The sequence below is a fragment of the Topomyia yanbarensis genome, chromosome 1 (assembly GCF_030247195.1).
Source record: "Topomyia yanbarensis strain Yona2022 chromosome 1, ASM3024719v1, whole genome shotgun sequence".
Taxonomy (NCBI): Eukaryota; Metazoa; Arthropoda; class Insecta; order Diptera; family Culicidae; genus Topomyia; species Topomyia yanbarensis.
In genome coordinates this window covers 164,618,355-164,753,579 of record NC_080670.1, presented here as the reverse complement: position 1 = coordinate 164,753,579, position 135,225 = coordinate 164,618,355, and the positions used below count along the sequence as shown (strand labels likewise).

Genomic DNA, 135,225 nt, shown 5'->3' with positions numbered 1-135,225 from the left:
CAGCATTCCACCAGGGTCGTTTGTTTCATCCTAGGCACAAGTTGTTGAAATATTGATTCCAGTTCGTGATAAAATCTATTCACAGATTCATCCAGAGTACCCTGCGATAATATATCAACCCAATTTTTTCGTGAAATTTCAGTGTTTAATTCATCATAATCGCATTGATTAAAATCGTAGAATAAATCAACATCGTCATTCATAGACACGGGAAACACAGCGTCAACTTTCAACACAAACAAATTGTGGTGACGATCTAATTTCATTAACGGTACGGGTGCCTCCAATACTTCGCATCCGCCAGTGTTACTAACAAACGCTAAATCAAGCAACCTGCCATTCTCGTTCGTCAAATAGTTCACTTGTTGTAGGCCAGAAGCGATCATGGTTTCGACTAACAAAATTTCATGTTCCGAGGATGCGTTTATTGGAATAAAACATCCAACTTCGTCATCGAAACTCCAATGTAACTGAGGTAAATTATAGTCGCCTAAAACCACCACCCTATCGTTGGTACCAATTTGATCGTACAGTCGATTGGCGATTCTACGTTGAAACCGCTCGCAGATAGCGCTGGAAGGAAAGTGTTGCTGATTTTATTCTGTTCTGTCATAGTGCATATATTTTCTGTAAACATTGGTAAAAAATGACTTTTAAACACCAAATTACCGATCAATTTGTTGATAATTGTTTATGAAAATGGAGGAAAATCATCATTTTATTAGATGATGAGTAAACATCTTGCGAAAAGAGTGTAAAACATAGTGGTTTCTAATATTATTCGCAGAGCTATATGCGCGCTGTTTCTAAATGTAATTTGTTGAACACCGTAGCCGCCGCAACAGCATTTCCCGTTCGTCCTAAGTTAAGCTAAACCTTCATGAGATGGTGTAAATTCATGAAACTCTCCAGATCACGCGAGGAAAGAATATATCCGGGTAATAGGAAAGTGTCAGCTTTGTATCATGCACAGCCGATCCTTCTCTCCGATAGTCTTCACTGAATCTCCTACGTAGTTCAAAATATAAAGGAGTTTGACATTGGTGCTGATTGGGTCTCGATTTCGAGTTGAAACTTTATTTATGGAACGATTTTTTATAACCACAATAATACCCCGATTACATTTCGAAGAAATGTATGAGTCAAATAGTTGCAAATGGCTGTACTTTCAGAATAATTGCAAATAAAACTAAATTTCTTACTCGTTTCATTCATATTTTGGCAGTGGTTAGCTTTTTCCGAGAAGATAATGAAGATTTTGTTGTAAGCTACGACTCACTTACGGGTGAAAAAAAGCAAATTGTATCACTTTGCCAGTTCATGAGCTGAATCATAGGTGTCGCATGACTAATTTTGGTTTTGCCGCAAATCGCCGATTGACACAGGCAGCATGCTGTTCATACAAAGCGAGATCAGAATTCGGTGGTAGGTAAATCGCACATACAACGAGAGATACTGCCCCGTGATATATACGAGCTGCTACTTGTTCTAGGCGGGCGGCTACATCGACGGTCACAATATTGCTTCGATTTCCCTTTTTGATGCCTATCAATACACCACCACCACGAAGGGCACGGCTGGTAGAGCAATTTCGATCGCATCGATATATTTCATACTCCTCGGTCAGTTCAGCATTGAGGATATCATCGTTAAACCTTGTTTCTGTTAATACTACTACGTCATAGCCAGAAACAGATAAGGCTCTAAAGATCTCTTGAGTCTTCGTACGTAATCCGCGGACATTCTGATAGCAAATCGTGAGTGAGCGCTTCGTATAATTAATCACTTTATCGGTGGTCGGGTCGGATTCAGAGCTCTGATTTTAATTGCGAGTGTACCGTCTGATTAGTGTTAGCGATTGGCGAGATACATGCAGTGAGCGAAGTAGTGCTGATTGTTGTTATTTCATATCTGCTGTTGGGATTGAAACCGAAACGTAGATCGCGTGTGAAAGTCAAACTCACGGAAGATTATTCCCTTCTGCCAGAAGGATTTTAACAGGGAGACCGTTTTCAGCTGTATTCCAACTCCGACTTTGAACGACACGAAGGAAAGTTCTTCAATATTTTTGCCCTTGGGAACTAACTTACGGACGTCAACAGGCTCGCTGGTGTTGAGGTTTTGCTGCACCAAATTTCGTATATATTCCTCTGTAGCCTTCGGATCAAAACCAGACAGGTGAAGCCAAAACAATTCTTCGCCTGATTTTTTACTGCCTGTGGAATTTTCACGTTGGAATCGATGTCTTTGGTGCCTTCATTAACGTTAGGTGAGGACTGATCACAATCGCTGTCCAAGCGGGGACGTTTTCGGGAGCTACTGGAGCTACCCTAACGGCCGATTTTTTTCATTTAGCACGGCTGGAATGTGCTGCAAAATTTTATTTATTTTTGCGCTATTCTGCTCCATCTCATTCCTAAGCTCCAACAGTGCCTTATTGTGTTCAACACTAATGGCATCCATGGCATTGTTGGTTGATGAGATGGTTTGCCGGAAAGTAGCATTTTGCATCATTTTCGAACAGGCATTGCACATCCAGAATAGGTTGGAAGATTTTGCGATTGAATCACGTATGACAGTAGATTGTTTTACATACTTTAGATGCAATGAAGATCTACAAAATCCGCTGCATACGATTTCATCTGCTGTATCCAATTCGCAAGTGCAAGCAAAACAAACTCAAGAGGCATCCATTTTTTGAACTTACTCAGGAAAAGCAGAAATATATTTTCGTAGAATTCGTTTAATTTGTGGCTAGGGATAAGTGTACTCCAGATGTGACGGACGTAGTACAGATTGAGGCGCAGGATTAAAACGTCGAACGTAGTGAAACCGGTTTAAAACACAGAAAACACTGATTAGAACACGGGTAAGTTACACAATCAACAATATTATTTACCTTGAACGTTTGAATTTTACGTTATACGTGTATACATTATCGTAAGGGGGCCTTCTGCTGGATTAGGAAGAAAATCAAGCAAAATTTGAGAATTTTTGGTGGAAAACCGAAATGACAAACGAATTTCTGTTTTTGATTTTTGTTCGTTATTTGTCGATAATTTTTTTTTTTTTTCAAAAAATCAACATGGACTCTGCGCGCGAAACTTCGTCCTACTTTGTCAAGTGCAGGGCCTCTCGTAGTTAACTGAAATGAGAAATAAATATAATTTATTAAAATAGATAAAAATTTCTATTCTATTTTACCAGACTTAGACTACAATAGATACAACTTGTGAAACGACGAAATAAAATAAATCTACCAAAAGTTAACGGAATAATACTCTCCCAACAGTTCTCAAGAAATCGAGTTCTACAAATTGACCATCCTACGAACACGCGAAATTGTTACGTACATGATTCGCCGCGTTGCATCTAGAACTCCAAATCGGCATACTGCGAAGGTTTTAGCAAAACTGGGAAATATCTTTCGCTGCTGTAAAATACCGAGTAAAGGCTTTGACGGCACTGATCCAGCGCCTCCTTTTAAGATATTGTTCAATAACATATCTATTTGGCACCAATCAAGGCTCTATCCCAAAAGCAACTGGAGGTAGTATTGCAAAGTGGGGTACCAACGTTTCTCTTGCACGTTGAGTTTAATTTTATTTTATTTTATTCCGTCTCAATTGTTTTTTGTGTCTGGGAAGTGAAGTTTGTTCCACTGACAGTGACCACGACCCTGGAAGCTTCTGTATTTTGGTTTCCTGAAACGAGACGAGAACAGCAAAACAATTGTTATTAGTATCTAAGTTTTGTGTATTTTTAATAAACAATGTAATAAATAAGTAAACTATTTCTCAGTTGGCTGTTTCCTTGTCCGTAGTTTTCCTTCTTGTTCTTTATATATTTGGGATATTAGGCAATCTACGAAGATATTTGTTTGACAATTCAGCGAAGGGTTTTGTCAACAACCTTATTTTACTCTGCTCCGACGAACATTTTTCGTTGATCCGATTCGTTTGATGTTGGATCGAATCGGCGATTTTAGCGGACGTCGCACCCATCCGAGTAACGTCAGAAGAACTAAACCAGAAATAGTCAGCTGATCAGCCGTCACTTCCTCTTGCGTCGAGTTGCATATATTGTAACGAAAGAAACAAATAAAAATAAAGGGTGTGATTAGTGTTTTAATTAGATTTATATATTGCTGGGTCATTCGCGGGCCCCGTGGTGCTGGAGGAACACTATGTGGGAAGCTGAGCTGCAAGCGGCCGGGCGGGTCATATGTGGTGGATAATGCTTAGTCGCGATAGTAACTAGTTGCGATTCACGACCCGAACCTGTAGCGGAGGCTGACTGCGGGTGTGGTAGGGCGAGGTAGTGGGCTCTACGCGTTCTAGGCCTAAATACCACATGCCCTAAAGCAGCCCTGTCAAGGCGAGCCAGCGCCGCCTTTAAATAAGCGCTTAGCCCAAATCTCTCTCTTCCCGTGATCCTTCTGCGTTACTGCAAAGTTGGCGCAGGCTTAGCTAGCCGCCCATAAAAATAGCATGCTCGGGAAGTTTTACAAGAAATTTCGGATGGACAAAATTGGCACAGACGTACGCAACGGAAACGGACAAGAGACTGGAAACTTGGGACATGGAACTGTAGGTCGCTTAACTTTATCGGGAGCACTCGAATACTTGCCGATATAGTGAAAGACCGCAAGTTGGACATTGTGGCGCTGCAGGAGGTGTGTTGGAAGGGGTCTACGGTGCGGGTCTTTCGCGGGAACCACACCATCTACCAGAGCTGGGAACAGGTTTTATGGTGGTGGGGGAGATGCAAAAGCGTGTGATCGGATGGTGGCCAGTCAGCGACAGAATGTGCAGGTTGAGGATCAAGGGCCGGTTCTTCAACATCAGCATAATTAACGTGCATAGTCCCCACCTCGGAAGTAACGATGACGACAAGGACGAATTCCACGCGCAGCTTGAGCGTGAATACGATCGTTGCCCAAGACATGATGTCAAGATCGTCATCGGCAACCTTAATGCTCAGGTTGGCCAGGAGGTGTAATACAGACCGGTAATTGGAAGGTTCAGCGCCCACCCGCAGACGAACGAGAACGGCCTAAGACTAATCGATTTCGCCACCTCCAAGGACATGGCCATAAGGAGCACCTTCTTCCAGCACCGATACACGTGGAAATCACCGCAACAGAGACGCAAATTGATCATGTTCTGATTGATGGACGGCACTTCTCGGACATTATCGACGTAAGGACCTATCGGGGCGCTAACATCGACTCGGACCACTATCTGGTGATGGTTAAACTGCGTCCAAAACTATCCGTAGTGAACAGTGTAAGATACCGGTGCCCGCCGCGGTATAACCGGGACCGACTGAGGGAAACCAACGTCGCGACAACGTACGCGCAGCATCTTGAAGCAGCGCTGCCACCGAAGGAGGAGCTCATCGATGCTACCTTTGAGGACTGCTGGACCAGGACTAAAGCAGCCATAAGCAGCACTGCGGAGAGCGTCCTGGGATACGTACAGAGAAGTCAACGGAACGATTGGTTCGATGGCGAGTGCCAAGAGATATTGAACGAGAAGAATGCAGCACGCGCAGTGCTTCAAACCACTCGTCAGAACGTGGAGTCATATCGACGGAAGCGAAAACAGCAGACTCGTCTTTTTTAGGACAAAAAGCGCCGCCTGGAAGAGTCTGAGAGAGAGAGGTGATGGAGCTGCTGTATCGCTCTCAAGAAACGCGGGCGTTCTTCAAGAAGCTGAATGACTCTCGCAACGGTTTTGTGCCGCGGGCCGAAATGTGTAGAGACAAGGAAGGGGGCATCTTGACGGACGAACGTGAGGTGGTCGAACATCTGAACATCTGAATGGTGCACAGGCGGACAATCGGGCGTTCGAGGAGCACGATTATGCCAGTGTCGCAGCTGACGGGGATGTAGCGGCGCCCACTATGAATGAAGTTAACGAAGCTATTCAACAGCTCAAGAACAACAAGGCAGCTGGTAAGAATGGTCTAGGAGCGGAACTCCTCAAGGTGGGTCCGGAGAAACTGATGGAATGCATGCACCGAATAATCGAAAGAATCTGGGACAGGGAACAGCTACCGGAGGAGTGGAAGGAAGGGGTCATCATCCCGATATACAAGAAAGGCGACAAATTGGACTGTGAAAACTTCAGAGCGATCACAGTGAGAAATGCCGCTTACAAAGTGCTATCTCAGATTGTGTTCCGGCGCCCATAACCTCTGGTAAATAGATTTGTAGGGAGTTATCAGACCGGTTTCATCAACGGCAGATCAACAAACGACCAAATCTTTACTAAAGGGCGAACACGAAATTATTGCGACACCGAAAATGCCATGCCAATTTTCTTATAATGTTTAAAATCAAACCAAAATTTTAGGGTAGTTTTATACATATATTTACTTCAAAAATCAAAAGGTTAATCGATGGAGCCTTGAGTGTAAAATTGAACGCAATTCCGCTTGATGTTCTCCATCAAAGTCTTTACAGTGTCATCCGGTACCAGTTTCTCAGTTTTTTCCATTTTCTTAACATGTCCTTCTCGTCTTTGACTGTCTTCTTGCTCTTCCGATGTTCCCGCTTCATCATTGCCCAGTACTGTTCCACCGGGCGCAGCTCCGGACAGTTTGGCGGATTCATGTCCTTTGGAACAAAATGGACAGAATTGGCCTCATACCACTCCAGGACACTTTTAGAATACTGGCATGATGCCAAATCTGGCCAAAATAGCGGAGCTTCGTCGTGCTGCTGCAAGAACGGCAAAAGGCGCTTCTCGAGGCATTCATATTTGTAGATTTCGCCATTTACTGTGCCCTTTGTCACGATAGGCTCACTCCTCAGTCCGCAAGAGCAGATGGCCTGCCAAATGAGATATTTGGAGGCGAACTTCGACATTTTCTTCTTCTTAAATTTGTCGTCCACATAGAACTTGCTCTTGCCGGTGAAAAACGCCAACCCCGGAATTTGCTTAAAATCGGCTTTTATATACGTTTCGTCGTCCATAACACAGCAACCATATTTTGTCAGCATCTTCTCGTAGAGCTTCCGTGCCCGAGTTTTAGCCATCGATTGTTGCCGCTCATCGCGGTTTGGGAAGTTCTGTACCTTGTATGTATGTAGTCCAGCTCTCTTCTTTGCATTCTGGACGTAGCTCTGCGACATGCCGATCTTTTTAGCCAAATCACGGCTTGAGACGTTGGGAATTGCTTTAATCATCCGCTTCACCTTTCTCTCCGTCTTTTTGTTTCCTGGTCCCAGTTTTCTTCCAGCTCCTTTGCCGTGGTCCAACGTCAACCGCTCCTGGACCCGCTTCAACAGTCTGGAGACGGTTGAATGGTGAATGTTCAACATTTTTCCCAATTGCCGGTGCGACAGGTCAGGAAATTCAAGGTGTTTGGAAAGAATTTGTTCTCTCGACTCGCGTTGGTTCACCTCCATTTTCTTTGAATCGAAAAACACGACTTCGAGTTTGACAGCATGTAAACAATACACATCAATGAGAAAGTGTGCAAAATTTGGTTGATTTTTACCCAATGGTAAAAAAGTTATGCCCTGTTGAATGTGTCGCAATAATTTCGTGTTCGCCCTTTATACGGCAAATCCTCCAAAAATGCCGTGAATGCCAGGTCCCGACACATCACCTGTTCATCGAATTTAAAGCCGCATATTACACGGTGGACCGTGTGGAGCTATGGAAAATGATGGACGAGAACGGATTCCCTGGGAAGCTGACAAGACTGATTAAAGCTACGATGGATGGTGTAAGGTGAACTAAGACAAGGCGATGGGATGTCCTGCCTGCTGTTCAATATAGCGCTGGAAGGTGTAATGCGAAGAGCGGGGTTCAACATGCGGGGCACGATTTTCACGAGGTCCGAACAGTTCGCGTGCTTCGCTGACGACGTGGACATAATCGGTAGAAACAAGGAGACGGTAGCAGTTCTGTATACCCGACTGAAGCGCGAAACAGCACGAGTAGGACTGAAGATAAATGTGTCTAAGACGAAGTACATGCTCGATCGCGATAGGGAACGCTTGGGCAGTAGTATTATGATCGACGGCGACGAGTTCGAGGTGGTTGACGAGTTCATCTACCGAGGCTCATTGGTGACTGCGGACAATAACATCAGCCGGGAAATCAGAAGGCGTATTATCTCTGGAAGTCGCGCTTACTATGGGTTCCACAAAAACTTTGAGATCCAGGAAGCTTCGTCACCGCACGAAATGCGCCATGTACAACACACTGATTAGACCGGTGGGTCTCTACGGGCACGAAACGTGGACAATGTTCGAGGAGGATCTGCAAGCACTCGAAGTCTTCGAAAGAAGGGTGCTAAGAACGATCTTCGGTGGTGTGCAGGAGGATGGCGTGTGGAGGAGAAGGATGAACCACGAACTTGCACGACTCTATGGTGAGCCAAGTATCTGGAAAGTAGCTCAAGCTGGAAGGGTACGGTGGGCGGGGCATGTTGAGAGGATGCCGGACAACAACCCCACCAAGTTGGTTTTCACCTCCAACCAGGCAGGTACAAGACGGAGAGGAGCGCAGCGTTCCCGGTGGCTGGACCAAGTGGAGCAGAACCTGGCGAGCAGCAACTGATCGAGTGACGTGGCGGCATATTGTAGAACAGATTAAATCATGATAATATGATGTATAATCAGGAAATAATAATAATTGTTATTATTGTTATTTATCAGTGTGCAATCGGGCTGTCTCAACAACCTATTTCTGCAACCTATGTGCATTAACTGTACACCTACCGTCTATCCGTTGCACTTGACAGTGTGTGCAGTGCTTTATAGTCACACCTACGACCGCGCACCGGCTTCCTATGAGCGTTTTGGCGGCTCAGAGGTGTCCTTCCATGTTGCTCAGGGATACATTGGTCCTATACACATCCATGCATACAGGTATACATACGGGCTTACATTCATACATACATACAAACTATTTGGCGCAAGTTTAGAGCGTGTAACGTCGTGTCATCTAGTCTGTCATCCTATGGAAAATCATCCTACCATCGCCTTGAGGTCAACGTCATATTGGCAAATTTTGCATTGAATCCGCTTCTGTCTCTTCCTAATCTCCTTTTTGTCTCCTAGGTCCGAAGCGGATCAATCGACTATTAATTGAAACGGTAAACATACTAGCAGTATTATTAGTCCTTACTCGCGAATACTTTTCCTACAACTGTGCTGTTTCTTCTCTATCTTATAACATAACTCGATTATCCCTGTTCTAGTCAATATACATATTCATTACATTATGGACCAGGCAAACCCTTAATTTTTCTATTATTATTATCCTTAGTAGCTATACCAGTGATGGTATTTTAGGATTCGTAAAAAGAATCTCTGCCAATAAAGGCGTAAGCAATATTTATCCACATAAAGTTTGCTCGAAACGAATGTCCGCCTGGTTCGACTCGAATAGACCACACCGACCCGAAAGGGTTGCTTATCATTTCTGAGAACCGGTGTGATTGATCGAGTTTTAAGTTTAATAATCATATGAACAAGTCCTGAATAATTAACTATCTCTTAGGTGCCAGTCATGCACTCCTTTCCTGAATTAGCCTCATACTCACGATCAAAAGAGTCGACAAATAGTAGGATCCACATGACCCCCACCCAAGCGAATTGATCAACTTGCCTACCAACCAGCCACGAAGACTTCCGAAGCAATGAGAATGGACCATGCCAGTCGAAGGCCACAGGCCCAGCGCCATCTCGTACAGTGTCATTGTCATTTCTCAGCCCACCCCCTGGCAGACGTTCATCCGCCCATCTAGACTTTGTCAAGATTAGAACCTACAAAGCCTAACTGTTCGTATGTGCTAGTCCGTATAGATTTTGGTTTGCTGAAACGAAACAAGAAAAGCAAAATAATTGTGATTATATCGTAGTTATAATAAATCTTGAGCGTTTTTTCAAAACGTCATATCTGCAATGAGTTACTCTCTTTGTTTACTTTCTCTTTCGATTTTTACGGCGTCACTATAACACTTTTCACTCATTTTACAGTACAGATCGAAAGACGGTGGTTTCAACTAGCATATCATGCAAAGAGTTGAGGGATAAATGTTAAAGTGACCGAATTATTAACAGAAGAAAAAGTAAACAAAGAGAGTAACTCATTGCAGATATGACGTTTTGAAAAAACGCTCAAGAATTAAGTAAACGATTTCTCATCTGTTGTCCGTTCCCTTGTTCGTAGTCCTCCCTCATGTTCCTGATCTGTTTGGGCCACTGGCTTTCCGTTTCCTTGGCCGTCACGCTCGATCCGCACATAGTGTAGCAAGAGAAACAAATGAAAAGACAAAAAAGAAATGAAAATAAATGGACGTCTGCTATCTTTGCCTAAATTGATGTTGCTTCTCAGTTTTGCACGACCCAGGGGGAACTTGGCCTTGATCCCAATGCTCTGTCACAGATTTTGCGTGATATTCGTTATGGAATATTCTTTGTTTGGGGGCCATTCATAAACAATGTTGTTCGTTTTTTAAAACTTAACCCGTGATACGTCTAAAATTCATTTTTAGTTTTTATCACGTTACGTGACGCTCTTCCCCTATTGTCAATATTCGATATCATTTATGAATGGTCCCCTGGCGATATATTTAGAGCAGACAATCCCATGAAAAATAGGATTGACGGGATTTTAGTGCGCTTTTGGCGCCTTGTGTCACATCTTCATGTTTGTTATACATACTAAGAATACCAAAGCATGTGATGACCGGAAGATTAGAGAAGCAACTCCTCCCCTTCCCCCCATAATCAGGAAATAATAATAATAAAATAATGGGTCATAAAAAGTGTTCAAGGAATTAACGTGCAGTTGATCGATCCTTGCTATCTGGATCTACGTTATCGAACATACGGGATGCATGAACGAAGTCGGTCGATCTGCCTTCGGTTTACCGAAGCATTTCAATGATTCGATTTTAACCTTCCGATTAACGATTTTCGCTAACGCGCTATCAATTTTTTTCGCATTATTAACAACTAGAACAAAAAAAATCATTGGGACAACTGTCCGATAAATATACCGATCAAATAAACAATTAACACAAATTCCTTGAAATTTTTACATTTGAGTCTTAGCTTAGCTTACAACATATATTAACGAATCCACAAGTCAGGTTCCTCCAAACAACTCAAACGAGCTTGAACATATTTTGGTTGAAAAGTTGGAATGAACCGTCCCTATTGAGCAAAGACAACTTACAACAAATGTGTTTGTGTACTATGATACACCAACAGGTGGTTGGTAACAGAACTATGTACAGGCACGTGAGAATGAAATAACACAACATAGGGAATCGCATCGCTATGCCGTGCCGCCACATAACCATGGGTACGTTCAAGGGTAGCCGTTGGATCAATACCGAAACATTTAGATTTTTTTACTGGTTTCGAATGCGGTGTGGTCAGACTCGAATAGCGACACAACTGCTAAAATGTCTACCCCAAAACCAATTCTCAACGTCGAAAGCTTGGCTTTGACCAATAAAAAGATTGGCGAGTTGAAAAAGAAGGTGACATTAGCTGGTGAGTTTCTGCAAACATTTCTAAGTACATCATCCGTTCCTATATGTCACTAATAATGATATCTTTCAGAGGGCCAAAAAAAGGCGTACACCGAAGAATGGGCGGATGCGAAAAAAGTCCAGAACGATAAAGTAACCGAGCTGAAGAAAGATGTACGCGATTTGACCAACAAACTGTCATACCTACATAATCCGAATAGCTTGAAAGCGCAAAAGAATCTACAGGAAATCAAGCGTCGGACGCAGCTACCACCCGGAGCTAAAACGATTCAGGAGGCCGTACAAGTGCTAGATCTGAAAATAATCGACGTAAACAAGCAGGCGGATGTCGTTGAGGCGAAACACAAGAAGCGCGAACAATGCTACAAAAAGTTGGTCGATCAATACCACGCACTGATGGCATACAAAAATTCCAAAAGCGATGGATCAAACCCTTCGGAAACGGTCGAGGAGGATGCCAACAGGAAACTCATAACTCACTTGGAGAACGAGATTCACCGAACCTCCGTCCAATGGATGGAAGCGGAGCATATCAGAAAGAAGTACCGTGGAATAAAATCCTCTCTGATGAGAGATGCGGAAAGATTTGAAAGTTCTTTGTTGGATTTGGAGGTTGCTATTACGGAACAGCAAGCAGAAATCACTAAACTAGAGGCAGTTCACAAGGAAGCGATGCAAATGCGGGACAGTACTAAGGCGATTCTACAGCGACAGGAACAAACGACAGTTTACGCAAACAAAGCAAGAGAAAAGCAGGCTCTCGACTTCCGGCGTCAGGTTGAGGAACGTAAGCTGGAGCTAGAACGTCTGGAGCGGAAGATTTTCTCCACCGGTAAAACGTTGATTCATCAGGAGAGTATTTTGTCTGCTTCCGGGGATCATGCTGCCGGGAGAGGCGAAGGAGATGAGCCGGGTGGGCACGATAAGGAATCTGCAACGGATATGGAGCAAAAGTTTAAGAAGCTGATGCAGGCTATCGGTAACTTTTACTTTTATTGATTGATAGTTTTTACTATGGCGTTAATGGCTCGTTTTTTTTTTTCTCACGATATCTCAACAGGGGTCAGCGCGGCTAGTGAAGTTGTCGATCGTTTCCTGGCGCAACGGGAGGCCTCGGCCCGTCTGACGTACCTTCGCTCGATTACTGAGAACGAGAAGAAACAATTGGAAGCCCAACGGGAGCTAATGACTGCCCAATTGGATGCGTTTAAGTTTGCCGATGTCAAGGACAGTGATGTGTGAGTAAACGTAGCAATTGTTACCATCGTGTAAGGGGGCGTGGGATAATTTTAATTCGATTATTTTTTGATTTCATAGCAATCAAGAGGAACTGGAAAAGATTAGAAACTCGATCGAGGAACAAAAGGCTCGCCGGGAGGAGTGTGAGAAAGCGATTGACTACACGAGAAACGTATTCAATACAATTAAAGACGCATTGGTTGAACTGTTAATAACGCTGCGAGAAATTGATGATAATCTGGGAGCCGACTACTTACGATGGACTCCCACAAAACAGGCAAATTTAATGGACCTTTCGCCTGAGAATATTTCCGTTGATGACTTGGGCAACATGTTGGAAGACAAAATAAAACTCGGCATGATCGCCAGTGGACAACTGGCGGCAAACGACGACGAGGACGGTGACAGTGGATTATCTGAGGAAGAAGTTGAATTACCAAGACCGACCAGTTCATTGCAGATACCGGCGTCTACTCCTTCGGTGGGAACATCATCTATGCAAGACGACCGTGAAAAACCACCCGCCTATCCCCCGGTCTACGTTAATCTGATTGCCGGTCGGACAACCGCGCAGATTTCATCGGCCTCACCCGGACCGGGAGCTACGGTGGTTCTGTCGGATGACGAAGCAGAAGTTCCGTCTCGAAGCTATCTGAAACGACAAGCTAATATGATCATCGAGGCAAAATCTAGACGTAAGGGCTTTAGAATGCCACCGCCGAAGAGGCGTTAAGATCCGCCATTGGTGGATGGGAACCTTTATTGGTTATTTAAAGTCCTGAAACTACATGAAAATATATAAGAACGAAATTTCGCGTCATATGGATAGTGATATTCGCTACCGAAACAATCATTGCGCTTCGAGCTAGAGAATCCGAAATTGCGTTTCCCACTTTATTTTAGACCTTGTCCTGGGGCTCTTCGGGTGAGCGAACGACACCGTGCTCGCTTTCCGCGGTAGGACTAGAGTGTAGCGTGATTCACTCGAATTCAATGATAATCTTCAATACACTCATATGTTGATTTTGCTTTACAGTTTATCGATGCTCGCTCGTGGCGGAGGATCGTTCATTTGTGTTTTGTTTGATTAGATAATTTATAGCTAGTAGTGTTACACATCTAATAGAATCGATTTAAAAAATACGATTATAAATTTGATCTGTTACTTCGCTAAATAATTGAACTTAAATAGTGTGCTTTCTGCTTCGCTACATTTTTCATTAACTTAGGTACTAAAAGTGCACTCTACAACTTAGAGTCAACAAAATTTGCTTCGTATAACTTTTAACAAAATTTACAAATTATTGGATTTCAAAATAACGATCAAGTTTAGAACTTAAACATTATGTAGGATACTCGTAACTTGCAAGAACTAATCTAGTTTTATCAGTGCTTGGCTTTGCGCCGTCTATTATCTCTTCATTGATCAGAGGAAAAAGTACCGTTTTTACTTTTGCTATTTTTTTTTCTCCTTATTCGGAACAGTACACTTTATTTGAGGCCTCGACAGCTTGATGTAACTTCAGAAGGGTTTATTTGTGTAGTACGTTCCTAAGCCGGACTGTTTGAATGGACATTTCAATCGCTGAATTTTATTTTGTATTTGATATTTTGTCCAAATGTGATAGTTGACCAGTGTTCCATTGCTGCATTTTTATACGAATGGTAGTTTACATAGCTAACGGATAATTACTATCCACAGTAGAAATCGTTGATTAATATGCTTTCTGGTATGAATCTTGAAGCGGTTAGTTTACCTATTATTAGTGAACCTTCCTAACATTTTTGGAACACTGAAAATATTCCAGTTGACGCGTCTCAAGATTTAGACTATTTTATTACAAGCATATTAGCAAAGGACTAAATTGCAGCACACTCTCTGCGGGAGATGTCATATTTAATTTGCCTCTAGGGGAGCGTAGGATTTTAATTACATTTCATAATAGATTTATCACACGATATCGGCAGTGTTCGGTTGCAACTGTTTTGCGGTAGTCTGAACGATTCGATTGTTTACGTCACTAGAATCCTAATGTGCAAAAAACGACGATTCTCAGTTTGAAAAGAGGACGAATTAATAATAGACCCTAATTGCATTGATTGTTTTTTTTTTGTTTGTTATTTGGCCAACATAAACTAGGACAGTAGGAAGTGAAGTAGCAACGAAGAGTCTAGAGTTGTTGAGTAATGAATTTGATATAACCATATATTAGCTCTTTGATTAGATTTACTAGAACTTTTGGCAGTTTGTCAGCTTACAATCATTCAATTCACCTCCCTTATTAATCTTACTTTGCACAATCCATTTCAGGATACATTTATGTTTTAGCTTATGAAACACTACTGGTTTATATATGTTTTATGAGTTCGAGGCTCACACAATGTTAAAATGACATATAAAAATACCCTTAATTTTCTTCCCTCTAAATCTGTATAGTAATTCTCTGTTTTGAGGATGACGAACAAATAAATTTACGAATTCTTTTGTGTTGTTGGGTGCAATCATGACGATTCAATTCGTAGCCTAAATTGACAATGTGTCTAGCAGATTGGAGAAACAGTAAAAATGGAGTGATTGGAACATGCGACTTCCAGTCTCCAAAACATCCCTCTAAAATTTTACTTTTGCAATGCCGGAAGTGTGAAATCGCTACCAAAATCATTAAGTTATTCTCTTAAGGTTTAACTGAGAGCGCCTCAATAAGCGGCCATTTTGGAAAACGAAAAAAGCTGTTTTTTCTCACATCGTTGGGAAAATCTTTACGAAGTATTACTGATTAATTTTCATGAAGATTTTCTAACGGTGTGGGAAAAAACTGCTTTTTCCGTTTTCCAAGATGGCCGCTTTGCCAAACTTTCTCGGTTGAACCTTAAGTAATTCGTTTCGTTTCGTTCGTTTTAAGTAAAAGTTGCGTTGAAGGGATCGGGCGTAGCGTAGTTGTAAATCTATTGCCTTGCATGCAACCCCGCATATAGAGTTGAGATTTTCCTAACCCGAACAAGAAGCGAATGACCCTAAGAATGAAACCTCTATATAGAAATTTAAAAAAAAATCTTTTTTTTATTCATCTCGTGGTGCAATTGTGCCTTTCTCATTTATCCAAACTATCATTTAATCTCTGGCTATGCTCAATATAATTGTGGAAATGTCTATAACATTCTTATTACACTTGACACGTATACAAAGGTAGACGACTACCACGAACCTGATAGGCAACATGTCGTCGCTGATACACTCAAAACGAAAACATATCGACATAAATTCAATGTTGTCTTCGTGCTAACATATTTTGAAATGCAGGGTGGTGAGGATTATTAAAGTTAGGTTGGAGGATGCGCCGGCAACCTCCAAACTTAACGTGGTATGCGGGATGGATGAAGGGAATGTGGTGTGAGGGCGGGCTGAGAGGGGAGATAGATGAAGCGGATAGTGTAAGTGGAAGGGGATGGTCAATTGGGTGTGCAACACCCAACCACATATTATTCCTTCTATCTAAGGCTAGGTTAGTAAAAATGGGTTCAGTTATCACTGATGAACCGATGTAATTTTAGTTCTGGAATATGTCAGGAAGTGCAACAGCCAGCCGCATATTATACCTTCCATTTAAGATTTGGTTTGTGAAAACCGGTTCAGTCATCACCGAAGAACCAGTTACCTTATTCTGGGAATATTCTCGGAACCCAGGACTTTCGGAATTAAGGCTCGTGCATAATATAAGTATATTCCAAGCATTTTTTGATTGGCCAGCAGTTATCTAGACCTACGAATCGAAGTAATTTGTCCATTTCAATAGATTTTGACCCTCGATGGTATTACGATTGTACCGGTCTATCTGAGAAATTTTTATGCGACCACAAAAACTAACCAGTAACTCCGGAATCGAAAGTCAGAACTGAATGAAATTTAATGACAGTCAACGGGAGTATTGTATCTTTCATTTGGAATCAATTCTGTCAAAATCGGTAAAGAATTAGCTAGAAAATAGGTGTGACATTAGCTTAGGAACGGCAGACGAATCAAGAACCGTCATGTGTGGTCAAGGTGGTCAAAGCTACTTTGATTGGTCATAAGTAATCTAGACCAGTGATTCTCAACCAGAAGGTCCGCGCATCCCTAGGAGATCTGTTTCCTAACAAACTAAAGATAACATCTTGATACCATACAAAATTGATATTTATCCGGTCCGCGGCAACTCAGGGTGATTTCTAAAGCGTCCGTGGCACAAAAAGGCTGAGAACCGCTAATCTAGACCCGCAAATTCAAGTAATGTTGCACTCATTTTATATGTATTACATAAATCGGCCACCATAGTGTTACGTTTATATATGAATTTGCTGTGTATCCACACTCTTAAACTTGAAACTCCGAAATAAGAAGTCAGATCAACTAAAAATTAAATAGCAACTTATGGGAGCGTTATACGTTAAAAATGCCATAACTCCAACCAGCACAGCATGATCGACGGCAACGGACAGGACACGGTCACGAATTGGACGGCGGCTTTGAGCTGACAGACGCGCGGTTCTACTTCCTGTGTAAGGCAGGATGACACCGACTTGGAATGGCCAGTGAGCTATCAGCTCGGCTGCGTCCGTCCCGACAAAACCCTGGTAGGCCCCCGAGTACGTTCAAAACTCGTCACTATTTAGTGGGTGGAGAATTCCTGAATTTACGCCGAGCCGGCTTTGAACACTACTCCCCATGAAAGATAGTGTCAACCCTAGTATGGCCTCACTGCTCGCATAGACAACCATGGAAGCACAAGAGGCGACTACGTACAGCGAGCTGGAGATAGCGGCCCGGAGTTGGGCCCACCAGCATGAAGACATCCAATAAAACAAATGAGGACGACGCGAATGCGTTTGCAAGGAACGATAAGCTGTAGAGATCACCGATTACGCCACTGGTAGTCACAGCGAGTACCAGCAGCGGCTTGGTACAGAGTGAGCCACGAGGAAACCAACATTAGATGCGGTTACCGAATCGAGTGTTCACCCCGAAATCAGGTAGCGACACCACTCATAATGACTCACATTTTGGGAAGTCGTACTTGACGGAGGTGAGGAAAAATGACGACGAGCTCTATGAGGTCGTGAAGGACATACACAATGTGCACACCAAGGTCAAGCAGCTAGTGACGAGTATCAAATGGGCCGTAACAGTTGCTGAACGCGTGCAGACGGCGCTCTTGATGAGAACTGAATCAGCCGAAAAAGCACTGATGGAAGTCACAGAACACGCGACGGCAAACACTAAGATGACACCGAAGAGTCACCACAATACTCGCACGGAGAAAAGGGTGAGGGACACGCCGGGGGAGCAAGAGGACCCGAAAACGCAGAAGTGCGAGCTGAAGGGCTGCAGCGACCAGAGGAACATTGGGTAAGACCGTGGTTGGTGCATCGTGGGAAGCCAGCAGGAAAAGTGGAGGGAACGGAAACAAAGGGAAGAAAAGAAGAAAGAACAAGAAAAGGAAGAAACAGAAGCCTTCTCGGGAGAGGTACAAAGGCGATCCACTGATCATCGAAGCGAACGATACAACGTCCTACGCCGCTCTTCTCAAGAAAGTGAGAGAGGACCCAGAAATGAGGGAGCTGGTAGAGAACGTTGTTGAAACGAGACGCACTCAGAAAGACGGGATGATCTTCGAGCTGAAGAAGTACCCTTCCGTCAAGAGCTCGACCTACCGCGAGTTCTATCGCAGGGAGCCGTACCTATAGTTATAGACAATTAAATTATACTTTTTATTTTCGCTTACAGTGATAATACGATGTATACCATGCCACCTAGCGGCGAAAATGTGAGCTAGTGGGTTATCTACATGTAAATTGTCGAAAAATCCCATACAAACTTCAGGCACGTTGGTGCGGTAGCTAAACTTGAGTTTTCATGAATTCAATATTTTTCTGGGCAGTCTAGTGAGCTCGTTGAGAGTCGATTCGCGATTAACCAAGTAGATGGAGCGATGTGCGACGTTGCAATTATTACAGAGCCGTATCGTGTTCCTTCCGATAACGGTAAACTGGGTCGTGGATAGTGCAGGGATGGCGGCAATCCAAGTAATGGGCGATTTCTCTGTCCAAGAGGTGGCGGAGAGCACACACGAAGGCTGCGTGATCGCCAAGATCAACGGCGTATTCGTCCGTAGCTGTTATGCTTCCCCAAGATGGACACCAGAGCAATACAATCGGCTACTGGACGCACTAACCGACTCATTATTCAAATGAAAGCCGGTTGTTATAGGAGGAGACTTTAAAGCTTGGGCGGTGGAATGGGGTATCAAGCTGATCAACGCAAGAGGTTACAGCTTATTGGAAGCCCCGACGAAGCTAGATGTAAGACTGTGCAACGAAGGTTGCGCTAGCACATTCCGTAAAGACGGTCGGAAATTCATCATCGACATAACATTCTGCAGTCCTTCGCTGATGGATAACAGGATTTGACGAGTAAGTGAGCAGTATACACATAGTGACCACCAAGCGATCCACTACATCACTGGTCGACGAAATTGCACTGTAACGCGAGGAGTGAGGACTGGGGAGCGGAAGTGGAACATAAAGGACTTCGACAAGGACCTTTTTGTGGCCGCTTTTCTTCTGCTGTCAGAAACAGTATGAGATGTCTAGGAAAATGGAGCCAAGAAACTGCCGACATCCGGCGTTATGGTGGAACGAAAGACTCAGCATCCTCAGTGCTGTCTGCCTAAAAGCCAGAAGACGTGTTTAGAGAGCAAGATCTGAAGCAGTTAAAGAAGAGTGTAAGGTAACATTCCGGGCGGGCAGGGCCGTTTTTAAACGCGAGATAGAGGTAAGCAAGTCTACCTGCTACAAGCAGCTGTGTAGAGAATTAAATGCTAACCCCTGGGGCTATGCTTATCGTGTCGTGTTGGCCAGGATCAAGGATCCAGCGAGACCAGTGGAAATGTGCGCTGACAAATTGAAAATTATCGTGGAGAGTCACGACCAAACCGCATGGCCGCCTACACCATACGTTGATGCAAAGGGTGGAAATGCTGGTAATATCGAATCTCCAACGACGAGCTCCTTATAGTGGCTAGAGGGCTGAAAGCGAAGAAAGCATCCAGAACAAGCTGACGAACTACGCTGAAAGTAAGAATGGACTATCGCAGAGGCAGTTCGGATTCCGGGAAGGGACCTCGACGGTGAACGCCATCTGTATAATTATCGCGAGCGCGGAGAAAGCATGGAAGCAAAAAAGAAGGGATAATCGCTATTACGCCTTGGTTACGATCGACGTGAAGAACGCTGCACAGAGTGCGATTCCCGGACTATTTGTACAAGTTTCTGAAAAGTTACTTTCAGAATTGTATACTGGTCTACAAAACGAACATGGGTGCATTAGCGTCACGGCGGGAGTTCCTCAGGGTTCCATACTCGGCCCAATGCCGAGGAATAGAACTCCTGGGCAGCTGGATTTACAGATGACGTTGTCCAGATGATAACTTACGAGATTCTCGAGAAGACGGAGATGTTGACGGCAGAGACAGTACGCATCGTGGAAACCTGGATGGCTGATGTCATGTTGCAGCTGGCTCACCACAAGACGGAGATAATGCTGATCAGCAACCGAAAAAAAATCCAGCGTGTCATGATCATCGTCGGCGGACACTGAATTTCATCGATGCGTGCGCTGAAGCAACTGACGAACGATTAAATTACAACAGCCATGACGACAATGTATGGTGAGAAGGCTGCGAGAGCAACTAACGTATCGTCATGTCGAATATCGAAGGAGCAAGATGTAGCACGAGACGTCTCCTTGCGGGTGTCTCATCTCAATACTGAGGTATGGCGTACTGCACTGGACTGCTGTGCTGAACTCAAAGTGGAACTGGAAGAACTTGACAAGCACGTTTCGCCTAATGGCTGTTCGTCTGACGAGCGCGCACGGAACTCTATCTTCGGAGGCGGTATGCGTCATTGCCTGGATGATTCCCATCTGCATCACTCTAGCTGAGGACGTGGAATGTTACCAGCGGAGAACTTTGGCTAAGTGGCAGCAAGCGTTGGACAATGCGAAAAATAGAAGGTGGACCCACTGACTCATCCCAAATGTGTCGGCGTGGGTGCATAGGAAGAATGGATAGGTGAACTTCCATTTGACACAGTTTTTGTCCGTGCGCGGATGCTTCCGGAAGTACCTGAATCGGTTTGGACATGCTGCGTCACCCCTTTGCACGGAGCGTGTGAACGTGCAAGAGACACCGGAACACGTCCTCTTCGAATGCCATTATTCCAAAAAAATTGAAGGGGTATGTCTGGCGTGACAGTCGACAATATCGTAGTGCCACGATGAGCATATCTGGGATGCGGTTAACAGAGTAGTGACGTGTATACTCTCCGAGCTGTAGGGGACGTGCCTAAAAGAGTAACAAAGCAGCGGCGCCGACTAGAAAGTCGCTGGGGAACAACAAATCGGGTACGGGAAAAAATTCGTCGACTGAGAACTCTCTGCCGAGGTAGACTAGGTCCACCGCCAGGAAACATTTGAGCAGGCGACGCAGCACCGGGTTCGGATCATCGGGGCGCCAGCAAACTCGATGTTAGGCTATATCGGAATCGCCGGATCGTCTTTCACACTCTACTGGGTGGCTCACGAGTAGGCTAGATCCACGACCGGGGACTAAATCTAGTAGATCGCGTTGAACAACCCGCTGAGGGCTTTTGGGACGCCAGTAAACCGGAAGCTACGCTTCACCTAGATTCGCTAGATGGACCGCAGCACCTACTGGTTGGTCGTTGAGCAGGCTAGGTCCACCACCAGGGACTAGATCAAGTAGATCGGGAGAAGCAGGGAGATTAATGGCTTACGAAAAAAAAGCATCGGCACCGGTATAAATCCACCGCCAAGGAATTCACAGTAGGGTAGATTCTAATTGACAGACATCGGTACCGACAGAAATTCCACCGTCAGGGAGCTTTCAGTCGAAGTAGGGTGAGTTTACCGTCGGGGACTACCCGAGTAGATCCTGATAAGGTTGGGAGCTGAACGACTTACGGGAGCAGGAGCTGAATGGCTCATGAAATTCACAGCTAAATGGCTCACTAAGACGAAAGCTTAATGGCGACGTAATAGATGGAGACCAAAAGCAAGAAGAGTTGAGAACTAAATGGCTCAGATGTCGGTCCATTTCTTGGATCAAGTGAGGCTTCAAAATAACAGAACCTTGAAGCTTTTTAAACCTTACTAAAGAAACCGCCGTGGAACGCTCAACTGCCAACCATCGGGCGGGACCAATGACCTGTAGTGCAGTGTAGGTAGGTTGCGAATAACCAAAATAAGCAGCCCCGGATGAGCAGCGGGAGCTTGCGTAGGATATAGTGGGGATGCACAGTGGAGTCTGCTGAATCTCTATAAAAAGTTGCACAAATCCGTAAGCAGTTTTGTCAATGCGATTGTTAGCCGCTCGAAGCTAACTAGCCAAACAGTTGTGAAAGGTGTGCCATGGCGAGTAGGCCAATTGCGCAGTTCCCTCCGTCCCAGAAAAACCCGGCATGCCTCCGGGTACGTTCGAAACTCGCCACCAAAGCCGATGGGTACTAGGTTCCGATGGACTATTCTCAAGAAGGATAGTATCAATCCTAGCATGGTCTCTCTGCTTGCATAGATTACCATGGAATCACAAGAGGTGACTAGGAGATAACGACCGGGAGTTGGAGACCTGCGTAGACGAAGAGGAACAGATCTCGATTGAACAGCACGTTCAGGCTGAAGGCCATGCGGGAGTCCAGCGCGTATCTAACACTCTCATCAGAGGTTGTCTACTTGATAGCTGGAACGATTCAGTTGCACAACCGGAGTAGGCTACATCCACAGCTGGGAACTGGACTGAGCTGAACCAATCATCGGCGGTGGCTCGTAGGGGTACCTGAGAACAGGAAGTCATCCTTCACTCGGAATCGCAGGACTGACCTCGGCAACTGACCGAGCAGCTTCAAGATAACGGTTTCGAGAGAACGTTCGATATCGGAAAATTTCTCCGCCGAAGAAGGCTAGGTCCACGGTCGGGCGTAGATCGTGAAGTAGCACCGGCAAATGGCCGGCGCGCATCTGTGAACTGGAAGTCATCCTCTACCCAGAATTACAGGATCGAACTCGGCATCTGCTCGAGTAGTTTCGTTCAGTTTCGGAAAATCTTCCACTCTTTGTTAGAGTAGCAAATCATTGGCTTGAGTCGTCGGGGCTCAAGTGAACCGGAAGCAGTCCTCTGAGCGGAATCGTTGGACCGGCCTCGCCACTCTACGGGGAACCGTCGTGGCAAGAATAATGCGTTCGTAAACGGTTTCGGAAGACATCATTTCGTCAGGAAACTCCGGATTAGGCTAGCTCCAAAGTTGGGGACTTCGACGGGTAGCACCGATCGCGACAAACCACCAGTTTAGGCTCGTCGTGGCACCAGTAAATCGCATGAGCACAGCCCCCCCCCCACCTCAATTGCCTCACAGAAAACCTGACTAACAAGAGTCCCAATTGCCTCACATGAAGCCTGACACGCTCCGTGAACCATGGGGACAGTGTTTTGCCTTTGTGTAGTCGACGATACTGTGCTCGCCAAAATTGTAATTAAGACGATGTCATTACCCTAATCAGCTTTGAGAAAGCCTTTCAACGGACTAGATTAAAAATAGTTTATGGTTCTTGGGGGACAGTGAAGGATCTTGTTCAGACGTATATAGTGATCTTCTGAAGGACCAGTTCAAAATAAATGAAGAACCTTGAGTGAAGAGCAAGTGTCTCCCAGTGCTTCAAGAGGTTGGAAACATTTTTAGTCTGGTTCATTCCTAAAACGTACTTTGCTTTCAGATATGATCGTTGCGTAATTCCAGACTGCCCGCCCTGACTAAATATCACAGACGCCAGAAAGGGGACTCCAGCATCTGGACACTAGATATCAGCTCACCAACACATAAACCGAGACCAATGGTTTTATTTCCCTTCCGAAGGAATGGTGATTCTGAGAGAGAAGGTGTTCGAGCAGATATTGAATCGGAGCTATGTAACTTGGTGCAATTTGATTGTGTCTGTTGATCGAAGCAGATCTCTACTATAGTTCCCCCCCAACAGTAAACATGAACATGACATCCTGAAATCTGGCAATACTTGTTCCAAAAATAAATTTCTGGCGTCCTACGCAATTGTTCCAACTTTTTTATAATTGCGCGAACAACTCATGGTGTTACATGCGAAAAGTTACTTATTTGGATTATTTGGGATTCTCTATCTACATGGGACTGACTGGCGATCATAGATAGTTCACTTGGATGCAAAAAAAAGAAAATGTAACGTAATACTCGATTGGCTCGCGTCAACGTCTCCGTCTAACAATGACTATCGGATCTTTGGTCTCTACTAATGCAGCCGGTTATTCCCTTCTTGTCAATAGGAAACAGCACAATAACGAATGCTAGCACATGTGGCACCGGAGACTGGGACACAGCGACATTGTGCCAACTACGGAAAGAAGTGTATTGATGTATGCCCCGAACAAATATCCCCCTAATAGTTAACCTACCCCCAACTCTTGCTGTTCCTATCTCTGCTATACACACTGCCGCTCATAAAAACAGGATAATTTAAAACACCCAAAACAATTTAATTAAAATCCAGATACTATTCCTGATACCTGATTCCTGGTTAATTTTCCCTTCATAAAATACCTGCATCTAGCTTGGATATTAGGACATGATAAAACTTACATTACCTGCGCCGCCGGGCAGCCTTCCCACTCGATGAGGTACTGCACCTTACCGGAAAGTGCTACCCGTTTGCCCTTGATGACAAACCTTTCACCACTGAGAATACGATGAGCGGCACCGAAGTACAAATTCAAAGACGACTGTAGATCAGGTCCGTTGGATCCGCTGGCAACCGCACCGATTAGCGGTCCACTTTTGATGGGCGAAGAGGGTTCACTGATTGCTAGCGCATCCGTCGCTGCTGTACCGCTGGAAAACGCGACACTTGGACGCCTAGATGACTCTGCATAGTTGCGCTCCTGGCGCTGCCGAAGCCTTCGGCCGTGGGCGGGACTACGTTTGGATGGTGCTTGGCTGTTTGGCACCAGTTGGAGGGTGGCTGGAGAGGATGACGACGAGTTGGCAGTGGTTGCGGTTGAGACAGACAGCGCTGTTTGAGGAACCATCATATTTGGCTGAATGTTAGCGGAATGGGAACAGCTGGGTGGTGTGCTACTTCCTGAGGAGGAGGACGAGGGCAGCAACTGATTTAGTACGATTTGACTTGTCCAGCCGCTGCTGTCCACTGGTTGCGAGAAAAGCGATGCAATCAGTGTAGATGATTGACCCAGCACGGGTGCAGGAGCAGAAGAAGTAGGAATGGTTGTTAATGTAGTCCCAATGACCTGTGGAAAGAATGACGCATGATTAAATAGGGTCACTTGATGGGAAATCTTCTAACGACTTACCGAACATTTTCGGAACTTTCTTCGTTTGTACTTTGATCCGTTCAGAATATCCCGAGCGCTGAGTCTCCGCTTGACGATTCGTGCCACACGCATTTCTCCGTTCACTAGATTACTACTTATTTGATTAGGATTACTGGTACTAGCCTTTTGCATTAAGTCTTTTGTTTCGTTGCTTTTCGTTATCCCTGTACCGACGGTACTGCCGCCTGTAGTACCGGTAGCTGCCGCCGGTTGATGAAAGGGATTGTTTTTCCCGCTGAAATCTTTGGGATGAGGTATGATCAAATCCAACGTGTTTCTCGAGGTGTCATCCGATGAATCGTAAATGTCTAGTGATTTATCGCTCTCGGTTTTCTTCGATTTCGTTTTGAACGCTCTCCGATTGCCGACACCACTGATGTTACTTCCCGTCTCACTTTGTGCTTTCGACCCTATGCCGATGCTGGGCCCAAACTGAAATCCGTCCTTTGCGTTAGAACTGAACAGCGAATCACTTAAATTTGAACTAGATTTTTTCCCTGTACTGGCATATATTGCAACACTGTTCTGTCGAGCTGGATCAGCGACGATCGCTCCGTTAATGGAGGCCAAACCGCAGCCTTCGCCGCCACGCGTGATCAAAAGCTCACCGGTGCCAGCACCGGTTGCAGCTTCGAATTCGGAACTATTCTCCTCTGGATTTGTACCGTCGGACACGTCGGAAGCATCGTCTTCCGACACCAACGGGGAGCAGTAGTTGACGCCAGTCATTTTTTCCCGGCTTAGAGCGTCATTGACAAAGGCTTTCTCCAGAGCGCTGAAAAGGAGTACGTTGATTTACTACATACTGCTCAGCTCCATTTGCGATTGAAAATACTTACACTCTCGGTAGGAATCGATAGACTCGGTTCTCTTTGGACATCTGTGTCAGGATGTGCTCGGTGATGATTTGCCCTGGCAGAAGTAGCACATTTGGTGGGCTCGGTGGTTGCGGTATTCGCAGTGTCCATAGTGTGCTTCCTTCAGCTGCACACTTGAAACGCATTTTGTCGTTGTTTAGCGTTTGCGTGAGGATTTCTTTTCTTGCATTCGGTGATAGTTTGGCCATCTGAAATTGAACTATTTGAGTATCCCTATTGACAAATGGATTCAAGCTGTACTCTACCTGATCCGGCATCTGCAGTGTCTTCCAGTTGTCTTCCACGTAGGACGCTATAGCTTTAGTCACATCGTAGAAGCGCTTGCCGTTCCGAGCTATCAAATTGTACAGTGCCAGATGGGTCAGATCTGACCAACCGACCTCCAACCGTCGGACAAATTCATGACCGTGATTGCAGATCGAACAAATGAAAAAATAGAACCGATCACCCAGGAATATCGGATACTGCAGACTTCGAATACACCGTCCATGGAACCACTGCTGACAGCGGCAGCACTGAATCATTTCTCTCAGCCAGTTGCCATCGTCGCCACAGTAGCAGTAGTGCTGTTCGGTGTTTGTCAGATGCTGGGCGTCCCAAGTGAGCTGGTCTATCTGTAAATCCGGAAAATGGCACATTAATAAATTTACACATTCTAATTCTACATATTTTCAATTTTAGGCAAAGGCAGTTTTGTTAAGAAAATTAAATTTATTCCATTTTCTCATGAACTCGAGAATAAATATTGAACAAATCAACCATAAAAATGGAAAACAATGTAACTGCAAGAGATTTAAGTGCAAATGATTTAAATATTTTACAACACTCACATCATACGGCAGCTGCGACTTGTCGGTCAATGGATCCAATGATTCAGACAACACACCGGAACAGACATACCGAATGTCCTTTTTCTTGCCATTCGGCGATGTACACCTGAAACAACAGAAACCATTAAAATACCGTGTCACACAACCCTCCTTAAGGCAACCAACTCACATCCGGCAAAACCAATATCCATTTCGCTCGAAGTTTCCATCCATACACTTGATGTGATAACCTCGCCCGCAATTCTCACACACCTCCACACTATCGACTGCATTGTGCTGCTTACAAACTACACAGGCCGGTGAATCGTCTGTCTCATTGCTGCTCAACTTTGTCAGCTCCCGAAAATCGGACCAACATTCTGTATTATCATTAAACCGCACCAGACACTGGCTGTTGCCGATGGCAATGATGGTTCCCAGGTAGAACCGACCATCCTTGTGTTCCACCAGCACGTCCTCTTGCAGTTTAAACTCGGTTCTATTTTTCTCCGGTGTCACCGGAAGCTGTCCTAGCGAAGAAGTTGTCGAATCTGGTTCCAAATCTGTGCTGGACCGCTTCTCATTCGCCGCTTTAATTGAATTTGCACCTCCAACATCCGCCAAACCAGCCAACTGCGCAGGTTCATTGAAATGATTATTAATACAGATATTGATGCGGTCCAGCACCATGGTGGATCGGTTTTTCGCTGTCAACCCACTGGTCGGTGGCGAGTTGTTCTGGTGAGATGTCAAAATCGTTATGGAACTGTTGTTCATTGTACTCGAAGGACTTCCATTTGCGCTACCTGTCGGCGGATAGAGCTGCTGGTGGTGGTTCACGTAAGATCCTGTGTGACTGCTGTTAAGAAACTCCTGGATGATAATCTGCTGCTTGGTTTGCATTTCACCAGGTTCTTTGTAGTGGTACACATCCGCCCCCTCCAAGGCGACCGCAGAGGAGGGCTTGACCGATACCATCGAATTGTTCACCATCGTTTCCGTGTGTCTGTACGCGTGAGAACGAGCCAAAGATGACGAGGACAACAAACTAGGAGCTAGAAATTGGTCTCCGTCACTGGTGGACATCCCCGCGGGGCTTGTGGTAGGTGCTGTCGCTACGGATGAACGGCTGTTTGAAATAAAGATTGAGAAAGAGAGGTTAGTGTTGGAAGATGCTGAACAATAGAATTTAAAGCAAGAGGTAATCTGTTTCAACTGTTGCTAATATAATTAATTTTCCTATATTAGACATGTCTCAGTTGTCACATATCATAGTCGGCGTTAAGTCAGACCGGACTAAGTCGCAAAATATCTAAAAGTGAGATAATGATAACACTGAATAAAGAATTTCTCTAGCTACATTCCGTGTTTATTTCCTTGTTCGTAGTCCTCCTTCCTGTTCCTGATCTGTTTGGGCTATTGGCTTTCCGTTTCCTTGGCCGTCACGTTTACTTGCACCGAGTTGCATATATTGTAGCAAGAGAAACAAATGAAAAGACAAAAAATGAAAATGAATGCGAAATGCTCTGCTTCTAGACCCCGAACATAACCATTACGTTCCCTTTGCTTATAATTTTGGTACCATCCGGGAAGCACTTGGCCTTGTACCCGCTGCTCTTCACCATCCTCGTCGTTTTCTCCATTTATCACTGGCGTCACATGTGATATTTGGGTACGGAAAATGATTTCCTGAGCAGACAATCAAATGAAAGAAGATTGTCAGGTAATTGGTGCACTTTCTGCACCAAGTATCATATCGCATTTGTAGATACACATATTAAGTGTATCTACTATGTCATATAATGGCCGGAAGGATAGATAAGCAACCCAAGTTCCCCAAGGTGAAATTATTTTTTTACTGTAACTCAAAACCTGTTCTACTGCATTTTTTTGGCTTTCATTATAAGTTTTAGCGCACCATGTCACATTAAAACGGACCACCAGTTTAGAAATGGTGTAAACTAGTGTAATCGACGGCGAAATCTGTCGAAACAAATGATCAACTGCTGCAACGAGGCCGGTCGAATTGCACGGACCTATTATTGGCCCAGATAATCAATGCTTTTACAAAAGCCATTATTCCCGTTATTGGAGTAACTAGTCGTGCATTGTTCGATATTGCATACACAATTGCTGCACATATTACCGATCGGCTAGAATCTAGATAGATCTATCAACGACGCCAGAGAGATAACTCTACCATCTGGACCCTAGATATCGGCCCATCAACACATGGACCGGGCCCAACGGCTTTACTTCCCTTCCACTGGTATGGAAATGTAGTTATTTTGTTAAATACAACGGCAGTTATATGCATATTGTGAATCTATTCGAGCAGAAAATTTTGAAATGAAACCCCCGCTTTGAAACCTCAGAACTATTCTTCAAAATGTTTCTGAAACGGTCATACTGATTTTAATTTATGCGACAAAAATAGTCTTAATGAATAGCAGGAGCTATTCGGGTAGTCAATTTCACTGTTGATCTTCGGGAAGTCAATTTCACTGTTGAGTAGCTGTGCTACAAATACTAGCTTTCTGCGTTGTTCCAGTGTGTCGTCGTGACCGATCAAGCAACATCGAGCAGAATACGGTGAAAGGTATAGAGGATTCCGCCATGGAAGGCCTCGTAGTGCGAGTCGGGCAACTCTTTTCTGCACCCGTTCAATCCATGTAAGCTGATGAGGACTCCAAATCAAGGAAGCATTTTCAAATACAGTCGTGATTCACTGGTTGCTCATTTTTTAACTGGATTTTCGCTAGTTGGACTATTGCACGGATCCTTGAAATCCCGGCCGATTTTACAAATGAAACTGAGTTGTAGGATGGCTGTCTAAATTAAATGAGCGATGCTGATTGAATGTTAGCTTCGTATCCAACAAAACGCCGAGGTCACAGACGCAACTAACTCTAGTGGGTCTTTGTCCATCGACTTGGTAGTCGTAACGTATCGGACTGAACATGCGGTGGAAAGCTATAACTTGGCATTTTATAATGCTAATAATTAGCCATTGGGGACGGGTATGGCGTAGTTGGTAAATCGATTGCCTTGTATGCAGCTCACCTGGGTTCGATTCCCAACCCCGCACATAGGGTTTTTTTTTTTTTTTTTTTTAATTTTTTTTTACAATGGAGAAGACCTTTATGTCCTAGCCCAGTACACGTGCTAACGGTAGCGTCCAATCTACCACACGGGGTGCACTGGGGGCGTGTCGGACTCGAATGGTGACCAGCCATTAATACCGACTAAACTCCATTGGGCTCCGCCATCATTCCTCCCAGGAACTACCTCTCGGTATTACTTCTGGGGGGATGGCTGTACTAATTGTACTCATTCACTCTCACTCACGCGATCATACATCCTGTATGAGGCTTACTTGGGTGCTCTCTCAATCACACTTTGATTCACTCTCAAACACTCCCACATGAGGCTGACTTTTGTGCTCACCTTTTACGTTCCATGCGAGGCTGACTTGTGTGCTCACCTTACTCATTCCTTGCTAGGCTTACTTTTGTGCTCGCCCTACCCATCCATGTGAGGCTGACTTGGGTGCTCACCCTATCACCTGATTCACTCTCAAACGTGCCACTCTATTGTACCTTTGTCACTCCCTCTGGCATCCCATGTGGGACATTTTTCTTAGGCCCCACTTCTGACATACCATGCGAGGCTGACTTTTGTGCTCACCTTTTTCATTCCTTGCTAGGCTGACTTTTGTGCTAGCCTCTACCAACCTGTGAGGCTGACTTTTATGCTCACCCTTAACATGCAGTGTGAGACTGACTTGGATGCTCACCCTTTCACTCCTCTGCCACGCCATGAGGCATCGATAGCTTAGTTCCAACATACTACGCTACGACCCTCCCGTCTTGGCATGAGGCAGTCCACTTATACGCCTATACACTCACTCTTCTGTCTTGCTTCGGGGTGGCTGGGTTTACCCCTTACGCGGTTGCCATTCGCTGCGCCAACCTACCTCGGCATGAACAGACCATTCACTCTCTTATTTTGCGCTTGGCCTTTTTCGCTCCAACTAACCAATCACTAGTTAGCCGTGCCCGCCGTCTGTTGCTCGGTTCGCCAGATTACCTGTAGCCTACTGGCAATCTGGATGGTAGCAGCCGAGACTGCGTTCCACTTCTCCACCGTTTGACACATCCGCTGAATAAGGGTATCCGGGGTTGTGTCCCAGCCACAGACGTCAAGCATTGCTCTTCTTTCGACGTCGAACCGATGACATACGAACAGTATGTGCTCGGCAGTTTCATCTACACCTGGGCAGTCCGGGCAGACTGGGACCTCCGCGTGTCCGAACCTGTGGAGGTACTGACGGAAACAGCCATGGCCTGACAGGAATTGTGTCAGGTGGAAGTGAACTTCCCCATGGGGTCTTCCCAACCAGCTCGATATGCTAGGTATCAGCCGGTGGGTCCACCTACCTTTCGAGGAGTTGTCCCACTCACGCTGCCATCTGGCGACCGAGGTCACCCTGGTGCGCTCGCGGGCTCCCCTATTTCCACGTAGCTCAAAGCACTCCTCATCTTCCCGAATGACCAGCCCGACTGGCATCATGCTCGCTATCACGCAGGATGCATCGTGTGATACCGTGCGGTAGGCAGATATCACTCTGAGGCACATCACGCGGTAGGTGCTCTCCAGTTTCTGTAGGTAACTGGTTACCCTCAGTGCTCTTGACCATGACGGGCCGCCGTACCTGAGGATAGATACGGCAACGCCTGCCAGTAACCTACGTCTACTGGCGCACACCTTTGAGCTGTTGGACATCATTCTCGATAGTGCCGCAACAGCAGTCGACGCTCTCTTGCACGTATAGTCGACATGGCTGCCGAAGGTCAGCTTGTCGTCTATAATGACTCCGAGAGACTTCAGACTTCGCTGTGAAGTGATCGCGACTTCTCCCACATGGATAACTGCATGTTGTGCCGACTTGCGGTTGTTGACGATAACTACCTCCGTCTTATGATGAGCGAGCTCCAGGCCTCTCGCGCTCATCCATTCCTCCACCGTGCTAATCGCGTGTTCTGCGGTTAGTTCTACCTCAGGAATTGACTCCCCGTAGACCTCCAAGGTTACGTCGTCGGCAAAGCCGACGATCTTGACCCCAGGAGGGAACTTCAGTCTCAGAACCCCGTCATACATGAGGTTCCATAGCACCGGGCCTAGGATCGAGCCCTGCGGGACTCCGGCGGTAATCGGAACCCTTTTCTGACCGGCATCGGTCTCGTATATCAGTACGCGGTTTTGGAAGTAATTTTCCAGGATCCGGTACAGACCCACCGGTAGGCTAAGCCGGTGTAACGAGAGCGCGATGGCATCCCAGCTTGCGCTGTTGAATGCGTTCTTCACGTCAAGTGTCACTAACGCACAGTATCGAATAACTCGCCTTTTTCGTTGGATCGCTATCTCGGCAGTATTTATCACTGAGTTGAGAGCGTCCACTGTGGACTTACCCTTTCGAAAGCCAAACTGGTTGCTTGACAGACCGTCCGTACCTTCCGCGTACGGGGTGAGCCTGTTGAGGATGATCCTCTCAAGCAGTTTGCCAGTCGTGTCTATCAGACAGATTGGTCTGTACGCCGATGGGTCGCCTGGCGGCTTCCCGGGCTTCGGCAACAGCACCAGTTTCTGCCTTTTCCATCTATCGGGGAAACGGCACTCGTCAAGGCATCTCTGCATAGCTAGCCTGAACATGTTCGGGTTCGCTATGATCGCTGCCTTGAGAGCGTTGTTTGGAACTCCATCCGGCCCTGGAGCTTTGTTCATTGCTAGGGATTTAGCCACTGCGAGTAGTTCTTCATTCGTCACTGGAGCCACCATTTCGACCGTGCCCGCACTGTCTCGTAGTGCAGGTGGCCAGGGGCTTGTGGCTCAAGACGGGAAGAGTACTTCGATAATCGTTGCCAACCGGTCCGGAGACCGTTCTGGGGGTGAGGAGCCCCCTTTGGTCTTGGCCATCACAATCCGGTAGGCGTCACCCCACGGATTCGCGTTGGCACTCTCACACAGGTTGTCGAAACACGCTCTCTTGCTGCTTTTAATAGCCTTGTTAAGGGCTAATTTCGCAGCTCGAAACACTTCACGGCGGTTCTCTCTTGCATCCTCGGTGCGAGCTCTTTGCATCCTACGTCTAGCTCTGAGACAGGCTGACCGTAGAGCTGCAATCTCGGCACTCCACCAGTATTTCGCAAACGCTTCCATTAGCGCTTGACCCCTGCTATTTGTACAGCGGCTGCCCCACTCCACTGCCCAAGCGTTGAAGTCTCCCGCTATTACTACCGGTTTCCGGCCCACGAGGTCCGACGAGAGCCTGTCGATCATCTGGTAGAACTGTTCTATTGGCCACCTTGGTGGGGCGTAGCAGCTGCAATAGAACACACCATTGATCTTGGCAATCGCCACACCCTCGGCGGAGGGGTGTATTACCTCTTGAACCGGGAACCTTCCCGTTGTACAGATTGCCACCATTCCAGACCCGTCCGACACCCAATTGCCGTTGCCGGCAGGGATGCTGTACGGGTCTGATAAGAGGGCGACATCTGTCCTCGACTCCGAGACCGACTGCCACAGCAGCTGTTGGGCTGCTGCACAATGGTTAAGATTTAGCTGTGTGACTCTCACGGCTTCTTCTTATTTAACTCGCCGAAGGGACACGAAGGTCCGCCCATAGCATGTTTATGGGCTTGCTTCTTAGCGGTGCAGATAAGGCACTTATATGCCTTAGTGCACCCCCGCTCTTTATGCCCCTCCTCGCCGCATCGACGACATAGCTTGCTCCTGTCTATGCCTTTGCATTCGTAAGCTTTATGGCCGGATTCTAGGCACCGATAGCACCTGTCCACTGAAGGCGGCTGGGGTATACTAATAGGGCATACCGACCAGCCGATCTTCAGCTTCCCTTTCTCGGTTACCTTTTTGGCATCCGCATTCAGTAGCCTGAGGTAGGCTACTTGGGTGCCAGAGGGTCCGTCCCTCAATCGCACAGAGGCCCGCTCGATTGTGACGCCGCATTGCTCCTTGACGGCTGCGACGACGTCTTCTGCGGTCGCGAACTCGTCCAAGTGCTTGCACTGGAGAGTTGTTTCCGCACCTAGCGACCTGATTTGGGCGCCCTCACCAAGGACCTCTTGGGCCAAGGCCTTATATACTGCACTTGATTGTGCGCCTCGCTTCAGCACCAGGAGCATCTCTCCCGTATTGGTGCGTCTTACGCTACGCACATCCTGCCCAAGGGCCGAGAGACTTTCGGCCGCCTTCATCGATTTAAGGACATCGGCGTATTTGTCCTTGTCGGTTTTTAACCACAAGGCTTCGCCTCTGTCCTTGGCCTTCCTCGCAGGCCGCGGTACCTCCGGTTTCGGTGCCGGCTTTTTCTTGGTAACCAGCGTCCAGGGGTTTGAGCCCCCCTGCCCCGGTCGTGTCGGGTTGCTGGTACCATCGCTCTCCACAGCGAGGTCACTCTCGCCCTCGCTTACCTCACCCAGGCGGCGTTTGACCTTGAAGGTTGCACGCCGAGTGGTGTCGGTTTTGGCACCCTCTCCTGGCGACTTCCTAGGGCGCTTCGCATTCGATGCCGTCTTGCGATTGCCCTTTCCTTTTCCCTTCGAGGGGAACTCGGTCGCCGCTCCGATCGACGTGGCTGCTCCGTAGAAGGTAAAGGCCACTGTCTGTGAACCTCTATTGACCTTCTCTCTTTCCTCCCTATTGGAGGCCACTGTCTGGGTTTCTCTGTCGGGCCTCTCCCGACATTCCACCCTCTCAACATATGCCTGCTGTTCCTGTCTTGCGACACGAACAGCTTTCCGGAGCTCCAGAAGGCTCAACTTCAACTCCTTGGCTATGTTCTGCTTTGCGCTAGCGAAGTCGATTATAGAATCGAGTTGCTTCGCTACTTTGCGCATCGCAGCTATTGGCCCCTCCGATGCATTGGTAGGGGTATTGCCTACCGCTGCTGGGGGGTCACTGGTGCTTTCGGGTGCAGCACTCATCGCTCCACTACTCTCCCCACGGGGGGGAGACCTCGCCAAACCACCTCTTGCGAAGGGGTTTGGCACCTCCGTCTGTTTGTTTTTATTTTTATTTGCCTCCATGTATAGTCCCACGAGTAGCGCGAGAAATATATGTCCGCCACGCCAGAGCTCCGCATTAGCGTGGTAAGGGACGCTTACTGTGGGGGTTGCCCAGGTACCCCACAGGCTCCGTTAACGATCGAGCATCTTTTTCACCCCCTCGATCACTCATCCCTCGGCACGGGTCGCTTCACGCCTTGGAATTGGGGTTATGCCCTACCTTGCTTTACGTGGTGATCTCGGCCCGGATCATCACAACCATCCTCCTTTACCAGGGCTTTGGACCTGTAGCTCTGGTTCTCAATAGTTCCATGTACGTATGTTATTACAGACATGCTACTATTGGGATCCGTCATTCGCTAGCGGAGTTACCGCATATAGGGTTAAAGCAAGGGGTGAGTCGCTTAGAACAATGTGCCATACACACTGTATCACCTACGATAACACGATATAAGATTACGATTCACAGTAATACACGATCATTTCACTTGTTACCACAATGTGTGGCACGATGAGGCACACTTCTGACAACTCCAAAACTGTCAACAAAGTGTAGTTAAGTAATCATAGCAACCATTGCTTTTGTTTTACTGAACACCATGGCACATCGTGTTTATTTGTGAGCACAATTCGATTTGTGCTAAGCGACTCACACCTTGGGTAAAAGATTTTTCCAAAAGAGATTTCTCTAACCCGAAAAGAGGCGAATAACGCTATGGTTTAAACCTCAATAATCAAAATAAAAAAATAGCCATTTTCTATAATACCAGCTAACAAATTATCCAGATAGTACTACGAGGTACAATTTCAAATGAATGGCGTAAACCAGTTTGCACCCCACACCAACCAGCAAAGCAGCATCGTTAAAGCATAATACAAACATTAGGGGTCCCAAGTTGCTACCTTGAGGAACTCGCGATTTGTTCGCAAATTGAGAGGAAACACAAGAGCCAAGCAACCTTCGACAATCAATTTAATTGAATGTAGCTTTTAAATCCGTGTACACTGGATCAATTTGTGCCTTTTCTTCCATCTACGTGAGGCAAGTTGATGTGAAGATTTGTGCTTACATATCGTCCGGGCATAAACCTATGTTGATCGGAGGAAGTGTAACATTTTGAGCGCGAGAGTACGAAAGTGCTTACAACAATTTCAAATATCTTGGATGCTGTAGATAGACTAGTTATACCACGGTAGTTTCCAACATTGGCCCTTTCATTCGTAACCGAGCGCCCTTTCAGTTTACACACGCGCGTTGTTTGTTGTAACTTGAGTTAGGCGATATCGGTGAAGGTGTTTATCCCAGCAAGGGCTGGACTATAAACATTATAAACGTTAAATTGTGTCATGTAGTGCAGTGTAGTGCGTTACTAAACAGTTTTCTTGCCTGAAAGACGGATTTGTTTAGACGAGCTATACCAGCTCTCTACTGTGTGAAGGTCACGCGGGTGACGGATAAAAGAAACGAAGGATCAATTCACCTACCAGCTCATCAGGAACCAACTGGTGAAGTGATTTGTTTTTTACTTTTCGTATCGATTTTTTTCTTTTTTATTGTTTTTGATTTTTTTTTTATTTTGATTTAAGTTAAATAGTGCGGTCGAGCGTGTTGCTCCCGCAACAAAATGGATCAAGAAGAAGGATCCCCCTCCAAAAATGAATCTTTTGGAGAAGTGGAACAACTATCTGAATCGGAGACAGATGATGTTATGGACGATCCACTTCCCCCAATGTCTCACAGCCACCGCAAGTCAAGGTTTACTAGGATGGATCCCTGGTCCGTAAACCGTTAAACAGTATAACTGTTGCGCGGGAGCTGACAAAACGTTACTCGGCCGTAACCGAGATTAAAAAGGTTCAGTCAGATAAACTGTGCGTAGTCGTTACTGACTTGAAACAGGCCAATCCCTTCTCGTGATGTGGAGATCGACGGTGTGGTAAGTGATGCGGGTCTAACTGTCGATGATCTGATGAATGATGTGGTTGGCCGCTTTAAGGACCCCAACCTTCAATCAGTTAAGATTTTGGAGTGCAAGCAATTGCAGGCAAAGTCCATCGAAGATGGGACTTACTATCCATCAGACTTGTTTCGCGTAACCTTCGCCGGATCTCCACTTCCGAGCTACGTTGAAGTGGGAGGAGCTCGTCTACCTGTGTGCCTGTTTGTACCGCGGGTCATGAATTGTTCCGATTGCGGATATACTGAAGCGATCCGCCAAAGATCGCTCCAGACGCTCTTACGCAGAAATGCTTAAAAGAGCTGTTCCACTTTTCTCCGAAAACCCATTCGCTCTCTTGCCAACTGACGATAACGCCTCTAACGACCCGAAACTCTAGCAAAAGACCTAATCAAACTTGAACTTCCTCGCAAGGGTCCTAGGTTGTCCCAAACAAGGGTACAAAATAAAAATAATTCATCGACTGGAAGTGCTGCCACAAATCCGAAGATAATACCTCCTGGTTTTAGGAAATTGAGATACAACCAGGAGTTCCCAGCACTCCCCGAGGCACCAAAAATCCCAAGTGCTCCCATTTTAAAGTCAGAAACTCAACCCAAAACGGGATTCCTTAAATTTTCTGACATTGTGGACTGGATATTCACAGCTTTCAACATTACCGATCCTCTGAAAAGCTTGGTGGTTGCTATTCTACCAACTGTAAGAAAATTTTTAGAACAGTTGACTGAACAATGGCCCCTCCTTGCAGCGATCGTATCCTTCGATGGCTAACTTATTAGACGGAATCACGGATTTGATCACTGTTTTACAGTGGAACTGCAGAAGTATTATCCCTAAAATTGATTCATTAAAACACTTGCTAAATTACAATCATTGTGATGCATTTTCCCTATGTGAAACATGGCTAACCTGTAATATAAACCTCAACTTCCACGATTTTAACATTATCCTCTTGGATCGAGAAGACTCATATGGAGGGGTACTTTTAGCGATCAAAAAGTGCTACTCCTTCAATCGAATCAACCTCCCTTCGACGCCAGGCATTGAAGTTGTCGCTTGTCAAACAACAATCAAAGGCAAAGATCTTTGCATTGCTTCTATTTACATTCCTCCTAGGGTCATGATGGGATATCGAAGATTCTCCAACGTGATTGAACACCTTCCCTCGCCCCGCCTGCTTCTTGGAGACTTTAACTGCAACGGTACGGGGTGGGGCTGTCTGTACGACGATAATCGATCTTCGACAAATCAAGACCTTTGTGACAACTTCAATATTCAATTCAATTCTGAACACAGGGGAAATGACACGGATTCCTAGACCACCTGTGCAAGCAAGTGCACTGGACATATCTTTATGCTCGACATCACTACGGTTAGATTGCAAGTGGAAGGTAATATCTAATCCCCACGGTAGTGGCCACCTACCAATTGTAATTGCAATCACCACTGGTTCAAGACCATCGGCACCAATCAATGTTCAATATGACCTCACACGAAACATTGATTGGAAGAACTACGCTGCTGAGATATCCGAAACTATGGATTCGACACAGGTACTTCCCCCGGAGGAAGAGTATAAGTTTTTGTCCAACTCGATTCTCGATACCGCGATTCAAACTCAGACGAAACGAGTACCCGACGTGAACACCCAAAAACGTTCTCCCAACTCGTGGTGAAACAAAGAGTGCTCAGACGTGTACGCGGAGAAAGCTGCCGCGTATAAAGCCTTCCGGAACGACGGGTTAGTTGCTAGTTATCGACTGTACGCGATATTAGAAAAGCGAATGAAAAATTTAATGAAAGCTAAGAAACGCAGGCGCCGGTTTGTCGACGGGTTAACAAGAGAAACATCGATGAGCACTCTTTGGGGCATGGTCCGACGTATGCGAAACCGAAACAGTAATAACGAGAGCGTGAAATATTCAAACCGTTGGATATTCGATTTCGCCAAGAAAGTTTGTCCGGATTCCGCCCCGGCACAGAAAATCTACCGCGCCGCGTCCCCTCACAATACCGCGAACAAAACACCGTTTACGATGGTGGAGTTCTCACTTGCTCTCTTATCATGTAACAATAAAGCCCCGAGGCCAGATAGAATCAAATTCAACTTGTTGAAGAATCTGCCAGACTCAGGCAAGAGACGCTTGTTGAATTTATTTAATAGGTTTCTTGAGGGTAACATTGTCACACATGACTGGAGACAGGTGAGGGTAATCGCCATCCAAACACCAGGAAAATCAGCCTCCGACCACAACTCGTATCGTCCGATTGCAATGCTGCCCTGTATCCGGAAGTTATTCGAAAAAATGATCTTGTTTCGTCTCGATAATTGGGTCGAAACAAATGGCTTACTGTCAGATACACAATTTGGCTTCCGCAAAGGCAAAGGGACGAACGATTGCCTTGCGTTGCTCTCAACAGAAATTCAAATGGTATATGATATCAAAGAGCAGATGGCATCAGTATTCTTGGATATTAAGGGGGCTTTCGATTCAGTTTCTATCAACATTCTTTAAGAGAAGTTGCACCAGCATGGTCTTTCACCAATTTTAATTTTTGCTAAACCTGTTGTCTGAAAAACAAATGCATTTCTCGCATGGTGATTTATCGACATCACGATTTAGCTATATGGGCCTTCCCCAGGGCTCATGTCTAAGCCCTCTCCTCTACAATTTTTACGTGAATGACATTGACGAATGTCTTGTCAATTCCTGCACCCTAAGGCAGCTTGCAGATGACGGTGTGGTCTCTATTACAGGTCCCAAAGCCGTCGACTTGCAAGGACCACTGCAAGATACCTTGGACAATTTGTCTGCTTGGGCTCTCCAGCTGGGTATCGAGTTCTCCACGGAGAAAACTGAGCTAGTCGTATTTTCTAGGAAGCGTGAACCAGCGCAACTACAGCTTCAATTAATGGATCAAACTATTGCTCAGGCTTCAACATTCATATATCTCGGGGTATAGTTCGACTCAAAAGGTACCTGGGGATGTCACATTAGGTATCTGAAACAGAAGTGCCAACAAAGGAACAGTTTTTTCCGTTCAATAACCGGAACATGGTGGGGTGCCCACCCAGGAGACCTAATCAGGCTGTACCAAACAACGATACTATCAGTGATGGAGTACGGATGTTTGTGCTTTCGCTCCGTTGCGAGCATACATTTCATCAAACTAGAGAGAGTCCAGTATCGCTGTTTGCGTATTGCCTTGGGTTGCATGCACTCGACCCATACGATGAGTCTCGAAGTACCCACAAGTGGTCCCAAATATTTTCTATAACAAATACCATCAAGTCGACTGCGCCAAAATGTTCTACACTGACGGATCAATTCTCGACGGGCCACAGGCTTCGGTATCTTCAACGAAAATCTTGCTGCCTCTTTCAAACTCAATGATCCTGCTTCAATTTACGTCGCACAATTAGCTGCCATTCAGTATACTCTCGGGATCATTGACACCCTGCCCTCAGACCATTACTTCATCGTTTCGGATAGTCTCAGCTCTATTGAGGCCATCCGTGCGGCGAAGCCTGGAAAGCACTCACCGTATTTCCTGGGGAAAATACGGGAATATCTGAGTGCTTTATCTGAAAAATCTTACCAGATTACCTTGGTTTGGGTCCCGTCACATTGTTCTATTGCGGGCAATGAGAAGGCGGACTCTTTAGCCAAGGTGGGCGCATTAGAAGGCGACACTTACGAAAGACCAATTTGCTTCAACGAATTTTTCAGTATCTCTCGTCAGAGGACGCTCGATAGTTGGCAAACCTCATGGAGCAATGGGCATCTGGGACGGTGGCTACATTCCATTATCCCGAAGGTATCAACGAATGCTTGGTTTAAGGGGTTGGATGTGAACCGGGACTTTATTCGTACGATGTCAAGGATCATGTCCAACCATTACTCGTTTGACGCGCATCTCCGTCGTATAGGGCTTGCTGAAAGTAATCATTGTGTTTGTGAGAACGGCTATCACGATATCGAGCATGTTGTTTGGCTGTGCGCAGAGTACTGTGTTGCCAGGTCCCAACTAATAGATTCCCTTCGGGCCCGAGGTAGATCACCCTGTGTGCCAGTCCGGGACGTCCTGGCAAGCCGTGACCACCACCCCTATATTTTTCTTATCCATATATTTTTGAAAACTATTGATGTCCAAGTTTAATACATTTTCCCCTCTCTCATTCACAGTATAATCTCACCAACCTATCCCTGTATCTACAATATGGCATTGCTTCACGAGTCTTCGGTGCATACCCTTCTTGATAACCGTCTATCCAGGACCTCATGACATACCTCACATGCAGATGATATAGAGAACATCATGACAGCATCGGAGTGCCAATAATTATCCGAAATATCGACCCTCCCCTCGCCCCTGCGATTTTTCCTTTACTTACATAAGAGGGGAGCAAGCCGCCCCCAAATACGGCTTTCCCTTCCCCCACTAACATGTGATATGTAATTAAAAAAATGAATTATCGGCCTCGTTAAGCTACAGCATTTGGGCCTAAATAAACGTATTTAAGATAAAAACATTGGGCCTTTCACACCAAACCCGAGACATACAAAAAATGCTACAAAATAGTAACACCAAGTCCTTCATATAATTTCATCCTTTTATATAAAAATATAAATGAAATTTAATTTTTTCATATGAAAATAAATAATTGAGGTACACATCAAAACTTTGTATTATGCTATATGGGTTCGGATCCACAAGCTGTTGCGCGCACTTTTCTTTTGATGCCTTCCCTTAGTCTTTGCACAATGCCATTTCCAACTTTCTTCGAAGCACTGAGGCACTAGAAATGAAATTCTGGGATCGATGATACTTTCCTAACAAGTTTTACAATCGACCAGTATGTTTATATCGGGAGTAGATGAAGGCAGTTAGATGGATTACAATGAATAATGATTTTGTTCGTGTCAAGCAATCGTGCCCTACCTTAGCGTAATGACAGTTGACTAACTCCAGTCAGAGCAACGTTTTAGTTGCATACTTACTGGGGAAAGGCAATAATCGTTTTTTAGAAACTCTCGCCCACAAGTTTACCGTTATATGGTACCTGTGGTTACAAATGTTTTCAGCTTGTCATGCAAGAAACTTTTCAGAATTTGTTTTTCGAATTTTCATTTTAGTTGTTCAAAAGTAACTGTTTGGCTAGTTGCAGTGTCAAATTCATTTGAAGCCAGGTTTTATCACAAAATTGCGCTATGCTACATTTCTTCTTAGTGGAGAACAATTTTGGTAAACACTATTTTTGCTCCATTGAGAAAATTGTTTAAAGCCACATTTGCGCGTGAAGAGCATAAAATCTATAACTAAATTAGTTATTGAATTTGCGTTTCGACTTCGTCTTATCAGAATCCGACACGAACTTGCGATTTTCTTGATATTTGCGCAGATAGCTTTTCTGCGTGCTGGCTCAGAAAAAAACCATCTTGAAAACTGAAAGATTTTGTCAAGACCATGTTCGTGATTTACGTTGGTGCATAAATTGGATGACAACAAACCAATAAGCGCATTTAACAGTAGTTTGGTTGAATAACAATCCTACAGCTGCTACCGGATCTTAGTGGAAACGACCTTTACTTTGCCGAAGACTCTTTCTCGATTCCCATATGACTTATAGGCGCTCTACACTACCCAGTGGAAGAGCTCTAAATTATACTCCGTCGGAAAGACGTTTATTACCATGGGTTTATTTTTCACTTGCAGTAGAGCCACTCGAACTTCACTATTTCACAATTTCTAACTCAAATAAATAAACTTGGATTTTGCGTTTTGAATCCATCTCATCAGTAACTAGCACCTTTTTAGTAATCATAGTATAATTGAAGCAGTCACACGTCTTGTGTCAATACCTAAGTAACTGGCAGGTCCCGAGTGAAGATAGAAAATTTAAAAAATAGTTCGCAGGTAAATCTCTATATCGTTACATTGAAGATTAAAAGTCGGTTAAAGAAATGGATGTATAAGAAATGGATATATTTTTTCCAATTTTAATAACAAAGGCATTTTGTTAAACAAGTCTTACACCAAAGAGCCCCAGTGCGATCTTCATGCTTGAAGTTTATATCCGATGTTTATATTCCGATATATTCTCGTGACTTTTATTTTTCGTCACTCATGTTAGTCTCATTTTCCTTGACCTGAGTCAATGTCAATTACTAACAGCAGGATACCGTGCAAAATAAGTACATATATGAAATGAGAAATTTCAAAATATAAAAATCACTAAAATGAGAATTTGCAAATTTCAAAAGCAGAATTTATTTTGGAAGCTTCGAAGGTAAACATGCCAAATGCTTTGAGCTATAAACTGAGGATCAAAAACAGGTGAAGCCAGATTTTTAAATCAATATTATTGTAAATAGAAATATTATTATTAAATTTGTACCCTATTATGCTGGTCGTTTGCGTTTAGTGTTCATTTGCCAATATAAACCAACCCAAAACAATAATTTCCAAAGCGGTATTCTTTCTTATCATATCCCATTATTCTTCAACGTTGCGAATAGAAATCTTAAATAATAGATAAATCAACTAAACTATTTGTAACGGCCCAGTGTTTATTATGATGCCAAATCTGTAATTCCAGATGATATCGACCAAAGGGCCGAAGTCGCAAGGATATCGAATCGAGAAAAATAGCTTTGAAAATTCGGTTCAGAAAATTAAATCGTATTTTAACAGTGTTTGCATACTGCGCCTTCAAATGTATTGAAACACTTTGAAACAATACTAGTTTTCGGAAGCATAACTAAAATGTTTTATATAATAAAGTTTTCGTTGATAAAATTGAAAACAGATTATTTCGCCGAGTGTTGTTATGAAATGTTGATTAGGCCATTTTTGAGTCGCCCTCTTGTTTTGACGACTCTCAATTTCGCCCTGCAGTGTCGCCAAAAAACAAAAATCAAATGTGGCTTTCGCCGTGCTCGCTGGAGGGGAAAATTTGTTATTCTCCCTGGGCGTAACAAGCACTTGGTTTTTGTTTAGGGCGATTCTGTTTACGGACCTCGTAAACAATGATGCTGTCAATTTCGCCTGTATACACTACCATAGAAATGCAGAGGCGTAACCCGCCTGGCTTTTTGTTTACAGTTGAAAGTTGGCCGTTTTGTTTTTTATTGATTTTCATGAAGTGTGAAATATTTATAAATGAGTTTTTATATTTTTTATACAGTATTTTTACTCCTCTTTCAGATATTAATCAAATCTCTGTTTGTGTATATTTGTTAGTTTCGCCCATTTGTCGGTTCACGATCGAATTAGTTATCGGTATATTCACAGTTATTTGGACTGTGAACGTGAATACTTGAGCGTTTTTTCAAAACGTCATATCTGCAATGAGTTACTCTCTTTGTTTACTTTCTCTTCTGTTAATAATTCGGTCACTTTAACTTTTATCCCTCAACTCTTTGCATAATATGCTAGTTAAAACCACCGTCTTTCGATCTGTACTGTAAAATAAGTGAAAAGTGTTATAGTGACGCCGTAAAAATCGAAAGAGAAAGTATAAACAGAGAGTAACTCATTGCAGATATGACGTTTTGAAAAAACGCTCAAGAATAAGGCGTTCTATTAATTTAATCACCAGGATAGGGAAACTACAATTACCATATTTGCTAAAAAAATAAAACAAACATGTTATAAAAAGAACCGTTTCTCGAAAAAAACGAATCGGAAGATTTTTTTATGTTTATCATGCTCACTCTTCGAGTAGAATAATATTCCGCAAAGCTTCAACTATAGCAGCTACGGATTGGTGGGCAAGACACAAGAACGATATGTGATCGAGCCGACGCCTACTACTCCTATACCTCGTTCCACTCAATACTCTGCTGCGCTTTGCGTTCGCGGTATTTGGGCCCGGTTAATTAACATGGGGGGCCGACATGCTCCGTATGAACACTCTGGTACAGCGGAATTTCATTTTTCGATTTTCTTCCTATTCCACACTTTCTTTCGCTGGCGATGGGCTGTGGTGCCTGTGCGCTCTTGTGCTGCTTTTGCACACACGTAAGCCCCATTAACCACAAACCACCGAAATGTATGTAGCGTTAATTATGCAATTTCAGCCACTTCTGTCCGAGCCATGAATTAAACTCGCGATGGAAAATTTGAATATTACATTTTTTTTCTTTGGGGCCCACTCGGCAGTCACTACTATTGGCGCCCGGAATCAAGTTTTCATTTTTTTCTCTTTTTTCACACGTACCGAGAACCGAACTAGAGCGACTCGAACCATTCGGAAATTGTTCTTTTACTTAGCCTATTGAAATATTCTTACCTTTAGCGAATTAGATTTCCATTTAGTAGCAGAAAATCTACTAAATTACTCTTTCAGTCCACGGAAAACTGCAGTTTTTCCGAGAATATTAATTGAAAATTCCAGCAGCAACAGCGGTTGCCATCTTTTTCACTGACACTTTTGCTTATACACTCATCTTCTCACTGGTTTGGCAGAACAGGCAAGAAAGAAAGGAGGCAAAAAACGAAAAAAATTGTTTTTGAAGGGTAACTCAACATGGAGGTTCACATCTCCTTTTAGCTAGGGATGCCAGACAGATATTTTGTTTGATACAGAGAGAATAGGGAGAGAAACGAATAGTGTGAAGCTAAAAATGCCTTATTGAGCTGACCAATCGTGCAATGTAAATAAACAAAAGAAATTATAACTACTGGAGGTCGCATGTCGCTGCTCCATCTAGTAGTTATAATCACTTTTAAATAAACGTTACTCATGCATGAGTTGTATGAGATAAGTATTGTACATACACCTAAAAAGTAATTTAAATTTTTGTCAGAATTTAGTTAAATCGTGATTGTAAGGTGCATTCTAGAGTATATGTATTAATAAAAATAAGCTCTCATTTACTAAACAAATCCACCGATCGCCATACGGTTAGTTTTCACAATATAATAGGAGTCATTTAAAGTACAGCCTGCGGAAGCGTTTTCCAAAATGCTAGTGTTGAAATCGTCATATAGGTACACTGAAAAAATCCAAACGTTAATTCTTTTTGCTTCAAACTACTTAAAATCCATATGAAGAAGAAATGCTAATGTTATCACGCGTACACATAGCTTCTTTGTCTCAACTGTATAAATTATGTATGCATACACATACGTTATATGTGCGTAATGTTATAGAATCGGGTTTGATTTACCTTTTAGTTATGAAATGTGAATGTAAGGTTAATGTGTCTTGTAAATACCCACATTAAGTTTTTGTGCCAACAAATAGTGTGTATCTGCCTCCACTAATTGCGAAAATCTATGTGTAAAATCAATAGGAATAACGTTTACATTTTTTGAGTGTAGTGCTACCGTTTTGACTGATATTCACTCTTCGTCTCTCTCTCCATATTCTCTCTGGTTTGATATTCTGCAGCAAAGACACAATAGTACACTGTAAATAATGTACACGTTTTTTCGATGAGATTCGACACATAAAATTTAAGTTTCAGATGACACTGAAACCTTAAGAATTTTCCACTTCTCCTTTAATAAAATTACACTTGAAAATTAAGTGTGCCGCATTATGACATCATCACATTTAAATGTTAAGTGTCAGCATATTAAATCACAAATGTTTTTCCCATGAGATTCATGGTTTTGACAATTGCGGCAACATTAAGTGTGAAAACACTTAAAAAGTTCAGTTTTCCCAACATCACTTTCAGGCAACATGGCTGCACAAAACATGCAGAACTAATTGAGTAGTTTATGTCGTTTCTGCTTACGTTATATGATAGGGTGCGCTTTTCCATATTTTGAACATCTTACGGCAATATACATGAAACTAGAGCTTCTTTATGACGACACATAGATGTCCGTACCATAAAATATCCTCATCCCAGTAAATTACATTCGTAATGAGATTTGGAATATGAGCTGATTTATGATGGAATTCCAACCGAAGGTAACAACCCATCCTGAATGAATCGGTTTTCGAATCGGTTGTTACATTTGCGCTTAAATTCTAAAAGAAAACATTCCGAATGCGATGAGCAGGGAATCTGCTGTCAAAACGAGTGAAACAGAGAGTTGTGAGAGAAAGAGTTTCAACTTTTCTTGGTGGAAACCAATGAGTAAAATGTATGGACGCAAACAGTTTTTTTAGATTTTATATGAAAATTTTCAAGTAAGTATCTAAATAAACTTCTACAAACTGTTCCCATATTTTTTCTGCATCAAATGTGTATTCATTTTACAACCACAATATTATAGTTTCTCCAAAATCCCAAGTTTTAATATCTTTCCCATACATTTAAATTCACCATAGCCACCACTGAAGCAGTGCCATCTCTTAAATATTTCCATGAAAGTATTACCTAATTCATTCCGGATTTTCACGGCACATTTTGGAAGTTTTAAATTGTAAGTAAATTCATTGCATCTGTATAATACTTTTGTTCATTATAATATATTTCTTTTATAGAAACTATGCTACAGAAACTTCCACTAGGACGTTCAACTTCTTGATTCCCAAACGGACGAAGTGATGAAGAGGTTTATGTTATATTCAAATTTTTTTTACATATAAGTGTATATTTCATATTCAAATAAAACAATGAATTAAACAGAAAAATCCTAAATCTATCAGTCATATAAATAAAATGCTCTCTCCAGCTGAAAGTTAACATTTTTTCACATGGCTTTCATAAGAAATAATGTAATATTCAAGTTGATTCCAACTTGAATTCTATATGAATAACGTTCAATAACCAATTGTCAGACAATTTACTTGAATGCGCCAGGCATATGAATCTTAAGTGTGATATCTTTTGGAAGCAACATGTTTTGAAGAAGTGTGTTAAGAAGTGTCTAGCACATGAAATCTAAGTGTGAAGACAGTTGCGGCAAAATTAAGTGTAGAACACTTGACTCCAAAGTGCGGATTATTTGCAGTGTAATAGACTCGCGGATGTAGAAGTCGTAAAATAACTACACTGAAAATAATCAACACGATAAAACCATATGCAATCAAACATCACTTTCATGTGCTTTCTCATGTTAAAAAGTGAAAGAAATTGTTTCTCTTTGCATTTCACATGAACAGATCTCATCTGTTTATAATTTGGTCGCTTTAACCTGTATCCTTCAACTCTTTGCAAAATATGCTGGTCAAAACCACCGTTTTTCGATCTGTACTGTAAAATAAATGCAAATTGCTACAGTCGCTGGTTGGGCCACAGCCTAACGAATTTGATTCGCTACGAGTTGGACCGACTGACAAATGTCGAAAACTCTCCAAAGGAGATGTTGGCAGTGTAAATACATCTGCTCACATCTCTAAATATTGTCAAATTGATTTTGACAAGAGATTTTGACGTTCAGATGCTTTTTAGTTAGACAATGGTCCAAGTAGCGGAGGTCCAACTAAAAAGCGGTCCAGTTAAAAAGTCTTCAACTAGCGAATCACGACTGTATAATGACGCCGTGAAAATCGAATGAGAAAGTAAACAACTTTTAAATTTATTTAACAATTAAAGCACACAGAATGCTATTAATTCTACTATCACCTCTGCATTTACTCATTGCAGGATCGTATAAGCATATTACATGTTTTTCGCGACGATAATAGGGAGATAATTCTTGAGCGTTTTTTCAAAACGTCATATCTGCAATGAGTTACTCTCTTTGTTTACTTTCTCTTCTGTTAATAATTCGGTCACTTTAACATTTATCCCTCAGCTCTTTGCATAATATGCTAGCTAAAACCACCGTCTTTCGATCTGTACTGTAAAATAAGTGAAAAGTGTTATAGTGACGCCGTAAACATCGAAAGAAAAAGTATAAACAGAGAGTAACTCATTGCAGATATGACGTTTTAAAAAAACGCTCAAGAATTGATAATTATTATTTTACAGTCGTGATTCGCTGGTTGGGCTACAGCCGTGTCCAACTAACGAATTTGATTCGCTAGTTGGACCGACTGTCAAAAACTCTCCAAAGGAGATGTTGGCCGTGTAAATGCATCTGTTCACATCTCCAAATATTGCCAGATTGATTGTCAAAGTAAATTTGACACGAGATTTTGACGTTCAGATGTTTTTTAGTTGGACAATGGTCCAACTAGCGGAGGTCCAATTAAGAAGCGGTCCAGTTAATGTGTTCAACTGGACACAGAATATACGTCCTTGTTCGAACAAATAAATTTATAATACTTGTGTAAATTTCTGAACAAATATCCGTTAAAACACTAGCACCGCCATACCACCCTAGAGAAGTAACTACAGTCGTGATTCGCTGGTTGGGCCACACCTCTGTCCAACTAACGAATTTGATTCGTTAGTTGGACCGACTGACAGTTGAACTGAGAGACAAGAATATGCATAGTTAGCATACTTTCTATTCCCGTCTCTTTTATTCTGCTGTAATTTTTATGCATTTTCATGCATAAACTTTTACTAAGCATTCAATGAGTGGATAGACCGAATATGTCCAATGCATAAAATTTACAGCAGAAGAAACGAGAGGCAGATAGAAAAGTATGTTATCGATGCATAAATAAATTTCTGCGTGTGTCAACAACTTTCCAAAGGAGACGTTAGTAGTGTAATTGCATCCATTCACATCTCTAATGATTGTCAGATTGATTGTCAAAGTAAATTTGACACGAGATTTTGATGTTCAGATGTTTTTTAGTTGGACAATGGTCCAACTCACGGCTTACATATACTAGGCTAGCTCGTTAGAGTGTAAACATTTGACGAGAGCGTCACGTCATAGAAATCGTCGGCGAAAACAATTACATGAAACTCATATATTGTTTGCTGCTAACGAATGATCGGCACCTGGTAAATCACAAGGAAGCTATGCGGATGTCCAAAACCTTTGCTATGATCAGAAAATTACGGTGGGATATGTTTTCTGTGGCATGCATCCAAATTCCCGATTTACGCTAGTAATCACATAGATGCACTGATTATCCACTGTGTCTAGTGTAATTATGGCGTAATTTACGTCAAAAATCCATTGCACACTATTTTTTCCACCGTAAGAGCTCGAATATTGTCAATTAACAACTGTTAATAACTGTTAATAAACAAATACAAATTAACAACTTTCGAGAAATCCGTTTGTTTATCTCAACGATTTCTTTGACGTCACCGAAAACTGTCAATTCGCGGCAGGGTGGCCAGATAGAATTCCTTAATATCGGTAGGGTCACTAAAAGTTTATCGGTAGTTATCGGTAGGCCGGGTTGTTGTCCCAAAAACGTAGTATTGACATAGAATTTTAAAATACTGACAACACAGATCTCTGACCAAATCCAACCCAAAAAATTAATGTTGAGTAGGATGTGTCCAAAATCAATAAAAATCGGTAGTTTTCGGTAGGAATAACAAAATATCGGTAGTTTTGCCTTGGTCGTCTGGGAATCGGTAGGGAAGACCAAAATCGGTAGGACTACCGATAAATCGGTAGGTCTGGCCACCCTGATTCGCGGAATAGCAAGCTTCCCTTCTGTGAGCCGTGGGTCCAACTAGCGGAAGTCCAATTAAAAAGCGGTCCAGTTAAAAAGTGTCCAACCAGCGAATTACGACTTTATTTCGGATGAAATTTCTATGTGATCAGCTGTCAATTCACACTCACCTACTAAACGAAATCTTGGCGGTATTGACGAGAGTATGGTACGTGTAATGGAAAAGTTGTAACGACGATGTGCATTTCAAATAGTATTGACGTATTGAAGCAACATCGTCAATACTGTGTATTGACAAAAGTATTAAACATGTAAGGGACGCTTAAAATAACAAGGTCTGTCCTTATGTTAATGAAGTTTGGTAGTCGCTGACATAGAATAGCCTCTGTGTTAGAAAATTCAGATTGGGCATGTGAAAATAGTACTACTTGAAGAATTCCACGAAGTAAAATCACCAGTACGAATAAACTTGTGCTAGTCTGGACAACGTTCGTCCTACTCCATCATTCCTCTTTCTTGACCAAGGCACTCTTCAATCTCACACATCGTCTTACAATTATGAATGTCAAATTTCACTCTCTGGGAAGGGCTTGACGTACTTACTAAGTCGATTGCCTTATATGCAGCTAATCCACGAAATCGTCGAATTAAGATTTAATTAAACTTTTCTTAAGGATATTGTGATACTACTTGTCCTTCTGAATTTAAACCCATTTCTGCTAGATATTTGTTTAATACTCCACTCTTAATGTAGCTTCTAATGTTTTGTATCAAATATTTACATGTAATGTTCTAAATAAATACTATACATGTAAGCAACTTACCTAGAAATAACAGTAAAAACTTATCTCTACACTAATATCGTTTACTGTCCTAACAAAATACATTTGACAATACCAACTGCCTGCAGTCTTTTTTCAGTAATCGTTTTCCCTACACGAATTTTCAAAACAAGTTCATGTTAAAAACTGTTGTGCCACCAAATTCAGAGAGCCAAAGAAATCTAATGTACAAACTCATTTTGCGTAACAGGCAGATGATAGTTTTGCGGTTCCACGATCACGCTGGTGTACTGTGGCCCATTGTGATGATGGTGAAGTTGTGAGTGATGATGAGGATGATGATGACCGTTGTTGCCATGAGGATGTTGTTGCTGCTGCTGCTGTTGATGATGATGGTTGGTTTTAAAGTCGTCTAAAAAGCCATTATCATGATGGCTGTTGTTATTATTGTTGATGTTTTGATTACTACTACTAGTTGTGCTGGTAGCAGCACCAGATGGAGCAGCCGAGCCGCTACCAACCATGCCATGCTGATGGTGTAGATTATGATTGTTTAGATTACTGTGGTTGCCGTTCAGCTGGCCATTTGAAGGAGTTCCATTGCTGTTGTTGTTGTTGAAGCAGTTGATTCCAAAATGCTGATTGATTTCGTCATATGACGACTGTTGCTGTTGTATCAGGGACGTATTAGGGATGTAGGTGGCGTGCAGATGAGCTTCGCCGTCCGAGCTACTGCAACTGTTCGAGCTGGCAGAGAACGGTCGTAGCATGTTAGAGTTGTCCGCCTGTGGATCGTACGGTTGATAGAAGGGATCGTAGTACGAATCAAGGAATTCGCTAGGTGTTCCTTGGGACATTGACTGGTTTGAGTCCATCATGAAACCAGCCTGACTGCTGTATTGATGTTCGTAGTCTTGGTTGTTCTGCTGTGGCTGGTGCATGTTGCTGCTCTGAACCATCTGCTGGAGGCTATTATCGTCTTCGAAATTATGCAGTTGCAGGTAGTTGGACATTTCCTTTACCAGGAGAGGGTTGTGTGGCGGTAGAATTGGTGTCTGTTGTTGTAGAGCTGTAGGCGGTACCGGAGGTTGATGCTGCTGTTGTGTGATTTGTATTGGGATATGCTGCGGTGGCGAAATTGGTGTCACCGAAGCTGCTACTGTGGCTGGAGTAGCGGTCGGTGTTTGAATTTCCGGCTTCGGAATCATTGGTCCCTGAATCTCGTTCAGAAGCAGTTCGCGAGCTTCCTGATCACTGCAAAGAGAGAACCAAATGAAATTTACCGGGTTAGTTATTGTAAACGACAATATGGAGGCAATAGAGCATCTCTTTGAAGGAATGTACAACACTGAGAAGGAAACCTTTGTGAGCTGTGAACGGCTGGTGGATTACGATTCAATTAGTTTGTATTGTGCCTTGCTACTCTAGTTCTGATAGGTGGAAAGTATAAACCGACTTTAAATCATCCGACCGAAGCTCTTTCGTGATTGGTTCCCGCTAATTTAATGCATCGAGCTGCAAATCTTGAACAGAAAGAATACTAACTAGTCGCATGCTGCTATTCAAGCTTTTCGGGTGCCTTCGTTTCGCGAAACTGCATATAATCACTTGGAGAGAAGAAGATGATTAGGATGCGGCTGCTTTCGCTGTTACCTTTAAAGCAGGTAAAGGGTAAACACCCGCTATGGACTGTCAGTCGCTGGTGGATGACGGCAGCACTGGAGCTGTCAAACAAAAAACCGCATGGTGGTAAAAATGCGATTTTATTGACGGATCGCTAATCCCAAGAATCTTGATCAATGAAATGGGTCGACCTTTGAGCCATTTAACTCTCGACTCTCCTCTTGCTTTCCGTTTCCGTCTATTACGTCCTCATTCAGCTCCTGTTTCAGCGGTGAACTCACCCTACTCCGACCGAAAGCTGAGCCAATTAGCTCTCATTTTTGTCACGCTATAGTCGGATAACCCACGGCGGTGAATCTAGCCTACTGTAAATTCACCGGCGGCAGATTTGTCCCTATACCCATGTTCGTTTCCGTGAGTCAATTAGCTTACTGCTACGTCACGATCTACTCGATCTAGTCCACGGCGTTGAATTTATCCTACTCAACGGACCAGCCAGTGGGTGCTGAGATCTGTCCAGCGGTTGCAGGTGAAGCGTAGATTCCGGTTCCCTGGCGTGCTGGCTCCTCCCACTGCTAGCTGTTCACCGCAAGCTACTCGCTCTAATTCCCGGCGGTGGATTTAACCTGCTCACGAGTGACCCGGTAAAATGTTGAGATCAGTCCGGCGATTCTGGTAGAGTCTAACGTCCGCTTCGATCCGAACCCGGTGTTACGTCGCGCACTACTCAACTGGTCCTCGGCTGTGGAACTAATCTACACCGGCGGAGTTTCTCGGCGGCAGAATTTATCCCGATATCCGATTTGTGGTTTCATGGCGGCTTTCTAGGCGGTGATGCTACTTTGTTAGTATCTTCACCACTTTCTCTGCACTCGTGTTTACTCTGTTGACAACATCCCAGATATGCTCGTCGTGGTACATCTCTTCCACCATATTGTCAAATTCGAACTTTTTCGAACCTAGGGCATTCGAAGACCGCATGTTCCGGTGTCTCTTGCACTTCACACACTCCGAGCAAAGGGGCGACGAAGCATATCCAAACCAATGCAGGTACTTCCGGATGCATCCGTACCCGGACAAAAAATGCATCAAATGGAAGTTCACCACTCTATGCTTCCAATGCACACAAGCCGACACATTTGGTATGAGGCGGTGGGTTCACTTTCCTTTCTCCGCGTTGTCCCACTCTTGCTGCCACTTAGCCAACGAGTCCGCTCTGACAAGTCTCCTTGAATTTCGTGCATTCTTCCGATGGTGGCATTTTGCGTTCTCAACCAGAGTGATGCAAATGGGGATCATCTCGACCATTACGCATACCGCGTCCGAAGATATCATTCTGGACGCGCTCGCCAGACGAACAGCCATTAGGCGAAACGTGCTTGTCAAGTTCGTCTGGTTACGCTTTTAATTCTGCGCAGCAGCTCAGGCCGGTACGCCATACCTCAGTATTTAGGATGAGACGCCCACCAGACGACGTTTCGAGCTGCATCTTGCTCCTCTAATGTTCGACATGATCCGTACTAATTCAAATATATAGTCGCCATAACTGTTGTAATTTAACCGAACGTCGACCATCACACGTGTCCCTTGACGCTGATCATGGCGCGCTGGATTTTGTACGGTTGCTGACCAACACTACCTTCGTCTTGTGGTGAACCAGCTGTCTCTTGGCGTCAGCCATCCAGGGTTCCACGATGTCTATTATCTTAGCTGTCCACATCTCCACCTCCTCAAGGGTCTCACCGGTTATCATCAGGACAACGTCATCAGCAAAGCCGACAATCTCGTCTACCATTGGCAGTTCCAGTGTTAACACTCCGTTATACATTATATTCCAGAGCGTTGGGCTGAGTATGGAGCCCTGAGGTGTTCCCGCCGTAACCCTAATCGACTTCTGCCCCATGTTTGTCTCGTAGACCAGCACTCGGTTCTGAAAGTAACTTTTCAGAATCAAGCACAAATAGTCCGGAAACCACATTCTGTGCAACGCTACGGCGATAGCCATCAAGCTGGAGCTGTTGAGCATATTCTTCACGTTCATCGTCACCATGGCGCAGTAGCTTCGGCCCTTCTCTTTTGCTCCGATGTTTTCTTCGCGTTCGCGATGACTGCGGCGGCGTCCACTGTCGAGATCCCTTTCCGGAAGCCGAACTGGCTCTGCGATAGTCTGTTATCACTTTCAGCGTAGGTCGTCAGCCTGTTGAGGATGATCCTTTCCAGAAGTTTATCAAGAGTATCCAGCAGGCTTATAGGACGATATGCTGCTGGATCTCCTGGTGGTTTTGGTAGCAGCACCAGCTCTTCTCTGACTGCCTCAGATCTTGCGTTTTCTGACTTTCAGGCAGGCAGTACGGAAGATGCTGAGCTTTTCGTTCCACTAATACGCCGGACGCCGGTTCTTCCTCGGCATTGATACGTCACACACCCTCGCTAATGTTTCCGACAGTTCATCGGCATTCGAAATTGGAGCGAGGCTGTCAGCACGAAGTGCTTTAACAAAAAATCCTTGTTGAAATCCTTTATTTTCCAGTTCCGCTCACCAGTCGTCATTCTCCGCGTCACAATGCAATTCCGCCGACCAATGGTGTAGTAGATCGCTTGGTGATTGCTATGTGTGTACTGCTCACTAACTCGCCACTCCACGGTCCAAGTGTTAAAATCTCCTTTTATAACAACCGACGTTCGCCCGTATCTACAGTAGGGGAGAATAGCAGCTACATACGAATACGCCGTAGATCCTGGCAATCCCGAAGCCTTCATGTGTGACATCCACCACCTATTGGACAGGGAAACCGCCCATAACTTGGATTGTCGCCATCCCTGCAGTATCCACCACCCAGTCATCATTATCGAGAGGAACATTATACGGCTCTGCAATAATTGTAACGTCGCACTTCGTTTCTGTTGTTCACTGACACAACAGTTCCAGTGCATCATTGGCCTGCTTCCGCCTGTTTGTACTGTGGGCATAAGTAGCCTCTAGTCATATGATCTTTTCCGCCTTCATTTGCGCAGACCAACCACTTCGGTCGCTTTGTGCAGTCTCTAGCAATGTATCCTTTCTTCCCACATTTTCTACACACTACACCTCTCCGTTTGTTTAGTGGCTCTAGGGATCAATCATACCTAAGCTGACCAGCTCTGATGAAAAATTCCGTACACCATTCTGCAGCGAAACGCAATCGTTAATCACGGTCAGGCTCACAGTCCGCATGGTGTACAAATTTTTGGATTTTTCATCAGAGTTGGTCATCTTAATCATAACGAGCACATCGACCATCCGATTGTGATCCTACCGGTCGACATAAGCTTGTTGGCTGCGGTTGGCGATAAGCGTATCACTGCTGTCTGTGTGCCACTGTACGCCTTCCTCAACCTGATCGATATCTGCTCTTCTTGCATTGCTCTATTAGTGCGCTCCTCACTTCGTCTTCCGTTGTGATCTCTTCCAGATTACTGCATTCGATAACTGCTTCCTGAACATTCGCTTCTCCTCCCACCGCTTATGCCACGATTTTCCAATAGACCGAGCTCTTGATCAATGAACCAGCAACTCGCCTTTCTGAGTGCGCCTGGTTCTTACAACGTTCTCCCCCAGCTCCTTCAGCTTGGGATCTTCTCTCACCCTTTTGAGGATCGCAGCGTACGTCACGACGCGGCCAAAGACTTTCTCTCTTGACTTTCTTTCGCGGTCTTTCACCTTCTTGAGCTTTCTCAGTTTCTCCTCCTCTCTTGGTGTTTCCCTTATTCTTTTCACAGCACGAGAATACCGGTCACTCTTCGGCGTCTCATGGGCTTCTGCGTTCGCTATCTCTGTGGTCTTCAGCGTCTTTTCGGTGCTTTCAGCTCTCTCTAATAACGCCGTTGGTTCGCCTTCTGCTGCTGCTGCGGCGGATTTGATGCTAATCACTAGATCTGTCCGTGCGCGTTGCCCTTGCTTTTCACAAATTGATAAAGTTCTTCGTTTTTTTTGCCTCAACTTCGTCACTTTAGATAACCTAGACTGCTGGTCTTCTGGGGTAATGCTGGGTTTCGGCGTGCGCACCTGAAACCCTAGCAATCCCATCCCCCTTTCCTTAGCGTCCAACTGATTTGTCGTCGATCGTGCTCGGTATGGTGTCCCTGGGATGCTCTCGCTGCAGCTGCTGGTGTTGATGCGGTTCTTCATGGGGTATTACGTTCAGAGCCGGATTGGCGGTAGTCAGGCGCGTTCAAGTGAGCCTACTTCCACCGGCTAAGGTGTCGGGTTTAGAACCCTAGCCAGTACCATTAACCCATAAGTCCATTACAAAGATTTTGTAAACATTTCAGCAAACGTAGAGCCTCGCATTTAAAAACAAAATCAGCACGGAGGCGAAGCTGAGCATATTGTCTCTGCGCTTATACACGGGTTCATTCTTCTTTCTACACAAGTTTCCCAAATGTAGATAACTTTGTCAGAGTCCTTAGTAAATTTGTTTACGTTTATGTTTATGTTGTTTTGAAATATATTATAGTCGAGTTCCATTTTTGAAGTCAATCGATTGAACAACATTGTTGCAAACAAGTTGTAATCAATAATTAGGCACTCACCTTAACACATAATTAACGCTGACGATGCAGTGGGGCCGAGATGAGCGGGTATTGTGCACCACGGTGGCATACGACTGAACCCACGTCCATCCGCCTCCCTTTGTCAGAAATCGGTAGTACTTCGTCGTCACTTGTCCCTTGTACATCACTGCGCAGGGAAACAGAACAATGCAAGAGAAACCGAGAACGAGAGAGAGAGAGATAGCGTGAAAAAATGATCTCAATGTAATTTGATCCGCCCCCTATTTTATCGCTCATTAGCTGGCGTGCTGCTGCGCTTGTTTATAGCAAACAACAGATACCGAGCCGAGCCAGACCACTTACAAATTTGGTGAGAATACCGCATGTGCAGGATATCGGACGCATGAATATACTGGTACAGTGTTTTCTCAATCAGATCCTGCGGCTCGTATCCAGTCAGCTGGGACACCCTGAAAAACATAAAAATAACGGCTATGAGTGTGGGGAGACACAATAAGAAAACAATAGCCTAGCTAACAGAGCAAATAGCAACGACATCCGATCGGAAAGGTAGCTCTTGATACAAACAAGATTTGACACGTCCCGCGGATTTGATTGGACAAACAAAGCAACCGAAGGCGAACAAAAAAAATCCTTCCGGTCGTTTGCACTTCTGGCTGTTGGCTGGCACGGGACGGACCGAATTGTTTACACTTGCTCTCTTCATTCGGAAGCAATTTATATACATAGTGGTGCACTATCAAATTACTGTCATGCATTATCTTTTCTACACGGTTCGTATTTGCATACCTAAATACTAATGTTCGGATACAATAGCGTCACTTACTTGGCGTCGAGGAAGATCAGTTTCAGATCCATGCTGGCGCGAAACATGAACATATTCTGATGCAGCTTGATTTCCGTGATTGCCGATGGGGGCAGTGAATGACCGACGGCCACCAGACCGAGATTCTGGATGCAGCTGTGCCCGTCGCCGTAGGTGCTATCGCCGGGGTAAATCCGGGCCTTCAGATAGCCGGAACAGTGGATGACCTGGTACCGAATGAAACGGCCGCGGGTTACTAAGAATTCACCAGAGAAAGTATTTTTTGTATATGCTATATGAAATATATTTTTTTTCATCTCATAACGCTCGTGTCTGTGCATACTAATTCACCCTATATAATGTACCTGGTAGGAACCGCGTGCAATGCTACGATGACTACAATTTAAAAGTTAATCAAAAAGTGGAATATGTGAACACTTTTCATTTTTTGTTTCGCGGTTGGTATGGGATTGAAACCGTTTGATCTTACTCGCTTTTAACGAACCAAGATGGAAATTGAATAATTGATTAATTACACGAGTGATGCTTACTTATACAGTTGAATGCTAATTTTTTCCCCTGGTGGAGCTTATTGTGACGAGGTTCACCCCTTTCGTGATGCTAACCAACGCCTCGAGAATTGTTGTTTTATTATTGTTTTCGTTTGCATGGAAGAAGATGAAACATGAAACTTCTGCCCCAGTCCAGTGCCAACATTGTATGTCTCGATTGAAGTGCTCTCGATGTTTGGGCATATATGTTTTGGTTCCAAAGTCACGTATAATGACTTGTTTTTACAGCGAACGTTCAGCGATTCTCGTTATGAGCTACTGTTTTAAGTTTCAAGAGGTTTTCACTGCACCATGTTTTAAGTAAAGTAATTTTTGTTCGACCTCTGCGTTTGGAATAATTGTCAATCTCGGTTTATTATTGGTTGTATCCTACGGATGTCTAACCATCATGTATTGCTAAAAGTTTTATGAACACAACGCCCTCGATAGCTGAGGCTGTCAGAGCACTGAAGAATCTAGGTCCGCAAATCCAGACTACGAAGCCAGTGAAATAGCTGCAGCTTGTTTTTCGGAATATTAATTGAGCTGATGCGAAGTCCAGGTTAGTGGGAAGTGTTCAATACTATTTACATCCAGTTGTTGTGGTTTATGACACTTTCCACAAAAAAAAAGATGTAAACCGGATACATTTTTGTTTTGTTTGGGAATTTAACGCTACAGTATATGTTACAGTTGGGTTTTTGATTTTTTCCAATGCAGCTGACGTCAAAGATACGTAGTCGAAAATCATTTGCAATTTTTTGAATACAAATCGACGATTAAAATTTTATTCATAAAATATAATTATTTCGACAACATCTCGCATTGAATTACCTTGCTATTTGCTGGGATAACTGTCAAAAATGCTAACCCACGTGGTTAAATTCACTGCCAAGGAAGACCGATAGTGTCGAACGAGGACGTGTTTACATTTTCGTAGAAAGTCAGTTAAAAATTATTCTGATGTTTTAAGGGTTGAACTTATGTATTGCCATCTTTAGAAAGATGAGCTCAATCGGTTTATGTAATAAATGAAGAATTTCTTTTAATGACCCAATTCAAAATATTACGGTGAACTAAATCTACAACATTTTGTGCAGATTCATTTACCTGAGGAATTTTGTCATCCTCTGCTCGTTTTCTTCATCGTCACATAAAGCCACTCGCAGATTCGTCGAATTCATACCGCGCTTCCTTCTATAGTCATCGTATTTTCTGCAGTAGACGATTACGAGACGGACCTCTATAATGATCCAACAGCAGTCGCACCCTGATGCCGATGTTTTCTTCAGAATTAAATACACTGAATCCCTGGTATAAAGACTCGCTATCTAAATCGTTTGTTTACCATTTATCTAACAGGGTCATTTCAATCGAGCACCTCCTCCTTATCGGAGAGAACCTGTCTATTCTACGACATACATTTGCTAATAGCGGCGTCGGGTGTATCCAGAGACATCGTGTAGTCGCACCTGGATTCCATTGTCTTCAATGAACGCGGAGATCTTGACACTCAACAAAGTGTTTCGTGTTATTACGGGCAACAAAGAGTTTCTGTTCCTGCTTAAATTTTATGAGTACAACCTTTCCAGCATGGTTGTATTGAATTATATACATTTTATACTCATCAATCCTCATTTACCTCTTCAGCAAGCGCTCCATCTCTCAATTTGGCGGTTTACTTTTAACACCACTCATAACCGCTCAAGGCTATCCCGATCGCTACAATACTTTTTGTGGCCGATGTCTTGACTAGTTAGAAAGAACCTTACGTTGGACAGTTATACTGGGTAAACAATTTTGATTATTGGTCCAGTACATCACTTGCAGCTCGATGACGTATGCAAGCGTCTTAGGATCTTTAGGATAATACCGTAGTGATGTAGACTGTGTTACGTGTGTTAACCGGGTATGCACTATTTGTTACCGGGTAAGCATTCGCTATTCTGGCGAACTATCGCAGTCAGTCCACTTCATCGGCTCGAACTTTACTTGGCGAAGCTCTACTTCAGTGGACGCAGATTCACTGATTTCGGATACCTGATTTCATTTGATTCACGGCGTCTGCTCTAGGAACAGACCTGGATTCCAGCATAGACTAATTGGACGATGTATGATCAATGATCATGGCTTTAATTGCTGGATTCAAGGATGCTGGGATGTGTTAGCGTCTATTGCCCATGAAAATCTGACCGAGTCGATCGTGAGCAGTACGTTATTAGATTGTGGTATGCAGTTTTTGTTGTTTTTATTGCAAACGATTCAGCCAGGAAAACACTTTATTGTGGTGGAAGACCAATCGATATTCTTCAAACAATCCCGGGCCTACTGCGTTGTCGCCATTCGATTCGTCGGTATAAATTGAGTAGTTTATGTCCTTTCTGCTTGCGTTATATGCTAGGGTGCGCTTTTTCATATTTTGAACATCTTGCGGCAATATACATGAAACTAGAGCTTCTTTATCACGACACATAGATGTCCGCACCATAAAATATCCTCATCCCAGTTAATTACATCTGAAATGATATTCGTAATATGGGCTGATTTACGATGGAATTCAAACCAAAGGCAACAACCCATCCTGAATGAATCGGTTTTCGAATCAGTTGTTACATTTGCGCTTAAATTCTAAAAGAAAACATTCCGATTGCAATGAGTTGGGAATCTACTGTCAAAACGAGTGAAACAGAGTTGTGAGAGAAATAGTTTCAACTTTTCTTGGTGGAAACTAGTAAGTAAACTGTATGGGCGCAAACAGTTTTTTTAGATTTTATTTGGAAACTTTCAGGTAAGTATATAAATAAATTTCTACAAACTCTTCCCATATTTTTTCCGCATCAAATGTGTATCCATATTACAACAACAATATTATAGTTTCTCCAAAATCCCAAGTTTTAATATCTTTCCCATACATTTAAATTAACGTTAGCCACCAATGAAGCAGCGCCATCTCTTGAATATTTTCATGAAAGTATTACCTAAATTGCTCTTTCTTCCCTTGCACTTTAAGAAGGATGTCGTCAGCGGTCGATGAAACCATCCGGAAGAAGGATTGAATTTCGACGAGGTGTAGGATAACTGAGAGCTCATAAGTTTGTGTCATATCATGTTCCGACTGAAACATGTGCGTTAAAAGCCCATCAACGTTTACCTGGAACGTTCTCTCTGACAGGAAGCTGGTTAGCATGTTTATCATGTTTCCACGTATCAGGCAATTTCGTAATGTTCGTAAGATGCCATATCTCCAGGTGGTGTCATAGGTCTTGGACAACTCTAGTGATACTATAAGACAATGTTTGATTCGGTGGTGATCTCTCCAGTTCCGCGAAATATGTGTCAGTTTCCCATCCAGACCTTGAGGCATGTTGTCGATTGTCAAGCAGCCCAGTCGATTCTATCTCGAGAGTTACTCGTCGATGGTTACATCCGGTTGAATTCCTTCGCCATACAGCTCTTACATGGTTGTAAAGCAGATGGAAAAGGGAGAAGTTCCAAGATGGTAGTTTTCATCGACAATGGCAGTCGTTGAAGATTTGAATGACCGATGTTGTAGATATTATTAGACTAAGGTGACAAGTTTCAGCGGTTTCGTTCACCCTTTTACTTCTCAATTTGAAACGATGGCTTGATAGTTCTTCAGTCGCTTTTTTACGTTTGATTGTGACTGGATGATGCCGACTTCGTCCACCCAACCAGTTGACTATCTGCCACATCTCCGACGTAGTTAAATTTGGGGCTATTTTTGTGACGAATTCCTTCCGCGCTTGTTTTTTGGACTAATTATTTTGCTATCATCCGGCCTTCCTATAAGTTTTTCAGGGCTTCAGGTCTTTGTGGGCCCTCCACTTCGACACGTTTCATTACTTTGAGTGCTTTTATGGCTGCTTTTGTCTCTGGACATCACCAGGGGACTACTCAAGCGTCGACGCTGTAGCTGGTTTGGGATATTACAATGTTTGAAATCAAATGATCGACAGAATGATCGATTATAGCGTCATATAGTAAGTCGTATAGCGCTGGTGGTCAATCGTTCGTAAGCTATCGTTCGCTTGATCGTAAATCTATCGTTGCCTTTTCGTTGGAATATGTGAAAACCCAAGAATAGAAACGGTTATGGGCCGGTGTTATGGGTTTCTACAAGCGTTCGCCAGATAAATTTCCAGGCCACAGTATCGAAGCAGATTGAGAGGTCGATAGCTGAAGTAGCACCGATATCTGTGATGACTCGTGACTACGATTCTCTGTTGAGTATAACTAGCTGTTCCACCATCGTTTTCTCAGCCATGAATTATTCTAATATGGTTGATTTATTGGATTTCCAGTATATGTGTTGGGTGTTGAAGTTATCTACCACTAGCATAGGGCGTGGAAGCAGTTCGAGAATGTCACCTAGTTGTTCATGGAACTGTTGGGTACTGGAAATAATGTAAATCGATATTACTGTCATTTGTTGTAGTACTTGGATTCGCATTGCGACCAAGGTGAAAACCGTTGTCGAAAACGATGTTGGTAGTGAACCTGGCCTACGATTTCTTGTACTGCGTTGGTTCCTGGACGTTTTTGGGCTGATTTCAACCGGAAGATCAGTACGCTCTGGTACTGTTCGGGTTGTTGCGATGTGTCTACGTCGGCGAAAAGCCATGGGAATTGCGAGAATTGCATATATGGGAGTTACGGACTGTCCTCTTTCTCCTGTTCAATTCTGTCATTGCGAAGAGGGGAAGCTACTTTTTTCTGTTCTTACTCGAACAGATTACTCGTTGGATTCATACTGGTACAATCTGCTTCAGGAAAAACCAAGAGTGTCCGTTTGCCAGCTGCTGTCTAAACTACTACCCGATTACTTCCGGAACTACCGCCAGTGGCCGGCAGAGGAAAGATTGTGAGTAGTTTTAATTATTTTCTGCTTCGACACCGGAGTGCTGCAGTAATACCGGTCGCAGTATGAGTTTCTCGATTAGTCTTCTCCGGGCGAAAGCAAGGGGACATGTGAAAAATGAGACAAGCCAGATATTCGCGAAAGTATGTTCAACGCACCAATTCCCGCAATAAGATTTCCAAAATCAGAACTGACCTGCGGAACGTCCAGCCACACAATGCCAAGCATAACAGATCGTGGGGGTCAGCAACTTACGGTGATTTCAGATAGGTTCGTGGTACAAAAAAGGTTGAGAACCACTGGTATAACTATTATGTTCAAAAATAGCGACTACGATCAGCACTGTGGGAAGATTTTGTGTAGTTCTGCTAATCTCCTATCGGTTTTGGAAGGAGTACTACACTTTCATTCCTTCCACGCCGATCTATCTCGTGGTTTCGTGCGTAGTTTATCTATATTAAATATCGAATAGACTGGCTAGGGAGCGTTTCTAATCTCAATTTCGTCGTGTTAATAATCCATGCGTGTGATTTCGTTGGTCGTTGGCTCAGATGATCTGGTGAGGTTATCTTGGGTTTGGTGATCGGAATGTTTTGCTTCTGGAGTCTTCTTGGTTTGGAGCCGGTATTCATAGCATACGAGTTGTTTCTGGATCTCAACATTAGTCCGGTTGTATTTTTCGTTTGCTTCTGATTTCTGATGTCCTGCTGTTTATCACGGATGGCAACTTACTGTCTCGTCTGTTGAATGTATGTCATCATTTGATCGATTTTCTCATCTATTCGTCTAGCTTTTTATAAAAGTTTAGTTAAGCGATATAATTTTTATCGGAAATTTTCGAACACATAAACTTACTACAGGTCTGTCCAATAGAATTCACAGAATCCGAAATAAACGTTTTACTACACTGCAGCGGCAAGAATAAATACACTAAAATAGCGCGCGTATGACAGTTAGAGAGTGTATGAGAGTTAAGAGAGAAAAAAATACCTATGACGTTTCGACGTTGCACTGTTAGAGCTTGTTCAGGAATGTTTCAGTTCTAGATTCATAATTTTGACAGTTCTATAATATAAAACTAAAAATTTTAAAACCAGAACTTGCTGTCTTCAGCAGCAGTTTTAGCGGGTGTTCTGTTCCGTTTAAAATTCATGACTTCCATGCCTTCAGCGTTACTGCCTTCAAATTTAGGCTTAAGTGCTGAGTACTCTCCATGTATTTAAAATACAGTTCTAAAGCGTGTTTTAAAATCAGCAACAAAGAGAACGGCGTCGTATAGCATTTTAAAATTGCAAAATTTTCTACTTTGAAACTACTGGAGTTAACTTGGTATGTAATTGTCTTAAGTACGGATTAAATTATATTTCTCAAGCGTAGTACAGTCGTGATTCGCTGTTTGGGCCACACCTCTGTCCAACTAACGAATTTGATTCGTTAGTTGGATCGACTGAGAGATGTCAAAAACTCTCCAACGTTAGTAGTGTAATTGCATCTATCTCTAATATCGATTGTCAAAGTAAGTTTGACATAAAATTTTGACATTCAGATGCTTTTTAGTTGGACAATGGTTCAACTAGCGGAGGTCCAACTAAAAAGCGGTCCAGTTAAAAAACGTCCAACCAGCGAATCACGACTGTATACAGTCGTGATTCGCTGGTTGGGCCACAGCAGATGTCAAAAACTCTTCAAAGGAGATGTTGGCAGTGTAAATGCATCTGTTCACATCTCTAAATATTGTCAGATTGATTACACGCAACCGTAAAAAAAACCTACAGAATAAGTTCTTTTAACTTAAATTTAGGTACTTTTGAGCTGTGCGTCGCTTTCGCACTTATTAGTGTTGTCAAAAACAAAACGAGAGATTCGACTCAGTCGAGGTCTTCCGTGCAGTAAGGTACTTTTAAGTTGTTTGGGGTATACTCAAAATTAGGCAAATTCGACTGAAATTTAAGTAAATTAAACTCAAGGTTGAGTTATTATTTTTGCCGTAGTTAAATGGAAACTACCTTCAACACGGTTTACCTAATTTTACCTTCCTGCACGATACCACGAGATTGAGTCAAAAGTACTGAATTTTAGGTAGTTTTTCGGTGGCGTGTAGGCAATCCATTGGACGTTTGTTTGCCAATTCAGCGGTGGGTTCTGTCAACAAATCTACTCCTGCGAACAGAGAAACTCGTCCGACAAACAACTTTCGTTAGTCCGATGCGTTTGATGTTGGATCGATCAACGATATTGTCGGACGTCGCATCCCTCGGAGTAACGTCAGAATAAGTGAACAAGAAATAATCAGCTGATCAGAAACGTCTCATGGATTGCCTAATTGTAAAAGTAAATTTGATGAGATTTTGGCTTTCAGATGCTTTTTAGTTGGACAATGGTTCAACTAGCGGAGGTCCATCCAGCTAAAAAGCGGGCCAGTTAAAAAGTGTCCAACCAGCGAATCACGGCTGTATACACTGTTGTTCATAAATCAGTTTAGTAGTACGTAGTTTACGCTACGACGTAAGTGATATATTTACAAGAAAAAGGACATATCGTAAGGTGGCCAAATGTATCAAAGGCAGCAAAAGAACGAATTGTTAAGCCTTAAACTCGTAATAATCAATACAATTTCTTTTTTTCCGTGATTTAATAAGTGTATGCTCACAAAACTTCAAATTATATTTTTCTTGTTTGATTAAAATACCAACACGAAAACTCTGCCGAGATATGCAAAAGTGCCACATTTTCGAAACATAACGATCCGCAACCGGAAGAGCAAAATTGTATAATCGAAGCAAAACACTTAAACCGGAATGCGTACTCAGCGTCGTATACATACGTTGAGTGAAGTGTATTCAATGTGCATAGTAGATAACAAAAACAATGGAGCTTACCTTATAGCCGGAAGTGGTGAGCCCGGCGTTCCGCTTCGCCAGTACGCATTTCATCCGCAGGAAGAACGTACGCTCGATTTCGATTGTTTGCGACTGCTGGTGCTGGCTGAAGTGATGGTGATGATGATGGTGGGGGTGATGGTGATGGTGCTTCGCGTGGTGGTGATGCTGAGGAGGGGCAGCCGAAGCAGCATGATGGTGTGGGTTCGGTAGTAAGGGGATGTTCGCTGTCAGGTGGGGTGGTGGAATTTGCCCGGTGGAAGGTGAAAGACCCGGGGGTACCTGGGGTGGGGGACCTAGATGGGGTTGTACGGGTGGAGGAGGAATACTAATGCTTGGGGATAACGACGGAGGACAGCTGGTGTTTTGGGGAGGTGATTCCGACGGTTGCCCTTGACTGACTAATGTTGCGGCGGGAGGAGAGCTGCCCATTGGATACTGAGGAAGCAGTTGAACCGTTACCGTTGCTGCTGGTGGGGGAGGTGGTGGCGGTGGCGTCGCAGATCCAAAAATGTTTGGCTGCAGTGAAAGTACCGAAATCATCTCATCCTGGTCGTAGTTGTGGATGTACTCGTAGATCGAGTTGCCCGTCAGTTCCACCTGACTGAGGCCCAGATGCACTGAAGCTGTCTCGGAGATGTACATTATCTTACCGTCGGGGGCAACCACAAAGATGAACCCATCCAGCGTTTGCAGCAGATGAGAGCCCAGCTCTTTGATGGCCAAGTCACGGGGATTGCTGGGCACATGCTGCGAACCCCAAGCGTCCCCCAGACCTGTGAGAGAATAATTAGAAAAGAAAACAATCTCGGCGTTAAGTGGTATTCATCATCGTCGTTGTCGCCGGTTTGCTTCGTCATTAAATGCATGGTAGTCTGATCCACTTGAAAATGTGTTTTTATTTGTCAGCATAATTTTTATCACTTTGTGCGCCTATTATTTTCCCCCTATTGTTGTACCCTGCTCGGAGGGTGCGAGACATATACTTGTATACAGCAGCAGTAGCAACGGAACTGCAGGACCCTATTAGCGAGCTCAGCAGGAAGTGACGGGATGTAGGCGAACGTATGCTCAAAGGACTAGACTAGAATAACAAGAAGCATACGCCACCACCGTCGCACAAATTGTTCACCGTGGAAAAGGTTCACTGGAGGGTCGATTTTCCCTTGCGGCATTTTTCCGCCTGACGGTGGTTGAATTGATGTAATTGTCATTTGAAGGGCTGGTGCACGTTCCCATGTATAATGTTATGATATGAAAGTAAAAACGAATCAGTTTAAAGTATTCTCGCTCTAGAAAGTTTGCGTCAAATATTAGGTTTGATTTATGCGACTTTTTTGCTAGAAAGAACAAATTCTTAAGACTTTAGGTTCGTTTCAGTACCAGGAGAAACTGGAAGTACTCTGGAGAAAATCGTTCCTGTACTCTCGTCTTCTATTTTTTCTTCTGGTAGCTAACCGGAGTAAAAAGGAGCAAGTATTTTTTGCTTCTGTTTACTCCGGAGTGGCTTCCGTGTACTGGAACAAACTTTTTAAAACCATTTCGTGCAGTTGATATTAGGTTCTTTACTGGCACAGTTAACCTCGCTTTTCTTGACAGTTCACTAGTACTGTTTACATGGACTTAGAAAATTTTTGTGGACAACTAGATTCGTTCGAAGCAAAAAGCAAAGAATTTTTCTAAGTCCATGTAAACAGTACAAGCGAATTGTCAAAAATGAACACTCGAGTTCATTTGTGACGTCAGCGTAAAGTATTCAATTCGGCGTGGTAACTGCATAAAACCACGATTCTACTGCAACTACCCAGTCCAACCAGCCGGAATTTGATTAGGTTAAGACCTCGGGAGTTTCATCGCGGATTTTGAACCCGGAAAACTTTCCTTCGCAATCTCTCCAAACTATCAAAAGCACGATAGTATTTTAAATCACCAGCTGGAACAGTTTTAAGTAAACGAAAACATCGATTTTTCCGTCGGAAACCATTCATTTTAATTTCAGTTTTGTTTCGTCATGCGAAACAGTTCGACAGTCAATACAATCTGGCTGAAATGCAACAGGATTCCGGATAAACATGAATGAGACATTTTCTGGCACATTCGAATTAGAATACCGACACAACTGCCTTTTCCAGGTAATGTACACACAAAACCGGTAGAGCCGAAACCAATTGGAATCAAGAAAGTAGACACAGAAGTAACTGTGGCTGAAACGTGTCCAAAATTATCTACTGCTACTAACCTATTCTCGTGTAAAAAGTGTGCTTTATTAATTCGCGATGCAAACAAATTGTACATTGCGAAAATCGTTTGATCGGGGCCCCTATTAGGTTCTTTACTGACGCAGTTAACCTCACTTTTCTTAACAGTTTACTAGTACTGTTTACATGTGTGGACGACTAGATTCGTTCGAAGTAAATCCCAAAGAATTTTTTTAAGTCCATGTTAATTTTCCACAGGCGTACTGTCAAAAATGAACATTCGAGTTCTTTTGCATCAGCGTAAAGTATTCAATTATTATTGAGCCGCCGTCGACCCGCCATCGGAAGTAAGCGAATCGGTGATCCACTCGTTTGCCTGGCTTACTCAAACATAGTGGCTATCCTTAGTTTAAGGACAGCACGCGTAAAAGAGATGTGGCGTAGCCACATTGGGTGGCGGTATCAAAATAAAATTGGCAACCCTAGCAAAATGTAAACACAAATGAACAGTCCGGATGAACCTATCATCAAATGACATTTCGACGAGTTTTGATTGGAGCCAATAATATGGGCCCGTTACCGGAAATGTCCTAAAACATAATCTGGAAAATAAAAATTTTCTGGCAACGCTCTAGCTCCCCGTTGAACTCTAACGATTTTACCACCTGGGCGCCAGTTTGATGCTACAGAATGAATTTTGTTAACATTCGACGAGTTTTGATTCGAGCCAACATTTTTCTAAATATTTTTGCTTGTTTAAAAAAACTCATGATGAATCACCCTTGACAGTCGTAATTCGCTGGTTGCTTACTTTTTAACTGGACCGCATTTTAGTTGGACCTCCGCTAGTTGGACCATTGTTCAACTAAAAATTATTTTAATGTCAAAATCTCATGTGAAATTCACTTTGACAATCAAACTGACAACAGTTAGATATGTTAACTGATGCATTTACACTACTAGCGTCTTCTTTGGGGAGTTTTCGACGTATATCAGTTGGTCCGACTAGCGAATCAAATTCGTTAGTTGGACAGAGTCTGTGGCCCAACCAGCGAACGACGACTGTAGTTGTATTTCAGTAGGAATCGGCAGAAACATTTCGGAAACGCATCAAAATATTTCAATTTAGATTCACGTTAGAATCATTGCGTTCAATTGAACCCAACTGGAATAGCACTGGGTTCCAGAATAGCGAAACGTTTTCTGTCCGCTTTCGAATCAGACTTTTTACTGCTTTAGAAAGAAATGCTCGTTAAATAATTCGCGTAAAAATGGTTACGCCCAAATGCAACTGAGATCCAGTCAATTTGGAAAAAAATCAATTGTTTTTCAAAGAATCACCGAAAGCTGGTGCTTGAGTGCAGCCGGAGTTTATTTTTTTATAGATTGAATCTATCTACAGTCAAAAATGAACCATCCGGCTATCGAAAAATTAACTGACTAGAAGCCAATACCTCTTTTTATAGATTGTCAGGTAAAATTGACGACTAAGAAAAACAAAATTCATGGATCTGAAAAATGGATAGAAATTTCAGAGCGAATCAGTTATAACCTAAATCTAAACTGGACTTTCCGTGAAAAGGAAATTCACGTAAAGTGATGAATTCGTCTCTGTGTTTACGGAGGATAATCGATTATCGATGTCGTGGCTCGTGAACAACAGCAGCGGCGAACTATTCCATGATGAACTGTCAAGTCTATTTTAGCTCTCAGTGAACGTGAACTCAACTTGTACACGAATGTTTATTCAAATATGTATCGCTCTTTTTGCAGAATATAATGTGACAAAACTAAAAAAAACCCATCCATTTATTACAAAAAATCTAAAAGAAATCCTTTTCAAAATAATGTTATTCATATTCTCCGAAGTTTTAATATATTTCACGGTGAAGTGAGTTTACTGTGTACATTTTAAGGCCCATTTACAAAAAATGAACGTGAACTTGATGCGCGTCAAATTGTGTTTTCAATGTCTAACTTATTAGCGCATAAAAAATGATGAAAATGGAACTAAACGATACTTTATTAAATACATAGCGAATCCATGCACAATTATTAGATATAGTTGAATCGATGTAATAATATTCATATTCCCCGATCATTTTAAATATTCCACAGTGAAATATGTTCGGATATTTCACTTGTTCGCCGGGAGTGTAAACGCGACGATGGACGGTGTGGTGAATATAAATGTCATCGCTGTTTACTGTTCGAGGGAACGTTCGCTTCCGAATACCAGATTGCATTCTGACAAACTGTAACTGCAAGTTGAACGTGAAATAGCTGCAACTGTTCACGACATTGTTCTCCGTGAACAATGTAAGGAATTCAACACATGTTCACGTACACATTTACGGAGAGTTTAAATATGGCTTCAGGAGACGAATGAACCATGAACGGATCTGACAATTATATTCACCACTTCCTATCGATTCTATTCACCGTCCAGTTTACACTTCACCTATTTTGCCTTGAAATATAAAGCACTATGTGGCCTCTCGGTGGAAATGGACGTGAACATTTGTTGAATACCTTTCATTGTTCACGGTGGATGCCGTCGTAAACAGTTGAAGACGCGAAAAACGACTTCACGTTCAACTGTCCGAGATTACAGCTTGTCAGAATGCAATCTGGTATTCGACGGAACAACAATCACCGTGAACAGCGATGACATTTGAATTCACCACTCCGCATCGATTCGGTCCATTGTCGCGCGTTTACCCAGTGAGCAAATTTTCTGGCAGAGACAGCTCTGCTAGATTTCTGTAAGTCTTGGTTTGGCAGCCCTGTTAGATTTCTGCGCGTATCCTGTCAGGTTAGTTGAGCTAGGGCAAACTCAGTTTCGCTCGCGTTTTCTGGCAAGTTTCGACAGGAACCGAGCAAAACCCTGGCATAACTCGGACATAAACTGTGTAAAAATCCTGGCAATTCCTACCTGGTAGAATTTAGCACGAATCGAGTAAAACATCTGACAAAGATGTGGCAGGAAGCGTGCAGAGATCTTGGCCGTACATTTCTGGCTGAATTCTGGATAAAAGTGAGCAGCATCGGTTGGTTTAACCGCTTCTGTCAGAAACGGTTGTTGCATTTGAGCTAATTCGTTGCCAGAATTCTCGCACAAATCGCGCAAAATGCTCGCAGAAGCTCTGCCAGCATCAATTTCACTTTGCTCAACTTTTGCTAACTTTCTGCTTGCCACGCTGACCGGGTACTCTCGCGGCGAACAAGGGAAATATCCACTGCGAACTTTTTTCATTGGCGGAATATTTAAAATTATCGGGAAATATGGATATTTTTGCTTTGATTCATTCATATTGAATAATGGTGTTTGTTCTTGCCATCATGAGTGAATTTGATGAAAAAGCGCTGCTTCGATCCAACACCGCGGTTGTTGACTTGAGATTTTGTTCTACACGACCAAGTTTCTATGAGCTGGAACCTTTTCTGAAGGTGAACATAAAGCTTAGGGTTAAGGATGTTACTTACACACATAGAAAAATGAAATTACATTAGACGTAAACAACGTAGCGACATATTTTTCTCTCTGATATTGCGTATTTTACCCCCAAATAGACTCACAGCAAAATAATTTTGTCACACGAAAATATTCTCACACCGCATCTACCATAGTTTGGTTGTTGCGATGGCTAACAAAAACAACATTTTATGCCCTCTCTAGGATTGTGCATAAGATATTCGGTTTGTTTACTTGCTGTCGCCCGTGCAGTTCAACGTGAGAATATTTAGTTTGCTGCTTTCAAAATGTGCACGAAAGTCTATCTACAGACGAAATGGGCAATCATATAATTTTATATGCTTTTATATGTGAAATACAATATTGTGATTTCTTTTATGTAAAACTCAGACTGAATGAACTAGGGAAAAGCGCACAACTCACATTTTTACATGAATTTGAATGTAAATTTATGTGAATTGGGGACGCTCCTTTTACGTGCACCTTGCAAGACGTAAAGTTACAAGACATTTTTTGCTGTGTATCTTCAGTATCAAGTGACGGTGTTGAAATGTAGATTCCACTGTATATAGAAAAGGACTATACAGATGTAAGGCTACATGATTTGTCATCGCGTACTCCCCGTGAATCAATTAAAAATCATATGTCGCAATTCGAAGAAGTGGAATCTGTCACATCTGTTACTTGCAGAAACTTATTCCCGGGTACTCCTAACGGTGTTCTTGTGGTGAGGATACGGGCATAAATACTTATTCCCTCTCACTTGACTATACAATTCAAATATAACGGAGCTAACATTAAACAAACCATGCTATGCACCCTCGAAGGGCAGACTCCTACGTGCAGGTACTGCAACCAGACGGCACACCATGGAACACCTTGTGCGGAAGATGCTGAGGAGAATGCATCACAACCAATTAAATATCTTCGACAACCAATCCGAAACACGCCCTTCAATACCATCACCAGAACCACAGACGGCTGCCAATTTGTGGCTGCTGTTCAGGCCATAATAAGAACTGTGAAAGCAACAAACGATGCTTTAGAATCAACGGCTAGGACCATCGGCGAGAAAGCTAATACCAGTGGCAACGGCTTTACGCTCGAGACCCGTAAGGGTTATAGAAAAGGAGGAACATCTGATCGTGAACATGAAGAGACGATGATGACATTTACGGCAACAAGAATCGACCCACAAGATACACTAGCCGAGCAGATAAATAGTTCCCTGCCACGAAAAAAGGGCTCCCCGCATAATAGAATCGCATAATCGCTTGGACGAGACCGGAATAATATTTATTTTTATTTATTTTTATTTTTACATATTGTAATTATTTAATAGACCCACGGCTCTGTTAAGTTACCGTTATGAGGCGTGACAAATGAAAGAATTACAAAAAAATAGTCCATAAAGGGTGTCCCACATCAAATTGACCAAAAAACGCTAAAGAAAATAACCCATTGGGTATTTTCTCCTGAAAATTTGAGTAGAAGTAGTTTAAAGTGTATTGTTTATACTATATTTTTATCGCTGTCAGTTTTTCGAAAATTGGACAAAATGGCATCACCCGAAAAGCAACGTCGCGAATTTATTAAACTTTATTACAAAACTCTGAGCATCGAATGGAAAGAGAAATGCGGTTAGAATGGACGTTCCATTAGTGATCAGGATCACAAGCGTGTAGTGAAAGCGCTTAAGCAGAATCACAACACAATGCAATCTATCCAATTCATTCGTTCAAAGAGTCAAGAACCGGGGTGAACTGCATACGTACAAAGTGCATAAGGCTCCAAACCGTGACCAACGGCAAAATACGTTGAGAAAGTCACGGGTCCGGAAACTTTACATGCAGATGCTGACGAAGCCTCATGCAACTTACGTCAAGACAGACTTCTGACAGCTTTCGGTGCTGCTGTTCTTTATCGCCCAGCGCAAGTTTGATGTTGCGGAGCAAATAAGGAAGTAGAAACTTTCAAAGTTTGCTCATAAATACATGATTTGACAAGCGATCTGCTCATGTAGCAATCGGTGTGCACCGTTTGTGACTATCGGGACTGTAAGCGGGGAGATCAACTTCAAGGAGTGTCTTCAGAAGTGTCCGGAACTAAGGCCCATCGAAAAATACTGGGTAATTATGAAGCATGCATTACGGAAGCATTCCGAGGAGGTCAAATGTGAGGAAGACATGAAGAAAAAGTGGGTTTCCGTACAGAAGAAGCTACAGTCAGAAGTTTTACAGAGCCTATTGAGTTAAGTTAAGCGTAAGGTGCGAGCGTACGGTTATGGTATTGAAGTTGAATTAAAAATAAATATGCCAAAAGCTTCCCTAATAAACATCTTATGATCCAAGAGCCTAACGACCTGTTCAGGGTATCATCCATACAATATGTGGAATCGTTGGACTATATGGGTTAAAGCTTGTGTATAATGTTTTTTGTTAGGGTTACTAGTGGGTTATATTTTATTGCCTATTTTTTTATTTTATATTTTATTAAATTTGAAAACGATCGGTTTGAGTTGTCCGTGGCGAGCTGCTGTGTGAGATTTTAAATCCGCCATTTTTATTCAGTTTGAACTTATGTTGAATAAGTATATGTTCAAAAATACGCGAATAAATCAGTAGCTGATGAGGAGACCCCTCTAATGAACTTTAGTTTAGTTGCATCAATTTCTGTGCTCTAATAAGTAAGATATTTGGTACGCCTCAAGTTCACGTTCATTTTAACCGAGTGTAAGTAGGTCTTAATAACACATCGGGGAATTTGAATAATACAGAAATACAGTGAAAAAGATCGTTTTGATTTTTTTTGCGTAAAATCTTTAGATGAATAGGTACAATAACTCTGCTTACATTTTACTTAGCTTAATTTCTTTCAAATTGTTTGTGGTGAACAGAAATATATTCATAAAAATATTTTTGTGCTAGTCGAGTTTGGTAAAAAATGTAATGTAGCCGAGTCTAATAGCATGGTCGGAAAGCAAGATTAACTTAGCTTAACTTTTTGCCGCCGAGGACAGACCTAAATTAGGTTTGACTGGAAAAAATTCAAAACATTGTAATCGAACCGTGCCATAATGACGATCAGTACCGCTGAGTTAGTACTATGATAAGAGTTTTTGTTTTGACAGAAGTCGTTTACGCTATCGCCCAGTAAGAGCAATTCATGTTTTGTTGTGAACGTTTGTTTGACGGGCGCCAAATATTCCTAACGGGCAGAGATACCAGATTTGCAGACAAGTCTGCAAATTCGCAGACTTTTAATTTAAGCTGCAGATTTTTTCGATGACGCAGATATTTGCAGATTTTTTAGTTTGGTTACAGATATTTGCAGATTTTTTAGTTTGTTTGCAGATATTTACAGATTTTTGAATATAAAGGCTTTTGGTTACACTAGCTTTCCTGACATTTTTTGTTCTTCCCAGGCATTTAAAATTATTATTGCAGACATTTGAAAAAAGTACCTGGCATCTCTGCTAACGGGACATTGCTATCACGCTGTTGTAAAAAGTTACTGTCAGAATAGGGAAACATAATGAACAAGATAACATTGATCGCAATTATGTCACGTAAAAAGCTAAATATAGGTGCTTTACGAGCATCATGGCGGAGGGAGTATTAGTTTAAATATAATCAAATGGAATGACAAGCACCAATCATTCAAATAACACTTTAAATCTTTTAAAAACAACAATAACCATTTTTCAAAGCCCACCGCAAACGAACGACCTCGCCGAGCAGCAAGATTCTAATCGCTGAAATTCCTTTCACTTCACAATGTGCTTCTTTAAACACCCATAAAAAAGAAAGAATCTAAATTGGCCACTGAGAAGCACCTTGTGTAAAACAAGTTGAACTATGCTAGCTAACCGTCAGCGGAGATTGAAAAGAAATTATCATAAAAATTCACCCAGATTACGATCGAATTCCAATTTGTCACCCAGCTCTCCGCCGGTATAGTCGTCGGTCGGGTCGCATCCGTTCGCACCACTTTGTTTGTGCTGAGTACCTTAATATGTATAGGTTTGGGGAACGAGGTGCTGAGCAATCGCGATCATTGCAGCTCGAGCCATTCTTTGAGAAAGAGGCGAAATGATAATTATGCTTCTGGGTACATATTTTTACTCCAGCCAACACCCTCAACAAACTCAATTATGCTGCTGGCTGGCTGCGCTGTCATCATTATGGTCCAGGTTATTTGCATATAAATCTCGATCTGCTCTCCGGGATGTCATGAAATTTGAATACCGAAGAGGTTCCAATTCAGGACGACGGAAAATTGGGTGTGAAAATGGAAAAAAAGATAAACAAGGTTGTCCCCATCGTGTCAGCTCAAGTGAACAGGGGAGAGCTTGCAAGGAGCAAAGTGTACAATCCTTATTATTATTTAAAGCCTCATTAAATTCACGTGCGCTGTTTTTGTTTTAATAATTGCGTACTACAGTATTTTGCTCAGTGAAAAAAAACGGAACACATTTAGTTTACTGTTACCATAAAATACTATACAGTTTTCCCACGTGCCATAAAATTGTTTTCTTCGTAATATTGAAACATAATTTTGACAATATTTGTTTGCGCCAGCTCGACAGCGATACCCCGTTACTGAACAGTTACTGTACCTACGAAATAGTACCGCCAGCATTCGTGTACGGTATTTCCTCTTGGATAAATAACCCATTTTGTGCGGCCAAATTGTAAATGGAACCGACATTATTATTGCAATATGTACGAACTAAAGAGTTCTAAGTTTTTCTAGTATCTTGAGTACGAACAATCAAAATTCAGCACTAGTAACTATTGACTTATCCAGCTGCGTTGGAATTGTGCCGTTTTGACGTTTGAATTGGGAGGAAAACAAATCGTTTATACGGCGAAATGGGAGGAAAACAAACCGCTTCTGGGCGGGTGGGCGTTAGTATAAGAAATGCGAGATCTCAGTGTGCGTATGTTAAACGTCAAATATTTCAATAGAGTACTTGACAATCTGTAACTGTATTAGTGGGTTCCACGATTTGTTTTCCTCCGCCTGCCATCAAAAATAGTTTTTCGGTCAGATTGTTTTCATGATAGAACCTGACCAACCGATATACCTAGTACGTCTCCGGAATAAGTTTTACAGCGACATAGAGCATTTCAATACCATTATAAATACTTTAGGTGAGCTAATTCAAATGTTTAAATTGGCTGACAGTTCTATATATGGCAGCTGGAGGAAAGCAAACGCCCAATTAGTATGTGTGAAATGATTGGCATAGAACTCTATGACACGTAAAAAGTATGATAGCTGTTTTGATATAAAATAAAATAAATCCGCATGCCTTACCTTCCGGGAACACCTGGCGCATTTTCAGGTACGACGTAGTTAGCCTAATGATGGAAGCCTTATCTAGCTGTGATGTGATGGCACTCGGCAGTGGCAGCAGTTTGGCCAGCTCGGTGAATTCGGTGTTCTCCTTTTCGCGTCGGGTCCGGGCCGCATTTTTGCTCTTCTCCTTCATGGCACAGCGGTTAGCAAGGCCTGCAAAAGTGCATACGGATGGAAAGCGTTAGTTAGTTCGGGGACAGATCGATTATTATTATGTATACCAAATAAACAATAAAACAAAAAATACCATATTTTATTTAACAGCGCTAATGAGTCGGCGGCGGCAATGATCGGCCATCGATTCTGCGGGACAAGTGTAAATTAATAAGAAAGCCAAACAACAGTTTCGGGCCGGAAATTTTCGCATTGATCCGAATTTATGTGAATGTAATTTATTTGCCTAGCAAATTGGTTCGGCGGAAACATAATCAGCTTATCGAAATGAAGGCAATATAGCTAATAAAAACGATCAAACCGCGGGACTTAGCTGGGTTGAAATTGGATAGTAAGAATATTTCATTAATAGGAGGAATTCGCTGAACACATTTTTGTGCCTCTTTAGTATGATTGGCTGGCAGTATAATTACACTTGTTTCACTATAGTTTGATGTGGTGAAATATTGGATAGTTGAGTGTGCAAGATTATTACAAGTAACGGTAGCCACTGGCAGTTCCAGAAAAGGGCACAACAATCAGAGCTAATTTGAAAAAGTGTTTGCATTTCATTCTGACGTACGTAGCTTGCTTTGAGCGTGTGTGCTCATAATTCCATGGTATGGAGTCAGGCAGTAAGTTATTGGTCAGGAATGTCACAATCTCATCACTCGAACATCGCCGAGAACATCTATGTAGCAGTTCTGTCAAATCTCAAATGAAATTGATCCCATTTCTCTTTGTTGTACCATATCTGTCACCGTCCCCGTCTTGTACCCAGTGATGATCATCACGAAAAGACGAATGGGTACTAGAGTGGGACATGGTTATATGAAAAAAAAATAAAATTTGGCTCCGAGTAACTTTTTGGGTCCCATTTAGCTCCCAGAACAACTCTTTAAATTTTTAGCTCGATCGGTGAAACTATATTTTTGCGCCCACTGTTTAAAGTTTACATGGGATTTCGTATGGGGAAATTGTCATTTGCAAATTAATTCTTCCAAGAGTCGCCTATTACCTCCTAACAATAAGTAGATGTCTGATTTTTATAGAAAATTTGTCAAGGAAACAAAGTCTAGAAGCATGCAAAACGATCTGATACTTGTGGAAAAAGTTATTAAGCAAAAACCCTGAAGATTGATGAAAATTTCACTTTTCATAGCATCACTACTTTTGACGTTCTAATTATACACAAAATTTTTAACTTTCTCTTATTATGTACAAAAGAAGCCTCAATATATACTTCAAAACCTTGCGAAGTGGCCAAATAGTATAGATAAACGATTTAGACACATTAAGAGAGAATTAAAAAAATGCGTATAATTGGACAACCAACAGCAGTGCAGTGGTGCTAGAAAAAATGAATAATTTATCAATCGTCAGAGCATCAATCGGTTTCTGCTTAATAACTTTTTTTCAAGCGTCAGATCGTTTCGTGGTTTTTGAAACTTTGTTTCTTTGTTAAATTTCCTATAAAAGCCACGTAACGATTTATTTTTAGGAAGTAATGGGCGACTCCTGGAGGAATTATTTTGTAAAAGTTAATTTTCCCATACAAAATCCCATGTAAACTTTAAACAGTGGGCGCAAAAATATAGTTTCACCGATCGAGCTAAGAATTTGCACAGTTGTTCTAGGAATAGAATGGTACCTAAAAAGTTGCTCGGAGCTGGAATCTAATTTTTGTCCCACCCTAATGGGTACGGCAATACTTAAAACGAAGACTGTATATCAAGAAGACTGGCAACTCTGTCCAGAATCTGAAGACAATAACAGCAACGTCACTTGCGGGTAAAGGTGGTACTTCCCATAGTGATGCTCACACACATATACACTTTTACTTTTACAGCCAAAATTCTACTAAATGCATAATTGTCAGACGCAGACTGACAGTACTTTTCTGTTGAAAGTACTAATAAATCAGAATTATTAAGCTTTTCTTCAGTCGATAAATTTTCTAAGGATGAAACAAAAGCAAGAACATCTCATTTCATGAAACTCTGTAATTTCAAACACTGAAAAAAATCCAAACGTTAATTCTATTAGCTGCAAACCGCTTAAAATTCATATGAAGAAGAAATGCTATTGTTATCACGCGCACATATACCTTCTATGTGTCAACTGTATGAACTATGTATGCACACACATAAGTTATATGTGCATATTGTTATAGAATGGGGTTTTATGTGCCTAATAGTTATGAAATGTGAATGTAAGATTATTATTTCTTGTAAATATACACATTAGGTTTATGTGTCAGCAAATAGTGTCTATATGCCTCCGTTAATTGCAAAAATCTATGTGTAAAATCAATAGGCATAACGTTTACTTTTTTTGAGTGAAGAAATTCTCACACTTTTCTGTTAATGCCAACTGATTTCACTAAACAAACGTCTGTTGATGTTAGTTGATTTATCTTTAGTTTTCGCATCATTGTCACCCAAACGTTTTCTATTAGATCGAACTGGTAACAATTTGGCGGACTCAGCTCATTTGGGATGAACTAACTTTATTATCGTAAGCCTTCCTTGCCATTATGACAGCTGGCTAATTATGACCAAAACGTAACTGAACCGTTATAGGGCTTAATGATGGGAAAAATCTGTTATTGAAGTACTTTCTTTTAAATGTTTCCGAGTTCATGGTCTTATCCGTCACAAAAAGTTGAGTGTCGTGCCACAGGAACAGATCTCTTGCCAAATCATAATTTAATCGTGAACTTATTCAACTTTAAACTCGAACCTTAAATTCAACTTTAAACTCGAACCTTCTCGAACCTACCAATTTAAAACACAGGTTTTAATACCATTATCTGAACGATAAGCAGTTGCCAACTTTGTGGCAGCAGTTCAGGTCATAATGTTATCAGCAAACGCAGCATCAAGCACCCCAACTTTAACAGCCAGCACTATTAATGAGTAGGCGACTAAACAAATGTTTTCCTATAGCGAAATCCGACAGACATAATATTTGTTTTTACTTTGTAACATATTGTAAATATTGTAAATATTTGCGTCATCTCAATGAAGTATGCTAAATAAACGAATTATAAAAAAATTATTGCATTCAAGAACGGTGCGATTTGTTTCATTATTCGCCACTTTCTAAGTATGAACTGTGTTAGCAGTTGTGTTTCCAAATTAGACGCTTCCAAATTTACTAAATTTTTAAATCGTGTTTAAGATATACTTTGTCAGAATGGCGTGCCTCCTCTTTGTCAGCCAGCTGGAGCCGCCTATGACGGTAACAGTGGCGATAAATCTGGTGTGAACAATATTCGAGCTTGAGCGAAGCAAAAAGTCGAGTCCATCGCACTCTTTTTCATTCTACCATTTGAGCCAATGCTTCGAACAGAGGTAGCAGACGCTACTATTCTTCTACTAGTTCTAGTTATTTTCCATCAGCTTATTTCCGCTACGAGGCCAAACATCGACTCCAGAGAGGTGACTCCCACTATCTGGAGTAGATATCGACCCATCAACTCATGGGCCGGGTACCAATGGCTTTATTTCTCTTCCGAAGGAATGCGTCACCTCAGAAAAATCTCAACGACCTCGGCTGGGATTGAACCCAAACCAATTGAGGTGAGTGGTAGTCACGCTTACCACTTAATCACCGGCGCTGTCTAGGTTATCGTTGATTTTCGGTTCAGAGTCGAGCCAATCTCGTGGTCTTACGCAAAGAAGTCGGTCGACGGTTGGGAGGGATTTGGTGGTTAACTCCTGGTGGATGTTGGCTGCGATGGTGAAAAGGTAGCATCCGTCGCACGCTCTCTTCTTGAGGAAGTTTAGTGTCCATTTCAGAGTTACCCTGGCTGCTTCCCAGCAGTATAGGAGTACTCCGGCCTAGACACAGGCTGCTTCGGCAGGGGTGCTTGGTAGTAATCCGGAGGCTGACCGCACTACTCCGTGGTATAGTAGCCCAAAGATAGTGGAGAGCCCATCTAGTGATCACGGCTTCCTTCGGGAGGGAAGTAAAGCCGTTGGTCCACGGTCTATAAGTTGATGGGTCGATATCTAGTCCAGATAGTGGAGTCACCTCTCTAGCGTCAGTGTTTTGCCTCCTAGCGGAAGAAGAGCAACGGAAAATCAACTGAAAGAACCAACAACATCTCAAAGTATGCGCCGATGGCTCTAAGGCAGACGACAGCGTCGGAGCTGAAATCAGTGGACTGGGGAGCGTGCTCTCCATTCACCTTCCCCATCCCCTTGCAATGACAATGGCCAAAAGGAACACAGAAGAACCAACAGTTATCCTCACTGACTCCCTGACAGTATTGAGGTACATTGCATCCATATCGTCCACCCATTTCTTTGTGCAGACTATCGAGACCCATTGGTTACACTGTGCTGGGTACCTGGCCACTAGGGCATTGCAAAAAAAAAATTTTGAATTCTCAAAGACCCCCCCTCTCATATTGTGACAAATGTCAAAGTAAGCTCAGATGCCAAATTTCACATCATTTGGACAATTTTAGACCCCCGCCCACCACGCTTGAAATTTTTTGAAATTGGTACTATGGGAAAATATGGAGGAAAAATACATTAAATGCAATAACTTTTGAAGTAGCAATCAGAAAATTAAAATTTATACCTCTTTTGGAAGGAAATAATCTTAGTATTCGAATGGAGATATATTTGTTTCTAGAAAAATACGGGAAAGTGGGGTACTGGGTCATTTTGGCCCCAAAATCCTCTATTTTTAATGATTTTTCTGCTCCGTGATGCAATTTATACATATTTTGTAGTTTTTCTAATGTGAAAAAATTTCAGAAATCGAACGGAACCCTTTTGACCTTAGTCCGAATACGAGAAGTTGGGGTTAAATGGCCTTTTGTCATTCATATTAAACTTCATCATTTTCTCGTGAATATATCTCTATTATTCTTCGCTCAATTTTCATAAACTATACCTTGTTGAACGTGGAAAATCCTTAGGATTATAACAAAAATAGATTCGTTACCGGTAAAATTCAGAAACATCAAATTATCTGACATATAGTGTCAATTTCACATTTTTATCATAAAATCGCACATATTAACTCCATTTAACAACAAAATTCTTATTTAGTTTACTACTTTTAGTGTAAAATATGCTTAGGGATCACATGAGAAAAGTTTCACTCCTGGAAAAATAGGGGAAGTTGAGGTATTAGGACAAATAATGAAAAAAATGAGATTTGTAGAGTAAATATCAAAAAGTTTAATATTTCTGAATTTTACCTTTAACGTTTTTATTTTTGTTTTATTCCTCAGAATTTTACACGTTCAATAAGATACATTTTATGAAAATTGATTGAAGAATAATAGAGATATATGCATGAGAAAATGATAAAATTTAATATGACTGACAAAAAGCCCTATAACCCCAACTTCTCGAATTCGGACTAAGGTCAAAAGGGTTTCGTTCGATTTCTGAGATTTTTTCACATTAGAAAAACTACAAAATATGTATGAATTGCATCACGGAGCAGAAAAATCATTAAAAATAGGGAATTTTGGGGCCAAAATGACCCAGTACCCCACTTTCCCGTATTTTTCTAGAAACAAATATATCTCCATTCAAATACTAAGATTATTTCCTTCCAAAAGAGGTATAAATTTTAATTTTCTGATTGCTACTTCAAAAGTTATTGCATTTAATGTATTTTTCCTCCATATTTTCCCATAGTACCAATTTCAAAAAATTTCAAGCGTGGTGGGCGGGCAAATGCGGGCCTTCTGTCACATCCTTGCTGAGTGATGGAGAAGTTTTCCCGCGGCACAGATCAACCAAAAGTAATCAACTCTAGCATCAGTGAAAACCCAATCAACTGTAGGTCCTCTGCCACACCCTCGCTGGTCGACGGAGAGATCAAAAGCAGCCAACCCCACAACCAGTGAAAACCCACCCAACTGTAGGCCCTCTGCCACACCCCCTACCGGGTGCTGGAGGGGCTTCCCACGGCCCAGATCTGCCAAAATTGGCCTCCAAACAGAGACATGCCACGCCACACCCCCTCGGTGTTGGACAGGTCACCCTGTGGCCCAAATAACCAGTAACCCAACGAACTTCCCATCAGCACCCTACAGGCCCAGTAACAGGACCTGGGACGGGTCATCCGCCGTACTCAGCCGAGCTGCGGCGATGTTTTCCGCGTCCTATCTACCAGTCCGCACATAGCCAGCCCAGACAGCAAAAACAAAGTTGACATAAGATAAATGAAATGGTATTACGAAATTCCTTAAGGGCGAATGACCCTTCGAGGTTAAAGCTCTCCAATAAACAAAAAAAAGATCATGACAAGATTGCGAAACTGACAGTTTCAACATTTAAGCAATGTTACGCAATGTCTTGAATAAAAAAAAAACTTAGGAAAATACGAGGGAATCGAGTGTAGAATAAAAAATAGCACATCCAGGATATTAAATGGATTAAATAGTATCAAATAATTTTCAATTTTCCCTCAGCAAGTAGTGAAGGGGTGAATAAATCCATGAATATATTTTCAATCCTGTTTCCGGTTTCGCAAATATATTTTGATTATAGAATATGACTCTCAATGTCATTTCAAAATGCTCATAACAAAGATTTCCCAAAACGTTGTCATTCTTAAGATATTTTTAATTTTGTTTCCACAAAAACAATTATTTCGTTTAATTATGACATTTTCACGTTATTTGCATTTCTCCACCAACAACAGGATTTCCAAAACGCACATAACATATCCTATAAATTTCCGTTTGACATCAAGGTGGTATTGGGAACCATTTGAAAGCTACAAGAAAACTGTATGATATAACCAATTGTTTATGTACAAATTCAACAGCGATTACAATGGAATTTTTGCGCTTGTTTACAGAGGAAAATCAAAGCGAACTAATATTTAAATGATTATTCAAATAGTTTCTTTCTAAAAGTTCTTAAGTAATTGCGTAACTCGGAATGGAATTTCATCACATAATCGAAATTTTATACTACATTCACACTACGAATTCAAACATGTTTTAACGCTATCTTGGTGACATTTTTCTTGTTGATAATTATTATGACATGTTTTAACTCTGTAGTGTGAGCATAGTATTATACTAGCATGTTTTCAATTAAATATTGAGAGCTATGCCGACACTTGTTTTGTTCAGCGTAGTACAAAACTTCAGATCTCTATATCACCAATTGTATCAAACTTCAACGGGGTTTACATTTATATTTATACTATGTTCACACTACAGTGCTAAAACACGTTATAATAATTAGCAACAAGAAAAATGTCTTCAAGATAGCGTTAAAACATGTTTGTGAATGTTGTGTAAAACACATTTTAATAATCAACACGAGAAAAACGTCATCAAGATAGCGTAAAACACGTTTTAACTTGTATTGTGACCATATTATTAGCTCTTTATTTTACTGAATTGGTATATCTGTCAAATTATGAGAGCCAAACTATTCTATTCAGCACACGGACGAGATGTCCGTGTTGCATTCTCTTCCTGCCCTCAAACCAACAATTCGTTTGTTTGCTTTATAATATTTCCCGTAGAATCAATTCGTTTGCGCTAAATTCATACGTTAAAACTAACACAGCTTTGCAATATAAAAATTTACACGGAAACAGCGAAAAATTCGAACCTTTGATTTGAAACTTTCAATCAGATAGCGATAACACTCATTATACTCATTGCATTCGATAAGTTTTACTAACACTATGGGGTACAGATGTAATACTCATATTCTAATTACTAATTACCTAGTATGTTTTGATTGCAATCAGTCAGCGGTTTTCGTAGAATCTTCATCTTTCACTGAGCAATTATCACTGGTATCTTAAGAACTACGCACTAAATATATTAAAGCTTTTTATCACTGCAGTTAATGTCACCTAGAACTGTACAAACTTACTAACTAAAATTTGTTGAACTACAATTGTTCAAAGAGCACTTGTCACAAGGACTTGTCGATCGGTACTGATCCGGTACCTGTACCGAGCAACTGATCGGGTCGGTGCGTCCTGCGTGCTGTAAACATTTCATCAGTGTTGGTGTCAGAAGGATCACCGATTGGTCAGAACGCAAAACGGTTATCACAGGTGTATCACTTCAAGTGTGGTAGTCACTCGTTGCAACCATATGTACCTACAGCCATTGATCGAAGGTGGCTTAGCGATGGAAACAGGAGTAAAGAAAGACAGCAAGAACAAGATATGGGCGGTGTTTCTAGCCAAGAAAGAAAAACAAACTGAAACGGAGAAAAAATAAACCGAAAAAGACTCCCGACGGACTGTTCCCACGGCTATTTACATAATTTATTATGTCGTAGGTACTTGCCATCGGGCCGATAATAGCACCTTAAACCCAGTGTTAAACCCCCAATAAACGACCGTCACAAGTAGACCCGGTCCCTACACGACTACGTGTCGAAAAACAAAAGTCAAAACGGTTCAATGAAAGATGACTTTCGGAACGTGGAATGCTTCTTTAAATCGGAAGTCGGACCAACACGAACAAAGACAGCCCAATCGCCACCCGTTGCCTGGAAAATCCAATCCTCGGAAATAATTTTATCAATGAAATTCTCGAATTTCCCAGACTACGAGCCAAGGCCGCCGGTGGCGCAACGGGCGGCCGGGCAGACAAGCGGACGTGTATGTGCAAAATGCACGACCGAAAGATTTGCTGATCGTGACTTTCGGGGAATTTGGTATTCAGCGTCACGTACGGTGATTTGTTTGTAAAATGGTTTCGTTTGATAGCAGCAGCCTTGCTATAGGCAGAGGGTCGGACTAGGGCGGCGGCCCGTAGGGGTTTGGAAAGTGGCCAGACGGAATTTTCGCCAAGCATACCTAGAACTTGATTTGTAGGTCAGTGTTCGCTTCAGCTGGAGGCACGTTGCGAGTGCGATTCCGTGCGAGATTGGGTTAATCTAATGATCAAACAGCTGCAGCTCTAGTTTCACAGCATCGTGGAGTGTATCCACAAATCAACCCGATTGGATTTCGTTGGAATCAACGTTAAATTGACAAATAACTGCAATCCGTTTTTGAGAAAGGTTGAACTCACAGTTCTTTCTACAGTTAAATTCTAATGTATGGTTTATTAAACAAACAATAGAAACAAACCTTCAATCGTTTATTAGAGTCGTGATTCGTTGATTGGACCACCTATCCTGTTCAACTAAAGAATAGGAATATTGACAGATGTTAGAAACCGGTTGATGGGATGAAGAGCATACGTCGAATCACCACTGTACATATTAGGAAATAAATTCAAACTAAAACAGATTACGATTCGATACGTATGCACATTTAGTAAGTTGGCCCTAGTTTGGCACTTTGTTTTCGACGCATCAGTATGTATAGTCGACTTGACCAGTACACATACACGCAGGAAAAATTAGCTATTTAAACCAAAAATATGTGTTATTGTTTATCACTTTTATGGTTCGATAATATTTTTTATTAAAATAACAATGAATTTTTGCTTTCAATAAAAACATTTTTAATTCTTCTTATTCTCTTTATTTCAATAAAAAAAATTAAAAAAAGGGAACGATATTTTTTAAGCAATAAATAAATTTTAATGAAATCAATAATTGGTCTCCCGACCAATAATTTTAGGAGAGTGACGACACTGTCAAAATTGGAACAATTATTATTTGTCAGTGTCATTCCAAACGAGTCAAATTCATGTATTTTGACAGGTCGTTTGTTCGTTTGGAATATCACTGACCGATAATCATGACAGTTATCTTCACTCTCTTTACATACATTCTGGTCTAGACATTTTAATAACCTTTAAATTTACTCCAATTTTCAATGTCTTTTTAAATATTGCCAAGTGTCATTTCATTGCGTTGCATACTGAAACAAAAACACTTGTGCATTTTCATGTATAATTAATTGGAAAGAGCATTACGTGTTGGTAATTACTCAATGGTTGGAATAACGTCACCGATAGATTTCATATTTTTCGTGTGTAACTAGTGATATTTAACGTCTCTGTGTGCTGATCAAGTCGACTGTGCCTTACTGACGAGTCTAAGATGAAACGGTAAAACCGTATTTAATGAAGTTATAGGTATTATGTCTTGCACAAAATGGATTTTAAAAAGTTTTCTTGTCCGAGATAGTGATATACAGCCTCATTCTGCATTACGAAGAATCACATTTTCGAACGAATGTGGTTCGATCGAAGCAGGCTCTCGTTTGATTTTGTTGTCGTTATTGAGAATGCGAACCACATTCGTTCGAAAAATCGATACGTCGTAATGCAGAATAAGGCTGATAGTAACGTTCGGATCATACGGCCTATTTTACTTGATGACATTATCAAACAAGTCCATCCTGTTTTTCGCACATCAATAACCTAATGATCTTGAAACCTCGCTCGTCTGCTATTTCACAAAACCCAAATCTGTCATTACGATGCACCACGGCGCGTATACGATTTCGTCTGAACAAAGGTCAACCGACAAGCTGTCACTCGTCGTTGCCTCAACCACACACAGCTCCGCCCCATTCGCACAAGGCCATTTATTGTCCATTAGCTAATAGGAACAAGCCTATTACGGTTTCTCGCAGTCTCGGGTGTTAGCTACAGTTAAATAATCCAGTTTTTTCTCTTATTGTAACTCTCAATAAAAAATGAATAGGGTCATAAAATAGAAGAATGATCCGTATACATATATTTGGCCGTACACGTTTCGTTTCTATTCACGAAGTATGGGACAGGGATCAAATTTGTATAATCTTTTACCGAAGGGGAAAAAGTCGGTCAACGGAGTCGAATGAATAATCTGTACAGGGTACTGGTAAATGGAATTATGGTGCTGACGAACAAAACCCCGATAAGAATCATAAAACTTCACCGAGGCAGGAAACTACGAGTGTCATGATGAGTGTTTAGGACTGTGTTTAGGATTTTCCCGGTAGGTAGTAACTTTTTAATCCGCCACGTTAATGTGCGGTCAGGATCGGAATCATTTTGTACAGATGCTTTGATAAGTTACTTTGATTTCATTTACAGTTTTGTGTACGTTTCCAGTACGAAATTTTGTTCGTTATTTTACAATTTTGAAATTGTTTGAAAAATATAGAACCGGTTCTGACAAAACCTGAGGGGCAGATCTCTTGTGATGAATTCAAAAAAATCAATAAAATTAAATGCATTTTCTTGTTCCCAAAGAAATTTGGAATGTATTTTGTGTTGCGTGTAAGACGCCAAAGCCCTGCAAGAAACTAGCTCTACATCCAACAAAACATCGAACCAAGCGGATCGGCGTAAGGAGTTTGTTCAACAGACTTGTCTGCTGGGGAGTGTAAAGTTGATGCAAAAATGGACATTAAATGCATTTTTCCAAATCCGATGAAAATATGATGTACCATTCTAGAGTGATCGCTCCTAGGGCAAAACAATAATTTTCAGGTAAGTTGGGAACGAATTGGCTTAGTCGGTAGTGTAGAAATTTGTCAAGGAATGTCTGACCTGGCGTGCGATTTGAGGATGCAATAAAATTGGTGCTCTCTCGATTATTTCTCGGAATCATCAATGATTAGATGTAAGAAAGAATATATAAAGAAGCACCGTGGTCAAATTAAATTTTATGCTGATGTCCTGTCACTACGCTCGAAATGTGTGGAAGTGATAAGAGAACACAAAGTGTATTTACTAAAAAAAAGAAGATCCTACCCTAATCGCATCGTCCAATAGACTTTTCTACGGCGCATATGCGTACACGTCACATGGCATAAATACTACATCACTAGCTGGTGGAAAATAATAAACAAAGACGGCATAAGCAAATGCAATGTTTTCAACTAGGAAACAGTATTCGTGAGACCGGCCGACAAGAACTCAATTGAAATATTAACACACTAATTTTTTTCAACCAAATCTCAGCTATTTTTGCATCTTCGGTCGAGATCTGGGGTGGCATTGCGCATCTCGAAACGAAAGGTTTATTGTATGCCAGCTTGTATGAAAAAGTCGAAAAAGCCAAAGACCGCAAGTCAATCCAACTTTGTTAGAATATATTATGCAACTTTTAACGAAATGTATTACTGAATTAAAAAATGAACAAATTAGTTGTGCAAGATTTTATGAATGGAGTGGAGAGAAAGATACGAACATTGGAATGGGTACAGAAATTGAATGAAATAAATTCTCGAGAAAGTTATGATTAGCGCGTAAAACTAACTGTCCAAATTCACTTTGGGGAATTTTCGAATTTCGACAAACCGTCATTGGCCGAACAAAGTGCACAGCAGTCAACGGCAGAGAAAATATTTCTGAATTGTACATTATCATCAGCTTTGATTGGCGAGAAATGGTTTTCCGAAAAATATCGCGCAGTGGCCAAAATGTGCAAATTAATTCCTTTAATATTATTTTGCGGCTAAGCCATAAGATTTTGAGTTATGGCGATTTCAGAAAAGTTATTGGAGTCGTTAAGATGTGTTTTCAAAAGTAGACGGCCATGTTCCAAAATAAAGTTAAAAGGAATTTCTGAAATATAATTATTTACTGGAAGGAGAGAAATAGTTTGCGTCTTCCGCAAGGTTATATAAAAATGTTATTTCTAGCGATTCAGCTAAAGATACCAACTCTCTAATTACAGCCGTTTCTTTGTTGTGTCGTTTTCCTAAGCACACTTATAATTCAGTTTTGTTTAAGAATAACTATATTCGCCACTCCATACCGTTGAAAATAATAACAAAAGCTATTCCACTATTGCTTGTGGAACTAAAAACTGGATTCTAACCGCACTGCGCACTTACTTTTCTTCTATTGAATTCTTCCCATAAACTTGTTAGTTGGACTGGTCTGTTTATGAAAGTACCATCTCTATCACTTGAAATACACGTGATTTGACAGCTCGCAGTTTTCAGTAGCAGTTTGATCACTCGCACTTTAAAAGTGCGGAGTCCAGGTTGGCGGAAAGTGCGCCATATTTGGAGAGCAATAGTATCGCGACAGGAGAATCTAAAAAGACTAGAATAACAAAGAGACGCCATGTTCCGTTTGAAATTCCAATTTTACTGTCAATGCCATTCCAAACGAACAAGAGAGTTGTTAATCGTAAATGTTTAGCATTATGTGGCATTGTTTTTAAGGAAGTATTGTTATGCGATTCATTAAAATTACTAAAGAGTTTAAAGATAAAAATTATATCCTCAAACCAAATTTGTTGCAATACCATCGTGTTTAGAAGCGCCAAAGAGAAAAGGGCTTGGTTTGATGGGCGAACGAAATTCAGCATGAGGGTAACGAATACCAAATGACGCAAACAATAAATTTTGGCCTAATATGATTTTGCTGCTGCAAAATACGATTCCTGAGGATATAACTATGTTTTAGCTGGTTGAGGAACTCAGCAGACCAGAAGTCACATCGGATTAGAAGAAACAAACGGAATAACAACAAACAAGTTTGGTGAGGCTTGCACATTTGTAGTGTTGCCTGTGCCCTGTAGCCTGATTGCTAGTTGAATTGTTTTCACTGAATTAAGATGGCGTCTCTTTGTTATTCTAGTCTCTTTAGGAGAATCATATCAAATCGGATTCAGGTCAATATCGTAGAAGAATGTTCAATGCATGGTCTGAACTATGCGAGTGGTGATTAGTAAGTAGCAGACATGACAAACTAACTAACTAAGTAGCAGACATGACAAACTTTCAGTGCTGATACTGTTTGTTAGCTTGTGTACGAAAATCCGAAATTCTGGGAGAATCACCTAGGCCGCCCTGACACTTAGGGTCTGCTTGGCTGATATATATTTACCCAAATAGTGGGCAAACCCCTACTTCCTCAGACAAATAATCATTTCTAGACAAACAAGTCAAAAGGTTCTAATTGCAAATTAGAGCCTCTCTTTGTTTATTTTTTCTTCGGATAATAACTCGGCTGCTTTTACGTTTACTTCATAGCTCTTTGTATAATGTGCTACACGCTTAATTTTTTCTCCCGAATCTCTTTTTGCACCTTTTGCCGAAATCTCAACAACTGAGATTCAGCAAACATGATTTTTTGCTGAGATCTTAGTAAAAGTGACGTTTGAGTGCTGAAACTCGGAAAATATTTCAACGAAAATCAGCAAACTAGTCTCACTTTACTGAGATATCAGTTTCTAAATTTGCTGACTATACAGCTGTTGGGAAATTGTCGAGCCGAATTAAGTGTGCAGTTGAGAATAAAGTCGTTCGATATGTACTGAATCATGTTAAAAAGTTTTATGATGTCGTAATAATCAAAAGAAAAAGTACACAAAGAGAGGCTCTCATATGCAAGACGGATACAGGTGTGCACATTTTTTTCTGTGTGTGAGTGCGGTTGTCATTTTTCTTTGATGAAGCCGAAAAAACAAGAAGATATGAAGAAGAAAAGCACAAACAGATGACATAGTGGGCCTTTCTGTTGCCATAAGTTTTGTTTCGGTTCGGTTATAGTTAATTTAATCGGTTTTTTCCTAGGTAAAAAGTGTCCATAAGTGTTCTAATCGATAGATCCGAAGTGAAGCTCGGCCTTCTCTCACTTTTTATTGTGCACCAAGAATCAGGATGCTCGCTCGGATGTTCATGTTTACTTCAAGGGCCCCGGCCGCCATGCTTAATTTTGCAAGTATAATACTAATACACTCAAAAGTGTCAAATGTTCCCACCTTTCTCTCCATCTCGTCTCATATGCACCTAGGATCATTTGACAGGTTTGTCTACACTTGGTCCAAAATAAGACCGACGTTTTGGAGCACATTATGGAATGTTGATAAAATTAATTGTCGTGAAAGCCACACCCACATTCGATTGGTTGGTAACAATGCGTCTGCAATTCAAGTTTTCTTTGCGTTTCTGATGGGTTCGAAACATGAATAAATCAAACGAATTCCCGACGCCTGTTTAACAACGAATTCAATATGGGTTTGGCTTGCGCGACAAAATATTTTTTTCGACTAAACATAAAGTGTTCTGAACCATTGGTATTTTTCGGAAACGTGTACCGAAAATTAGTTAGTTAAAACGAAAATACCCAACCGTGTAAGACGCTACTAGAGTCTGTGTATTACAGAGTCTAGAGGAGTGCGCAACAGTGCATAAACTGATGACTACTTCTTTGTTTCTGTCACCCACAGTTTTTACTGTAACTTTGAGTGACTTCAACCGAGTTATAAAAATTAAATAGTAAATTTATACGGAGTGTATTGAAATCTTACTGTTTCGTAACTCGCTGCACTTTATTTATTGTACTCTACCATGTAATTTATTGTACATTGTTACAAAAGAGTATAATAAAATGATTTAAGTGTCTTATTTAGTCGATTGAAATATTTTGCCATATAATTATTATCATTAACACTAATCTTTTTCTTGCATGCATCCGAAAGAAGAATGTTTGTTTACTGTCTCGAATTTTACATTATATCATTCGAAATGAAACATGTTGCGTTGCAACGGAAAATGCATGAAATAAATGGCAATGTCGTGAAGAGTTCAAGATTACTAACAGGAATATGCTGGGGTACGCGAGAGCTGAGAGACATTGGGGTACGGAATGACTTGCTACGCGTCACATACTGAACCGAGCTTAAAAGTGCAAGAAAATATCCGTTTTTCTAGCCGCTTTGCGCGGTTTTTATGAGGTTACAGCTACTAGGAGAAGGACTGGGAGTTTTCCTGTGACTGGGGGAAGCTTTCGATCGCTCTCTTACTTGGGAATCGTTGCGCTGGATAGTCAAGAGTCCAGTTTGAGTACTTTGGCTGTTTTTGTGGTTTTTGCGTTGGCCGTCGTTCTGTCCGGTGAATAAATTTGGTGTACCGTTCCAATTTCCGTGGTTTGTGTCGTGCGTTTCTCGGTTTGTGAAGTGTGAAGAAGTGGATCCTAGAAGCGGATTTTCGCCTAGCTCTGGATCCTGGCCGTAGCAAAGGCCGAAGAAACTGTGCAAAGACCGCTTGAGGACGTATTTGGCGGTCCGTGGGTAAGTCATATTTCCTTTGTTTCTTGATTTTCGGTATTTCGGTGTATTTTTGTGGTAGTTTTGGGCTTTCCCACGATATTGCCAAATACCTAAAGATAGCGCGAATCTGAATGTCCCCCCCTGGGGTAAGAGTCCGGGCAAATTAATTAGAAAACCGCTAACACATCTGCTTCCGCGGATGGCGCTAAAGTGTTAGTTGGTAAAGTTCGCGCCATCTTCCCATTAAACAGGCAGAGCGATACGCCACACGCAGCAAACAGTAAGGAATTTATTCGTACTCCTATAAATCGCATTATTTTATCCCATCTGGCATAGCAGCCAACAGATGTTCAACACATGTTTCTATCCACACCGTTTCGATTCGGGATCTGAAGCCTCACTCATAAAACAATTCTTCCGCACAAGAGAAAAAGCAAAGCACCAGGTAATCTTTAGCTAAGAAAAACAAACGTTATGGCAAATGAAATTACACCCAGCCACCTTATTCCGGAAACAGTCGGTACGGCGCTCGTTTGCATAAAATTTCCATTTTTCCTTAAATACGGCAAGGCTGGACTGGACGAAAGTGAAGAGATTTTGCTTATCTTTTTGTTTTTTGGAAAAACCTGCCAAGAAAATGTACATATTCCCACGCTCGATCGAGCCCAAACCACTCACTGGGTTCACTGGCTGGCTGTGAACGGTCGGTAAAGAGCACTAACTGGCGTCCTAAAATGTAAGGATCTTGAGGAACACCGACAGTTTACCTGATTTTTATAACACCCCCCGCAAAATATGATAATTTAGGCACTTGCATACAATCAGCAAGTTCAACTGTTTTTGCAGGTGAATATAAATCCGTAGGACTAAGGTTGAAAAACTTTCTCACGCTTGCGGAAGGTGTTCCCGGAAGATTCTACGTTGTGTGGGAAGTGGTGCTGAATGTGTTTGCTTTTTTGAAGGAAGCGTGAAAAGATCTTAGAATAAATAATCAAACAGGTAAGGGAATTGTTTGAGTCTGATACAATACGCGGATTATTTGCAATCCTCGTTCAGTTTGACGTCGTTGGATCAAGAGGTCGCAATTGATGTGACCACTTCATCCTATTTAACTAATAAACTGGTTTGGACAGCTTTTTATATCCTACTATATGTTGTTTTGGGTGTTTCTATTGGATTATCTCTGGAGCACAATGGTAATATACATATTGTTATTGTTGATAGCCGTTTTTCTCAAATACTTTTCACTTATATGATAAGGTGCCGTCTCAGATTAGGCGGGACAGTCCTGGATTTAAAGGAATTGTCCCGCATGGCTAGAGGTCCCGGAAAGTGTTCTACATTTTTCGATAAGCTCATTTTTATGCAACATTGATATTGTGCAAGTCACTCATACAATCTTTTCGGTTGTGGTACCTCATCTCCGACTTACGTAGTGAACATGCGAATTGAGCCAGCAACTTGCCCTTTGGGAAGGTATCCCAGTCAAAAAGGGCAAGTTGCTGGCTAACGGGGGGCTATTTACCAACTCGGATGCGCTAATTGTCCTTCAATTTGCCAGCAAATTGCCGGCAATTAGGGCGCTATTTCAAATGCCACATTTGTGCGATTTGCCTGTTTTAGCCGCTCTACCCGCTCTTAAATCGCCTAGGGAACGCGCCATTTAATCGCCCTTAATTGCATTATATGAAAATTATAAATAATGCTTATTTTCGGATTCATTATCTACTCACATAAACTTATCACTACACTAGGTAATCACCACCAAACTATAGCAAGAATCAAAGGTGAAATTGGCATTGCACACCAAAACACCACAATCTGACTTTTATTAATAGTTTAGGTCAGAGATCTTGTTCCACTATATTTACACACGATTCCACAATTTCCCGCATTCGTTGGCTAAATGAAGTGCACTAGACAAACAAAATACAAGCGAGAACACGCCAATTGTTAAAAAAAACTGTTTTAAGCTTAAGCCAAGCTAACTAAGGTAGTACTCTCTGGTTTCATTATTAACCTTGGAAATAAGAACCAAATGAACTAGCTTCCAAACAATCAGCACATGATCAGAACATTTATAGAAATCCATTGATAGGGTTCAACGTGATCGTGACTACAATCTTGATAAATTTCTAGGTTGACAGCCGATTTTCTCATAGAAAACACAGCTACTTCCCCTCATTCACGCGGTGATCCGAAACAGGATACAACAGGATACTACCTAATATCTCAGCACTCAGATGTATTGAACGTTTCACGAAGACATACACTTGTTTTGACTGGAGAATCCATTTATGATTAATTCACAATAAAAATGCCGTGCAAGACCTATCTACCGATCAATTAGCAGCAATTTTTACTTTCAACGCTCTTCAAAAACTTGTACACTCGGAGTATCAAGGGGGTAAAAAGTTACGCGGATTACCAAGAGGGTCCAAAAGAATGGAAACGCTTACTTTGACCGGTCATATCTCAGTTGTTACCAAATCGATTTTAAATCTGTCTTAACTTTTAGAAAGGTATATCTTTTGTTAACACATTGCACTGAAAAAATAGAATAATAGAGTTGTCTACTGCAAGTTATAGTGAAATGAGTAAAACAAAGCCAGAGAAGAAAAAAATGGGATCGCTACTTTGACTGACCATATCCTAGCTGTTTGTTCATCGATTTTAAATTTTTCTTCACCATTGGACAGGTATATCTTTTACAAAAACGATGTATTCTGTACTTCTACGTATTTTTGTCTGTTTTTTAAGAAAATATAAAAATTGATCGTTCAGAAATTGTAACCAAAATCCAATTACAATCGATTGGTATATAAAGAAGTACAGGTCATCGCTTTGAATTTCAAGTTATTTGCCAATGAAATCACATTTCTGTAGTTCTACGTATTTTTGTTTATTTTTTGAGAAAATATAGGAATTTGTTCTTCCAGACATTATAGCTGCCATCAATTACAATCGATTGGTGTATAAAAAACTATAGGTCCTCGCTGTTAATTAAAAGTTATATGACGAATAATTAAAAAATTCTGAACTTCTTCGTATTTACTGAATAAGGAAAACCTTACACACTATTATTTTGTAACTTACATACAACATTGCGTTTCTCCAAGTTTGTGCGAACATTTTGATATAATATTATTCATATGTAATACGCAGAATTATTCAGTAAACGTGTTACATTTCAAACCGTAAAACTAAACAAGACGCAAAAAAATTTAATCAAACGTTTGCGACGTGTATTGTGAAAATTAAACCGCCTGAAACTTCAAAAAAGTATAGTAACTTTTGAAAATCTACTATATATTGCATGCATTACAAATCTAGAAGCTCTAGGAATAACATAGACGTAAGGAAAACTGAAATTGGTTGACAACGGCTGAGATATGATTGTTTGAACTGAAAATCTCATTTTGTCTGTACTGACTTTCAATTACTATTTTTACAATTACTTCGGAAATACGAACTTGTTTTCTATTATTTTTTGATCACCGTTTTTGTGAAAGATATCTATAAATCCTATCCAATAAATCCTATCCAAAAAATGAAATATATGGCCAGTCAAAGTAGCGTTCCCATTTTTTTCTTCTCTGGCTTTGTTTTACTCATTTCACTCATTTTTTTCACTATAACTTACGGTAGACACCCCTACTATTCTTTTTTCCAGTGCAATGTGTTTACGAAAGACATACCTTTCCAGTGGTGAAGAGAGTCTTAAAATCGATTAGGTAGCAGCTGAGATATGACCGGTCAAAGTAAGCGTTCCCATTTTTTTGACCTCCTTGTATTCCGAGTGTTAAGAGATATTTGAACTCGATCTTCGTTTTCTGAAAAATATTGAATCAACTACTAAGAAAAAATACTTGAATTCACAAAAGAATTGGCACAACGTGCAAAATAGCGGAAATGCCTAATAATACCAGAGTGCCATTCACCGATCATTACAAATAAATAGGATCCGTTTATCGAAAATTCTAAGTTTATAAGTTGCCATTCACGAAAACTTAGATCAAAACATAAGCTGCATGCTTTGTCATTGTGTTGGTGTATAAATCACTTAGAAACATTAACATTGAACAGCTGCATTTTCTTGAACTTTAAGCTAGCTTTTAAACGATAACAAATAATTGCACAAAAATGGCGTTGGATTGGATTTGGCATACAAAAATAATTATTTGGCGAAATAAAACAAGATGAATACTGAAAATTTATTTTGTATTGATGTTGTAGATGAAGCAGAACTCCTTGTTGCGCTTTAATTGCAATTTCTAAGTTCCATTCAATACTCGAATGAAACCGACTTTGACGTCAAAATGATCAAAATGGCAGGGTACTTGATAAACGATAGGAAAGACCCAATGTTATAATACGTATTTCAGAAATAGTCACAAATATTAAAATGGTCAGGCCTACTGTGCCGAGTTGGATTTAAAGATCTTTCAAAATTATACGGCAATTAATTTATACATTTAATGAATAATTTAACTAACGAATCGTTTCGGATCTTGAATGAGGGAGAAACGAGGACAACCGTACCGACCGTTTCAGTTTATAGGGGATTAGGATATATTGTTGGGAGTGACTTGGATAAGAAGGTTAATGTCACTCCTTTAGTTCTTGGGGATGGGACAAAATTATTTACAGCTTGCCCTGGCTAATGAGCCTAGGTTAAAGCGCCTTTACTCGCTCTCTGAAAAATAAAATTAAAGGGTTGTGACCAAGACACGACCACAGTTACATTGAAAATGCAGCATGATTAACGAACATAATGCGTGAATTTATTTCATCGCATCAATACCACATCAATATGGCGTTGTTGCATTTGTTTTGAAATTGTTAGAATAGTTTTACTATTTCAATTCTTTTTCCATTATGTATTCGCCCTAATAAGGACGGTTTGGTGATAACTAGGTCTTGAAATACGAGACGAAAATCCTATGAAATGATTTGAGCCTTGCATGCACGACTCATATACACAGTTTAAATCAGCAATTCGCCATCATTCCAGTACACACAGACAAACCACCCCAACTATACTGGACCTGCGAGGAGTCTGCAGCACTCAATACACGTCATTGAAGTAAAGCAGAAACATCAACGGTCTCAAGTAGCTTCCATCCGCTATTCCTGATGTAAAAATAAGTACGTGACAATCTCCATCTCTCGATCAGATAGCTAGGAGTGAAACAGCTGTAAATCTACCGTTTATTCCAAATTTAACTTTTTTTCGATTTTTATATGTCAAACAGGGGATAAGTTGGTGTAAATCAAATCAGTTTGAGCACGACATTCCATACTCCCTGTCGCTGTTAAGCATCCAGGCATGAAGCTATATTTATCATACATTAGGTACTGCTTGCATTGATTCTGAAGTAGTTTCATAATCACCAGCTCGATAGAGCTCTCAATGAAGTTTTACCAGGATAGTTTTTGCTGTTTCGCCATCTCCCGTTTAAAGAATTAGAAGCATGTTCGCAAATTCCCAGCAAAAACGAGAAAATGTCATTGGCCAGATAACTCTAGCAGAAGATGAGTCACCAAAACGTCGATGTGTCTTCTAAAAGACCAAAAGAAATTCTTCAGGTCCCGGATTGAACGACGAATTAAGCCGAGAAGAGTTTGGTTCACAACTGGAATCCGTTGAATTTACTCGGCTGCCATGCACTCCTTTCCGAATATTGATCCCCATGATGCACCTCTTTCTGAAAATTGCTCACCATCATTACATTTCAGAAAAAAGGTTTTCAATTGGATGAAAACCATAGTTTGCCAATTAAAACCTTGTAGCTGAACATACTCAGCAAGCAAAAATATATGAAGACAAATGTCCGACGGGAGTGTTAGGATCAAAATTAAATTTATCCCGTATAATTATCCCCAATACAATAGCCTAATTTACCCCTGGGGGTGAATCCACCCCCGGTTGAAAACCACCGATCGTAGTCAAGTCGATCTACCAGATACTGATGAGACGAAGCCGAAACGCAAATCCATGGCTGTTGAATGATTCAAAAGGTTTTGTTGTATGAACGTTTCTGTGAAAAAAGATGTTCCGACTTGGTAGAGCAAACTAGTTGTCATAGGTTTATATTCGATTTCCATCGGGAAGCATTCTTGGGACCAGTTGGTTCGTTGAAATAGCCCTGTATTTCTTGTCTATGACGAGAAATTGCAACGAATTTCTCGAAATAGAAAATAAAGTTCAGCAAATGTATTCGACAAAATATCAACAAAACGAAATTCAAGGGAATCGTAACATGCTGTTTCCCGTAATGACCTCCCGAATAACAATCATCACAAATCTAGTCTAGCATTGTTTGATGGTTTCCAGTCCATCTACTTTCAAATCTCGGCAAGCGATCGTCACGTACCTTTTACTACCCCTTTTCACGCTTTGAGAACTCTTTGTAAATAAACCGACAACTATCCGACTGAGCGACGACGTGGGCCCCTGGCTGGAACGAGCGTTCGGAAGCTGTTACCGAACTTGACTAGACCGGGTCAGGCATCCCTTTTTCGGTTGGACGCGACCCCCGGTTGTATATATGACATACATAAATAAGAAATTCCTCTAAAAATCACGTACAATCTGACATCACGTCCTAAATCAATTAGTAAACACTTTATCTAGAACTGGCAGCAGAACGTAGGTGGCAGTGAGATAGAGCGAGAGAGGAGTGAGTGTTGCGGAGGCTCTGTAACCGTGTATGCGGCTTAAGGCGGTATGATAGGACGGAACCCGCCAACACTCAACCTGGATTTGTTGGGTTAAGGCTGTCACGTGTTATCGATTTTCCTTGTGTATGCCGCAACCGGTTGCGGACAGTTCCCCCCCCCCCCCCCACAAGATCATCTGAGGGGGGACGAGGCGAAATTTCATTTCACTTTTGAATTAGACTTCGGCTTAACCGAACAGCATCCGCCGCCATGGCAATGAACAAAGTTCAACCGGTTGTTGTCTAGAGTTCGCTGGGGAACTGGTCTTGTTAGTGAAGTGGAAGCCGAAGATGGGGAGAGCCAACAAAAGTGTAATAAAAATATTTGGAAACGACTTATACAGGAACAACTTTTCGGATAGATGAAGCGTGTTGTATGGCACTCTAGCGAGCTGCGTGGCTTCTGAAAATGGTTGAAAGGGAACTTCAGAATCCGTAGCAGACTATAAATAAACAGAGGAGAATACAAGCGGCAGCAACGAGAGAAGCTAAAACATCGGCGGCGGCTCAGAGAATTGATGGGCGTGACGGAGTTAAATGGGTGTGCTCGGTTTAATAAACGCGTCTTACGAATGGATCAACAGCTCTACCGCAAGTGCGCTGAACTATTTTATGTGTTTGTAGAAGGAAAATCTTTCCCGAGAACAATGAGTGCTCTCGTCGGGTTTCTCTATGACAGCGTAGTGACAGCTGAGCAGAAAGATACGTAGTCAAACATTTTGTTTACTTTTTTGTATGTAAAATGGTAAAAAAAAATAAAATAAAATAAATTGGGTAATTAAATAAAGAATAAAATTCCCCATTTATTTTATAAACCGATATAACTTATCATTCTAAATATAATAATATACTTGTTCAACCGTTAAAACTTCAGAATGACTTTTAATTGATTTTTCAAAAAAAAAAATGTAAACGCGGCCTCGTTTGACACTGTCGATCTTCCATGACGGTGAATTTAGCCACATTGGTTAGCATTTTTGATAGTTATCCCAGAAATAGGATAAGGATCTAAGTAGTTCAATGGAAGATGTGGCCTAGGAGTGATGAATGAACTCAAAGTTTAAAATCACTCCAAAATAAACAAAACAAACAATCAAGATGTGTCCGTGATAAATTAATCAAAAAAAAATTATTTGTTATTTTTCGTACAAAGAGTGAAAAAACTTCGATCACGTATTTTTAGCGTCAGCTGCATCGGAAAAAATAAAAAATCGATTATGGCTTAATGACCCAATTGATAGAGCCATAATCCCTTCCATTCAGTCACCTTGATTCCCAATCCTTTTGTTGGGTTAACTGTCAAAGATCTAACCCCTGTGACTAAAATCACTGTCAAGTAAGGCTGATAGTGTAAATGTCAAACAAGTGAGCTCATATTTTCGTAGAAAATCAATTAACAATTGTTTTCAAGTTTTAATGGTTGGATATATAGATTGTTATACAGTGAAGACCCGATTTTATCAGCACCCGATTTTATCAGCTTTTTGAACCGATTTTATCAGTTTCATATGAAAATTGATAGTTGGTAGTTTGATGGGCTCTAGCAGACAAACCAAGTTGAATTCGAGTAAATCCTTTCTTGAGCATATTTTTCTTAGAGATCAGAAATATGCAAAAAAAAAAATATTTTTTTTTAAATTTTGCGCTGTCAGACCCCCTTAAGGAAAGTTTAAGATAAATAATCAGGAAAGGTTATGAAACTATATCTAGAGACAAAGAAGAATATTTTAAGAGCTTTGGTTTCTTAAAAAGAAAGAAAAATATGTGTCCCGATTTTATCAATGTCCCCATTTTATCAGACCAAAATTCACCAAGGGGCTGATAAAAAAGGGTCTTTACTGTATTTAGAAACTTGAGTTCTATCGATGTATGTAAAATAGAAGAATTCTATTCTTCATTAAATTACCAGTTGCTTCTCGTCTAAATGTTAATTTTGGAGGTAATGACCATTGGTAACTGTATCTACAATATTCTGAATGAAGGCTTCCATTGGAAGTACACCAGTTCTGCGGAAGCATGAAAGTGGGCGAAAGTAGTATGGAAATGATTCAAAATCCTGTCAGAAACATTAGAAAAGTAAAGAAGCAGGCAATGTATCCGAAAAAACGGTTAGATGGATTACACAATACGATCCTTGCTCCAGGGATTGCGTGAAAGGAATCTGATTATCAAGCGAGTTGTAGCCATTAGATTGGAGCTTTCCAATATTTTTTCAGTTAATATCGACAGACGATGGTTTTCCCCAGTGAGCAAATTTTCTGGCAGACAGCTCTGCTAGATTTCTGTAAGTCTTGGTTTGGCAGCCCTGTCAGATTTCTGCGCGTATCCTGTCGGGTTAGTTGAGCTAGGGCGAACTCGGTTTCGCTCGCGTTTTCTGGCAAATTTTGACAGGAACCGAGCAAAACCCTGGCATAACTCGGACATAAACTGTGCAAAGATCCTGGCAATTCCTGCCTGGTAGAATTTAGCACGAATCGCGCAAAACATCTGACAAAGATGTGGCAGGAAGTGTGCAGAGATCTTGGCCGTACATTTCTGGCTCGATTCTGGATAAAAGTGAGCAACATCAGTTGGTTTAACCGCTTCTGTCAGAAACGGTTGTTGCATTTGAGAGAATTCGTTGCCAGAATTCTCGCACAAATCGCGCAAAATGCTTGCAGAAACTCTTCCAGCACCAATTTCGCTTTGCTCAACTTTTGCTAACTTTCTGCTTGCCACGCTGACCGGGTCGCTGGCATTATATGCATGAAGCTAGTAGGTAATTGCAAAATCGACCTAGTTTTTAACAGAATGAAAGGTAAATAACGAGAATCTTGTATTGTTACTAACAGCCTATTGAAAAGTCCGTGCAGTCCAGCGAAAATATCAACATGACCCGTGTCTCTTTCACATATAAACTGTTGATTGTGTTTAAAACTTAAAAAACTCACTTTTATATGACATATCGGTTGACCGTAACTCGCACAAAAAACAATGCAGGAAACCACGCACTACACACTCTTCCGGTTCACAGTAACTACAACTCCCAGCAGAGTTCGATTTTCACTATTCTCAGGACACCATTGTCTAAAACCGGGGGGAGGTTTCATTCACTATACTACAACGCGCCAAACCTAAACAACTAATTACTCTCGAGTGCCGTATCAAACTGCAATTGCTACAGTAGATCCGCGACTAGTACAAATGAATCGCGGTTTCGCTAAATTTTCTTCCCCCCGCAGCTCGCGGGGAATCGTCGCACTCGTTGCACTGCGATGATGACGGTGGCGCAGGGCTCACACGAGGGCTTTTCGCCTTCAACGGTAGCAATGTCATTGCCATGTTTGGTGTTTTTTTCTCGAGCTTTTGTATAATTAAGATGGAAAAAATACTCAGACTAGTCGGGTGTCATGCTCTTACATGACTGCTCCCCCGTACGGTGACAATACGGTTAGGATGTGTCAGGTGTTCGGATTTTCAAGTACAAACGATACTCACCACTTCCAGCACGTTCCGACTAGCTGGCCCAAGCTGTAGCGACACGACAACGTTGTTGCATATTTGCTATATCAAAATGAAAACATTTTTTTTTTTCAAAACAATCCGTGACTTTATGACAGTGTAGTGTAGTTGTTGGAGTTTGTTTTTCTTCTGTACTGTCCCTTTAATTGTTGTGCTATTGTTATTATTATTATTTTATCTTTTATGACAAATGGAACCGATTCGCTTCTTTGATGATTTCTGCTTTTTGTACATTCTAAGCGCGAAAAGTGGTTTGAATTAAATTGGAAGTTATTCATGATCTTCAGAACAAACCTTCACAGCAATGCAAATTTGTATTGGGTATACAACTACTTGATAACAAAATACCTCAAGCCACTTAAACAAGCTCAATATATTTAAAAATTCTGCCCTCAACTTTCAAAAACGTGGTTTCGAATGAGTACACTACTTTCGTTGCGTTTCTTCTACCCAGCGAGCAGTACTATAGTTACTATATTCTAGAAAAACTCTAGTAAGAGAACTGCGGAGAGAAAAACAGCATTTTTGGCAACGTATGCCCCGGCATTGTATGGCAACACGTCCAATGTATAAGGATAGGCAATGTTCAATTGGATTCGTTTTTTGACAGTTAAACGCGAAACCAATCGATCTAAAATGGAGGCTACGCAGTTCTCTTTCTAGAGTTTTTCTACTATATTCATAGTTAGGCGGAGACACTGAGCAGAGCCAATTGAACATGTCAAATACCGGAGCCAATCGAGCTTGACGTCACACAACATGTTCTCTTTTGGCGTATACAGAGTGTATGTAAGGATAGTGAAGACAACTGTCTTGATTATCTGTCGGTGATATTCCAAACGAACAAACGACCTGTCAAAATACATGGATTTAACTCGTTTGGAATGACACTGACAAATAATATTTGTTCCAATTTTGACAGTGTCGTCACTCTTCTTATATGCACTCAGGGCGTATATAGAAAAGGTATTGTGATTATGGTGATAATTATTTTACTCTTTCCTTGTGTTATCGAACATAGAGAAACGAAAATAAACAAGTTTTTTTTCTGCGACACCGAAAGATATTCGCACAAGTGTAAAACCACATCATTTTCTTTGATCTCGTTTCGCTATACGTACATGTAGTGTTCTTAACCATGACGTCAACAATTAAACTACAGTCGTGATTCGCTGGTTGGACATTTTTTAACTGGACCGCTTTATAGTTGGACCTCCGCTAGTTGGACAATTGTCCAACTAAAAAGCATATGAACACCAAAATCTCATGTCAAATTTACTTTGACAATCAATCTGACAATATTTAGAGATGTGAATAGATTACACTGCCAACACATCCTTTGGAGAGTTTTTTAAATTTGTCAGTCGGTCCAACCCAGTTAAACTCATTCCGGAACTGGTTCGGATTTCTGAATAGAGTCAGTATGGATTCCACAACAAATGCAACAACCGATTCTGAAACCGATTGCGTCGGGATCGGTTGTTGCAATAGATTTGGAATTTATAATGACTCCATTCAGAAATCCGAACCAGTTCCGGAATGAGTTTAACTGGGCGATTCATCGGTTTCGGTTTCAGAATCGGTGGTTGCATTTGATTTGGAATCCGTACTGACTCCATTCAGGATTCCGAATTAAATTCCGAATGGTTTGACCGGGAACTAGCGAATCAAATTCGTTAGTTGGACAAGGCTGTGGCCCAACCAGCGAATCACGACTGTACTGAGCTAGGGCTTGAACAGAGATGCCAGATACTTTTTTAAAATGTCTGCAATAATAATTTGAAAAGTCTGGGAAGAACAAAAAAATATCAGGAAAACTATTCTTGACCAAAAATGACTTATTGATGATGTGTTATATTGAATGAAAATAGTGTATTTATAGCCCAAGGTAAGTAGAGAGAAATAGCTTATGGAGGAAAACCCTAAAGTAGATTTGAAACTACACACAGAAAAAAAACAACCAACGTATACTCTTAGTTTAAAAATAAAACTTTTGTTTTGAGTACTATTCTTCATTCGCTTAAAAGGAAAACTTTTACTTTGAGATTATTATTCTTGATTAATTTAAAAGTTTTACTTTCAACCTAATAGTTGGCGTTGGTTGTTTTTTGCTAAGAGCGGAACACTCTTACTTTTACCAATATTTTTTTTCTGTGTGTAGTGGAACCAAAAACTTTTATTTTCAAAAATCTGTAAATATCTGCAACCAAACTAAAAAATCTGCGACATCGAAAAAATCTGCAGCTTAAATTCAAAGTCTGCAACTTTGCAGACATGACTGCAAATCTGGCATCTCTGGGCTTGAACGTTTGCTTGGGATGCCAGTGTTTTCTTCCTTAAATAAGGGCTGCCAGTTTTCCGGCTTTTATGTCCGATTAACTATGAATATAGTAACTACCCACATTACTTTTACAGTAAACGGCAAGTTACGGCGAATAGCCTAGAACAACGTTTCAATAGCCTACCGATCGCCAGCACCTAGTTTAACCTGCCTGTCCGCCATTTCGTTTACTGGGTATAAGCACTACGAGATACGTAATGATGATCCAACGCAGCTCGGTGTGAAAAATTCGAATCTAAACCATTTCATTAAAAGTGCTGTGCGTTTGACAATAGACTCATCGTTTGGAAATATTAAAAAATAAATCGATGGCTACATAGCATGTCGTAAATTATTTAAATTGGACATGCTCGGAATATGTTTAGGACGATTTTGATAGAATATTAGAAGCACCGGATTCGAATTCAGCTAAATAGAGTTATATTAATGGTACCTACTTTATTTAATTGTTACTCAAGTTTTTGTTAAATTATTGAAATAGTTTTTTGTTCACGTTTACTATATTTCAATTTAAATTTACTGTTTATATGGGCGGCTCTAAAATTTGTGTATCGTAACGGAACAAACAAGATTGTTTAAAGTAGTTTTGGCGCGCTGACTTTGTTTTTTAACATTATAAAATCTAAAATATAAAATTAACTGTTGATTAGGGTGGCTCAAAAACATTTATTTTGTGTCTAAGGTTTAAAGAAATTGTTTCTAGTCTATTTGACTGCACAACATTGAATCGTGACTATTCAAAATATTAACTATCATTACTAGTCATTGAAGTTGTCCAATGATATTTATTTCATTGTCGCGTCACAAATATTCAAATTTAACACTAAAGCAAAGAGAACAGACGCCCATCTTCAGCATTCAACTTGTGTAAAAATTCCTAACGTTTTCGAAGGTAGTTGGGATATCTCTATCAGGTGCGCTACTGTTGTCATGTTTTTAGTGGCTGTGCTCGACTGAATTGGCAGTGCTTAAACTTCTACCCAGTCAAACCATTCCGGAACCGGTTTGGACTTCTGAGTGGATTCTGTGTGGACTCAAGCTCAAATGCATCAACATATTGAGTCGGAATCGATTGTTTTCTTTGAACCATATTCCACACTGAATCCATTCAGGATTTCGAACCGGTTCCGAAATGGATTTGACGGATAGTTGGGATGAATTGGTGTGGCGGCGCTAGTGTTTTAGCGTATATTCATTCAAAAGTTTACGCAAATTTTATTAACATATTTGTTCGATCATGGATGTCTGTTCTGTGTGACTAAAGCAACGCAGCAAAGGTAAGGCTCTCACACAATTATATTTAGTCAAGCATTTATTATTATATTTATATTTCGTATGTAATGATTTCACGGATTACCAGTAATACGTTTGAAGTAGGTATTTCGAAAGAGCAGATATTGCGCTGGTAGTTCAACCTCTAGCGATTGATGGTGGAAATGAATCAGGAAAAACTGGCAGTAATTCTTAGCGACTTTCAGAACGATAAAGAAAAGAATCAGCTTTTTAGAAATTCAAGTGTTTCACACAATTGCGGTTTTATGAGTTAGCTAGCGGAACTGTAAATGATGGAGACTTGGAGAAATTAGTGAGATCGTATCTTTTATTTGAGGGTTCTGAGAACCCGTTTGCGTCGGCTACTTTCACGTGTTAATATTGTGTATTTTTTTCGTTCTAAGCGTCTTCGCGAATACCTTCTTTGTTGTACTGACGCACTCTGAGAACTGATGCGTCCACTGCCAGGGGGTTCTCTTTGTGAGCTTTTTGTTGAGGGGGTGAGAGGCGGGGTTTAAAAAAATGCGAACTTTCAGGATAAAATTTTGTGTTTAACGTGCTATGAAAAACACACACTGTGCTAAACTACAATTTTAGGTTAATCTAGAAGAAAATTCAATCCTGTGATCAATAACTTTCCCGCCATTTAGAAAGAATATTACAAATGAACAGCAGCATTTCATTGATGCTGTGAATCGTTGACAGGTTTTCAGTGATGATCTTACGTGACTTCTCTATTGTCGGTTCTCTTTGCCAGGAGACATGTTGGTAGACTTGAGCGGTTCGTAGTAATGCTGCCTACGCTCGTCTCCTGCCAGCAGAAGACAAAAGATTAGTCCGAAAGTAAGTTCTCTTAGAATATTTCAAATAGTTACTTGTATGGTAATAGTAGTCTAAAACTGTCTAAATAGATAGACGATACTAGTTTTCAATAAGATTTCAAGACAACGAAGATATAATATTTATTTTTTTATCTATTGCTGAACAAAATAATCTAAATATAATAATTAAGTATAAGCGTGTTAGCTTCAAAACCAAATCTACGGACAAACGACAAAGACCAAAGCAAATAGCTGGAACCGGCATTACACTTTAAGTGTTTTCTTTTCCATCTATCATAAACGACTGGTTCTGAATTTGGTTGTACCGCTTGTATTTATAGATTCGAGTCATTTTAATACATAGATTTGAAGGCAGGTTTAAGTAAACTTAACCTAGCAAAAAAGGCAATATTTTTTCTTTTGATTGGTGAAAATGTCATAAAATTGGGCGTGGAAATTGTAATTATATTTTAAATTCGCTTTTTCGAACATGCCGCAATGAACGAGCACAAAACGTCTCTTGATACCTAAAATAAACAACCTACCCCAACAATAATTCATGTAAAAAGTGACAATGTATCAAAAACTTGCAGCAAAGAACACATAGGACAAAAATGAATAATTCTCTATGGGATCAACTATTTATTTCAAGAGCTATAAGATTTTACCCTGCATTCCCGGAGTTGGAAATTAATCACATCAGCAAAGTTGTACTGCTTACATTGAAGAAATTAAGGTTGCGCTGACAATGATACGAAAATCAGTTTTTCGATATTGTTTGCTAAAACTTCATTGAAATCATTTATCATTTTCTGAGTACAACTGTAGTCATACTCTGCTGATTAATTTTGGTGAAGATTGTTACCGTCGCTTTGGTTTGGTAACGATTGAGAGATGTTTGTGTTGGAGTTTATAATGTTTGTAGTATGTAATGTATAGTATGTAAGTGTAATTTAATTTCTATTTCTATATCTGGCTCTGATTTATTAATTGTCGTTAGTTTATTTTCTTGTTGTGTAATATTTTTTTTATATTTTTGTTTAACCTATACTAAGTATACTAACAAAAAAACTATAAATTTCTAATTAGACTACGTACGTTTTCGGAAAAAAATATTCATGTGAACATTATCATTTGAGAAACCACGGACACACTGCTGTATAAAGACCCAGAAATCCAAAAGAGACCTTCTGTGTCCACCCTGGAACATCCATACCAGATGTTGGGGCTTAGCCTAGGTTCTCTTATGGAACCGGAATGAATTATCTGGGTCCAAGGCAGCCATGCTTCTTAAACGGTAATAAAAAAATATATATTTAAAAATTTGTAACGGAAAAACCGCAACGATAAAAAAAAGACGGAAAAAGACCGCATTAAAATCTAAACCCTTTAAAAAAATCCCAAAAGATTGAACAGCCAAAAATTATACCACATCAGTGGGATATTTTGGCAGCTCGTCACTACTGCATCCTGATTTCATCGAAAGCGGGAGAGGGAGAGCGGATTAAGGAGATGCAGAAAGGAAAGAGAGAGGAGATGGGTAATGAGGAGATGGATAATGAAGAGATAAGAAAAGTGAGTCGATGTTCAACCTGAGAATAGTCCACACGGAAAATTTAGAGGGTGACAAAACTGTTAGCCGCTATTAGGCGTGATCAAAAGAAATTTCCCGAAGTCGTGTGCAGCAGCGTACTGGTCTTTCTTTGTGTCGTACGCATAGTCATAAAAGTGGTGAAGGGGTTGCGAAGACAGCCTTGGCTGAGAACCAACCCGACATTATCCCTAATCGGGACAACGCCACCGTCAGGACGACAGGACTTGGACAACGGACCCAGTTTAAAGGAACGCTTAGGCGCTCGGAAGCGGATCCAAGACCCCCGAGTTCCCCTCCGATATCTGCAATATAACACGGCATGGCATGCACACCTCGTCACCACCAAACGAGAGCATCGATCCTTCACAGTTTTGGTAACAGTGATTCTACGGGGCGAAATCAACTATCGACGGCCTAGTCGACCAACACCAGCTACTGGCCGGTAAGTCGTCACATCTGCAGAGTAATCAGGTATGCTCAACTACCCTCCCTCTCCGCCGTCAATAATGGGCCCCAACGTTCGACGGACAGCAGTGAATCGATGATCCGGATCGAAAAATAAATCTGTAAATTATTTACATTCCTTTTTTCATTCAGAGTCAGTATTCTCCATCCACAGACGTCTCTCGATAAATCCGCTTTGCAACAGGGTAAGTTTCGGGTTGTTTGAGTCCCTCCCAGGCGGTTGCCGACCCTGAGAGAATTTATTGAGCTAGTTGGGTCGAGTGTGTGAACCCGCACTCACAAGATTTTGCAAAGCTAGTAGAATAAAACTGATTTTTTTCATTTTGTTCGTTTTCGTTTTCAATTTTCGTACCATTGCACACCTGTACACCTTAAAAACAATACTGAATAGAACAATTGATAGGCTTTGTTAGTTTTCAAGAATATTGCAAGACAAAGAAGTTATATCAAAACTTTATTTTTCACCCATAACCGAAACTGTTGTTGGCAGCACTGCTTCAACGTAATTCCACAGATAACAGACGTTTAGGCTCGATTTAAATCGTGTGTAAATACCCGCTACTGAAATTCTGAATAAATCAGACGTCTGAAACATGTTAGGCAAACGTTTGCAGATGGCGCAGTGATCACTACAATGCAGTTAGAGTGCAGCTGTCAAACACGTGTAGCAAACAGTTGCGCAGATGGCAATAGTGAAACACGGATTTTCAACGTATATCAATTTGAAAGTTTACACAGGTTTTTGAAGAAATTTTGTTCTAGCCTAAACGTCTGTTATCTGTGGTAATTCTATTGCAATAACTTCGATTCTACCTAAGAGAAGAGACGACAACAGGCTTCTTGCTCTTCTTAATTTTATCTACCAGGCCCTGTCGTAATTCCAAAGACAACAAGCATCCATCGTTGCCAGATTCCATTTGCATGTTTTTCACAATTGCTGAAAATAATTGTACCTCAAATATCGACACTCTGCCAAGAATTCGTAATACTAGGTCCATTTAAAAATCGAATTTTATGTTTCTTCGCGTCTCTCTTAACAATACACGCAGTTCATTCAGGGTATTTATTCAATTTGCATGAAATGTTCATGTGTGTGAAAAGTAGCCAAAATAAATTCAGCAGCACTGTTTTTCATCCCGTTTGAAAATATTATGAACGCTCTTGACTGGCAAAACGACCAATCAGAAGCTGGTTCAATATTGAGGTTAGGAGTGGATCAAATTGGCTACGCGATTGTCTTCTCTTCTCTTAGGGCCGTTTTCTTCACCCTCGCTTAGCGCTTAAGCCATGTTTAAACGTACTGGTGAATCTGGTTTAAAAGTTAAGCGAGGGTGAAGAAATCGGCCCTTAGGGTTCTACTGATAATACTAGCAATTATGAGTGCTTAAATACAAGGTGATAGTTGTTCTACAGACACCGGGAAAGGGCTAACAAGTGTTTCGTAGGTTGTCACCGTGTAATAAAATTATCCTTAACACATTCCCTTCCGATTTCAGTTAGCTCAATCCAAAGCAAAACAAAACAAATCTAATCAATAATCGAGCTCTAATTAACAATTCTCAAAATGGAAAAAAAGTTTCATTTTCCTGATTTTATCCACAGTGTGTGAATTTACTTCAGTAGCGATGCCTCTAAACAAAGTCAGGAATAAAATAGTCCCGTAATGAAGAAATGCGGATGAAAATCGTAATGCTTGAAATATTTTAAACATCATAAATAGTGGGGCGGTTCTTAACGAAAGCCACCTTAAATACACCATGAAGTACGAATGATTGTTTGCTGGCGTGGACAACCCTACTCCATCATTTCTCATTCGTGGTCAAGGTATTCTTCATCCTCAAACAACGGCATGTAACTATCAAATCAGATTACCACGTGGCAATTCTGTCAGTATACTGCTAATTGCGGGTATTACTAAGCGGATTCAGTTATGGGGAGACCTCAGTTCAATGCTGCCCAATGGCCCCGAGTGGTCTTGAGACGGGCTTGCTCGCAAAATCGCAAAAATTAAAATCAGGTAACTGTAACATTAAAGTAAGCATACCGGTAACCAGTTGTTCGATTTAGCTGTCCTGATCTGGTTAATCCAGGAGCGATTGTCTTGGATTTTCAATTGTTTAAATAAACAAGGTATAATGTTGGCTACGATAGAACGACTTGATGTTACCCTCGTGGTATAGATCCTTGCCAGATCCTACACCAGATATCGATATTTGGACAGGAGATTTTTTTCGTGAACTGTTGATTGTAACCCATGGTAACTCTGTTTGGCAATTCTGGGAGACACATCCTAGATATTTATTGCACCACGGTCGCAACTTCATTTTCTCACCAAACCAAACTCAAGAACCCTTTCAGGAGACGACTCAATCAACCCTTTCTGGCGGAAGCCATGCGGGCGTCTTGATGTAGTCTTTTGACTGCCTTATGTGATTTGTTATTTTTGCCAAGAGTGTCAAATATTCTCCGATCGTTCATTCTATTCACAAATCAATCAATCAATCAGTTTTGTTGGAGTACCGATCGGAAGTGACGATAAGTAACGAGTGTATTCCCAGCTTCCGTACCCTGTCCCCGTCGTTTGTCGTAAACTGAATAGATCGAAAGAAAAACATAGAGAGCTCAATTTGTAAAGGTAAAAAAAACTGACGCTAGAAAACCGTGCGTATGAATAAATTTTCATCCACAGCTAACAGAAAGTTGTCCGTCGGTGTTTTGGTCAGTGTGTCTGGATGTGAGAACGTGAGTCATTGTTAAATGAAGATTCGATCAGGTTCTATATCGATCGAGAGAGGAATTTATGATGCTAAATGGCGAAGAAAAGAAAACAATGATACCGCGCGTAAAACGGGTTTCACGGTTCCTATGAGCAATCGAACGTGATTTTTAAGGAAGAATAATAGTTTACGGTAGAAACGAGAAAAATTTAATGTGATAATATCGATTGAAAATATCGCATGAAACATCGTTGAAAATGCAACAGTAGTTTTTTTTTCCGCAGCTAACAATGCTCCGATTTTGATGATTGATTTTCATGGAGATTGTGATCCGCTGTTTTCGTTTTCCAAATATGGCCGCTTTTTGAGGTTTTCTGAGATGAATATTTAAATAAGATTGAATATTTAAATAAGAAAGTCAGTAGTGAAAAATATTACCTTCATTTTTTCATATTAAGGCTATAACATCCAAAACCCATGAAATTATACGAATATAAGGTTGGCTCATCAGATCTACTATAGTTTGTAAATGAGCTCATGGAGCATATATTCACTGAACAAAATACAAATATTCACATAAACTAACGTAGCATTACCCTCAGAAAACTAATGAAGGAATAGAATAGAAATAGATAGTATTCCGTTGAAGTAAAGACTAAGCTCCAGTTGGAATACAGTTCCAAGTAGAAATAATGCTCAGTATTCAGCCTTAATACAACGGCCAGCCTGTAGAGGTGTGGGAGAACGGACCCAGCAACAGTGAATGAAAATCCCATTACCCGAAGCTTATTACAGTCCCGGCCACAGCGCGTGAAGTTAATTTCGTTCAGAGAACCGATAAAGACGTCACTTTGCCCAGTTATGAGAACATCAGGGAATAATCACTTCCTTCGCTCTGTCCGAATGTTTACACAACTGTCAAATTATGTACGCCCAACCCCAAGGGCACGGATAATGCCCCATTATTTTGCCATCGTTTTACGATCGAAGCAAAAATAATCGCTCGCTTTGTGTCAAAATTTATTGTATTTTGTTTGTCATTTAAAACCGATCGCCAAAACGCGGTATATTTCGTTGACATTTCTTCGCTGTCACGAAAGAAAGAGAGACCGAAGAAACGAGTGATGATAAAATTTGTACTGCGCCTTATTGTAGTTTCATAGAAAGTGGAATAATAGCACAAAAAGTTATTAAACCAACGACTGCAGCGGGGCTTTCGTGGAAGAAAAAAAACTCGCGAAATAAATATTTTACTGTCCAAGACTAATCACAATTTTACGAGCGACACTTGCGCGTCGTCGTTTGCCGATGATGTTTCGTAAACGGGTTGACCATAGACGATCTTACACTTGTGCGCAGTCGCGTGAAAAGTGTTCGCGCCTCGCGCCTCGCGCGGTTCGACATTTCAAGCGCCTGGTCCAACGCGCGCGGATATTGGGACCGCAGCCAATGAATAGCGTACAGGATGCAGCATAATGAGAACTCAGCCTTCTGTTCATTATTGGAAACTAGTTGATGATTTGTGGAGTGTTTTGAGTGCTGTGGGACAAATTAGCAGTAGCGTCCCACTGGTGACACCCAGTGACCCCTGTCGTAAAATATCCGAAAGTGAAAGCACAGTAATGTTGCATGTTGCAACATTGTGAGCTAACTTTGTTGGCACCGGTACTGCCGGTACATTGTTTCTCACAGACAAGTACTAGATCCGGGTAATTGAATTAGTTTTAATTGTTTTCTTACTTTTGCATCCATTGTCTAAAGACGCTGATCTTGTATCCTGAATCCATATTCTGCATTGAATCAATAACATATGAATGAAAGCGTCGATTTTCCATTCTATACGAGATAAATATTGTTTGCCAAAGAGCCAGTAGACCGCAATGAAGATGTCTGCACGTACGGAGTAGCACTCGATAAAACCGGAGGGTAGGCTGATAAACCAACAGTGCATCCAAAGCACATAAATGATGGTTAAGTGTTTGTTTGAAGTTGTGGGTTCCATCACCCACACAGTATGAAAAACCTTTGTGTCGTTCTTAATAAATTGGAAAACAATATAACAAAGAAGTATCAGCTCGAGCCATATAATGCCTGGCGTTGTAAAATTTGCTGACAAGCGAATCTCGCGCTTGCTGCTGTGAGCAAAACAAAGTATTTTTTTCTGTACATTTTTATCGTAAACGATGATGTTGATGACGTGAAGCGCGATTGTAAAGAAATGCGGGGTAATATGGGTTACTAAGAACGCCATTGTGTATATAAAGAAAAAGACGACACGGTCCAAATTGGAACAATGATTATCTGTCAGTGTCATTCCGAACAAATCTATTTTTGACAATTGTCACTCTCCTTTCGTAAACTTTAACCCATTTGTTTACTGAAATTTTGGCGAGGCCGAGCGTTTTTCAATATATATCTACAAACTTAGAAGACATCATGCAAATTTACGTCTGAACCGACACATTTGAAATGCTCCCATTTTATCTTGTATATTCAAATAAAGATGCTTCAAACATTAAGCTGTTGCAAACCGTCCTTCACTCCCAAACCTTCTCTATATGTTGTATGTACTGTATTGTTATGTTGCTATACACAAAAAAAACAAATACATTCAGAACTGGTAGATGGGCTGCCTTAGCGAGAATCAAACTTTATATTCGCTAATTAAGACGTTGCTGGTATCGCCGTTCTCGCGAGGATCCAGGCTGCCCAGTGCACACAAGAAATATGATACAGCAGGCTCACGATGCAAGTAATGTCGTATGTTTTATTACCAAAGTGTAAGCCGATTCAAATTGTTGGATAAATAAATAATGACTCATTTAATGTTAACGCAAATTAGCTCGAGATTCGGAACCTATATTGATGAATACAAAAAAAAACAAACTAAATAATACTGTAGGGGAAAGTAAATATACATACTCGATACCTGTTTTGGATTAGTTTTCTTATAAAAAACCTGTTTTAATCCACCTAGCGGTGCAATTGTGCCTTTCTCATTTCTCTAAACTATGGCACGAAGGCTTTTTATGTTCAACATAATTGTGGAAATGTCCATTACATTCTTAGTACACTTTGCACTTATACACAATGGCATGCCAGCCACGAACTTGATGAGCTACTGTCGACGGTGAAACACTTGAAACAAAAAAATATCATACTCCATTAGCCTAATCAGCATTAGATCAATGTTATCTGCTTGCTAACTCATTTTGTCATGCGGGGGTGGGTATGTGAGGAGGGCGAAAGTCCCATGAACGAACGACTCCCCAACTTACATTGGTATGCTTTGTGATATAGTGGTGGTTTAAAGATGATGGGGTTGAAAGGGAGGGGTATGAGGGCTGGATGGGGTGGTGGTCTGAGGGGTGATTTAAGAAGATTTTTAAAGGAGGGGAGTGAACAGTAGAGGGGGGGTGTAACCCCTCTCCGTAAACCATCAACTACGCCCATGTTAAAATCCAGAAAACTTATGAGAATCGGAAAATTTTGGCCCTCCGGTGCCGGGATTAGGTTGACGTTTTTCAGAGTGATTGCATAACCTTTCTATATGAGAAAGGCAAAAATGCGCCAAAATCCAAAAAAGTGAATTGTCGTCAAATTTATTATCGAGTTTGCATCAAATCTCGACGTTTCATGCACCTTGAACACATTTAGCATCAAAAATAAAAATTCTATTTTTAATTTTTCCTACACCCAAAACAAAAATCTCTTGCAATAATTGCAAGCGACAATCACTTGCAAATAATGTTAGCATCGCTTGCAATTTTGCAGTTAAAGCCGCTTGCAATTGTTGCAAGCATATAAAATCACTTCATCTCTCTCTATACGTACATACGTTTCTTCAACACACTGTCGAAGGATTACCACCACATTCACGTGCCTATGCTGGTTGGTATAGCAACGCACGGCGAGTTTTTATTTTCTGTCTACTTTTTATTCATTCCTCACCAACATCATCAAATGCAGTTTTGTGGTTTATTCATTACACACGAGACAGCATCAAATTGCGAATGTGACGATTGTACGAGTTTTAACGTGCTGTTCTCATGTGTAAGGACATATCAGTGCTTATAGTTAGCGCTATGATGCGCAAAGACGTGAGTTCAAATCTGGCTGCGTGTTTTCTTTTTTCATTAATCGTGAAATCATCCAATAGTTTATATACGATTTTTATCCACTTGTTACTATCTGATAGTATGGTTGGGTGGATAAAGAATTGCTTAGCGATCTGTTTGTGCGGGGTTCATTTTTCAATGCCAACAGTCTTTTTTCTAACTCATATTGGTCACCAATACACATACATCGCTAATACATAGGCAAAATTCGCATTTTCTGTTTCTTGCATTGCATGCAAGAAAGCTTCTTGCAATTTTCGCACATTACCAGAACGCTAGCAATTTTCGCTCGTATTTATTGCATTAATGTAAGCGAATCTTACCGGGTACGTTTTGGGTGTATAGTTTATATGAGAAATTTCTGTGTGGCCGCACTCTGAAACCCGTAATTCCGGAACCAGAATTCCGATCGATCCAAAATTCAATAGCAGCCGATGGGAAGGTTGCACCTTTCATTTGAGACTAAGTTTGGACAAATCGATCCAGCCATCTCTGAGAAAAATTAGTGACATTATTTGACACATATGCACATACATACACACACATACACACACACATACACACATACACACACATACACACACATACATACACACACATACACACACATACATACACACATACACGCACATATGGGATATGACACTCGGCCCTCCGGGCCGGGATTAGGTTGACGTTTTTCAGAGTGATTGCATAACCTTTCTATATGAGAAAGGCAAAAAGGGTTTGAAACCACTCAATCCTTGAAGATTTATCCCGATGAATTGCTTTATATTCTATACCGTCCAGATTCGCTAGTTGACCACTTTTAAACTGGACCGCTTTTTAGTTTGACCTCTGCTAGTTGGACCATTGTCCAATGAAAAAGTCTCTGAATACCAAAATCCAATGCCAAACTTATTTATTTATTTATTTATTTTGATTATAGAGGTTTGAATCTTAGTGTTATTCGCCTCTTTTCGGGTTATAAAAATGTTTTTTTGTGGCTGAGTTCGACAGAATTGACAGCGATTATTCATCTACCCAGTCAAACTAGTCCGGAACCGATTCGGACTTCCAGCATAATTTCCAGCTCAAATGCGTTAACCGATAGAGTCGGAATCGGTTGTTTTCTTTGAGCTAGATTCCATGCTGAATCCATCCAGGATTTCGAACCGGTTCCGGAATCGATTTGACGGATAGTTGGGATAGATTGGTGTGACGGCGCTAGTGTTTATCGTATATTAATTCAAATGTTTACACACGTTTTTTAAATATTTTTGTTCGATCATGGATGTCTGTTCTCTGTGGTAAAACTATCTGAGAAACACAATTCCATAATCATTATCAAAACAAAAATGCACGAACTGTTAGAAAAATGCAATTGAAGTTTCAAGCTGGAAATATAGTACATTTGGCAACACTGTAACCAAAAATACCAAAATGCATCTCACCGATTGTTTGTAGACCAAATTAAACCAAAGATATAAATAAAAGATAAAAATTGATGATTTTTTTGTATGGGAAATTTTCCATGCACGATTGTGACACGTGTGAGACCGGCTTTTGTTTACATTTTTAGTGAAAACTCGCAATGTAGTTAACCGATTTTCGTAATATTTGAGAGATTAATGCAGAATAGATAGAAGCATCAATTGTCTTCTTTGAATTGTTTATGCCACTTATAAGTTTCAAGATATTCAATCTCAAACTATAAAAATCGTTTTTCTCGAAATGTACAAAATGGCGCTTATCATAAGATAGCACAACAGCGACGGAATGGTACAATTTTAACACTTATAAGCTAACACTAAGATTTTTACTAACAGGAAGCAGTTTAAACAGTCGTTTTTCAATATTACGAGACAGGTGAAAATCAAAGACATTGGAACAACGCTTAAAATAGACGCAGTACCGTCTTTACGCGTGGGCACAGTGGGCCTTGGCCAGCGTCCCCGGGATTTTGGGGGCCCGGCACTGAGGATGGATTCACATTAAAATCTTTATTCGGAAAAGGTACACGCGATTGTTTGTAAATCTTTCCTTTCGACTTCTTATTTATCCGCTTAATTGTTAGTATTGACCCTCTAGAAAGTTCTCCCGCAATCTCGGTGGCCACGCTGAACTTCTTTTGTTGTAAACAACCATGCATTCTACGCGCGTATTTGCTATAACACACACAGATTTCAATCTATCGGCAACAATTCTCGAAAAACTGACTGCGATAAAAATACAGTGTAAACAATACACTCTACACTACTTCTACCCAAATTTCCAAGAGAAAATACCCATTGGGTCATTTTCTACAGCATTTTTTCCGTGATGCAATTTGATGTGGGACTCGCTTTAACCACAGAGAACAGACGTCCATCTTCAGCATTCAACTTGTGTAAAATCTCTAACGGTTTCGAAGATAGTTGGAATATCCAAACCAGGTGCGCTACTGTTGTCATGTTTTTTGTGGCTGAGTTCGACAGAATTGACAGCGATTATTCCTCTACCCAGTCAAACTAGTCCGGAACCGGTTCGGACTTCCAGCATGAATTCCAGCTCAAATACATCAACCGATAGAGTCTAAATCGGTTGTTTTCTTTGAGCAAGATTCCATACTGAATCCATTCAGGACTGCGAACCGGTTCCGTAATGGATTTGACGGATAGTTGCGATAGGTTGGTGTGGCGGCGCTAGTGTTTATCGTATATTAATTCAAATGTTTACACACGTTTTTTAAATACTTTTGTTCGATCATGGATGTCATGGATATATTAATTCAAATGTTTACACACGTTTTTTAAATACTTTTGTTCGATCATGGATGTCTGTTCTCTGTGCTTTAACCCTCCGGAAGTCGCGCTTATGGCCCACTGAACGAGCAGCCGCTGGTGTTCTAAGACAATTTCGCTAGATTTTCAGAGCAGTGACTGCCGAAAGGTAAACCCTAGAACGGTTTTGTGGGGTACATTTGTACCCCAGAGCTATTTGCAATCCCTGTCATTCCATTGTGGTTTACTTTAACTGCAAGCAAACTTTATCATAAATCAAATTGATTATTAAACTTCTATTAAAGCAAGTGCAACCTATTTGTTTCATTTGACTAACCCGCTTAAAGTTTGTCTGCGGTACAAATATACCCCACAAAGCGGTTTACGTTAGTGTTTTGTCATGTGTATATAATTCGGAAAATTTATTATATCTTTTTTTATAAGCAAAATATTGATACATAGTAAGCGAGAAACTTGCGTGAAATTGTATAGGCTTCAACGTTGCTGAACAATAAAATAAAGCTATTTGATATCAAAAGCTACTAGAGCAAAGTAGACTGATGGCAACACTGTTGTTTCTGGTTGACACTAATTTCATACAGTCCGCGATTAACTTCGAATTTATAGTGTTTTTTTAGTTATTTTATTCTTGATTAAGTGTAATTTAGATCAGTGATAACGTGTTTGTTAATAGCTGAGTGGAGTTTGTGGTGGAGAAGGGTCTGAATGACCACTAATTGCAAAATAAAATATATATGCCACCGCATTCGTGTTCAAGAAGAGTCTATTGTTGTGCTATAATTTTTAACCAAGCCTTGGCTTGCTGTTGCTGCTGTGTTGTTGTTGCTGTGTTGGTGTGAAGGAACCCACTAAGCGAATACATTGCGTATTGAGTAGAAGGTAACTGTGAGTACACCTATAGATACACCTTGTTATATCGATTGATTCATGCGATAGTTCTTTTCGTGTCTTCTACTGCCCAAACGGTTAGTTGATAAACGTAGAACAAAGTCTGAAGACAATCCGGTACACATTGTGGTTCCGTAACAACAGCACCATACATATTTGTGATCTCCATTGCCGCCCAAACGGCTACTTAACGAGCAAATCGTTTTGGTTGTGGTTGAGTGGATTTAGTCTGGTAGGCTGGAAAGCAAACTTCAACGTTCGTTTGTTGAGTAGCTGTGGGAACTCAACCTCCATACGGTATCATTGACACTGTTGTCGTTAACTGCATACATTCACACACTCCTATGACTGTTTTTTTGAACACGGAACCTTTGGCTACACCTAACTTCTGTTGCTCTAGTACTACATCTCCATTGACTCTGTTTAGCGATTGACTATTTTTTGTGGTTTACATAGATTTGCTCTAGTGTGTGTTGCCAATATATTGTTTATTTGTTTACCTTTCTGTCTCATTAAATAGTCTGCTTCAACTTGCTCCCCTGAACCGATTACAATGGATAACGATGATGAATTTGTCTGCTCGATTTGTAATAAAAAGGAGGCCGATAGTTCGAAAATTTTAACTTGCATGTACTGTTTCTCGAGTGCTCATTTTAAATGCAAAAATATTGTGGGATATGCGGTACGTCGCTTGAGGGAAACGGATTATTTTTGTTCGCCAGATTGTTCAGCAATCTACCAACGAATTGTAACAATGCAAAATAGTAGTCGTGCATTGATTTCTTCTCTTGCTGCTGAAATGAAAGCAACCATTTCTGAAACAGTAGCTAAGGAAATACAAGCGGTTACAACCGAAGTTAAGCAGATTACTACCACTATCGAAAAATCCCAGGCTTTCCTTTCCGATAAATTTGATGAAATAATTACTGACTTTAAAGATCTCAGATTAGAAAACGAGAATCTCAAAGCCGACATAGATCGTTTGAAAAAATCAAAAAATCAACTAGAGGTTACTGTTAATAAGTTGGAAGCTAATGTCGACAAATCGGACAAAGCTGTCTTGGGTAATAATGCTGTCGTTTGGGGTATTCCTACAGTTTCAGGTGAAAATGTGCCCCAACTTATTAATAAACTGCTGCTCTGTGTAGGGTTGAGAGAAAATGCGGGATTAGTAGTATCTGCTGAGCGGATTTTTGTCAGTGGTAAACCGAACAATAGCTTGGCTCCAATCAGAATTGTGTTTTCTAATAAAGATTCGAAAGAGGCTGTTTTTGCCAAGAAGAAACAATTTGGTAAATTATTATCGACCTTGATTGATGACAAGTTTGTTGTTAACGGAAGAGCTATGAATGTGACCTTGCGCGATGAATTGACTCCGCTGTCTCTGGAATTGCTCAAAGAGCTGAGAGAGTCCCAAGAATCGTTAAACGTGAAGTACATTTGGGCGGGAAGGGGTGGTGTTATACTAGTAAAAAAGATGATAATAGTAAGCCCGAGTTGGTAAAAACTCGAGAAGATCTCAGTCGTGTGAAGAGACTTTTTTTGAAACCAGCGTGTACTCCTGAGGGCCCGTCAACTTCTGTGCATTCTCCATCGCCTAAGCGGAAGAAAAGCACACAATAAGTTTTTTTTTCTTTTAATTCTTTGAAATCAATCAAATTAAAATGGATTTTACACCCAATACAATATTAAATAAATTTTATGATAACTTACACGAATTTAATAAAAAATGTGATTTAAATGACACGAATCTTTTGAATATTGTTCAGTGGAATGTTAGAGGAATTAATGTTTATGAAAAGTTTGATGAGTTGATTTACTTTGTAAATGAATGTAAACTAGGTATTGATGTTATTGTTATCGGTGAGACTTGGGTTAAGAAGGATAACTGTTGTGTTTATAACATCCCTGGCTATCGTCCCTTTTTCTCTTGCCGTAGTAACTCGACAGGAGGTTTAGCAGTGTTTGTAAGAAGTTCTCTGGAAAGCAGATTGATAGATAACCAAACAATCGATGGTTTGCATTACATCCATTTAGAAATAAAACTTCGGAGCCATCTGTATAACGTTATTGGTGTTTATCGACCCCCATCATTCGACTACAACTCGTTTCAGAATATATTAGAAAATTGGTTATCTAATGCTACCCCGGCTAAACCATACTTCATAGCGGGTGATGTGAACGTTCCAATCAATCTTCACAATAATAACATAGTAGTTAGATACAAACAGTTATTAGAATCATATAGTTATATTTGCACAAATACTTTCGCAACACGGCCAACTAGCAATAATATTTTAGATCATTTCATTTGCCCTATAGATTTTGCTTCACAATTGCATAATTACACGGTTTTTAGCGATATTAGCGATCATCTTCCTATCATTTCGTCTCTCCCTATTTGTAAAGGAAAGAAACAACAAGAGTTAAGAATGACCATTGTCGATCGTGCTAGGCTGCAAAACCAATTCTCCAGATTCTTGAACAATTTTCAAACTACTGATGATGTTGAAGCTACCTTAAATACTCTCATTACAACCTATAACAACCTACTGGTTGACTGCACCAAAACTTTTACGAAAAATGTTAATGTTAAAAAAGAAAATTGTCCATGGATGACCTTTAGCCTTTGGCGGTTGATACAAATAAAAAATAATTACCTTGATAAAGTTAAACGTAATCCTAATGATGCGCAAGCTGCTGAAATGTTGAAACACGTTTCAAATAAAGTTAAAACCGCCGAAAAGCGATGCAAATGTGAATATTATGAGAATATACTAAAAACTTCTAGTCATTCAAACGTGTGGAAAAAAATGAATGAAGTTTTTGGTCGTACCAAAACAAGTGAACCAATAAAACTAAAAAAGGATGGTTGCATTATCGACTCTGATCTACATGTTGCTGAAGTATTTAATAGCTTTTTCGCCACGATCGGGAACAATCTAGCTGACAAACTCCCAAAAAACAAATTTGATTTTCTGAAGCCAGTTAAGTCTGTTAGCAGTTCTATTTTTCTGAAGCCTGCTAGTGTTAGTGAAGTTGGAATCCTCATTAGTCAGCTTGATGTTAAAAAAAGTAGGGGTCATGATAACATATCAGCAGACCTAATGAAAGCCAATATAGGACCGCTCTCTGTGATTATTACTAAACTCTTCAATCGCATAATAGTTACGGGGTCATATCCTAACGTTTTGAAAATTGCTAAAGTTACGCCCATATTCAAATCCGGTGATTCTTACAACCCTTCAAATTATCGCCCAATTTCAACATTGTCGATGCTGAATAAAATTTTAGAAAAGCTTTTAACAAATCGGCTTGTTAGCTTTTTGCGTGCGAACGATGTTCTTTATAAATTCCAATATGGTTTCCGGGAAGGTTGTGGAACGGCGACTGCTATTACTGAACTCACTGATGAGCAAATCCGTGAAATTGACCAAAAAAAGGTCGTGGGGGGCTTATTCATCGACCTTAAGAAAGCATTCGATACAATAAACCACAGAATCTTATTAGAAAAGCTCGACCGATATGGGATAAGAGGTGTTGCCAATGAATTGATTAGAAGTTATCTAACAGATCGAAAGCAATTTGTGGTAATAAATGGTGCCCGCAGCACTCTACAACCGATTGACATAGGAGTTCCACAAGGGAGTAACATAGGTCCTCTGCTGTTCTTGATTTTCATCAATGACTTAGGTAATTTGAAACTGCATGGGACTCCAAGGCTTTTTGCTGATGACACAGCATTGTTCTATCCCCATTCCAATGTTCAGCCAATCATCAAATACATTGAATCCGATCTAGCGAGCCTCATCGAATATTTTAACGGCAATAATCTCTCACTGAATCTGACAAAAACAAAATATATGATATTTCACTCGCCACGGAAAAAATTTTTGCCGCATTCCGATCCATTCGTCGGAACATTACTGATTGAAAAAGTTTCATCATTCCAATACTTAGGACTTCATTTAGACTCATGCCTTTCATGGGACATACACATTCAACATGTTGCCAACAAAATCTCATCACTATGTGGTCTTATGAAAAGAGTACGTTGTTTTGTTCCCAAAGATGCACTATTGCAATTCTATTATGCATGCATTCACTCAATCATTCAATATTTGATTGTCGTCTGGGGTCACGCTGCCAAATCGAAACTGAAAAGGATTCAAATATTGCAAAATAGATGTATCAAAGTAATCTTTAATTTGCCTCCCTTATTTTCAACGGTTTTGTTATATACCAGTTTACGCCACAGAATTATCCCCGTTGTTGGTTTACGAGATACTCAAACTATTATTTATGTACATAATATTTTAAACAACCCAAAATTTCATCACAACATTGTATTCTCAGCTAGAGTAAACCTTCAGAATACTAGAAGCGCAAACGAGCTACTGAGAAGCAGTGCATGCACAAACTTAGGTTTAACGCGCATCTCAATCCACGGACCTTCCAAATTTAACGCACTTCCTATTGCCTTGAAAACAGTAACAAATAACATCCTCTTTAAAAGCAAGCTTAAGCAGCATATGATACGAAAAGTAAACGAATATATCTTGTAAGTGTGTCAACCATCTAAGTGTGTAGGTTTTTCTGGCTCCTGCTAGTTTTTTCCTACTTTTTATTCTTTTAATATTATTTAGCCTATTCTAATTTTCGTATTTGCTCGTAACCACAAACGTTATCACTTAGTTATAAATTTAGTATTTAGAATTCAAATAAGCTTTGTGAATCCCTTCAAAGGAACTTGATTCCACTGGGATTTCACTTTGTTCATTTTTTTGCTGTAGTTTATATCTCCGCGTATTTCTGTTTTGTTTTTATTATTGTTGTGTCCATTACCAGGGGACTCTCTGTGCGAGTTTCTTGGTATGGGGGATAGTGGAGGGTATTAAAAAAAAAAAAAAAAGTAGCTAGAAAAGGCGCCTGGATCGCAATCGTACCTTTGGTTTAGGAGATAATCGAGACAGAACACATTCGTGAATATGATTTGTATATAATAATATACGTACAATGCACTGGCCTGTCCCTTCGACGCATTCCTATTTTAACTTCGTTATTGCATATTGCTGTATATGTACTGTTTGTATTGGCGTTTGGTGTTCAAACAAACATCGGAATAAATACACTTTTTGGTTGGTCTTTGAATTATTTAATGATTGTTCAAAAGGCAATTTAATAATCTTTACAACGCCTTATAGATGGTCAAAATCGGCTAGAAACATTCGAAGTTATAGCAATATTAAGGAAAAAAGGGGATTTTGTCGTATTCTAAAGACTTCTTCTATAGAAACTGAAATATTGCATAATTTAGAAAACACGAATATTTTTGAAAAAAAAAAAACAGCTTTGCTTGTACTATTTTTGAATAAAACTATCCAATTTAATTATAAATTCAATAAAAACTAGGCATATTAGAGCGGTTTTATGTCTGGGGCACGTATGTACCCCACAAAACCGTTTACGTATAGAAAAAGTCACGAAACCGTTGTAGAGTTAATAGCGTTTTTCTCGAAACTGCGTTTTTTCAAATTGGCAAACACGATAACTCAAAAACTAATCAACGAATTGACTTGATTTTTTTTATGAGTGTGCCCAATATGTGTAGCCTGTCGATGAACCACAGAAAACTGAATAAAAAATTTTTTCGCCTTATTATTTTGAAGAAAAATAAGCGAATTTTACAGTAAAATATGAGATTTTTGGATTTCATGAAGCCATTGAATTTCCCATATCAGACATATTAGTATTTTATAAAGAGTTATCGTGTTCGCCGCGGCGCTCCTCGACTTGGAAATAGTTGGACGTCTACTCTTGGAAGGCTCGTATGTGTGGCTCTATGTGACTGAAAATATTTTTTTCCGTACACAATGAATGTAAAAAGCGATCCTAACATTACACAAAAGATGTATTATTGCCTTGCCTTCAAAATCGTAATACAAAATAACTTTCGTTTTGAGCACCACCACAAAAAAAAACGGTTTAGAAATACCTCTAACCCTATGGATGTGTTTGGGAATCGAACACAGGTGAGCTGCAATCGATTTACCAACTGTGCTACGCCCGCCCCATAGTTCCACAAATTGTACATATAACTGTTAGCACTGAGAACTGACATACAAGTAAAGTTTTCAACTTGTGTAAGAAATAAAACTATCGCTTTGAAATGACAACAGCAAGTAGCAACTTGCCACTGGCTGGCGCTTCGATCGGCCAGCAATCGCTATGCGGGACTTGTGTGCGAACTTGGACACAATGCTGACTCACGCATGCGAACTAGAGTTACTGTATTAAGAGTTAGGCGGACACAAAAGCCGGAAAACTGGCAGCTTTTATTTCAGGAAGCAAACACTGGCATCCCATGTAAATGTTCAAGCTCTAGGCTAATAATTTCATTGTCGCCGTGAGTAAGAACTTTACATGCACGAATAAAAATCCAATTCGAAGGTCTGATGATATGATTTTATACTTGTGCGAATATCTCTTCTTGCTTCAGAAAAAAATTGGTTCTTTTAAGTTCTCTACACTCGATAACACAAGATAAGAGTGAAATAGTTATGACCATAATCACAATACTTTTTTCCATATACATCCAAAAAAACATTATGTGACGTCATGCTCGACTAGTTCCGGCATTTGACATGCTCAATTGGCTCCGCGCGGTGTCTCCGCCTAACTATGTATATAGTAACTATAATGCGAACCTGTATGCGATGATGATTTTCAAGGTATTTTTATTTAAATGTTTACACAGATTTTTCGGGAAAGTTTGTTTTAGATTATATGTCTGTTCTCTGTGCTGTTAGTATTAAAGGTAGTACACAGAAAAAAATATTTTGTAATTTTAAGTTTATTTTCATGCACATATTTGGAGCATGAATATAAATGTAAAATTAAGTTCAGCCACAAATACACACGAATTGTCGTGTTTTCTTCAACGAATTTTATTATAATTTTACACGTGGACTGAATATTACAGTTTCTTTAAACGGAAAACCAATGCACATCAATGTATTTTTACTCGAATACTGTTGTAAAATAAATGACATGTAATGTTACACGAATGAAAGTGTAAAATTGTATGCTGTTTGATGCTCCAATTGATTTTGACGTAATTTTCAATCAAATTTTGGATTCAATTGTTGTATGTTTACATTCGTATTGATTTACATGTCGTTTAAATTTCATTATTTTTTGGTGTGTAGTCCTAGTTATTGGCTTCTCTAAACTGAAACTTAAAGCTGTTTGAAAACAATGTTTATAATCTCGTTAAAGTTGAAACTTGGAAATCCAACCAGCTACATTCGTTTTTTGTCTTGTTTAGTGCTAATCCATGATGTCGGAAGTAGTGCGCTGTATAGCGCATCATTGAACGAATACAGCGCACTATATCGGACGTGATTCCATTGTTTAGAACCAGAGAAAATACGATTGTCGCTGGTTGGATTTTCCAGTCTTCAACTGCAACCAGAATAAATAATAGGGGTATGAAGGGATTAATTGCGGAACATTTTGTATCAGAGAAAGATTGTTCACCTCAAGCATCTAAAATTACACTAGAAAATCCAAGCTCATATAAATATATACATTTTTGTGAAACTTTAAAGATCAAATTTTAAAGATCTAATAATTGCAGAATTTTGCATTTGACCAAGTCTCCCTGCGTTCCCCTAGACCAATAGAAGATGGTACGCACATGAGCGTAAACAAATGACTGCTTTTTTCGCTGTGTTTTGTTTTATTGTGATAAATAAGAAGGTAAAAAATATGAGTTGGTAGGTGTTAGAGACATCACCGTAGAGAAAAGGAATAAGTTTAATTGAAATGCATTATGTTTTACTATCTTCTGAAAGATTTTATTAAAATTAGGTAGACCTCAATCAACTCCATTGGAAGAAGTTTTCGTTGAACCATTACACAAAATCAGTAAGAATAAGTGATTGTTACAGCGCAGATGGTGTAATGGCTACTATTAAAATAAGGGCTATTGACATGATATACGAACAGAATGATGTTGGCCGCCATTATAACACGTAGAAAAGCAGATGGTATTCGAAATGACAGACGAATACATCATTTTCTTCTGTTGTCAAATGAATCATTTCACTATCATTCAATACCTTGTCAAATGCCTTACTTAGGAAATCAGGTCCGAGAAGTGAAGACCCGCGGCAGCGTCGTCCCATCCAGTGGCGGATCCAAGGGGAGGGTCTTGGGGGTCCGGACCCCCCCCCCCCAATTTTTTAACATCTTGAGAATTTTTAAAAATGTTTCTTTTTTTAAATTCATTCTAAGTTCAAAATCTTTGCAAACCAGATTCGTTTACCAAAACTGAGTTTAATTAAATGAGGGTATTATATATTACGTATTGTACAATGAACATTTTAAAGTCGAAATTTTGGACCCCCTCCGAAATTTTTTTCTGGATCCGCTCCTGGTCCCATCGCAATACCGGGACTGTGCGTTTCATCCGTTTTTGTAGTTTTTAGCAAAAAGTGGGATCAGACTGAACCGAAGAACGATCCATCAGCGCCTCTAGATAAATGCTATTCTGGGCAGGATCTTTTTAATACAGCTCCGTAAAACTATTCCCATGTGGGACGCGAGTACACTGTTGGTCCAATGATGCCACTATAGGTGACGAAAAGTGCGCGAAGTAACTTGCGAAAGTGTAGAGCCAGTGTCCCACTACCGGACCATCTACGAAACGAAGGCCACACGTTACACGGCCGAGTTGCCGCCGCATCTGGATCCCGATCGACGGAAGCACCCGGTCTGAACACTTTCGTCTACTGTTCCAGTACCAGTTCGTCGTCGTCCAGTCCCCGGAAACCCATCGCAGCAGCAAGTCGACCAACGTTCGTCCCGACCGCCACGATACCGTAATCCAAAGTGAAATAAAAGTTGTGCGCAAGTATTTTTTGTCTGTCCAAATAAAATGTAAGGTCTTGTCTATATAAGCTGTTTTTGTATAATTAGTAACGTTCTTGAGGTGAATTAGTCTCCTATTTGTTCATTTTGATAACTATACTTTGCCCAGAAACCAACGGTAGGGTTGAAAGTCCGCTCGTAAGTGAAATTCTCCTGGAGACCGCAGAAAACGACCCAAATATTCTTGTTTTGTGTACCGTAAGCCGCAGTGAAAGTGCTAGTCCGTAAATGAAATCGTAACAAGAGTACATTACAAATTTCAACATTATGGTGGTATGTGGTGATTTCACATCTAGAGTAAGGACAACGAAACACTGCCTTCTAAAAACTCTTCAATCCCTTAAATAAAATCAAATCGAGGTTATAGTAATCGCTCACTGATTTTGCGAATGATTTAAAAAATGCCTAACTACGAAAAAATACTACTACGACTTAAAAAAATCGCTAGTGATCATTGCACAAAATAATCGAACTTTTTTTTCTTTGATCAATCCTTCAAAATAGAAACGTATGCTATTTCTAATATAAAACAACGTTGTTAGCATTTGATTGTAAATATATCTGCCATTCTGTAATAGAAATAAACATCAATACAATATGAATTCTTCAAAAGGCCTAACGAGGTTTTTGTAAACAAACTTATTTCGCTCATTATTGGGCTGCCAAGTTGAATTTCATGAAAGATATACATGAATCAACATCTTTACCCTTGGTAGAATCAATTTCCAATGTTTTCTGTGTTGAAATTATAACAAATTAACAGAAATCAGCAAAACAAATGTTTGTTTACAAATCTTATTAGCCCTATTCAAAAGTTGATATGGAATAGTCATATTTTGGTCAAATGGCACCTTTTCGCTGATAACCTAGGATCACATTAGTTTAGCTTTATCGCCGTTTTGGAAGCAAATCAACAATAAAACTGCTCCAACCTATTCCATTCTGCTCACTCGCCAAAATCTCAAATTGGGCCCTATGACGAGCTGCATTTCAGTACGATTAGTCCGATTCTAGTATGCCCGTATGAATATAAATTACTTTATAATATTGGAATTATGGTGTCCTTCTTTTATGTAACTACTTTAACCCTTATTCTTTTGCTGTATTAGCTGTCAAAGATGCTAACCCATGTGGCTAATACCATTGTCAATTAAGACCGATAGTGTCAAACAAGGACGTGTTTACATTTACCAACAAAGTTTTATTCCGAGCAGCTTTCTGGATTCCATTTGGATCCTAGAATAACTGTTCCAATTCTAAGGTCGATCAGTGAAACGCCCAAGTTTCACAGTTTACATGGGATTTTGCATGGGAAAATTTAGTTTTACAAAATAATTTCTCCAGGTGTTGCCCAATACCTCCCATTGTTAAAGGCAAAAATAGGTCAGTGTTAAGTCAGACCGGACTAAGTCGCAAAACATCAAAAAATTAGAAAATGGTAGCACTGGATAAAGAATATCGTCAGCTACATTCAACTTTTTCCAGATTTGAGATATGTAACAATAAACAAGAATTATGGCAAAAATTAATTTCCAATTATAATGTAAAGAATGCTGCGATTCAAACTTTAAACTCGTTTTTCTCGAATTTAATATTTAGTCACTTAGTCCGGTCTGACCTAACACCGACCATATGGCCAGAATAATCCACTGGATGTTTGCTGCCAGCTCTTCAACGTTTACCATCTTTTTGATTTTAGTATAAGTAAAGAGTCTTCAAAATAAAATTAGATAGTTTATAGTTAGATTAAAGTTATTTTAGTCTGTGTGATGTAATATTTTTAATCGAAGACAATACACAATCAATCAATCAAAAATTGCGTTGGACAAAATTCCAACTTACATTTTATCAAATTCACTGTTTTTTTTCATAGGTATTTGAACACTGAAACACAGAGAACAGACATCCATGATCGAACAAAAATGTTTAAAAAACGTGTGTAAACATTTAAATTAATATACGATAAACACTAGCGCCGCCACACTAACCTATCCCAACTATCCGTCAAATCCATTCCGGAACCGGTTCGAAATCCTGAATGGATTCAGTATGGAATCTTGCTCAAAGAAAACAACCGATTCCGACTCTATCGGTTGATGCATTTGAGCTGGAATTCATGCTGGAAGTCCGAACCGGTTCCGGACTAGTTTGAATGGGTAGAGGAATAACCGCTGTCAATTCAGTCGAACTCAGCCACAAAAAAAAAACATGACGATAGTAGCGCACCTGATTCAGATATCCCAACTACCTTCGAAACCGTTAGAGATTTTACACAAGTTGAATGCTGAAGATGGACGTCTGTTCTCTGTGACTTAAAGATGATCAAATTTTATTCAGTCTTCCTCAAAACCTTAATGACAACTACGAAACCGAAATAAAATTACTACATACTACTATCGTAGAAACTATACCAAATTTTTATAAAAAGTGAAATAATGCATATTTGGAATCCGTAAAAGTAAAATAATATAAACCAGATATCTAGACACGATAGTTAAATATAACATGGCGCATAGAAATCATAGCTTTTCAGAGACTGTGTAGTGACAATTAGAATGATCATAGCTTTTTATTTCGATTATTGAGGTTTTAACCTTATGGTCATTCGGCTCTTTTCTGGTTAGAAAAATCTATTTAAAAAAAATTCTACCTCTATGTAAGGGGTTGGGAATCGAACGCAGCCGAGCTGCGTATAAGGCAATCGATTTACCAAGTACGCTATGCCCGCACCCGATAATCATAATGTTCACCAATGTCTGAACCTTGTTTGGGACATTGAATAAATATCAATGCGACTTTTATACTGCATGTTACCCATTCTATGGGCTGTGACTATATATTAGGAAGCTATATTATCTCAAAATCGAGTAAATACCTACTCATTCGCTTAAAAAACTACTCCTAAAATGACAAACATGCAGATTGAAACAGACAACATTCGTCAAATGTTCGATGCATTGTTACTTATTCGACAGGTGTCACGCGTCTATTCTGATTTTCACTACTCAGTATCTGATCAACGCCACTGTGTTCACTGTTTCATATTGATCGGGCGTGTAGCGTGTAATTATCATTGTAGCAAAAACGTCTGCTTTTCTTTGACGACAAAAAGTAAAGCAATCAACTGTACCCATTTTTAAAATAACCAAAATCGATATTGACTTTAACAACGAGAGTATTCCATAAACGCTTCATAATTAGCTCTCTAATAACTGCATTTTCCCAGATCCATAGCTCGATTGATCATCTTAAATCACCCAAAACGACACACGTGTTCCCTATTCCAGATGTTCTCTCGTTCCGCCCGCCGAAGACGAGCGGAACCGTCAAAACTCAATGAGGCGTTTTATTTTTCAAAAACATGATTTATGCATGTTGTTATCTCTTCTGCCTACGAAGACCGCACCAGTGTTACTTCCTCGTGCAGTGATACGTGAATCCCGTGTATGTTTCAAATTACAAACGACAGTTGCCGATAATGTAAACATTCATACCGCGACAAACCCAGTTAGAACCTGCGAAGGATTTCCAATGCCTGCTAGAATATCTACTATTATTTAGCTACCTCACCACACGCAAGCAGTTTTCCACACATAAGCCAATTATTCGAGCACTCACCGGCGGCTTTGTATTTGCTGTTAGAATGTACCGGCTAAACAGTGACGGGTGCCATAAAATTGCAGTATGTTAGTTCGTACGTGATATATTGTTAACAGAAGCACGATTATTTACAGGAACAAAAGATTGATGATAACGTCTTCATAGACAAATACCTTAAAACCAGTTGAGTATTGTTTGCTATAAAATCCGTGAGTCTGCTATAATCCTTCGTACGGTAGTATCCTTCATGTAGTGCAATCACAAATGAATGAATCCTCACACTAATCACAGCTGGTCTAAAAATCACTCACTAAAAACCGAATCAAATCACTAAACATCACCTGCTACGACACCACAATTGGTCATTTCGATTCCTAGGGTTTTCCCAAAAGAACATCACTAAAAATCTAACAGTCTGAATGCAGTCGAGTTGCAAACGCGTGGGGACCTTAGCCCTGTACCGGTTGCGCGCTTATTTTTCCTTTCCGCTCTGGCGCGTAGAATGACGAGGACTGAAAGGCACCGTCACAGCATCGCGTATCTAAACCAGCGCAGTTCGAATTGCGAGAGTAGGAGCACCACCACCAGCAGCAGCAGCAGCAACAGCAGCAGACCCCGGCCACAAGGAAAACCGGGCGCATACAACGACGGCAGGCTGGATGGATGGTGGCAACCGAAAATCAACGCCATTCATCCCGTGTGTAAACAAAACCGTTGTCGTTGTCGTCGTCGTCAGAACCATAAAGAGCCTGGCGATGTTCGGCGCTCTCCCGGTCGGTCGGGCGGACGAACGGGACTACGACTTTACACGATGTGTGCCACGGGGAAATTATGACTGACTGCCACTATGAAAAGCAATTGCTATGTACATACATATGTGCCATATAGTGGGAGAGTGAATGGGTGGACAAAATTATACGATCCTCTCATTATGCAATTATCCGGATTTGCAGAACAGCTGTCCGGATTGGTGATTGTGTACCCGAGATATGAGACTAAGAGAAATCGCTAAACCATGGCACTAATCATTTTAAATTTGGTCCGGTAAGTTGGGGAAATGGTTTTTTTCTGTTGTTTTAATGATATAAGCATTAGTTATATTAACGACTTTTATTACTTTCCTAATACTTAATTGGGTAGTTTAGATTTTTTCCGATGTAGCTAACGTTGAAGATAAATTTTCACTTTTTTGTGCGCTAAATTAAAAATAAAAATAATTATATAAAATTGAATGTGTCTGGGTGCCCTCCTCTTCGTGCTCGTAGCTCCATTCTGGGGTTGTTGTGCTAAACCTTCCCTAACGTAGGGAGCTGACCCGGTTTCTCCCTTCTATGTCAGCATACGACCGTTTTTTGACCAGGCTTTCCTAAACTACAATATCGATTAGTATCTTTCAAATAGATACTAAGTGAAATATCAGTTTAATAGACATTTACAGATTCATATTAAACTTGCTCGACTATGGAATTTTAGTGTTCATGGCAAGTAGAGTAGCATGGGGTCACTTTGGACTTTGTTTGTCTTGCACTTTAATTGGCCAACGAATATAGAAAATTGTGTTTAAATATAGCAGACCAAGATCACTAACCTAAAGTGTTATCGAACGTCAGAATGTGGTGAGTTTTGACATGCAATACCACTTTCACCATTGATTCTTCTTCCCAGTAAAGTTCAGCCGGAAATGAACTGGAATTCTGGCTGGTTCCAGTTCGTATTCCGGCTCCAGTGCAACAACCGATTCTAACTAGAATCGGTTGTGTCACTGGAGCCGGAATACGAACTGGAACCAGCCAGAATTCCGGTTCATTTCCGGCTGAGCTTAACTGGGTTATAGCTTGGCGGTGAATTTCTAGTATGCTGATAAGTTTAAGTGGATACCTAATGAATCCGAAAACA

At 40.9% G+C, this 135,225-nt stretch overlaps 3 protein-coding genes across 5 annotated transcripts; 1 reads left to right on the top strand and 2 right to left on the bottom strand.

The window, feature by feature from the left end:
- Window positions 1-10,095: 10,095 nt before the first annotated feature.
- LOC131680216 (outer dynein arm-docking complex subunit 3) lies at window positions 10,096-13,577 on the top strand. The gene is made up of 4 exons (XM_058960939.1): window positions 10,096-11,530; window positions 11,600-12,508; window positions 12,590-12,767; window positions 12,847-13,577. The coding sequence occupies exons 1-4, from the start codon at window positions 11,440-11,442 to the stop codon at window positions 13,499-13,501; spliced, it is 1,833 nt and encodes a 610-aa protein (XP_058816922.1). The 5' UTR covers window positions 10,096-11,439; the 3' UTR covers window positions 13,502-13,577.
- Window positions 13,578-23,925: 10,348 nt separating this feature from the next.
- Window positions 23,926-45,413, bottom strand: LOC131680207 (polycomb protein Pcl). The gene is made up of 7 exons (XM_058960930.1): window positions 45,264-45,413; window positions 27,113-28,051; window positions 26,944-27,049; window positions 26,359-26,727; window positions 26,075-26,301; window positions 25,215-26,010; window positions 23,926-25,151 (listed from the first exon to the last, which is right to left on the bottom strand). Exons 2-7 carry the CDS (start codon window positions 28,006-28,008, stop codon window positions 24,483-24,485), a joined length of 3,063 nt encoding a protein of 1,020 aa, XP_058816913.1. The 5' UTR covers window positions 28,009-28,051; window positions 45,264-45,413; the 3' UTR covers window positions 23,926-24,482.
- A 5,722-nt stretch (window positions 45,414-51,135) lies between these two features.
- Window positions 51,136-133,989, bottom strand: LOC131680189 (protein single-minded). 3 transcript variants are annotated; one of them, XM_058960916.1, is made up of 7 exons: window positions 133,503-133,989; window positions 77,477-77,671; window positions 66,482-67,257; window positions 58,194-58,399; window positions 57,710-57,816; window positions 57,386-57,533; window positions 51,136-52,444 (listed from the first exon to the last, which is right to left on the bottom strand). In XM_058960916.1, exons 2-7 carry the CDS (start codon window positions 77,649-77,651, stop codon window positions 51,412-51,414), a joined length of 2,445 nt encoding a protein of 814 aa, XP_058816899.1. In that variant the 5' UTR covers window positions 77,652-77,671; window positions 133,503-133,989; the 3' UTR covers window positions 51,136-51,411. The 3 variants fall into 3 exon arrangements, with proteins under 3 accessions (XP_058816899.1, XP_058816904.1, XP_058816895.1); XM_058960921.1 differs by lacking the exon at window positions 133,503-133,989 and adding an exon at window positions 133,348-133,366; XM_058960912.1 differs by lacking the exon at window positions 133,503-133,989 and adding an exon at window positions 103,247-103,596.
- Between the last annotated feature and the right edge of the window lie 1,236 nt (window positions 133,990-135,225).

What these genes read in the sequence shown, in the direction of transcription:
- LOC131680216 (XM_058960939.1), top strand. Translation starts at nt 11,440, where the DNA reads ATGTCTACCCCAAAACCAATTCTCAACGTCGAAAGCTTGGCTTTGACC. An exon ending in AAAGAAGGTGACATTAGCTG is followed by an intron (nt 11,531 to 11,599) that starts GTGAGTTTCTGC and finishes GATATCTTTCAG; the next exon opens with AGGGCCAAAAAAAGGCGTAC. An exon ending in GATGTCAAGGACAGTGATGT is followed by an intron (nt 12,768 to 12,846) that starts GTGAGTAAACGT and finishes TTGATTTCATAG; the next exon opens with CAATCAAGAGGAACTGGAAA.
- LOC131680207 (XM_058960930.1), bottom strand. Translation starts at nt 28,008, where the DNA reads ATGTCCACCAGTGACGGAGACCAATTTCTAGCTCCTAGTTTGTTGTCC. An exon ending in CACTGCAGATGCCGGATCAG is followed by an intron (nt 26,302 to 26,358) that starts GTAGAGTACAGC and finishes GTTCAATTTCAG; the next exon opens with ATGGCCAAACTATCACCGAA. An exon ending in TATCGATTCCTACCGAGAGT is followed by an intron (nt 26,011 to 26,074) that starts GTAAGTATTTTC and finishes ACTCCTTTTCAG; the next exon opens with CGCTCTGGAGAAAGCCTTTG.
- LOC131680189 (XM_058960912.1), bottom strand. An exon ending in GCGCCAGGTGTTCCCGGAAG is followed by an intron (nt 67,258 to 77,476) that starts GTAAGGCATGCG and finishes ATTCTCTCACAG; the next exon opens with GTCTGGGGGACGCTTGGGGT. An exon ending in GCGGTATTCTCACCAAATTT is followed by an intron (nt 57,534 to 57,709) that starts GTAAGTGGTCTG and finishes TTCCCTGCGCAG; the next exon opens with TGATGTACAAGGGACAAGTG.